Source organism: Mustela nivalis, assembly GCF_964662115.1.
Source record: "Mustela nivalis genome assembly, chromosome: 16".
Taxonomy (NCBI): domain Eukaryota; kingdom Metazoa; phylum Chordata; class Mammalia; order Carnivora; family Mustelidae; genus Mustela; species Mustela nivalis.
The window spans coordinates 68,685,456-68,802,432 of NC_139035.1; the positions used below are offsets into that span (position 1 = coordinate 68,685,456).

Sequence of the window (116,977 nt, forward strand, 5' to 3'; positions counted from 1 at the left end):
GCTCCCCACTCAGCGGGAAGCTTGCTTCTCCCTCTCCTACTCCCCATGCTTGTGCTCCCTCTCTCACTGTGTCTGTCTCTGTCAAAAAAAAAATAAATAAAATCTTAAAAAAAAGAGCCCATGCTCAACAAGTTGAGCCACCCAGGCACCCCGGGTGGGACTCTTGATCTCTGTGTTCTGAGTTCAAGCCCCAAATTGGGCATAGAGCTTGCTTGGTAAATAAATAAATAAAATCAGCTCATGGCACATGAGTATTTGGATTTCTGAGTTGTCTTGAAATATCCGAGAGCTGGCAATAGGTAAGTCCTGCACCCCTTCCTTGAGATGAGTCTGGTTCATCACAGTTCCTACCCATCATGTTCACTCATTTGCTTTACCTGCCTGGCTGCTGTTGAAATTTTCAATCCTGATCCATGATATCAGGTGTGTGCTTGTAGGAATAACTGAGGAGAGGGGCGCCTAGGGTGCCTCCGGCTCAGTTCATGACCCCAGGGTCCTGGAATCAAGCCCCATGTTGGCCTGCTTCTCCTTCTCCCTCTGCTTGTGACTCCCCCGCTGGTGCCCGCGCGCGCGCATGCTCTCTCTCTCTGACTGAGGAGAGGCAAGAGAGGGCAGCAGAGGGCAGGTCTTGCGAGCTTTAGTGTGATAGGCATGGTATCTCTGTCCTGTATGGGGGTGGTCCAGAGGCTAACAGAGGTACATAGGAGATGGGAAAACTTTTTTGGAGGGGAGCGGCCTTTTTTTTTTTTTTTTAATTTTTATTTATTTATTTATTTATTTAACAAAGAGAGACACAGAGAGAGAGGGAACACAAACAGCCGGGGTAGGAGGGAGTAGGAGCCGGAGAAGCAGGCTCCCCGCAGAGCAGGTAGCCGGATGTGGGGCTTCATCCTGTAGGGACCTATTTTTTTTTTTTTTTAAGATTTTATTTACTTATTCGACAGAGATCACAAGTAGGCAGAGGCAGGCAGAGAGAGAGGAAGGGAAGCAGGCTCCCCGCAGAGCAGGACCTTGGGATCATGACCTGAGCTGAAAGCAGAGGCCACCAGGTGCCCCTGTAAGGACCTATTTTATATTTCTATTTTAGCCAGAGGCTTCCACTGAGGTTAAACAATAACTTTGTTATTTAACCCTTAAACAGTCCCTGCTCCCCTTCCCCCAGGGGACTTAAAAACAAGTCCGGGAAACCAGCCTCAGGTAACATAGCTCAAATACAAGGGTGGTCAGGCCAGGTGGAGACATCTGATCAGTGGGGGCGCAGGCTGTCTCCTAGCTACCAAGGTGATGGGCTAGTTTCCATGGCTACTGTGGGGTAAATTGTAATTCAATTAGCCACCTGTTTGTGGTCAGGCCCAACCACTTGGCCTTTGCTCTATAAAAGTTAGTCTGGAAAGCAGGGAGGGGTCATCCTCTGTAAGGGGAGGCCTCCACCGGTTTGACGGTGGGTCTGATTTTTTTTTTTTTTTTTTTTGGACAGAGAGAGAGGGAGAGTAACATCACAAGTAGGTAGAGAGGCAGGCACAGAGGGGGGCTCAATCCCAGGACCCTGAGATCATGACCTGAGCCAAAAGCAGAGGCTCAACCCACTGAGCCACCCAGGCACACCTGACGGTGGGTCTGATTCTTGATGCTTGGCGTGACATAAAGCTTTGCTTAACCTTCGCTTTGTATCAGTCTCGCTCCTTTAATCACGGACCCATTATTGGGGTACCCATTTTTGGGGGGACCTAACAATGCCCGGACCCCAGCTGAAGGCAGACACTTAGGCGTCCCTGGGAGGAGACTTTAAAAAAACAAACAAACAAACAAACAAACTAGTTTTATTGCGGTATAATTGATACAGCATAAACTGTACATATTTAACATATACAACTGATGAGTTTGGATATATGTGTACACTTGTGAAACCATTATAATATCAAGGTAATGAAAATATCCATCACCTCCAAATGTTTCCTTCTGTCCTCTCTCCCTCTCTCTCCTGCACGCGCGCACGTGTGCATGAGTGTGCTTGCGTGTGTGTGTGTGTGTGTGTGTGTGCGCGCGCACGTGTTAAGACCGCCACACTGAGCAGGAGCCCAATGCGGGGCTTGATCCCAGGACCCCAGGATCATGACCTGAGCCTAAGGAACCTACGAAGGCACCTCCTTCTTAATGACTCTAAGTGCCTATATTGACAATCAACTGGACTTTAAGAAGAGAAGACAATGTACAAATAACTAAGGTTAGGTAACATTGACCCATTTGCTCAAGAGCTAAAGAAGCAGGTTTTTTGGGGTGGGTGATAACAGTTCTGTTTATTGGGTGTGAGGTGCCTGTGGAGCCCCCCAGTGGAGGGGTTCTATGGGCCACTGGATTAGTGGAGCTCAGGAGAAAAGACTGCACTCAAACCTATCTAGCCATTGAGCCCCTCTTTCAACAATGGTGGCCTGAACAATTTATCCAGTCCCTGAGCTGAAGATGACTAAAAATGCTGGCTGAAATATTTTAAAAACTCAAAGCACTAATAAGACAGTGAGGAATTATTGGTGTTGAGAACATGAAAGACAGGAAAGCATGGAGGTGAGACCAGCAGTAGGACCACTTTCACCCTGGGGTCATTTGCGGATGAGAACTGGGGGCAAAAATGGGCAGTGTGGGGCAAGTGAGACTGAAATTATAGTCCAAATGTCCCCAAAGGTGAGAAAACTGGCAAACCATCTGCCGCTTTGGGGTTAGGATCCTGAAAGCTGTATTCCTGGGGGAAAGCTTGGAGTCAGGTACAGCACAAATAAATAGAAAATTCACACTCAAAATATTTAAAAAACAAAATTCAGAATCAATTATTAGGTCTAAGAATAAGTCAGACTCAACTGAAGAGCAAGTAATACATTGAAAGAAAAAACAAAGAAATTTACCCAAAATGAAGCACAGATTAAATGTGAATGAAAAACACAAGAGTGTTGGAGACAGAAGGGACACCATGAAAAAATCTGGCATAACTTTATCTGGAGCCCAGGAAGGAGGGGCTATAATGTATAATGTATATAAGGTAAAGAACATTTTTATCACCTCAGAAAGCTCAGTCTTTTTTTTTTTTTTAAAGATTTTATTTATTTGACAGAGAGAGATCACAAGTAGGCAGAGAGGCAGGCAGAGAGAGAGGAAGGGAAACAGGCCCCCTGCTGAGCAGAGAGCCCTATGCGGGACTCAATCCCAGGACCCTGAGACCATGACCTGAGCCGAAGGCAGCAGCTTAACCCACTGAGCCACCCAGGCGCCCCAGAAAGCTCACTCTTGACCCTCTACCCGGGCCCTAGAGGCAGTTATGATCCTGATATCTATGAGCACAGATTAGGTGTGTCAGCCTCACAGATTCAAGAAGATCAATAAACCTCAAGTAAGATTAAGATTGTCCATATTTCGACCCATCAAGGTGAAAGAGCAGGAAATTAAATCAGGCAAAATCTTAAAAATAGAAAAAAAAAAAAGAGAGAGGATTGATTACCTTCAAAGGAGCAACCATTAGGTTGGCAAAAAAAAATACTTTTCACAGCAAAAATGGAAGCCAAAGATAGTAAAATAATATAATAAATGTGCTAAAGGAAAATAACTTCCAATCTAGAGTTCCTTATCCAGGGAAAATGTCCTTCAAAAAACAAAGGTGAGGGGCGCATGGGCAGCTCAGTGGGTTAAACCGCTGCTTTCGGCTCAGGTCATGATCTCAGGGTCCTGGGATCAAGCCCCGCATCGGGCTCTCTGCTCAGCGGGGAGCCTGCTTCCTCCTCTCTCTCTCTCTGCCTGCCTCTCTGCCTACTTGTGATCTCTCTCTGTCAAATAAATAAAAAATCTTTAAAAAAAACAAAAAACAAAGGTGAAAGGGGCACCTGACTGGCTCATTTGGTAGAGGACTGATTCTTGATTTCAGGCTCCTGAGTTTGAGCTCCATGTCGGGCACAGAGCTTGCTTCCAAAAAGAAAGAAAACATATACAGAATTGAAATAATGCACACGTCTACATCTACCAAGAGAAACAGATGCATCTAGCCCCACAAATCTTGTACAAAAATGTTCTAGCGGCTCTATTCATAATGGCTCCAAGGTGGAAACAACACAAATCTGTTCCCGTGTGTCTCCCAGCTGGAGAATGGTTTGGAGGGAGGGCAATGGGACGCTGCTCATAAATAAAACCCAACAAATTGCTGATAAATGCAAAAATGTGAAAGAATCTTGAAACGTGTCAAGCAAGAGAAACTAGACAAAAAAGAGTACATAGACTGTGAGTCCATTTATGTGAAGTTCAAGAACAGACACACCTAATTTGTGCTCATCGAAATCAGGATCATAATTGCCTCTAGGGCCCAGGTAGAGGGTCAAGAGTGAGCTTTCTGAGGTGATAAAAATGTTCTTTACCTTAATTTGGGTGATGGTTACATGGACAGAATACATTACTCAAAATGGAGATGAAAGCTTAAGAACTGTGTATTTTGGTGTAATAAATTATACATCAGTAAAGTCCTTAAAAGAATTACACAACAACAATAGCATATCATTCTGGGGGGGAGTGACGGTGGTAAACAAATTATCCCTGCATTTTTCACCAGGAGGGCAAACGAATTGCACACAATTAGGCCTTGCTAAATCAAGGATGCATGTTGTGATTTTTTAAAAACGATATTATTTACTTATTTGACACAGAGATCACAAATGGGCAGAGAGATGGGCAGAGAGAAAGGAGCAGATCCCGCACTCTGGGACCATGACCTGAGCCGAAGGCAGAGGTTGTAACCCACTGAGCAGCCCCGCATGTTGTAATTTTTATTTTATTTTAATCAATTGACTAAAGAATGGGGTCAGGACCCGTGGGCAAAAAGAGCTGCTGCTGCATGTTGTAATTTTTAGAGTAGCCTCTAAAAGAGTAGAAAAAGTGGGTAACCCCCCAATTAACAGAGGCAGGTACACATAATCAGCACCAAAGAAGGCGAGAAGTCCGAGAAGAAGGACTCAGGAGGAACAAAAGCAGGGTCCCTGGGTGCCACACCAACGCAGGGGACAGCGCCTGCGCACGCGCTCTGGGAGCCCCTCCGGGGCGGGGGCGCGTCCGCGGCGGGGCGGGGGTGCGGTGACTTGGCGCGGGCGCTCGCGGGGTCTTGTCCCTGCCTGTGCTCGTTTTTTCTGAGGTCTCTGTGGAAGGCTGCCTCCGTTTCCCTTCTAGCCGGTCATCGTCAGTGCTTTTCCCTCCGATCCACTCAGTAGAATGTGCTCTCCTGCCTCAGGTTGCTGGACTTTGGCGAGCTTCACCCAGGCCTGTAGTGTTGCCTGAAGTCCCTTCCTATTCCCTTCACTCGCTGATGCCAAGCACTGTCCTAAAGCCCGCATTTGCAGGGAGGAAAAAGAGGGCTGTTGCACTTAAGAGAGAAAAAAAGACAACCCTGTAGCAGAGGATGGTTTCGATCCATCGACCTCTGGGTTATGGGCCCAGCACGCTTCCGCTGCGCCACTCTGCTACCCGCAAGCAGGTTTTCTCCGGGTTCCAGAAGAAAGCTCCCAAGCGCCTTCTATAACCCGCGCCGCCTAGTGTGTGGTTTAAAAAAAAAAAAAAAATTGTCACTACCTCTAAGTCCGTTTTCATTGGCTAATTTCTGACACAGCAGGCGTTTCTTATTGGCTCGCAGGCTGGTCGAACAAAGTAAACCAATGGGCATTAGAGGCCTGTAGGGCCGGAGCCAATCGCGCCAGGGTTTGTTGGGACGCGCCGGCAAGCCGCGTCTGCGGCGTCTGCTCCTCTGAGGAGAGGGGCGGTTGGTGTGGCCTCCATTGTTCGGGTTGTAGGCGCCATGAGGTAAAGGCTCCGGGGGTTCTGGGCAGGGCTGGCGTACTCGCCCGAAAGCTTCGGGGAGGTGGGCGGACGGGAGGTGGGCCGATGGGAGCCGGAGTCCCCGGAGGGGTCGCGTGCCCGGGGCTGCCGGAGGGCAGAGGGCAGGGGCGAGGGCCGCGGCGGGCCGGGCGGACGCGGGATGGCGGCTCCGGGGGCCACGGGCGTTACCCGTGCGGCGGCCCCCTGGGCGGCCGCTCTGGTCTCCGAGGCGGGGCACCGGGAACGCGGAGGGCGGCCGCGGGCGCGGGGCCCCTGCGGCGGAGCCCACGCCAGCGCGAATGTCTTGCCTTTCCAGGGGTGACAGAGGCCGTGGGCGCGGCGGGCGCTTTGGTTCCCGAGGAGGCCCCGGAGGAGGGTGAGTGCCGGGGGTCGGCGCCCCTGCCGGGTCAGCGTCGGTCCGCCGTCCGCGCGGTCGGCGCTGGGAGGTCCCGGCCGCGGGGAGTCGTCTCCCCGCCCGCGCCCCTGCCGAGCGACCTCGGCGCGCGAGGCCGTTTGGCTTTTCCGAGGAGTAAGCGGCGTCGTTTCCCCTGTCGTAGGTTCAGGCCCTTCGTGCCGCACATCCCGTTCGACTTCTACCTGGTGAGTACGGCGGGGGCGCTTCCCGGGCGCTTCCCGGGCCTGGGCGCCGCGTCCGGAGAGCGTCGGCGATCCCAGGCCCGGACCCTTCGTTCCGAGCGACTGGCTGGGCCCCCGCCGAGTCCGCTGGCGCCTCCCGCAGGCATCCCGGGTTGAGCGTCTGAGGAGCAGAAGCAGGTGCAGGGCGCTCTGCTGTCCGAGGCTCCCGCCGTGGCCGCGCGGAGCGGGAGCGCGCCTGCCGGACTCGGGGTCACTTTCGTGCTTTCCTTGCGGCTAGTGCGAGATGGCCTTCCCGCGGGTGAAGCCGGCGCCGGATGAGACGTCCTTCAGTGAGGCCTTGCTGAAGAGGAACCAGGACCTCGCCCCCAACTCTGCTGAGCAGGTGCGCTCTGCGGCCCGCGAGGGGCCGGGCTCCGCGTCTGAAACTCCTCCCGGGGTGAATGGTGCCCTGGTCTCCCCGAGGGAGGGTGCCGGTGGGCTCCGTCCACAGGTTACGTGTGCGGTTATGTCCCTACTGGGGGCCTGTCTTTGGGTCAGAAAGTTCCTCTCTCCTGGCATATTCAAGGCAGAAGGTCAGAGTGTCTGCAGAGCGCGGCGTCCGTCCGGACTCCGCTTGTGTGGAAAGGGTTAGGGGAAAGTACTCCGACTCCGAGAAGTGGCTTACAGGTTTTCACTGTAGGGTATTTCTGTTTCCTGTTGTTTTTCAGGCCTCTATCCTTTCTCTGGTGACAAAAATAAACAATGTGATTGACAATTTGATTGTGGCTCCAGGGACATTTGAAGTGGTGAGTTTTTAATGATTTAGTCATAGGAACGGCAGTCTTGGTAGTGTGGGTAGCCTTTCCTTGGCGCCCGTCTCTTAATTCTTCAGTTACTTGTTCTCCAAGCCAAGCCTAAAATGGAAAGCAAAGTACAGTGGAATTCCTTTGTAGTGGTGATGTGGTGGGGACAAGACTTGTGTCAGCGCTCTGAGCTAGCCATGATGTACTAGTTTTTTCATGTGGTTGTTTTGGGATATGATTTGACTTCTGCTACTTATAAGTCTGGCTAATAATTGTAATTGACTTCTGAAAGGAAATAGTTGTTTTTTTTTTTAAGGTTCTATTTATTTATTTGAAAGAGGGAGCGTGCACATCAGCATGAGTGTGGGGGAAGGCAGAGGGACAAGTAGAAGCCCTGCTAAGTGGGGAGTCCAATGCAGACAGATCCCCAGGACCCTGAGACCACCACCTCAGCCGAAGTCAGGCTGACATACTTAACCAGTAGCCACCCAGGCACACCTAGACAGTCTTTTTCACTTCTACATTTTTTTCCTCCCGGAAATCCTTCTTCCAACAGCAAATTGAAGAAGTCCGACAGGTGGGATCATATAAAAAGGGAACAATGACTACAGGACACAACGTGGCTGACCTGGTGGTAATCCTAAAGATTCTGCCAACATGTGAGTGCACCTCTTTTTATTTATTTATTTATTTATTTGACAGAGAGATCACAAGTAGGCAGAGAGAGAGAGAGAGAGGAGGAAGCAGGCTCCCTGCTGAGCAGAGAGCCCGATGCGGGACTCGATCCCAGGACCCTGAGATCATGACCTGAGCCGAAGGCAGCAGCTTAACCCACTGAGCCACCCAGGCGCCCCATGAGTGCACCTCTTTATGGCCACAGGAGCAGAAAGTTGAGTTTGAGGCATGGGGATCTTTAAAGCCCAGACTGCTTTTCTTTTTTCTTTTTTTGTTTGTTTGTTTGTTAAGGTTTTGTTTATGAGAGAGAGAGAAAGAACATGAGCCATGGTGGCAGGGAGCGCGAGGGGATTGGCAGGGAGAAGCAGATTTCCCACTGAGCAGGAGTCTGACCCAGGGCTTGATCCCAGGACCTATGAGATCATGACCTGAGCTGAAGGCAGCCACTTAACCAACTGAGCCACCCAGGAGCCCCTAAAGCCCATATTTCTTGTGAGGATGATTGGAAGACAAATGGGAAATTAATTTTTTTTAACGTGCGCTGAGGTAATAAGGGACAAAGTCTGGACGATGTGTCTGAAAAAATGTATGTCTGGTTCCTAAAGGGCAGTGTTTCTCATTTGGTGATTTTTGTCTCCCATGGGATATTTGGCTGTATCTAGAAACAGTTTGGGCTATGGCATCCAAGGAGTAGAGATCAATTCACAGGACATACTCTGTCCTCCAACTGTCAAAGAATTATCCAGCCTCAAAGGGGATTAGGGCCACTGATGAGAAACCCTACTATTCAAAAAATAAAAACAAAAATGGGGTATGGGTATAGGAGGTATCCTGTTCTCTGAGCCTTCCTGTTTCTCTGTTGAGGTGTTAGTTTCCCCTTGTAAAAGTGTTTATTCTTTATTCTTTCTTTTTTTTTTTTTTTTTTTTTTTTTTTTTAAGATTTTTATTTCTTTATTTGACACATCACAAGTAGGCAGAGAGAGAGAGAGAGGAGGAGGAGGAGGCAGGCTCCCCGCCGAGCAGAGAGCCCGATTTGGGGCCTGATCCCAGGATCCTGGGATCATGACCTGAGCCAAAGGCAGAGGCTTTAACCACTGAGCCACCCAGGCGCCCCTAAAAGTGTTTATTCTTGCTTGCCGTTGCTCCAACCTTGCATGTGGGGCAGAAATCAGAGGGGGGAATAGTACAGAGCTGTATAGCCTTTGAATAATTGTTTATGGTCTCTTTTTCTCTCATCTAGTGGAAGCTGTTGCTGCCCTAGGGAACAAAGTTGTGGAAAGTCTAAGAGCACAGGATCCTTCTGAAGGTTTGAGTTTGTTACTGAACATGTATTTAGTGGTCATAGGAGCCAGGTGTATAATTTCAAGTACACTTTTTAACAAAGTCTGGTCAGGCTAGAAGGAAGAGTGAATGTAGAGTTTTATGTTGGGGAAGTTTTTGACCGTGATCTCCAGTGTTTAGAATCCTGTTGCATCTCCTTTACCTTTATTTACTCTTTTTTTTTAATAGTCAAGGCTATTTTTTATTTTTTTAAATATTTTATTTATTTGACAGAGCAAGAGGGGGAGAAAGAGAGACCACAAATAGGGGGAAGCACCAGAAGGAGGGGGAGGGGCAGACTTCCTTCTGAACAGGGAGCCCCATATAGGACTTGATCCCAGGATCCCGATGACGTGGACCCAGGATCCCATGACCTGAGCCAAAGGCAGATGCTCAACCAAGTGAGCCACCCAACCGTTCCTACTTTTTTATTTTTTAAGATTTTATCGACTTAGCATGGGCAGAGCAGGGGAAGAGGGACAAGTAGATTGCATGCTGAGCACAGAGCCAGATGCAGGCCTTAGTCCCACAACCCTGCCATCATGACCTGAGCTAAAATCAAGAGTCAGATATGCAGTCAACTGAGCCACCCAGGCATGCCTACTTTTTACTTTTTTTTTTTTTAAGAATTTATTTATTTGACACTGAGAGGTCACAAGTAGGCAGAGAGGCAGGCAGAGAACAGGGTGACGGGGGGTGAAGCAGGCTGGCTCCCAGTTGAGCAGAGAGCCCAATGCAGGGCTCAATCCTGGGATCCTGGGACCCTGGGATCATGGGATCATGACTTGAGCTAAAGGCAGAGGCTTAACTCACTGAGCCACCCAGGCACCTCTACTTTTTACTTTTTTAAAGTTTAAGTAATTGCTATATCCAGTGTGGGGCTTGAACTCACACCCTAGAGATCAAGGGTCCCATGTTCTATCCACTGAGCCAGCCAGGAGCTCCATGTCCATTACTTTTAAAATTGTATTCTGAATCCTCATTCTGGACTTCTAATATTTTATTAAAGGTTTTATTTATTTATTTGAGAGACACACTACTTGCTTGCTCCCAGGGAAGAGGGGGTAGAGTGGGAGGGAGAGGGATAAGCTGATCCTGCGCCCAGTGCAGAGCCGACATAGGGCTTCATCTCAGGACCCTGACACCAAGACCTGAGCCAAAACCAAGAGTCAGATACCCGGTAGACTGAGTCACCCAGGTGCCCCTGGATTTTGCTATTTTTAAAAACCTATTTATTCCCCTGCTCCCACTGTAGATTTATCTCTTGGTAATATAAAAGAAATGGGAAAGTTACAGCTTTTGATTTTCTTTCAGTTTTGACCATGTTGACCAATGAAACTGGCTTCGAGATTAGTTCTTCTGACGCTACAGTAAAGATTCTCATTACAACGGTGCCGCCCAATCTCCGAAAACTGGACCCAGAACTTCATTGTTAGTTCTTTTTTTCTGTTGCTGAGATAGTTGGGAAAACAAAACATGGCATAAAGTTGCTGTTAAGTTCACTTATTAGCTTGTTGCTATTCCATGTGAAGCCTTCTGCACTTAAGTTGATGCCTAGACTTTGCTGTCTCCCTCTGTAATTTGGAGAGTTTTACCAGCTTGCTAGTGAAATTGTTACATGGGATGGCTAAGAAAGCAACTGGTGGAGGACTTAAGGAAGAGTGAGGAAATATTTATGGGAGGGTTGGCTCTTGGAGAAAGTGGTAGATCTTGCATACTTTTACATTTGATTTGGAGGAAGAACAGTGATTTTTGGACGAATGATTTGCTGATCTGAGGAACATGGGGTGGTTTAAGAAATTAGGAAGTTACCCTGTCTTGCAAGTTCTTGGGACTATGGCAGTGTGCTGAATTGCTTGCTTCATCATGGTAGTATTTCATTGTGGTCTGTTGTGCTTGTCTTCTAGTGGATATCAAGGTGTTACAAAGTGCCTTAGCAGCCATCAGACATGCCCGTTGGTTTGAGGAAAATGCTTCTCAGTCCACGTGAGTCACTCATTATTTGAGTTAAAATTAATAACTAATTAATAGTGTGTAACCACATCCCCCATACTTCCTCTGTTGGAACTTTTTTGGCTATAATTTGTCAGGGTTGGTTTTTGGTAGGGTTTTTTTTTCTTAAACTTCAAGTAAACAAATTTAGATTGAAACAGAATGTGTAGTTTTGGAAATAAAATCAGCTCTGTACCTGGGGGATGGAAATACATGAATTTATTAATCTCTGGGTCCCTCTTACTTTCAGAGTTAAAGTTCTCATCAGACTGCTGAAAGACCTGAGGATTCGTTTTCCTGGCTTTGAGCCCCTCACACCCTGGATCCTTGACCTACTCGTAAGTAAAGAAGGGCATTTGGGGGCGCCTGGGTGGCTCAGTGGATTAAGCCACTGCCTTCAGCTCAGGTCATGATCTCAGGGTCCTGGGATCAAGCCCCGCATCAGGCTCTCTGCTCAACGGGGAGCCTGCTTCCCTCTCTCTCTCTGCCTGACTCTCTGCCTACTTGTGATCTCTGTCTGTCAAATAAATAAAATCTTTAAAAAAAAAAAGGGGGGGGGGCATTTGGCAGTTCCTGCTCGTCCCTACTTAAAAGTAGTTACTCTGAAACCCATCAGGGTCTGAAATTTGGTGAAGCTGAAAATGAATTCCATGGTGGGCAAAGTAATCCCGTAAATATACAAGGTTTATTACTTCCTTGGGTTTTTGGAGTATTCAGTTGAATGAGTAATTGGCTACCCTTAAGCCTTTTTGTTACTGATCTCATTTCAGTAACGTGATAATGGAAGGAAATTACTGAATGAACAGCCATTTCAGAATTGCTCATGAACATTGGAGCTAGGCCTTAATAACCAGTTTTCTCTTGGATGGTTTCAAGTTTGTTTGGCTAGATACGGCAAGTTCCTGGCGCACCTACCAGATTGTTTCTTTTCCAGGGGCACTATGCTGTGATGAACAATCCCACCAGACAGCCTTTGGCCCTAAACGTGGCATACAGGTATGACCAGCTACTTTGGGTTTGGGGCTGGGTTTAAGTGGTCTTTGTGTTCTCTTAATGATCTTGTGTGTTTCAGGCGTTGCTTACAGATTCTGGCTGCAGGACTGTTTCTGCCAGGGTCGGTGGGCATCACTGACCCCTGTGAGAGTGGCAACTTCAGAGTACACACAGTCATGACTCTGGAACAACAGGTATTGGGACAGCGCTGATATGGTCTGTTATGCCCCACTCTCGTCAGAAGGCAAAGGGAATGTGGTCTTTGCCGGCGGGGGGCGGGTCAAGATCTAGGGGTTCTCACAGACTTTGTTCCTGAATTTAAGGTTGTCTTTATATTCATGATAATGTTCATCAGATAAGTACTTTGATTCATCTTGCTAGTTTACCCTCACTTTGCTATCCTTTAGGACATGGTGTGCTACACAGCTCAGACTCTGGTCAGAATCCTCTCACATGGTGGTTTTCGGAAGATTCTCGGCCAGGAGGGTGATGCCAGCTGTGAGTGCTCACCGTGGGTCCCAGGTTCTTTGTGCTGCTCTGTGGTCTGCAAAGAAGCCCTGCACTGCTCAGATGTCTTGCTGTTTCTACTGTGTAGATCATGAGTTGTATGCTCGACTACTTGGCTTGAAATCACTTTTTCTTTTCTAGATCTTGCTTCTGAAATATCTACCTGGGATGGAGTGATAGTGACACCTTCAGAAAAGGCTTATGAGAAGCCACCAGAGAAGAAGGAAGGGGAGGAAGAGGAAGAGAATACGGAAGAACCACCTCAAGGAGAGGAAGAGGAAAGCATGGAGACTCAGGAGTGACCTTCCTCTCTCTTCATCCCTTTTCTTTTCCAAGGGAAAGACTGCAGCCTAAGCTAACTGCTACTGGGCTTTATATGGTGGCATTTCTGAGGGATGGGGAGACAGGAAGGAACATAAACTCTATAGAAGGGAGTGCCATTCCACTGGGTTCTGATTGGCTCAGGATGAGCCAGAAGTCTCCCATTTATGATCTATGCCATCCATCTATAGTGAAGCAGCCTACCAGCTTTTCTTCCTAAGACTTCATAGTACTTTGTTAGTGTCTGATTTTTTTTTTTTTCTTTTCTAAGAAAAATAAAGTACTTCCTAGTAGGGCTCTTGGTCTTGTTTTTCATTGGCACCTGAGAACCTTTTTTGCTTTCTGTACTCTTAAGTAAAAGTGATACTTGAGTCTTTTCGTTATAAACACTAGATCATTATTTGAATCAAAGTACAAGGACTCTTGGAACCTTTCCATACACCACGGTAAACTAGAACACTGTTTAAGCATTTATTGAATTAAATGGTTCTAGCAATACTGCTACTTTATTCAAGACAAGTGCAGTCAACAAAAGAGGGTATAGACAGGAGTTGTTACCTTGACTTTGCCTGCCCTCTTCTCCAAATCCTCTGTAAACACAAAAGTCACAAGTAGAGGACATGCAACAGAAGAACAGAACTAGGCCTGAAGGTAGAGGAGTTCTGTCTTGAGTATGTACAGGCCTCAGCTCATTCTTGGAAGCAAGAGTCAAGTCCTTTGGGATCATTGATCCTGCCGTACACCGGTTTCTTTGAGGCCCCACATAAATGGGTAAGACTTAAGTGCTTCAAACAAACTGGGCTGCTATGCTGATGTCCCATGGTCTACAGGGAGTCCTGGAAGAAAAGCAGCTGGGGAACAGTACTTGTGCTACTCTGAGGCCACGGGTGGCTCCCATCTTCTGGCCTATTACTTGCTTGGGGAACCAGGAGGGTAAACCCCTGAATCCAGCATTGCCCTCCTGCGGGCTGTTTCCTTGGCCACGCTGTGGTTTAGCCGCCTCAGTCGTTCCTATAAGACAAGATTTGAATCATGGGGCGCCTAGGTGGCTCAGTCATTAAGCGTCTGCCTTCAGCTCAGGTCATGTTCCCAGGATCCTGGGCTCCTGTCCCACCATCAGGCTCCCTGCTCGTCGGGAAGCCTGCTTCTCCCTCTCCCATTCCCCCCTGCTTGTGTTCCCGCTCTTGCTGTATTTCTTAAAATCTTTAAAGAACAAGATTTGGAGTCTTAGCTACTCTGTGAAAGGCTCCAGCACTCCCTGTCAACTTGGTGCAGAACGGTACCTTGGGCTTGCTCCATGTCCACGTCAGTCTCCTACAGAATATAACAGTGTCCAGGAGAGGAACTGGGAATGAGTTCTACTACGCCTGACACTAGCTGACAACTTCCTTTGTTTCACTGCCTTGGGGACTGTGGGATGTCCCTGACGACTTGGAAAGAATCACTGCTGGCGGGGAATTCTTTTACCTGCGCGTTCTGTAGAATATTGTTGACCAAGACCACTCGCCGCCGGGCATTAAGCAGCTTCTTCACGTAGGGGTCGAGGTCCAGGGCCACCTTCTGATCCTCATTGATCCGGCACAGTTCTGGGGGATGGAAGGAAGGAGCAGCGAACACCACATGGTTCCCTTCCTGCTCCTAGGGAGAGCAGGCTGGTAAATGGGATTTAAACACGCCTGCACCCACGTGGGCCGGCCACTAGAACCCCGGAAAGCAGAATCCACTGCAGCCTCGCAGCCCTGCCAGCCCATGACCGAAGCCCACCCCGAGCTCGGCTAAACGTGAGGCTCTAGAAGGTCGCTGCAGGGTCGCTGGTCCACGGGGTGCTTACTCACCAGCAGCTAGGTTGTCAATCTGTTCCCGTAGTTCTACCTGGCTCTCTCTGCAAAGAGGTACGAGACCCACACTGTCAGTTACCGGGACTCGAAAAACCCACTCCCTCAAGGACTCCCCAGGTGCGGGGAGGCGCCATCACCACCACCATCACCACCACCACCACCACCCCGAGGCCGCCCGGCTGCCCGGCCCCTCCCTCCAGACCCGCGCGAGACTCCGCCCCCTCCACGCACAATCCTCGCCCCTTCCGGTACAGCACTCCTCCTCCCCTCCCCCCAGGAGGAGAGGCCCCGCCCCGCCCCGCCCCGCCCCTCCCTCTCGGACCTGACGGCGTGGACGTGAGAGTCCAGCTGCTGCACAGCCGGTCGCAGGAACTCGAGGAGCCCCTCGGCGAAAAGGTCGCGGCCTGCGGGACCTGCCACTGGGGTCCCGGCCCCGGACACAGCGGCGGAACTAGCCGCCGCCATTACGAGCCGTCCTTCCGCCCGGAACGTGCCGCGCGGGCCGCCGGGAACTGGAGTCGCGCTCACGTGCGCCACCAGGGGGCGCCTGGGAGCTGCTGGCTGGACGCAGCCTGGGGACTTCTGGGAAACCGAGTCTCCGCGACGGGAGGCGGGGCGGGCCGGGCCGGGCCGACCTGCAGTTCCTTGGAGGCCCCGGAGAAGCGGTGTTGGGGGGCGTCTCCAGATCTCGGGGGTGGAAGGAGCCATTTTGGGGGCGGCTGTCTTGGGTGTTCTGCAAAGGTGAGAAAGGGAGTGCTTGTCTCTCTGGTTGCGCTTAGCCTCCCGTGCTGCCCAGGTCTATTCATCGTGTATGCGGTCTCCTATTTCCGACTTGCGCGTGCGCCTTTAGACGGCGCTGCAGCGCCTCCAGAGGAAGCAGGAGTAATACCAAGTCTTACAAGGGAATGAAGTCGTCACCCCTGCCGCGTGGATGAGCCTTGGAGACTGGGCTGGGTGAACTAAGCAGTACTGTCGGGTTATTGCATGAAGGACCCAGAGCAGAGCAGTCAAATTCGTGGAGATCAAATGTGCTTTTGGTTCCTTCTCAGAACAGGGTTGCCAGGGGAGTTCCTGCTTAATGGGTCGAATTTCAGTACAGGATGATGAAGTTCTAGAGATGAGGAATGATGACGCCGTAATGTGCATTTGCTTAACGCCACTGAACTGTTAAATGGTTTAAGTGATAGATTTTATGTGTATTCTGCCACAGTAAAGCAAAATTTAAACCCTACATGTGCTTCCATATTTTCATTTTTTCCTTCCTTCAAAAAGTTTCCTTAGTTTTGTTGTGCTTTTCATGGCTTTCCTGAGTTTACCGTCTTGTTGAATTCTCAACCCAAGGCACAGAGTGTCTTAAGCTCTGGAGTGTTCCAGTGGCTCACAGTCCTGTGGCCCTGGGGTAAGGTGTGTGTGGAAGTGCTCCTGGAGGGCAAAGGGGTCCCCAGAGATAAGGGGCACCAGACTGTTCAGCCTTGAGCTTCATCCTCAGGAATGAAAGAGGAGAGGTGTTTAAATCACTGTGGGAGGGCGCCTGGGTGGCTCAGTTGGTCAAGTGACTGCCTTCAGCTCTGGTCATGATCCTGGGGTCCTGCGATCAAGTAGCGCATGGGGTGGGGGGGTTCCTGCTCACCGGGGAGCCTGCTTTTCTCTCTCCCTCTGCCTCTCCCCCTGCTTGTACTCTCCCTTTCATGCTCTCTGTCAAATAAATTTTAAAAATTAAAAAAAAATTTTTTAAAAGATTTTATTTATTTATTTGACAAAGATCACAAGTAGGCAGAGAAGCAGAGAGAGAGGAGGAAGCAGGCTCCCCGCTGAGCAGAGAGCCCGATGCGGGGCTCGATCCCAGGGCCCTGAGATCATGACCTAAGCGGAAGGCAGAGGCTTAACCCACTGAGCCCCCCAGGCGCCCCAAAATTTTTTTAAAAATTAAAAAAAAAAAAAATCACTGTGAGAGACTGGTGGTCCACAGCTAGGAAACTAAGGCTCCAAGTGTGATAGCTTTTAAAGCTTTGTACGCTTTTTGTTGTTTATTTATTTCTCTGTATCTTTCCCTCTAGTAATTAGAGCTCAAAGTCTTCTGAGAATCTGGAGGCTTATTATGGGAGTCAGCAACGGGAAGGGGGTAGCTAAGGTAACTGGAACCGGCCTAGCGAGGACGAAGCCCAGAGGATAGAGTGGTGATAGTGTTGAAGAGGAAGGAATAAGGGCTAAGTCCTTGAGGCCTGTACAGGAGAGAGACTGGGTTGGGAAAGGAGGTTAGTGGCTCAGTATCTAGACAAGATGCCCCCAAGGTGGCCACATTTCAGGTACCTTTTTGAAGTAAGGTTGTAAAATTTGTAAAACGGAACAATAAAAAAAAACCTGGAATACTAGGTAAACTTGAATTTCAGATAAACAATTTCTTTCCTTTTTTTTTTTTAGGTTTTATTTATTTATTTATTTATTTTCGAGAGAGTAGACGGGAGCAGAGAGATTCCCATACTCCCTGCTGAGCATGGGTCCTGATAATGGGCTCCATCTCACAACTCTGAGCTCATGACCCAAGCCAATGTCAAGAGTCAGATGCCAGGGGCGCCTGGGTGGCTCAGTGGGTTAAGCCGCTGCCTTCGGCTCAGGTCATGATCTCGGGGTCCTGGGATCGAGTCCCGCATCGGGCTCTCTGCTCGGAAGGGAGCCTGCTTCCTCCTCTCTCTCTGTCTGCCTCTCTGCCTACTTGTGATCTCTGTCAAATAAATAAATAAAATCTTTAAAAAAAAAAAAAAAAAGAGTCAGATGCCTGGGATGCCTGGGTGCCTCAGTTAGTTAAGCATCTGCCTTTAGCTCTGGTCATGATCCCAGGATCTTGAGATCAAGCCCTGCATCAGGCTCCCTAAGCAGGGAGCTTGCTTCTCTCTCTTCTCCCTGCTGGTGCTCCCTCTCTCTCAAGTAAATAAAATAAAAAAAAATGTTTAGGGGGACTTGGGTGGCTGCCTTTGGCTCTGGTCATGATCTTGGGGGTCCTGGGATCAAGCCCTGTGTCAGGTTCGTTGCTCAGTGGGGAGCCTTCTTCTCCCTCTGCTGCTCCCCTGTTTGTGCTCTGTCTCTCCCTATCAAGTGAAATCTTAATAAAGTAAAGTAAAATCAAATCTTTTTTTTTTTTTAAAGAGTCAGACACCTAACCAACTGAGCCATCCAGACATTCCAACAACAAATAATTTTGGAGTATAAGTATCTATCTGGTAATCCTGCTTCAAAGGCTGGTTCTCTGTGAAAAATCACTCCTGCTCTCTTTGTATGCTTTCCTTTCCACTCTTCCTATCACTTCCAGTTAGCTCTGATCTCTCCTGAGGGCACTACAACACCTCTTGATTGATCTTGCCTGCAGTCTCTCTACCCCCCAGGTTAATTTGCACTCTGTAACATCAGATTACATAATAACCTGCTCAAAGACTACAAATGCTGAAAGGGACTTTGTTGTATTAATTAATTTATTTTTATTTTTATTTTGTTTTATTTAAAGATTTTATTTATTTATTTGACACAGAGAGAGAGAGAGAGAGAGATCACAAGTAGGCAGAGCAGCAGGCAGAGGGAGAGGGGGAAGCAGGCTCTCCAATGAGCAGAGAGCCTGATGTGGGGCTTGTCCAGGACCCTGGGATCATGACTTGAGCCGAAGGCAGCCACTTAACCAACTGAGCCATCCAGGCGCCCCAATTTATTTATTTTTAAAGACTTTATTTATTTGAGAAAGAGAGCAAATGAGAGAGAGAGAATGTGGAGGGGCAGAGGGAGACAAAGAAGTAGACTCCTTGCCAAGCAGGGAGCCGAGTGCAGGGCTCAATCTCGGGACCCTGGGATGATGACCTGAGCCAAAGGCAGACCCTTAATTGACTGAGCCACCCAGGTGCCTCTATTTATTTATTTATTTATTTTTATTTTTATTTTTTTAAGATTTTATTTATTTGTCAGAGAGAGAGCACGAGCGAAAGTGAGCACAGGCAGATAGAGTGGAAGGCAGAGTCAGAGGGAGAAGCAGGCTCCCTGCGGAGCAAGGAGCCCGATGTGGGACTCGATCCCAGGACGCTGGGATCATGACCTGAGCCGAAGGCAGCTGCTTAACCAACTGAGCCACCCAGGCGTCCCTCCTCTATTTATTTTTTAACGTAATCTCTACCCCAGCCTGGGGCTTGAACTCACCACCTCAAGATCAAGAGTCTCCTGCTCCACCAGCTGAGCCACGCAGGTGCCCTGAAAGAGATTTTATTATTTTATTTTATTCTGAAAGGGACATTAGAAGCCATCATGCCACGGTTTCTTAGACACCTATGTAAGGGAGACCAGGCAAGGGTCTGTTGAAAAGAATACCAAGGGCTTAAGATGGGGTCACTTATGTCAAGCTAAGTCACCAGACCTGGGCTTTATTTTATTTTTATTTTTAAGATTTTATTTATTTGACAGAGAAAGACACAGTGAGAGAGGGAACACAAGCAGGGGGAGAGGGAGAAGTTAGGCTTCCCGCTGAGCAGGGAGCCCAAACAGGTTCTTGATCTCAGGACTCCAAGCTGAAGGCAGAAGCTTAACAACTGAGCCACCCAGGCGCCCCAAGACCTGGGCCTTATACGTAATGTAATTGCAGTTCCAACCTCCCCCTGAAACGGAGCCTTAACTGGTGAGTCAGGAATGGTCTAGTCCCCACCAGCCAGGCAATCTGTCACAGGACCCTCTCCTTCCCCCCACTCCCCAGGGGAAGGTGAGGTCACCTGCAGGCCAAGACCCTTCCGCCTCCCCCTGCCCCCTCAAGGGATGTGACCTTGCCCAGAGCAGTCCTTTCTTTTACCAAGAACTTGTTGCCCAGCCCTCCTTCCTACAAAACCCTTCCCCACCGCAGGGCTGCTCAGGGCGCCCCTCTCCTTGCTCGGTTGTGTTGGGTCCATGGTCAAAGGAGCGAGACTGATACAAAGCAAAGGTCAAGCAAAGCTTTATTTCGCACCAAGCGTGGAGAATCAAACTGACCGGCCAGGGCCGTCTCTTGTAAAGAGGCGACCCCTCCCAGCCTCACAGACTAACTTTTATAGAGTAAAGGCCATGTGGTTGAGCCTGGCCACACACGGGCAGTTGACTGAATTACAGTTCCCCCACAGTAGCTATTTGAACTAGCCTACCACTCTGGTCTGAATTGGTGCCCAAAAGGCAGGGCCCACATTCTTGGGTGGTTAGGGAGGTGCTTTCCTGATGGGGTGTCTCCACCTGGCTTGACTCATCCTTGTATTCTGGGCTCTGTCACCTCCCCCTGACCTGACATGTCCTGGTATATGGGCTCTGTTATCAGGGGCTGGTCAGTCATATTTTACTGGTTTCCCAGACTTGTTTCTAAGTAAGTTCCTCTGGGGGACGGGGCAGGGTCAACCTAAGTTTATTGCATAAACAATAGAATGGCTCGCTCTGGCTAAGTAGGCGCTTACAGGTGGTATGGTTCTTGGTTCGTGAATTGCTTAATAAAACCAATGAGATCTCCATGGGGCTCCTGGGTGGCTCAGGTCATGAACTTGGAGTCCTGGGATGGAGCCCCGCATCGGGCTCTCTGCTCAGCGGGGAGCCTGCTTCCTCCTCTCTGCCTGCCTCTCCGCCTACTTGTGATCTCTTTCTGTCAAATAAATAAATAAAATCTTAAAAAAAAAAAAAAAAAAAAAAACAATGAGATCTCCAGATTTACTCAGTTGAATTTTTGCTCTTTAACAAACTGTGAGCACATCCTCTAAAGGAATTTCATTTCTGGGAGAAGCCAGGTAGCAACCCGAGAAGGGAGAAGAGATGGGGGAAAGCTAGAAAGATAAAAGGACAGGCCTCTGCCGCCTTCTCATACGGGCCTGCTCTGGAGGGCTCCCAAGGCCAGGACCACCCTCAGCTTCTGTCTCCTTTGTGATAAATGGAGTCCTGGAGTCTAAACCAGATCGAGGTCTCACCAGGGAACTGACGCGAGCAAAACCCCTGCATCCGGCCAGGAGGTCGCGACGTGTAAAGAAGAGATAGAGAGATGGATGTGATGTAACTCACTTGATCTTTATTGGGACGGGGTCCGCACCACTATCGTGGTCCGGTCACGGTCCACTGACGTTGTCACGGAGAAGGAGACGTCGCCTCACAATCTAGACAGAGAGGTCACCGCAGAAGTTGAGACTGAGAACCAGCGAGTGGTCGGCAACGAAGCTGTCGGGGCGTCGGTAGCACCGGCGATGGTGTCCTCCGGACAGGGAACTCGCTTCACCTCAGTCCAACCCGATGCCTCTTTATATACTGTGCTAAGTCTCCTTCAAAAACACATTATATCACTTATTTTTCTCATGCTTGCACATCAAAAACACACACATGTTGAAAACATGTTTTGGTCTACGATATTTCGCAGAGTTAAAAATATTTACTTTTTACTCCACGCTAATCTTAATCACTACACGCATATGGTCTAGGCTTACTTGCTACGTGGTTAGTTTGCAATTTGTTCCTGTTTTTCATTTAGTAGGGGTTTGCACTTACTATATATTATTTACTTATTCATTTATTTATTACACTTTATTTATTAAAGGTTCGTACTCACTACAGGAACCCATCCGTGGGGCATGCGGGGACAGGAACTCTCTAGAAGCATCAGTTTCAGGGGAAAAGCTGGAATCCCAGGCCTCACTGCCTGCTCTAGCCCTTTCCATACCCAGCCCAGGGCTGCTGCCTTCGGCTCCACCACTGAAGTGTTGCAGGGCTCCCTAAACCAACTTCTGACCTTCCAGAAAGGTAGGGGGGGGCGGGATGAGTGAATCCCTGTCCCTTATCTGGACCCGACTCTCAGGCCCCTCTTCCCAGCTACAGCAGGGCCTCTGAGAACCTTGACAGCCCCCTGCCCCACCCAGGCTCCCCATTGGGCGTGGGGGGGGCACACCGAGTCTGCAGGTCAAAGGGCACGGTGGGGCTGTGCCACCTGAGCCAGGACAACTCCCTGTGGCGCCTCCTTAGGACCAGCAAGAGGGGGGTGGGTTCACCTCAGCACCGCTCAGGGGACCCAGGATAGAGGGCAGAGTTGGGGTTGTTGTTGTTTTTAATGTATTTACTTGAGAGAGATTTGAGAGAGAGAGGAAGAGAGAGGCAGGGAGAGCATGAGCAGGGGGGAGGGGTAGAGGGAGAAAGAGGTTTGAGAAGCGAACTTCCCGCTGAGCAGAGAACCAGACAGATTCTTGGGTCCTAAGATCCCAGGATCCTGACCTGAGTCCAAGACAGAGCAAGGCAGATGCTAACTGACTGAACCACCCCGGCGCCCCGGAGAATGGGCCGTTCTTATGACCTCCTGCAGCCTCTATAGAACAGTCCAGAACAGGAGGGCCACTGCTGTGTGTGTTACAGAGCCCAAGCAGGAGGGCTTTCTTTCCCCAAACACCTGGTGCCAGGATACCTGGAATTTGATAAACATTTAAAGAATGAGTAATTTAGCCAGCACTGACCTTCACGCTGTTACCAGATTTCAGAGTTTCTGTAAAACCTGTTAAAAAACAAAATTTAACTGAGTAAATCTGGAGATCTGATTGGCTTTATTAAGCAATTCATGAACCAAGAACCAGGAGCAAGGAGAGGGGCGCCCTGAGCAGCCCTGCGGTGGGGAAGGGTTTTGTAGGAAGGAGGGCTGGGCAACAAGTTCTTGGTAAAAGAAAGGACTGCTCTGGGCAAGGTCACATCCCTTGAGGGGGCAGGGGGAGGCGGAAGGGTCTTGGCCTGCAGGTGACCTCACCTTCCCCTGGGGAGTGGGGGGAAGGAGAGGGTCCTGTGACAGATTGCCTGGCTGGTGGGGACTAGACCATTCCTGACTCACCAGTTAAGGCTCCGTTTCAGGGGGAGGTTGGAACTGCAATTACGTTACGTATAAAGCCCTGGTTTGGTGACTTGGCCCAAGTGCCTCTGTTTGGGCATAAAACAGGTTTAAGCAGAATTTAACAGGTTAAAGTGCAAAGAATAAAGCTTTAGGCATTTTGGAAGAGCTCATTTTGATGTGGTTTTGGAATATAGGTGAGGTTCGGTGGGGTGAGGTCCAGAGCCAATGACCAAGAAAGAATTCTTGAGACATCTTTGGTGCAAAATGGTGGCTTATTAAAGCACGGGGACAGGACCCATGGGCAGAAAAAGCCGCTGCCCCGGGGCTGTGAGGGGGTGCTGATTATATACTATGGGGTGGGGAGAGGTAAGAAGAAAAGGGAGGTTTTGAGAAAGAACTTTCATAAATTAAAGAAGACTCACAGGATACCAGAGGCCTTGATATCGTCAAGTTAAGGTCATTTCCACTCTTGTAAGGCACTAACAATAAGATAGTTGGGAGCTTCCTGGACTAAAGTTACATTCCTCTTATCACACACCCTTATCAATGGACTGTGGGTTTAAAAGATACTCAATTTGATTTACAGTTCCTTCTGCCTCAGTATCCCTCAATTTTATGGAGGGGAGGGTGATGTTAGGGCTTCAGGAAACGGAGTTATGAGTCTCTGGAAGTTAGGCTACTGGTAAGAAAGCTTCTTCCTTTTTGAGGGAGGCTCAGGTCTTGTAGGATTGTGATCTCTAAAGGTAACTATCTGTTTTTCCTTTAGGGCAGCCAGGAGTGCCTGAGGAAGGTCACACAAGTCCTGTGGCGGGGAGGTTCCCGGGTCAGCTTCAGCTTTGTCTGCCCCCTTTTGTCCCATTCTCAGTTTTACCCAAGACTTGCAGATCGCTTTCCAGCTCCACCTCCCATCACTGAGAATTCAACTCCACTCCGGCTCCACCTCCCCGCAGATGGCGTCAGATGGCACAGATGACGCGTTCAGTCCCACAGGATCGCCTCCCCACCTTCAGACAGCAGCTGCAAGCCCAGCTGGTCCCCCGCGCCTCTGGCTGACCGGGTGCAGACCGGAGGGTCCCACCACCCCCTCCGTGCGTGCAGGCGATTGGCTACAGCGACTCTCGGATGGCAGAGAAGCATTTTCCTTACTAGATGCTGGTTTATTGGGAAAGGACAGAACTCAGGAGGAGCAGGTGGAGAGACGCAGAGGGTGGGTACGTGTGGGGAGGAGCGGAGAGCATCCGGCCCTCCGGGCGCCCCGGTCCCCCCGATTCCCCATGCGCTCACCAATCCTGAGGCTCCCTGAACCCCGTCCTTCATTACTCAGGCGTAATGGCTTCCTTGGCCACTGGGGCTGGGACCTCCAGTCCCTCTCCTGGACGCTGGGGCATGGATGGGCACAGGGCTGGTTCCCCGGAGATCAGCCTCCCACTTAAGGCTAACTTGGGGCTTTTGGAAAGTCAAATTTAACAGAACAATAGGCCCTTTATCGCTCTCATCACAAGGATTTTCCAGGTTTTAGGAGTTCTGTGCCAGGAGAAGACCAGATACATCTTCCTTTCCCCATCCATTCCTTCCTTCCTTCCTCCCCTCTTTTCCCTTTCTTGATTTTACGTATTTCAGAGAGAGAGAGAGAGGCAAAGGGAAAGGAAGAGAAAGCAGCAGGGAGGCCGATGGGATCACGACCTGAGCCGAAGGCAGGTGCCTAACCAGCTAAGCTATACAGGCGCCTTAAACATTTCTTACTATAAACCCCAAGATCACACCATAGATGTTTAAATCTTAAGCAAATAGTCACCTTACACTAAAGGATAAAGAAATCTAATAAACGAAGCTCAATAGAGAACCAAATGAATCTTCTAAAACAGGTTTCCCGGGGCCTTATGGACCCCAGGTCTGCGGCCTGCCTGACCTGCACTGTAAGAGGACCGTGACTGAGGACGGCTGTCACCATCACCGGCCCCAGAGCTGTCCCCCTCTCCTGCTGTCCTTTACCCCTGGGCCATGTGCTCCGTCAGGGCCCTCCCTAGTCAGCCTATAGTGCAACAGGCGGAAAGCCCACCCAGGCAGCAGTAGAGGGTAGCCGGCTGGCACCTGAACCTCTCTCCGTCATGACCATGTAAAAACGGGAAGTAGAACATCAGGATCCTGGAGGTGTGGAGATTCCTATTAAGAGGCTGGAGATGGGAACACCTGGGGGGGCTCAGTCACAGGGGAGGAAAGGTCTGGCACCGTGGGGAGAAGGAGGCTATGGTGGAGGCTGGACTGGATTGTTCCAGATCAGCTGTCATGGGGGCGTCCCGGGAACAGGGAGCTACACATGCTGGGCTGCCTCTGGCAGCTCATTGAGGCCACCCTGTCTGCTTTCTCACGTCTGACAGACACCCAGATGGCTGCGTGGAAACCGCTGAGGGTGTGGCCTTCTCTGCAGCCACCCTGCACTGGCCCAGGTTCACGGCCCCTCCGGCAATCCGACTCCCGCCAGCCCGTCTGGGCCTCCCACTGGCAGCTGTGTAGACCATCCAACGGGCTCCCTTGAAAATCCGCAGTGACTCCCCAGCGCCTGAAGCGTGAAGCCCAGGCTCTCTGGCCACAGGCTCTGGGCTACCTGATCTCGTCAGCCGTGTCTCCCACGCTGGCTTGGAGGCCCATGGAACACACGCTCCCCAGCATGCAGCACAGTTAGGCCTCTGTACCTTTGTATTGTTCTTTGTTCTTGGGAGATTCTTCCCCTTTCTCCGTCAAACTTCCCCTTGACTTTTCTTTTTTTTAAGTAGGCTCCAGTGTGGAGCCCAAAGTGGGGCTTGAACTCATGACCCTGATCAAGGCCTGAGCTGAGATCAAAAGTCAGCAGCTTGGGGCGCCTGGGAGGCTCAGTTGGTTAGGTGCCTGTGTTGGGCTCAGGTCATGATCTCAGGATCCTGGGATTGACCCCCTCTTCAGGCTCCCTGCTCAGCGGGAAGCCTGCTTCTCCCCTTGCCTCTGCCTATGACTTCCCTCTACTTGTGCCGTCAAATAAAGAAAATCTTAAAAAAAAAAAAAGATGGGGGCGCCTGGGTGGCTCAGTGGGTTAAGCCGCTGCCTTCGGCTCAGGTCATGATCTCAGGGTCCTGGGATCGAGTCCCGTATCGGGCTCTCTGCTCAGCAGGGAGCCTGCTTCCCTCTCTCTCTCTCTGCCTGCCTCTCTGCCTACTTGTGATCTCTGTCAAATAAATAAATAAAATCTTTTAAAAAAAAAGATGGGACACTCAGGACTCCAAGATGGCGTAGGTCGTACCCCTGAAGGAGAAGAAGCTCTTGGATGTGAAACTAGGAGAGCTGCCCAGCTGGATACTGATGCGGGATTTCACCCCTAAGGGCATTGCTGGCGCATTTCAGAGGTTACTACCGAGGTTACTACCGTTATTACAACAAGTATGTCAATGTGAAGAAACGGGGCATCGCTGGGATTTCTATGGTGCTGGCAGCTTATGTGGTCTTCAACTACTTTCGTTGTTTTAAGGAACTCAAACAGAGCAGCTCCGCAAGTACCACTGCAGAGGGCCCAGTGTGGAGGCACAGGCGCGGCATTCCTGACCATGACCTTTGCTTGGCACCCTTGAATCCTTTCATATCCTAATTCAGAATTAACGTCCAATAAAAGGTAACTGGTACTCGGAAAAAGAAAAAGATGCTTAACCCACTGAGCCACCCAGGCACCCCAAACTGTCCCTTAACTTTCAAGTTCTAGCTCACCAATCTCTTCGCAGTGCCAAGAGCTCCTTTTAAATTTTTTTTTTTTTTTTTTTTTTTTTTAACCCAGGTCATGATCCCAGGGTCCTGGGATCAAGTCTTACATTGGGCTCTAGTCCTGCATTGGGATTACTGCTCAGAAGGGAATCTGCTTTTCCCTCTCCTCCTGCACACCCCCACCCTGCTTGTGTGCTCTCTCTCCCTCATGCTCTCTCTCAAATAAAACCTTTTTTTAAAAATTTTTTATTATTTTAATTTTTTAAAAGATTTTATTTATTCATTTGACAGGGAGAGATCACAAGTAGATGGAGAGGCAGGCAGAGAGGGGGGGGGCGGGAAGCAGTCTCCCTGCTGAGCAGAGAGCCCGATGCGGGGCTCGATCCCAGGACCCTGAGATCAGGACCTGAGCCGAAGGCGGCGGCCTAACCCACTGAGCCACCCAGGCGCCCTCAAATAAAATCTTTTAAAAATTTTTGTTTAAAAACTTTCTAGGATTGACTGGATGGCTCAGTGGTTTGAGCCTCTGCCTTCCGCTCAGGTCCTGATCTCAGGGTCCTGGTCTCGAGCCCGCATCAGGCTCTCTGCTCAGTGGGGAGCCAGCTTCCTGAACCTCTATCTGCCTGCCCCTCTCCCTACTTGTGATGTCAAATGAATAAAAAATCTTAAAAAAAATAATTTCTACACCCAAAGTGGGGCTTGAACTCACAACCCTGAGATCACTACCTGTCCCGTGCTCACTACTGGGACAGCCGGGGCCCTAGGGATCCTAACAAACCGCACCTTGTCAGTGTCTGCACAGCAGGCCCTTGGCAGATGGTGGCTGAATGAAAGGCTGACCCGGGAACAGGGATCAACCTCCATGCCCCGCTCTACTCTGGGCACTCAGCTGGGAGTGAAGGTGGAAGAAGCGGGCATAGGACTCAGGAGATGCTGAGATCGGCCGTGAGCAACAGGAGGGCCTGGAGAACCTGAAGCTGGTTTGGAGCTCCTTGTGCCCAATACTGGGAATGCACTTCTTCGGGAGGCAGGATGGATCTAGTGGAGCTCCCCTGCCCCGCCCACCTCAGGGTTCACAGCGAGGGTTCACGCAGATGCTGGAAACGGCAGCCCCAACTTGGTCTTAGCTCACTCCACGGCAAGAGATGGGTGTAGGGGACATGGGGCAAGTCCTCCCAACGGCCACCTGTGGGCAAGAGGAGCCTGGAGTCAGCAGGATGCTGGGGCTGGAAGCACCCTGGGAAGGAGCAGTCTGGAATAGAAGAGGCTGACCTACTAAACCACACTCAGCAGAGCGCCCCCAACCCTTCTCTTCTCGGGCTCAGGGGATGGAAACATTCAGGACTGCCCGGAAATGAACCTCCCACGTGAATTCCATCAATGAACCGGAAGGCAGTGCAGGGAGGCCCAGTGCTCCCATTCCAGCGCCCTGCTCTCCCATTTCCCAACTCCCTCATTTTGTTCTCACCCTGACACAGTCAAATGGGGGGCTATCTGCAAGTAAGAGAAGGGGGAACATGGGCAGACAGGTGTGGAGGGCACTGCGACCCCTCCCCTTCACCATATTCCCTCTTCCTCACATATGCCTCAAAACCTTCTACAAGTTTGTCTTTTAAAGATTTTATTTGTCAGAGACAGAGGGAGAGAGAGCGAGCGAGCACAGGCAGACAAAGAGGCAGAGGGAGAAGCAGGCTCCCTGCCGAGCAAGGAGCCCGATGTGGGACTCGATCCCAGGACCCTGGGATCATGACCTGAGCCGAAGGCAGAGGCTTAACCCACTGAGCCACCCAGGTGTCCCCATGAATCTTTTTCTTAAGAGGATCTCAGTGCACTGAAGGTAGGTGGGGGTGATGGTGGGGGGTGGTGAGTGGTTCAAAGCCACCAGATCAGGGCACTTGGGTGGCTCAGTTTAAGCGTCTGTTTCAGCTCAGGTCCTGGAGTGGAGTCTGGTGCTCTGTGATCAGAGGGGTCTGCTTGGATTCTCCTCCCCCTGCCTTGAGCTCGCTCTAAAATAAATTGTCCTATTTGCAGGCATGCACCTACCTACGAGGACTGTGTAATAACCCCAAGAGATGGGTCACCCAAAATTGTGGCAAGAGGGTAAGGGACCTACTCAACCCGCAGTTCCCCGTCCTTCCCAAAGGTGTCCTGGGAAGTGCCTGATATAACCAGTGGAGATTGTTTGCAGTGGTAGCCTGTCCACTGCGAAGCAGCCAACTCTCTCACAAGTCGTGGACCAGAGTCTAGGTCTACCTAAGGGACGATCCTCACAACTTGCCTTGCCCAAATAAAAACACTTTCGGCCCCTTCCAATCACGTATGAACACCCACCTGACCTGAAGACCTCAAGCCTCACAGTCCATTTTTAATAAACAGAAAAGAGGGGAACACACTTGGAAACCAGATCCAGTCAATTTTTTAAAGTATCGTTCTATCTCTACCACTACCTGGTCTTCCCAATCTCTCTCTTCCATAGGACCAAACCACTTGCCTCACAACCCAGAGGCTAAGAAGCCCAAGTCATACACATAGGACTTAGGTCCAGGCTGTCTCGACCAAAATTTCCTTCTCAGCGTGCCACACACACCTCCCAACAGTTTAGGGAACCATGTATCTCACTGGCAACTGGTTTGGCAGGTGGTTAGGTTCTTTCCCACAGAACAGGGGAAGAGAGACACTGGTGCCAGGGCCCAGAATAGTGCCAAAGATCATTACGCGGGAGCTTCCTATGGCCCAAACAGGCCAGAACATTCTCATATGGGGTTAATCACCTTCCTGCCAGAGTCACTCAGAAGGCAAATTCTTTGCTTCCTGGCTCAAAGTCCTAACTCTACCTGCAACCCCCACCCTGATTTTAATATACCTATGAATTTAAGGACTCTGAATTCCACAAGAGGTAGGTCATGATATTGTCATAGGGACCAGAGCATTTCAAGGAGCCCAACAAAAAAGTCCTGACTAGATTTGAGAACAATTTCTTGTTATGATGAACCAGAAATACAAGATTCCACTGAAAACTGAACAGGTGACAGAATATGGTTGAACTTGTAACTTCAAAGGGAAATAAAGACAGGGCCAAACAAAGCCAATGAATGGAGAAGCCCAGGACTGGTTTGGGATAATCAACACAAGGACAATAGCATTCTAGCACGCAATCTTTGGACTCCTAGAAGGTACCTGACCATTCTATCCCTTTCTCCGAGGCATCTGCCAAACCGAATGGCCATTTCCTCTCTATTGCAGGTGTAAGCCATCCTAACAGTAGCTTAGGACATGATTCAAAGCCAAGAGCAAAGTTTACATGCCTCATTTCAGCGTAGGAAGTGCATACACCCAGCCCAGCACACTTGTCGTGTGGTGTCAATGTACAAAGAAGTGACTTTAATCAAATCAGGTGTTACCATGTATAACCTGTTATGTGGCCCTGTGGTTATGTCAGTGTCCCTAATTTACTACACTGATGTATTAGTGCGGCAGAATTCATTTCTGAGCTGCACGTTTTCTAAACACTTCTAAGAGGCTATTAAAGGTCACATAGAACAGAACCTAGGCCATCAGGAAGGAACACTGATGGGCTCTTTCTGGGACTTTTTTCACGCAGACACAGAGATGAGAAGAGGGTGTTCTAGCCACGAATCTGCCACATTCGTGTTCAAAGAGAAGTCAGAGCGATGGGGGTAAAAACCCCAAACACAACAAAACAAAACCCGCGTCAGAGGAAAACGGGGTTTCATACAACACAGTATCAAAAAAGTAAAAGGAACACACTAAATGCACAAACTGGTGGCAAGTTAAGTCCATGGCCTATCGTGATAGGTCCTTCCAGCATCGTTCAGGCTTCTTCTCCGTCTGTTATCTCAAGGGTATTTACAGATGTGGTGACTTTTGAACAAGAGTCTCTCACAGGAGGACGGGCAGGTTTCAATCATTAGTTTCTGGATCTGTTTGTGCCATGTAGGCATCCAACTCGGCATCCAGGTGTCCTTTTGTTTTCGACATGTACGCATCCAACTGGTTGTCCAGCTGCTCCTTGGTCAGTACAGGGCGAGTGAGGGCACCTCTCCCTCGTCCACGGCCTCGGCCTCGACCTCCAAAGCCCCCTCTTCCCCGACCTATCATCCCCCGACCTGGCCCAAGGGGAAAAAAAGGAAACAGTTACAAGTAGGTTTAATGGGTGTTATGGCAAATGCCCCTCAGAGCAGCGGGGTCTAGCTGAGAAAGACTGAAAGGGCAGGGCAGAGAGCAATCTGGAAAAACAGGAAACACATTGGGTAGAAAGCAACACATGGAAAGCACACATAATGAATCCCTGTTTACATGCTCATCTCTAAATGCTATTTAAAGACTTTATTCTGACAAAGAGAAAATAACTGACTAAAGAACCTCAACCTCTCCTTAAAAAAAAAAAAAAAATCTCAGGTTTGAGACCCATGTAAGTTCATAATTAAAATACATTATAGGTCACCCCACTAAGTAAGACAATAAGTAACAAGGGCACAGAGAAACAGGGGTGTGTAGGGCTAGAGAGTTTTTAAAGTTAGCCTTACTAAAGGTCTTTCTGGAAAATTAGTTCATCTCTCCTCAAACTTATTAAACCTAATGAGCTGATCCCATGTCGGGAGACTGAGGAGTTATTCTGATATAGGAACAAAGTGAGAAGACGGGCAATGTATTTAGAGTTCCAGCCAATTCTATCTCAGATTCCAGCCACCTTATAATTATGGTTATCTGAGAGGTAGTTTTAATGCACTTAAGAAAACACAGGCAGCTTTCTGAAAAGCTACTTTGGACTCCCCCAGCCCTGTGATGTGCTCTCAGAAATGAGGTCAACATAATTTGGAAATGTGCTATTTCATCCTGAAACCCAAACTAGCTTGTTCTTTACTCATTAAGCCAACAATGAGTAATGGGAGAGAAGAAAACAAGTCCTTGGCTATTAAATTTCCTTTCTTAAAAGTTATTATCCTTTGATAATTTCAAGGTCATAAATTATGGAAGATCCACCACACAATATAAAAGGACCAAAGCAGATATATACAGGGGCTACAGGAACAGATTTTCTTCCTCCGCCTGCATAGGTGTTGCTGAGAGTTTTCCAGTAAGCTCTAAAATCAGAAAAACCCCCACAAGATTTGGATTAATGATAGCAACACCATGAAATTCTTTTCCATCTGGGTCATGAGGTCACAAGACAAGTATCACTAAGCCTCAAAGGTAACATGATCAACAAAAGTCAGTTAATTAACATGGTATCTTCTTGCTTTCTACCTTGATTTAAAAAAAAAAAAAAAAAAAAAAAGGGTGCCTGGATGGCTCAGGGTGCTGGGACAGAGCCCCACATTGGGCTCTCCGCTCAGTGGGGAGCCTGCGTGTGTCTCTCTCCGGCTCCCCCTACTTGTGTTCCCTCTCTTGCTGTCTCTGTCAAATAAATAAAATCCTTAAAAAAAAAAAAGTCATCTCTGATTTCCTGTAGGTGCAAACTTTACCTTGACTTTAACTTGGCTTCAAAGTCAATATCCAGCTCAGCTTCATTTCTATACATCTCCCTCTTCTTTATTTTTAGACTCAAAATGGGGTTTTGAGGTAAGGACGGGGTGTGTGGTGGTGGGGCAGGGACACAGAAAGGTAAAACCTCAAACCTCCAACTGACCATCCTGTCATTGAACAATACGATTTAAATGACAAGAACCTGGAAAAGAACCTGGCTCTGACGTGTACCTGACTGGCTCTTGGACAACCCATGACAGACTTTTCGCACTACCAGCATGTGGATTTAGAAAATAGGCCAGTTTCAAAAAACGAAACAAGACAAACAAACAAGCCTGCCTATGACTTGAAGCTGTGCAGAAAAGGCGGCTCTGAGTTTTGAAGGGAGAGAAGTAGGGGGAGCTATTCTCTGAAGTTGGTAGCTGACTAACCTCTACCACCGATTCCGCCACGACCCATAGCTCCACGCCCTAGGCCCCCTCTCCCAGGACCTCCACGACCTCGAACACCACCTCTTCTTAAGCCCATTCGGGGAGCTACGGCTCGTCCACCTCGGAGCAGGTTTTGACCTTGGAGAGGAGGCATACAATGTATATGCAGGTAAATCCAAGAGAGACAAAGCAGACTCTAACCAAAGGAAGGCGGTGAAGGTTAAATGAGAGTTAATTCAGTTAATTTTTAGGTTGGGTGGGGCAAGCTGTACACGAGTGAGAACAGATCAAACTGCTCTTTATTCTATCGATTCAACAAGTCTGACCACAAACCCATTTTTGAAAGAAGCTGGGAGTTAATTAGTAAGTACACACAATAAATATCTACTGAATAATCAGATAAGTGCCTAGCATTACGGTAGATTTAAAAATGAATGATAGGATTCCTGCTCTCCATACATTCTTACAAGGGACAAGAACAACACAGGGAACAGTTAACAGTGCCCAAAATGTAACACACAGCTATGGGTCAATCTGCCCTCTCTTTTCCAAATTTAACAGTGTTTCACTAGCACAGAGATGGTTAGTTAAGATATAGGCCAAGGGAGCCAGTATTTCTTAGATCTGACTTATTTCTAAAACTTGCATGTGCTTTGATTCAAGCAGCAGCAGGGTGTTTAGACGGAATGGAGATGACATGAATTACCTGTCGTTACGCAGGTCATAGCCTCTCACCATTGCACATTATCAGAAAGGGAATGGTATCGAGAAAAAACATGCAGCACTATTAAAAATATGTGATTTCAAAAGTCATTAATTATATTAATACAAATTCAGGCTTCAAGATGTTAAAACAAATGTGTCCACAGCAGCCCAAGAGAAAAGGGAGGGGTAGGCCCAGTAATTATCAGGTACACAGCACTGACCTCGGAGCGACATCCCGCCCCTAAGCAGGGTTCTGGTGGCACGTCCCCCACGGAGTCCTCCTCGGGGTAAGCCTCTCTGGATTATGGGCAGGCCTCGTCCTCCGATTGCTCCCCTGGCCAGGGTCCCTATGGGTCGGCCTAACCGTGCCTGGATGTTACTCTTACCCAGGCGCTGCTTTAAGCTCTTCTGGAAGAAAAGGTGTTGGGGGATTGAGATCAAAAAAGCATTCCAGCAGGATTCAGCAACCCAAAGTGCAGAGAAAAAGCAAGTGGGATGGCTGTGTGGAGGGGGATTAACCTGCCGCAGATGTCACAAAGACCCTGAACGAGAAACTAGCCTTTGCCTCAGGACATCATGTAAGGGAAGAATTCTGATCCAGAGCCTTGACGAAAGCTCAATTACGGTCCCGTGACATTGGCACCAACACAAATTACCTCACTAGTTTGGCAGAAGCCATACACCAGTCCTTGGAACTTAGGTTTTAGTAAGGACTCCACATTTCCAATCCTGGATTCTGCTGTTTTTGTACCACAGGTTGACAACGATACGACTTGATTCATACTTGCCCAAGGACTACCACTGTCTTCAAAGGCTTACTCAAACACCATAGGAAGTTCATCACACTCTGGGAAATATTTTAAATTATAAGTTCATTTGAATTCTTGTCAGTTAAAAACAAGATTTTTCAGTCAGAGGCCAGTGTGTTCCATTTTTCCTCTGAGTATCTATCTCCAGACGGTCCACTTTTTACCTTAAGATGTAAACACAAGAAAGTCAAACCTCCTTTTCCTTATATTTCTTAAATCACTATTAATTCCATGTCTTCCCTTGCAAACAGCTCCAGTAAGCCAGTGCTGTAAACTTTAATTCAAAATACTTGTATCTTCTCCAGAGAGAAAGCTACCTTGCATTAGAATTAAGACAGGTAACCTATACTCACAAAACTCAGAGCCGTATTTGAGAATAAGAACACACCACTAATGGAGATTTTCAATAATCTGTCCCTCAGAGACCACATCTCCTTTCCTTCAAAGGAAAAGGTGACGGTGCAGCCTTGAACACAATCGAGGCCCCAGCAAACCTGTTTTCCTATAAAGCCATCAGTCAGGGTGAGTGAAAGTAAATTCTGTGTATCCTCAGGCTTGACCCGCAAATGACTTACCAATGACCCCACCACCACCAACAACCATAAGCTGTGAATTATTATGATTAGCTTTCTAGCATAAGCTAATAAACTGCTTCTAATCAGAGGGACAGGCTCTGAACATTATGCACCCAAGCGTAACCAACCGTAAGAGTCTGTTGTATCACTCCACTGACAGCACACAATTAGGAGGTCAGGACATCGTTCTACAAATCCCTTCTGTTCAATGATCCTGAGTATGTACCTTCTCCCCAAATCCGTGCCTCAGCAGATAATGCACGGTGCTTAGAAGTTCTCCCTTCCTATCGCTTTCTGGCTATCAGTCGTAGTCTCTAACAGCGATGGTAAGCTTCAAGATGTTATTATGCCACCTAGTTTTCATTCCAGAGCTGTACTGTATGCTAAGGTAGCCACATGTGGCTATTTAAATTACAAGTTAATAAAATTTAAAAAGCTCCTCAATCATACTAGCCACATTCTGAGGGCTCAACACTCACACCTGGCTAGTGGCTACCGTATTTGGAGAGCAGATATACAGTATTTCCTTTACTGTGGAAAGTTCTATCAGATAGCCCTGCTCCAGAGGCTACTTTTTGCCCAGCTTATATTTAAGGCTTCTTCTAGAAAGATCCTTTGGAATGATGTGTCAGAGACTTATCTTTAGCAATTTATAATAGCTACTCTTGGAAAACCGTGGGGCCCTTTTTACTGCTTTCCTGAATCAGGGACAAATACAGGAACTCCAAGGCTTAAGGTAGCTGAAGCAGAAGGCCTTGTTTATTTTTGGTCAGTGAGCCCAACAGTTCAGGGTGGGGTGGGAGGGTGTTATATTTAACTGCTGAATTTATGCACAGCCATGCAGCGCTACCAGTTCAAGTCCTTACAGTTGCATGGCATCGCCCTCCAGACGCCCAGCCACAGCTTGGACATATCCTTCCACAGCCATTGTCCGGACTTGCATAAAAAGTCTATGAATAATAAAGAGCAGGTTTTATTTCAGATCTGAATAAGGGTTATCTCTTACTGGAAGTTTGAAAGAAAACCCACCAATTCTTACATTCAATATTCCATGCTCTCCCTCTATTTTACTGACAACTCAGGTGCTGTGGAGATGAAGATCACCCTACTATTTCTATATTTTAGCACTAGAAATCTTTTGGCTTAGGCTATTCAGACTTCCTGTGCCAGGGGAGAAAGAACAAAATTATTTCCCTCATTTGTAAGTCATTTAACATGGAATAAGTAAAGGGTTTATCTGAAGGTCATCTAAGAGAGAAACCAAAATTTCTCTGTGGTAAAATCCAGTGAATCTACTTTAAGGGCAAAGGATCAGGGGAAAAAAAAAAAAAAAAAAAAGAGATGAATACTCATTGATAACATAGAACAGGTCACACTTGATGGCAAACTACCTACAAGAGAAAGACAACAAAAAGTTACTCATTGGTACCTGACAAACTGGGAATTCTCTGAACTTCTGCTTTTAAGTTTCTGCTTTTGCCCTGAGCCACTTGCAATCATCCTCCACGTCCCGACAGCCTCAGTGGACTGCCTGACAGAGAGAGCACCAGCTGCTTCTGGAGCATCAGGACCCGTCCTCTCACCTGCTTAAGTTTTAATGCTGCCTGGACAGAGGGTCTATTCTCCATCTGCTGGGCCAGTCTTCTGTTTCTGGCACTGGCTAGCTGCTGTTGTTGCTGCATCGAAGCCCGAATATTCACTGGCATCGGCTGTTTGTTCTTCAGCATATTAGTAAAGCTTCAAGGTCGAACAGAATGGATGTTTAAATAAAAGCTTTATTACAAAACATTTACTGGCATTTTCATGGCTTGCTAGACCAGGAGCTCCAGATCCCACGAACTTTAAGTAAAGTGGTACACTTAGATCAAGGCTGAAGTGGGTTTAAGACTCCTCTGCTTCCACAAACTTGCAAGAATCAGAAACTTAGAAATGCAGCTAAGTGCAGCACATTCAATCAAAAGTGGTAACAAGGGCTCAAGTAACGGCTTTTGAGAGAGGTGGAAGGTACGAAAAACACGCAATAAGCAGATAGGATGACAACAAAAGACAAAGGTAGTTTCAAAGACAAACAAGAAAGCCAAAACCTTGGGGGAACCCGAGGGTGCACTGTAAGGGCGACCAGAAAAGGACGAGCGCGCCCCCCGGGGCAGGCACAGTCCACCCACAGGAATGATGGGAGCGCATCTCGCTTTGGGACGTAGTCGCTCGCTTGGCGACAGGCAAATGCGGAGAATCGGTACTTCACGCCCTGAGGGAAGCAGCACCCAGGCTTCGGGAAGGGCAAAAACATCAACCCCAACGAAATAAACCCATGGTCTAAGTGCTCGGAGACAGAAACCGCTTTCAAGCACCTTTTCTTACTTTCAAATGGTTACTTTTCCTAATGCCAAGCAATTGCTTTGGAAAAATCAGATTAGTTCCGCCGCTTAACAGCTTGTGAAGACGCGCCTGCCATTTCTGTCAAGAAGTTCAATGGCACGAAAAGGAAGGACACTTCACTGTGAAAGAACCGAACAGAGAAACAAAGTAAAAGCAGAACTGAAAGGAAGAGAAATGGAGCAAAGCAAGTGCCTCTTACAAGGCCCAAGGACGGCTCTCCAGGGCCTTCGGACATATCCACGGCTTGCTGCCTGCCTCTTACAGGCCAGACGCAGCTGCTGGCCTCGGACGGGGCAGCAAGCCGACCGCAGCCAGGGGACAAGCCGCCCGGCCGCGGCACCCCTGTATCCATGGAACAACACGTGAACGAGAGGGAGGGCTGAGGAGTCTCCGAACACATCCCACCAGGCAAGGGCTTCAGACAGCGCGACACAGACACCTACTGACAAGGGGTTTTGGAACAACCGCCCGATTCGCTCTGTGCACCACGTAAGAGGCCCCTAAGAACAGAGGTCTGTAGCCTTCTGTTGGGATTTAGCTTAAAACTGGTGTTTGTGCCCCGGACCCCAGGGCCAAGGTAAGGAATGTTTTCTTAGGAACGAGCTGAGCTGCTGTTGGCTGCCTCACCGCTCATTTAGAGACATCTTGGTGGTGCTCTTTAGCACAACTTTCGGCGCCGACTGAGCAGCCATCTTCAAATCCCGAGGATCTGCAGGGGACAACAGGCAGAAGCCGCCGTCAGGGCAAGGACCCCCCGCCTCCGCAGGCGTCCACGACCCGGCCCAGCCAGCGGCGGCCGCCGGAGGTGCCCCCGGGCCGGCGTCTCGGACGCCGCAGGCCCCACACGGCGGCCGCACCCCGGGCCGCACGAAGCCCGACGCGGGCTTCCTCTCAGCGCCCGCCCCCCCCCCCACCACAACCGTGAGCCCCGTCCCCGCGGGGAGGCCCGACCGGCGCGGGACGCGGGCCGGCCCCGGGCGGAGGGAGGCCACCCCCCCACCCCCGCTCCGCGCCCCCGGGCCCGCCGAGCCACCGAAACGCACCGAAGGAAACGGACGCCAGTGCGCCTCCCGGGGCTGCCACCACGGCTGCGGCGCGCGGGCCGGGGCCCGGCGGAACCTGACTTGACTTGGTGGGCGGTTGGTCAGAGGTGTAAGCGCTAGGCTGCTAGGTTAGCTCGCTGCTGCCGGCCGGCTGTCGGGTCGGCCGGTCTGCCTGCTCGCCCGGCCTGCCCTTTCCTGCCCTGCGTCGCTGCCACCACTGCCGCCGCCTCCGACTCCTCCCGCTCGTTGCCCAAAACAAAATGGCCGCCACGCCCAGAACCCAGTGGGACCGGCTAAAATGGCGTCGACGCAATTACGTCAGACGTCAGATCCGCGCACGGCGCGGTAGGGGCAGAAGAGGAGTCCCACGCCTGTGCGAGGGGTTGGGGCGGAGCCTGGGGAGAAGGCGGGGCCTTAGCAGAGGCGGGGGCGGAGGGGCGTGGGCAGTGCGCGAGCTCCCTGCTGGAGCCGGTGCTCGGGCGGCTAGCGGGGTTATAGCCTGGGCAGCTGAGAACCGTTATGATCTTGGGGCAGAAAGAGGTTTGTTTTTCCTCGCGGCGCCGCACCGCGGCTGAGGACGACCATCTGCAGCTCCGTACGCGGGACTTGCTTCGATGCCTCTTCCCGAGCCCCTGGGCCCGCGTTCTGGACGCGGGCGCTCTCGCGGCCAGGGCGCCGGACCCTACACCAGTCACTAGTATCAATGCCTGTGCGTGTTTTTCTCGTCCTGAATATTGTTAAATCCCTGTGGAGGGCGGTGTCTCCCTTCCATGCACTCCCCGTCTGCCGGCCATGTGCGTTTTGACGCAGACCTACACGGGATTTTTCTTACGCCTGGGTACACAATAAACACACCCCGATGTGTGAGGGATGAGTGAGTGAACACATCTTCAGCCCTTCTGCATATAGGTACATCACGATCCTTTCGTTTGCTTCCTAGCTTCTCTCTGTGTGTATTTAATGGTCTGGCATTCTTACTGGACACGCCCCACGTGAGAGTAAGTCGTGTTTGTTCTGTGCCCTGCTGCAGCCCCAGTGTCTCTAGCACATGGTAAGTCCTCAGTAAATATTCTTGGCAGACCGAAGGGAAATTCTTTCTTTCCAGCTGGAACTCGGAACACCTACCTTCCTGGGCCTTTGAGGATTCAACTAGAAAGATGTAATGTCCCCTTGACCTCTCCGAATAAGATCGCTACCCAGATAAGGTGAATTAGGGTTGAGGAGCCTTGACTTTCTCACTCACTCCCAGACCCCAAAGGAGACACACAGCAGCTGACTAGAGAAGAGCCTTTAATGAAAGTTGAGCGTCAGGCTTGGCCCTCTACTCTTGCACCCTTGATGGAGGGTGGGCAAGGGTAGGAGTGCAGGGAGGAAAAAGTGGGGTGCGGGGGAATCAGGGAAGGGGAAGGGCGCTGCTCACTGGGGCTGTCTGCTCAGCTGTTCTCCCAGAAAAAGTTGTTGCAGGCCACTGTGAGGGCAGCCACCAGCACCACGTACTCCTGGAAGTCCACCTCCCCGTCTCCATTCTCGTCTAGCTCTTTCATCACCTTGTCCACCGCATCAGCATCTTTCTGGGCCTGAGAGGGAGGAGATGAAAAGGGAGACTCATAGTCCTGAATCAGGGGCGGGGGGGGGGGGATGCGGTGGCTGATTGGGAAGAGCAAGAGGCAGAACCACATGTAATTATGGGACTGTTGTGAGTCCTTCCTTAAAACTAATATTTGCAGCCTCCTGTTACCTATAGAATAAACCCCTTAACAAAGCAGAGCACTGTTACCATATTTTGAGGGCCTAGAGAAGCTTTACAAGGGTTGTCTTATAAAATTGTTAATTCTGACACAAATAGTATGAGGTAGGGTTCATTATTCCCAAATTAACAGCTGGTGGTTGAATAATGCGCTCAAGTCATACAGCTGGAAGGTGGGAGGGTCAGAACTGGAGCCCAGGCCGGATAGAACCTCCAAGCTGGCACGCTTTCTCCTGGCTTCTTCACCACAGGGCCCCTGTCAGCATTTGCAACCTGCTTTGCTACATCCTTCGCTCTGGTCAAAACTACTGAGCGTGCTTCCTGTCCTTTCTGCCAGGCGTTTGTTCATGCAGACACCTCCTAAAATGTCTACATTTATCCTAATACTATTCCCATGGACACCCATGGCTCAAGTGCCCGCTTCTTGGAAAAGCCCCCTTCAGCCCCGTTAGTATTGTCCCAAAGTTCTTTCTGGCAATTGTTACAGCTCTGAGTAGTTCCTAAGTGGCTGGCCCCAGGCTTCACGGGGAGCTTCCGGTCAGAGACTGCAGCCTCTTTCATGGGTCAGTCTTCCCCTTCTAGACCGTGAGGCCTCTTTAATGATGCATCTGCATGGGTTCTAGCACTTCATACGTGATTAACAAATTAGGGTATTTTGTCTTGAACCAGGAGAAGTGGGGAGTCCGAAAAACCCAGGCGAGAAGTCTGGGAAAAGAGGAAGACGGGAGAGAGCTGGGCTGGGGAGGGCTCCGGGTGTTCCTCCAGCCCTTGCCTGTCCACCCTGCCCCCCATGTCCGTCCCACCCGTCCCACCCTGCCCCCCACAGCGCGCTCACATCCAGGAAGCCCGAGAGCTCCGTCTGCAGCAGCTCTTTCAGCTCCTTCTTGCTCAGCTTGTACTTGTCTCCCTCCTTGCCCGAGTGCGCGTGGAACACATTGATGAGCGTCTCCATCGCTGTCTCCAGCTCAGAGCCCATCTCGCAGCTCACCTACCCCGTCCCCAGCAGGGAAGCAAGTTGGGGACCCAGCTCAGGGCATCTGGGGTTGGGGTGAGCGGAGCCCTCAGAGCTGGTCTTGGTCCCTCCCCTGAAACCGCCCTGAGATCAGAGCCACACTGCAGTTATCGCTCCCTGGGACCTTATGATGTGGGAACCCAAGGAGGCCTAAATCTCAGCTTGTTCTCTGTGTGCCTCATTCCACATTCCAGCAGAGGGAGTCAGGGACTGGGGCCCTGGAGGTAGAGCAGCTGGAGCAGGCTGGCTCGAGGGGCCGGCAGTGGACTCTGCAGTGGCTCCCTGCTGCCTGGGTGGACACTAAGGAGGGTGGGGCAGGCAGGCAGGGACGGTCACAGGACACTGCCGTGCTCTATTTTTACCCTGCCTTGCCCTCCTAGCACAGCTGAGTTCTGTGGCTGGGGGCAGTGAGCTGTGTTCTCCTCTAAGGCCTTGATTCTGTGGTCTCCCTCCAGCAAGGAGTCCGATGGAGAGAGTGGCAGCCAGAGGGCCGGGCCCCAGACTTCATGGGGAGTGGGAGAGGCCTGCCTCTGGGCTTCCTGTCAGCAGACCAGACCGGGCCTCCTTGGGTCCTTCACTCTGCTCTCTGAACAGGTCACTTCAGCTTCCCTGGGGGGGGGGTACCTCTTACTTCTCTGCGGTGTCAGGCCTTCCATCCGGTGATGGTAAGAAGGGAGAGAGGAATGACCAAGCCCTTCCTCAGAGCCAGGGCTCCCAGCGAGGGGGAGAGGAGACCTCTGGGGCCTTGTCCCTCCCGCGGCCCTCTCCCCTGTCTAGGCCCAGCCTGGATGATGTGAGGACAATGGCAGTGGGAGAACCGGTCTGATATACGCTGGGGGAGAGAAAAGGCTGAGGATGTCCTCTGAAGGGGCTGGAGAGAAGAGAGGAAAATGGGGGGCGGGTACTGAGGCGGGGGACTGCCAAGCCAAGCCAGCGGGCCTCTTTCTTTTGGCCTCGGGATGGTCATCCCCTCCGCAGCCTCAGGGGGCAGCTCCGGTGTCTCAGATCAGGTGTCCTTGTCCTTCCCCAGGCCTGGGGGGCTGAACAATGGGCCCTGATCGGATGACATTCCCCCTTTACAATGGGAACCTTGTGAGTGTCACCTGAACTCTGGACAAGAGAAGGAGTTGTCACAGAGACATGGGGGATATGGAATCCAAGCCCGGACTGATGGAGGGGATAAGGGTGCTTGTGGGGAAGGGCTGTTGGTGGCTCAGTTACTGGCCCCATCCAGGAGGAGCACTTAGGGCTTGCCTGGAGCCCTTGAGCAGCCTGGGATTTTCTGTAGGGGCTAGGAGAGGACTCTGGCAGGGAGGGGCGGACAGGAAAACACAGGGGAAGACTTGAAGGAGAGAGGAGTCTGGAAGTCTGGGCCAAGAAAGGAGGAGGAGAAAGGGAAGGCCATGTGAAAGGAGTGTTGGGAGTGGGTGTAGTACCCTAATGCCCCCCCCCTTCATCTCACAGGGTCCATGCTCTGCCACCCCCAGACTTCCTGGGGACCTGAACACTTGGCAAGGCTGGGTGGTGGGGGTGGGGACAGAAGCAATAGTTCCCTTTGCTTTCTTATTCTTACCCACCTGGAAGCAAGGTGGGAGCTGGCTCCCTTCCCCAGCACCTGGGAGATGGAGGGAGCCTTGGGAGGCCATTCTGAGGGCTCTGTGGTAGGAGGGCCTCATGTCCTGGGAGCTTGGTGGCTGGGCTCCCCACTGGCTTCTTCATTCTCGGAGGAATAGCATGGACCTGCCTCCGAGAGGTCCGACCTTCTTTGGCTTCCCTGCACTACTGTCCACACCTTGTCTCCCCCAAATCCTCAGCTGCTGTCACTTGAACTCCTCCCAGCCCCTCAGGCCAGCACAGTGCGATTGTCCCCAGGCTTTCGGAGGCCCGCTGAAGTCCCCTTTCCCCCAAGCTGGCCACAGCAGAGACCTAGCCCAGATGACGCAGGATACTCACTGTCAGCCTGGACCTGAGGTGGGAGCGGGTTCTGGACAGACAGAAGAGTCTGCAAGTGTGGCTAAGGGAGCTGTGTGGGGAGACCTGTCTGCGGTCCTGCCCCCGTTCCCCCCCCCCCACCGGCTCCACCCCTTCACAGACAGACACCGCGGGGCCAGGAGTGGACAGAGGCGCCCTCTGTCTCCTGGGCTAGAACAGGCTGGCCTGTGTCCTCTTGTGCAACCCCAGTTGCCTCCCCCTGCCTGCTGGGCCCCAGCAGGCAGGGCCCAGGAGGAAGGAGGGGGGTGAGAAAGGTCCTGGGAGGACAGGGCACGGCCTCCCCCCGCCCCACCGAAGCGCCGGCAGGAACGGGAGGGTCCCACGGGGTCTCAGTGAGGGGACCGCTCAGGGAACCCTTAGATCCTGGGAGTCTCACGGAGGGGTTTTAGTCCGGCCCCCGCGGAGAGACTTCGGTCCAGGGGCTCTTCCTCCTCAGCGGGGTTCCCCTCGGTGTGTGGGAGCCCCTTGGGGGTCTTGGGCCGCAGGGTCACCCTCTCGGGCCTCTAGGATGCCCGCGCCTTCCCGCCTCCCCCACCCCTGCAGAGGGGCGCGCGGGGGCCGCCCGGGGGACCCGGCACCCCGCCCAGATGCTGGGGGGCGGGAGGCGGCGGGAGGCGGCGGGAGGCGGCGGGAGGCGGCGGGAGGCGGCGGGAGGCGGCGGGAGGCGGCGGGAGGCGGGCCTGGGCGGTCTCCTCGCCCCGCATCCCGGCGCTGGCCGGACGCCTCCGCGCTGGGCGGGGGCTGTGCTCGCGCGGCTCCGCGGCCCCTGCGCCCGCCGCCCGCCTCCGCTGCCTCGGTGAGTCCGGCGCCCCCACCCTGGGCCCGGGCGCCTGCCCGCCCCGGGGCCCTCGCGGGCGTCTGCGCAGCGGGCTCGTCCGGGGGCTCGGGCGGCGGCGTCCCCGCGGAGGGCAGCGGCGGGCGGGGGCCGGAGCAGGCGGCTGGGCGCTGTGCCCGCTGCCCCCGCGGGGCGGGGTCTCCGCGGCCTGACCCTGACCGCGGCCGGCCGCCGGCCTGACCCCGCGCTGCCCCGCGGGGAGCAGCGGCCCCGGAGCGCGTGGGCCCCGCGCAGACAGGCGGTGGAGCCCGGCCGCCTCGTGACCCCGTGGGGGCCGGGTGAGCTCCCAGGAAAGGGCCCTGGGGACTGGAGGCCGCAGAGGGGCCGCTCCAAAGTGCCTCCTTTCAGAGAGGTCTCCGGCCCATAGGATCGCCACCATCAAGGGGTTCCTGAGACACCGGCGCTTGGAGGGGACCACCAGGCTCAGACCCAGAGAGGATGGGCTTTCTGGAAGCAGACACCCCTGCCCCCACCCACGCTGGTCCCCTGCCTCAGGCCCCATCCCTGTCCCCTGACTCCTTCCCCACTGCGCTGCTTCCAGCTGGGGCGGGAGGGGGCAATGCCAGGGCAGGGGCCGTCCGGTCTGTTCTATCTCTCCCTTTCTCTCCTCCCCTGCCCTACAGAGTCCTGATGGCGGCAGAGCCACTGACGGAGCTGGAAGCGGCCATTGAGACGGTGGTCACCACCTTCTTCACCTTCGCGGGGCAGGAGGGCCGGAAGGGCAGTCTCAGCATCAATGAGTTTAGGGAACTGGCCACTCAGCAGTTGCCTCACTTGCTCAAGGTAGGTAGGGGGTCTCTCGGCCTCAGATTTTGGAAGACAGTGGCTGCGGGACACCGTGGCTGGGAGGTGATGTTTCTGGGCACATAATGTGACTCCAGGTGTGTGGCGGAGAAGGGTGTGGGTGGCTGTGTACATGTGTAGCTTGGGGACACTGCGCTGGTGAGTGTGCAAGTGCCTTACTGGGCTTTGTGCTCCCCTCAGTGCTGCTGGAAGCGGGGGTGTGCCTCTCTGGTCTCATCTCCCCAGAACGGGAGGGGAGCCAGAGGTGCGTTCCAGAAGGGCTGTAGACCGTCAGTGCTAGAAGGAGGCCAAGAGAAAACACTGTCCAAATTCCTCACTTCACATGTATAGAAACTGAGGCCCAGCTGTAGGAAGGGGTTTGTCACAGATGGAAACATAGCCCAGTTCATGGAGTGATAGATCCTCGGGGTGGGGGTAGGGGGCTGTAAGAAGGAATCTTTGACTACTTCTCACCCCCTCTGGGAATCCCTCAGTAATGTGCCCAATCAGGTCACCCCTTTTCTCTTACCCTCTTTTCTCTTACCCGCTGGGCTGAGTAGGGCTGAGTAGGAGCATGGAGTTCATCTCCGAGTTGCCTAATTACAGTAGGCTGTCAACAGGCTCTTTTATACCCTTTCTGAGAATTTGCAGGCATGTGAAAGTGTGTGGATACGGATTTTTAAAAAAGATTTTATTTATTTATTTGACACAGAGAGAGAAAAAGCACAAGCAGGGGAGCAGCAGACAGAGGGAGAGGGAGAAGCAGGCTCTCTGCTGAGCAGGGAGCCTGATGCAGGGCTCAATCCCAGAACCCTGGGGTCATGACCCGAGCTGCAGACACTTAATAGACTGAGCGCCCCCCCCCCCCAGGTGTCCCTGGATATGGATTTCTTAAAAAAAACAAACAAACAAACCACAAACATGTCTTGGAAAGTCTGTCATCTGCAAAATCTGCTGCATCCCTAGACTTATGAGACTTTTCCCTTCCTTTTCTCTCCAGAGACTTGAGACTCTAGGGTCAACAGTCCCTGTAGCTTTGCCACATGGTGACTGATTTTATCTTCAAATCCGAGTCCCTCCGGGCCTGGAAGTGCAGGAAGTGACCTCTTAGCTTTTTGTCACTGCTTCCAGATCTTTGTTTCTTCTTCTTCCTGTGACACACAGCTCCTTGGAACCTGCCCCCTTCTTGCCTTCCTCGTGGGTTCGGCTCCTGCTTTACTGTTTTTCATCATGGCTTTTGTTGGGGTCCTCCGTCGGCACACAGAATTCATTGCACACCGGAGCCTTTCAACTTTCTCAACCCCTAGCTTCCAAGGATTCTGTCCAGGTTCTGAGCACCCACTCCTCTGTTCTTGCTACAGATCCTGACATTACCAAAATAATGTACCACCTCCAGAATCTGTTTCAAGCCTCCTTCTCCCTGAGCACCACCTCCTGCCATTCCAGTTCTGTTCCTCCACTCAGTTTCCTCGGCTCTGCGGGGACCATCAGGCTCCCGACCCTGTCACCCCCTCATGCCCTACGTTCTCTTCCCGCTCAGCTGCGTTCTATGGTCAGTCCCTGGGCTCCCTTGATCCTTTCTCCCTGCGCCGGTTGACAGAATCCCAACCCAGGTTAAGTCCAGTCTTTCACTGCCATTAACTGGAGGGTTAGAGCTACCATTCTCTCTCAGATCCAAAATAACGCAAAAATGTCCATTCTCAAAAAAATAAACAACCTCCTCAATCTCTCTGTGGACCGTTCTGCCCCTGCACTTTGTGTAGCGGAGTCTGGCTGCAGGAAAAGGTGCTGCCATGTTGACTTGTCCCACTTGATTATTTTTGTTATTATTATTTATTTGATTGAGTATAGTTGATACACAGTGTTGACTTGTCTCTCTTTAATTCTGTAACAGACTGCAAGGGGGCCCTTGGCACAGCCGTCACCATTTGCCAGCTCTTTCAGATGATCATTTCACAATTTTTCCTCTCCAACTCTAATCCCTCTGTCCACATTGTCCCTCTCTCTAAGAAATTTTCTCAGAGAAAATAAGAGCAATCAGGAAACTCCTGTGTACTGTCTCCCGGAGCCTATGAAGGGCTGTGTTGAGCCGCCTGCCTGTCCCCTGAGGCATCAGTCTCCACCCAGGCAGACAGTCCTTCCTCTGCTGCCCAACTCTGATCTTTCTCACCCACTAAAACCTGGACTCTTAGAGTTCCTCCTCCTTTGTCTTGCATCATCAGTTTTCCTTCTCCACGGGATTGTTCTGATCGGTTTCCCAATACACTGTACTGCCCCCATCTTAAAAAAAAGAGAAGAACCCAGCCCTCTCTCTTGGGTCTGTAACTCCCTCCAGCTGTCTTCTATCTCTGCTCCCCTTTATAGCAAAACTCAAATGCAGCAAAGTTACTTACACTGATTTGCCCTCCTGGTCCAAAATGCTCACTCCTGAGGCGCTGGCTAGTCATCTTCCTCTCTGAACTCTGATCTCACTCCTGAGGCGCTGGCTAGTCATCTTCCTCTCTGAACTCTGATCTCTGCTCAGATGACAAGTCCTCAGCTTTGCCTTCCTTCACCTTAGAATGCAAAGATCACCGCCCTTGCCCTCTATTCCTTTACCTCCTTTATTTTCTTTTGCAACACACCCATCTCAGCTTGACTCCTGCACACACTTGCATGTTACCAAGAGTGAAGGAAAGGACTCACTCACCATTTTATCTCCAGCGCTTAGAGCAGATACACAGTGAGTGAAATTGAAAAAAAAAAAAAGCGTGTGAATTTGAAAAATATAAAAGGTTTAAATATAAAAGAATAAGAATTGCTGAGTGAGTAAACAAATAAATGCATCTTACCTACTGTTCTACAAATAGCTTTTTAAAAATGGAACCATGGGCCTGGGGTGGCTCGGTCAGGAGAATGTGTGACTCTTGAACTCAGGGTTGTGAGTTTGAGCCCCATGTTGGATGTAGACATTACTTTAAAAAAAGCAAAATAAAAATTTTTTTATTAATAAAATAGTATATATTTTTTTACGATCTTATTTATTTATTTGACAGACAGAGATCACAAGTAGGCAGAGAGGCAGGCAGAGAGAGAGAGGGGGAAGCAGGGAGATGTGATGTGGGGCTTGATGAGAAGGTGTGGGGCTCGACCCCAAAACCCTGAGATCATGACCTGAGCCAAGGGCAGAGGCTTAACCCACTGAGCCACCCAGGCGCCCCAAAATAAAATAAGTCTCAAGAAAATCCTGTAGGTATTTAATAGGATCATATAAAATTATATTTCAGGGAAAACTGACATCTTGACACTACTGAGTCTTTCAAAAAAAAGGGTACATTTTTCTTTCTTTTTTTTTTTTTTTAAAGATTTTTATTTATTTATTTGACAGAGAGATTACAAGTAGGCAGAGAGGCAGGCAGAGAGAGAGAGGAGGAAGCAGGCTCGCTGCTGAGCGGAGAGCCCGATGCGGGACTCGATCCCAGGACCCTGAGATCATGACCTGAGCCAAGGCAGCAGCTTAACCCACTGAGCCACCCAGGCGCCCAAGGGTACATTTTTCTAATCATGTTTTCTCTTATGGTCTTCAGTTCATTTTTCTTCACAAAAGCTTAATAGGTTTCTTTTTTTTCTTTTCTTTTTTAAGATTTTATTTATTAATTTGACAGAGAGAGACAGAGAGCGAGAGAGGGAACACAAACAGGAGGAGTGAGAGAGGGAGAAGCAGGCCTCCTGCTGGGAAGAGAGCCTGATGTGGGGCTTGATCCCAGGACCCTGAGATCACGACCTGAGCCGAAGGTGGACACTTCACCTGCTGAGCCACCCAAGCGCCCCCGTTTGTTACTATTTTATTTTTTCTTTTTCTTTTTTTAAGATTTTGCTAATTTATTTGACAGAGACAGACACAGCGAGAGAGGGAACACAAGCAGGGGTGTAGGAGAGGGAGAAGTAGGCTTCCTGCTGAGCAGGGAGCCCGACATGGGTCTCCATCCCAGGACCTGACATGGGATCCCGGGATCGTGACCTGAGCCGAAGGCAGACGCTTAACGACTGAGCCACTCAGGTGCCCCTGTTTTATTTTTAAATTTTTAATTTTTTTGGCACCCCTGTTTTAAAACGAATTTTTTTTTAAAGATTTATTTATTTATTTATTTGTCATAGAGAGAGAAGCGAGAGCAAACACAGGCAGACAGAGTGGCAGGCAGAGGCAGAGGGAGAAGCAGGCTCCCCACCAAGCAAGGAGCCCGATGTGGGACTCGATCCCAGGATGCTGGGATCATGACCTGAGCCGAAGGCAGCTGCTTAACCAACTGAGCCACCCAGGTGTCTCGGCACCCCTGTTTTATTTTTTTTTAATTTTTATTTTTTATTTATTTATTTTTTAAAAGATTTTATTTATTTATTTGTCAGAGAGAGAGAGCAAGCACAGGCAGACAGAGTGGCAGGCATAGTCAGAGGGAGAAGCAGGCTCCCTGCAGAGCAAGGAGCCTGATGCGGGACTCGATCCCAGGACACTGGGATTATGACCTGAGCCGAAGGCAGCTGCTCAACCAACTGAGCCACCCAGGCGTCCCGGCTTCCCTGTTTTAAACGGGATCTTTCTTATACTTTCTGACTGGTTGATATTCATACCCCTAAAAAGCATTGGGTTTGTGTGTTAATATTGTAATCAGATGCTTTATCATTTCTTTTTTTTTTTTTTTTTAAGATTTTACTTATTTGACAGAGAGAGAGAGATCACAAGTAGGCAGAGAGGCAGGCAGAGAGAGAGAAGGGAGGAAGCAGGCTCCCTGCAGAGCAGAGAGCCCGACATGGGGCTCGATCCCAGAATCCTGGGATCATGACCTGAGCCGAAGGCAGAGGCTTTAACCCACTGAGCCACCCAGGCGCCCCCACTTTATCATTTCTAATAGTTTTTTGGGGGAAGAAATACAGAGGAGTGGATAAGAGCATAAGGTTTGAGTCAGAAAATCTAGGTACAAATGCAGATTCTAGCTTATTATCCCTGGTCATTTACTCTTTCTGAGCCTGAATTTCTTATCTGTGAAATAGACACGTAATAACATCTCTCTTGTTGGACTGGCTTTGCATTTAGTAAGTATTTATTGAGCACCTACTGTGCCCTGTGCTGACACTGTGCTAGGCTTTGGGTTACAGTGGCCAACTGGCCTCTGCTATGTGCCAGACATTCTCCCCGGCCCTGGGCTTCCAGTGGCGACCAAAGTGGACAAGATCCCCGTCATTCCAGCACAGTGTGGAGTTAAATGTAGTAAGGCCTGTCCTGTGTGTAGAACAGGCCTCGGAGTAGTCAGCACTGCTCAGTGCTCACAGTTGCCACGATGGTAGTCATTATGCCCTTGGTTTTTCCAAGCTCTGCAATTACATACTTGCTGATATAGTAAGAGGTGAGTTTGGCTCTTCTTTCCTCATACTTAATGCCTTTTCTTTCTTTCTCTTGATGAATTGTATGTTTCCCCTCCTCCCAATATAATGTTAAACTGGGCATCTTTGCCTTCCATGGACAATTCTTACAGTGTTTTGCAGTTAAGCATGATTGGGGGAGTGCCTGGGGGGCTCAGTCGGTGAAGCCCCTGCTTTCTCAAGTCATGATCCTGGGGTCGGGCTCTCTGCTCAGTGGGGAGCCTCCTTCCCCCAGTCTCTGTGCCCACCTCTCTGCCTACTTGTGATCTCTCTCTCTCTGCCAAATAAATAAATAAAATCTTTAAAGAAAAAAAGCGATTGTGGCTTTTACAAAGGTCTTGCTTAGCTTTTCTCTGAATTAGCTTTAGTTTTGTGCCTTCTGTGGATCTGGCGGTCTTCTCTGCCTTTGAGCAAATGTTGATGGAAATACTGAGCTTTGGGCTCTGCCTGCGGCACTTTCTCCAGTGTGACGCCGATCTGTTGTTCCACAGACTGTGTCTTGGTTGTGATTGTTTATCTAGTAATAGATCCTTTGATCCGGGGTCCAGTATACAGTATCCTTTGATTTCACAGGCCTGTCCTGACAGACTTCGTCAAGGACAAAACCAGATACCCCATGTCTTTGCCATTCCTCTGATCAAACAGGTTAATAACCAAACCGGAAACAAAAACGAGTTGACGTTGGGCTTATGCAGATGCGCAACTTAGGGCTGTGAACTTCTCTAGCTTTCTGGGAAGGAGGAAGTTCTGAGAAGGAATAGTCAGCACTGGATGGCCAGAGTGGATCCCTGCCCCAGGGCTCGCTGGGTGCCGTTGAGCAAATGGCAGGTGCGATGGTGTGCTGGGTCCGCCTCACCTGTGGGCATCTCTTCCCAGCTCTGCATTCGGGGACGCCCGTGTGTGCTTCACAATCAGCCGTGGTGGGACTATTTACATGGTGGCCAACACTACATGCCAGGCCCCCTACTTCCTTCGGCGGCCGCCACCCTTGGAGCCCGACAGGTGTGGAGAGGCTGTGAAGACCTGACACCATGGCCCTGCTGTCCCCGGGCCACAGTGGGGCAGCTCCTGTGTGATGAGAACGGAGGTCAGCAGCTCTTTTCTCTCTCCCTGCCTCGAGAACCCTCACTTCTAACCCCAGCCCTTCTGTTGTGTCTCCTCAGGACGTGGGCTCCTTAGATGAGAAGATGAAGAGCTTGGATGTGAATCAGGACTCTGAGCTCAAGTTCCACGAGTACTGGAGACTGATAGGGGAGCTGGCCAAGGAGATCCGGAGGGAGAGGGCCCTGGAGACTCACAAGAAGTAAAGCTCCTGAGCAGGATAGTGCTTAGCAGGGCCGGCAGGGCAGAACCCCCTCCCCGCAAAAAGCCTCTTCCTTGAAATACCCTCTCCTCTTTCTGCTCTTGGGAGTAGACAGTGGGAAAGTTCTGCCCTGACCAAAGAGTGGGTCCAAAAGTTATGACCTTTTGGGGCTCCTGGGTGGCTCAGTTGGTGAAGCAGCTGCCTTTGGCTCAGGTCATGATCTCAGGGTCCTGGGATCGAGCCCCTCATGAGGCTCCCTGCTCAGCAGGGAGTCTGCTTCTCTCTCCCTCCACTGCTTCCCTGCTTGTGCTCTCTCTCAAATAAATAAATAAAATCTTAAAGAAAAGTTATGTGCTCTTGAAGGACCAAGAATGTTAGTTGTCTCTGAATTCTGCAGCGGCTCACACCAGGTCTTGCATGGGGTAGTGCTCAGTAAGGAAACGGTGGATGAACGAGCCTATGGAACAAGGGGACAATCTCTGGGGTGGGTGTGGTGAGTCCTGTCCTTCTGGGGCCTTGTCTCAGTCTCACTGTTCTTTCTTTTTTCTTTTTTTTTTTTTAAAAAGATTTTGTTTCTTTATTTGACAGGCAGAGATCACAAGTAGGCAGAGAGGCAGGCAGAGAGAGAGAGAGGAGGAAGCAGGCTCCCTGCTGAGCAGACAGCCCGATGCGGGGCTCGATCCCAGGACTCTGGGATCATGACCTGAGCCAAAGGCAGAGGCTTTAACCCACTGAACCACACAGGTGCCCCTGTCTCACTGTTCTTATTCCTGGGCTTTGATCCTTGGGTGTTGACGAGAGCCTGGAGCTGTGCTGGGCTTGCTGTCCTCCAGGCACACAACTGAACCCTTCCCTGTGTTACGTTAGTTAATTCTCACAGCCCTTGAAGGTATTACTATTTTTTTCCACATTTTTATTTCAATTCTAGTTAGTTAACATACAGTGTGGTCATGATCTCAGGAGCAGACCTCAGTGGTCCCTCACTTCCACACACCACCCTGGGCTCACCTCCACAGGTTCCACCCTCAGGCTTGTTCCTGTCTAGGCCCCACTTCCCTCTGGGGAGGCGCTATTTGTAAGTCCTGTGTTAGAGATGAGGAGACACATTTCGGAGAGGCTGAGCGCACGAAGACAAGAATAGGTGGAACTGGGTTGGTGTTCCATAGCCTCTGTGATGAACGGATCCTCTCTGGGTGGGAAACATGGGAACACTAGGCCCTCCCTCCTCCCTCCCTGCATAGCAGGGGAGAGGCGGAAGAACGGACACAAGGTTCTGGTATGAAGCCTGACATGGGCTATGGCGCCCCTCTCCCCATCCGCCTTGGCTTGAGGGGCGGACGGTTCGCGTTGCCCGCCCGCGGAGCGAGCCGAAGCAGGGCAGCCCAGTGGGTAAAGCCTCCTGGCAGCTGTCACTGCCGGTGTCTCGTGTCCCTGACTCCAGAGGAACATTTAGGCTGAGACAACCTCTCTTCCACACACCAAACACATCAGAAAGGGCCTTAGATTGAGACCTTCCATCTAAGTGCCCTCAGACTGAGAGGCCCTGGAAGGACCCCAGGCTGGGACTCTTTGAGGGGTCATTTGGCTGAAGATATCCCTGAGGGGAACTCACAGGGAGCTTCCCCACACTGAGAGACCTCAGGAGGGTCCCCCAGACTGACGCTTCTCCCAGGATCCAAGTTTGAAGCGTTCTTGGGAGAAACCCTCAAATTGACCCCTCAGAGGGTCCCAGATTGAGACCATCAGAGAAACACAGGATGATAGGACACTCCTGGGGGGGCCTTCTCATGAAGACACTTCTAGAAGTATGGGGGAGCCCTAGAAGGAGAAAGGGGCTGGGAGGGGCTTGGGAGACAGGCTCCTGCCTTGAGAGTTCAGGCTTTGGGATCTGCCCCATCCTTGCCTTGACCACACTGACTCACCTGCTCTTCTCCTTTCCCCCTCCCCATCAGGCGGGGGGGTGGGGTGGGGAGGAGGTGTCATTCCAGGCTTCCTGAGTGTCATCCTGGGCACTGGATTGGGGGGCAGTTTGGGAAGGCCTGGGGTTCTGAGGGAGGGAGCAGTAGGCAGCCCGACCTGTCTGGAGAGGTTGCCAGGTAGCCCATCTGGGTCTCATACAGGTGGGCTGTCTGAGGGGAGCTGAATCGGGATCAGGACAACACTCCATCCGGGCCCCTCTCCCAGGCCGCCCTTCTGTGGCTCCTCGCCCCCCTCAGCTGTGGGGACTGCAGGTACGAGTGGCACCACCCAGACTGGCCCTGGTGGGAAGAGTAAGAGGGCATGTGTGTGACCTGGCAAAGTGCAGAGTGGCCCCTGGAGACTCCCATGTCCCTCATTCCCCCTGGACCACCAGCCCTGCCTCTGTCAGCCTGAGTCTCCTCCTTTCCTGGTTATTGACCCAAAGCCCCTCCACTTCCCTGCCCTACAATTCCTCAGGACTTTCCTCCCGCGCTTGAGCCCGCCGTGTTGCCAAGCCCCCACTCTTCCCTTCCCTTTCTCTGGCCTTTACTCTGCCTGCGGGTCTGGGGCCAGGGGCCGTCCAGGCCCAGCCCCCCAGAGTTCCCTTGGCCGCAGGGTGGGCGGAGCTCTGGCCAGTGGGGGGTGGGGCCACACTGGTTCCCCGCCCAGCCCGCGGGAACAGCGCCAACAGCGGGGGCGGTTCGGGGAGGAGGCCCCGCCCCCGCGTCCCGCCCTGCCCCCAGGTATAAGAGCTGAGCTCAGGTGCACCGACGCCTAGCGTCTGTCCCAACGGCTCCCAGCAGGTAAGGATGCCAGGGCTTTTCGCGTAGAGGGCTGCCCTAACCCTGTCCAAAGGGCAGTGCTCGGCTCTCCTACCCTAGCCTGCCAGGACAAGGGCTGGGAGTCCGGTCCTACAGGCCGGGTGTGTCTGTGCGCGCAAAGCAGAGGTGAGGGGTGGGAGAAGTGGGAGGCTTGGTCTAGGGGAGGCCCACAGGATTCCCTCTAAATGGTCCTGGGAACTGTGACCTTAGCTCCTGCCAGGATCCTGCGCAGGGACTGGGCCTTGCGTGGAGTTGGCTCTGACCTCCTGAGTGAGGCCGGAGGCGATAGTTGAGGAAGAAATACTGAGCCCTCCCCTCCCCTCTGTCTCCCTCCTCTCCAGGCAGATCATGAGCCATCGGCTTCCCCGGCGCCAGCCATAGGACGACACAGCTCTTGCCAGGACAAGCACACCGGGCACCATGGGACAGTGTCGGTCAGCCAGTGCTGAGGTGGGCCCGTGCGTGCCTGGCTTTTCTGTTCTTGTGCTCCATCTTCCACCCTGAGGGTCTGCGTCCCCACTGACTTCTGCCCCTTGCCTTGGGCCCGCCTTTTACCCTAGACCTTGCCCAGAAGAGCCAGACTCTTAAGTGGTGTCCAGCACATGCGATGCTGCGTCCACACAATGAGCCCCCCTGGGAAGAGGTGTCTGTGCCTCTCGCTAGGACTCATCCTGCGTGGGGGCCTCCGGTGACAGGGAGGGAGCCCTGCTGGGCTCGGGGCGGAGGCCAGAGGGGGTGGGGGCTAGATGCTGGGCTCTGGAGTGGGGGCAGCTCCTGTGCCTTCCAGCTGCCTTCTGCCCCGCTGGCCTAGGGGGGCTTGGGGAGGTAGGGTGTTGTTGGGGTGAGTGGAGCTTCCCTGAGGTGGTGATGTCCCCCGCCCTCAGGATGAGCAGGAATTCAGCGACGTGGAGAGGGCCATCGAGACCCTCATCAAGAACTTCCACCAGTACTCTGTGGAGGGTGGGAAGGAGACACTGACCCCTTCTGAACTTCAGGACCTGGTCACCCAGCAGCTGCCTCACCTCATGCCGGTACTGACGGGGCTCCACCCCAGGCACCCCGACCCCCCCCCCAAGGTCCTCAGGACCCCACCCATACCGCCCCGGGGGCCCCAGGCACTCCCACCCTTAGCCCCTCCCCTTGCCTGTGCCAGGTGGGCCCCGGTTTGGCTTCCCGCCCCAGGGCAGGGTGAAGCCAGGAGAGGGAGGTTCTGCCTTGCTGAGCTGCGGTCTCTTCCCTTCCCTTAGAGCAACGGTGGGCTGGAAGAGAAAATCGCCAACTTGGGCAGCTGTAACGACTCTAAACTAGAGTTTGGGACTTTCTGGGAGCTGATTGGAGAAGCAGCCAGGAGTGTGAAGCTGGAAGGCCCTGTTCGGGGCAGCTGAGAACCTTTCCCTGGAATTCTTGGGGGGGATGTTGGGGCCTAGAAATAAAAGTCCTCTCTACCACCAGTATGTGATTCCCCGGTCTGCACCTGCTTCACCCCTGCAGGGCTCGAGTCCTTGGTGACCCTTCCCAGGGCTCTCCAACATTGCCAGCCCGGGAGTCCCTGCCAGAGGGAGGCTGGGGGGTTGGGGGGCAGGGACGGATATGGTGAGTGCTGGAGGGATAAGGGTGGTTTAAGGGCCAGGTACTTTAGTTGGGGGGAAGGGCAGAGAGGAGGTGGGCTACTGGAAATGATTTGAAGAAGGGGCCTGGGAATGGGGCAGGATATTTGGTGCTAAAAAGGGTCTCTGGGAACCTACTCTTCCTAATCCCCACCCCAAATGGTAGTTGTGTCCAGGGCTCCACCTTCCCGCCTCCAGCTCTGGCCCAGCCTCCTCCCTGGCCTCTTTCCTTGGGTGAGGCCTCTGTCCTTGGGCGAGGGTCGGTCGGGGAAGAGAGCAGGGGAGGGAGAGGACCAACTGGGTGCTTGGGCATTTAAAGAATGATGGTTGTTTTGTATCATTCGATTAATAAAAAATGGAAAAAAAGTGAAAGATGTTGTCTTGACATCCACCCCTCACCTGGGACAGTAGGCGGTTTGGGGGGTGGCAGAGTCCTGGGTGGCAGTGGGATGCATGGGACTGTGGTGATTGCAGTGGGAGTGAGTGGGACTTGCTTTTCCCATGGATTTGGCTTGAGGATGGTTACCAGGCCCCAAAGCTGGGGACTAGGTTGTCTCTGAAGGATAGGCTTCTCTTCACCAAGGGGCTGGTCCCCTGACAGGAGAGGGGGCCACAAGTGCTCACCCGGGAAGTGGTTAGGAACCCAGGTGTGCTGGAGCCTGGCTGACTGGCAGCAAGAGAAAGGCGGGGCTGAGAAACAGGCCAAGCAGCCCGAACTCCCCCAGCTCTGCCGTCCATTATCTTTGGAGCTCGGGGCATGTTCCCAGAGCACAGTTTCCTCATCTATAAAATGGGGTCTGCTTGTGGCTCACAAATCTGTTGGGAGGATAATGGACACGTCACATAAAGTCTTCAGCGGAGAGCCTGACGCAGAGCAGGTGCCCAGAGCTGAGGTCCCTCCTGGCCAATTCCCTTGTGTGTTCTGGGGAAGGGGTGGCCCCTTCTCCTGCTGCACAGGGCAGGTCCTGGGAATGAGTGTCAGCTCCTGGAGGTCGCAACTGGAGTCGGAAGACCAGGGGCTCCAGGGCCGCTTCTGATTGGGGCCACAGAAATCAGGCATTGCTCCTGAAACCCTAACAGCAAGGAAGTTTCTGGGGCTGGCCAGACTGGCCTGGAAAGCAGCCCAAACTTGTCTGTTGGGGGACCCTGAAACTGGGCTCCCAGTGACCCCTGTGATCTGGGCAGGTGACGGCCCTTTCCTTCCTTCCTCCGCCGACTAGATTCTTTCCGCTCCAGCGCTGCAGGGTGGGGAGGGTGCGCTTGTGCGGGGTGCCGGCTTCCACCGCTCCCTTTGGGGTGGGGTGGGGGGGTGCTAAAAAAGGTGTGTATCCCTTTAACAAGGGCCCAACCCCAGGGCTAAGTCAAGAGGGAGCTCAGTGACTACCTCCCCACCGAGCCAGCTCAGCCAGGCTGGAGGGAGTGGGACAGATTCTGGGAGCGAGGCGGGGAGGAGTCCTGGCCGGCTGAGCGGGGGGAGAGCCGCTTGGCAGTGCCAGAGCCCAGGCCCCAGAGCCCTGCGGGAGAGGAGGCAGTCCGAGGAGGCAGGTGAGCACCCCCAGCCCGTCCTGGGAGGCCTGGGGCTGCTGGAGCGGCCGGGCAAACGTTTGGGGCCAGGGGAAGGGGCAGTGAAGGGAGCCTGGGGAGGGGCCCTGCCAGGCACTGACTGGATGATTCGGTTAATCGTTCATTTTCCCACAGGCTGGTGTGGTAATGGAGACTTCTGGTGGGGCTGGGGGCCGGAGAGGGCTTCAGAGGCGTGGATGGGGTGGGGAGACCCCCTCCACAACCCGGAGGCTGACGGGGCTCTTCTCCAGGGCCCGGGCCTCAAGGCAGAGTGCTTCCGAGCTTTGTCACAGCGGCTCCGACCCTCCCTCGACCAAAAAAGGACAAATGCGGATTGGTGGGGGTTGGGAGGTGGTCCGACCTGGACACAGGCCTCACCAGGCCCTGGGAGCTGTGTCCTGGGAGAGGTGATGGGGTCCAGGAGGCACCAGGAAGGCCCCAGCGAGAGCCAGCGAGCCTGGGAGAGGAGGGAGGCACTGAGGTGGCTTGTTTCCACCTCAGGACCCAGGCAGGTCCGTCGGCCCTCTGAAGGGTTGGGGCCCCGCTGGGCAGCTGGGGGTGAGGGCAGGGGTGCTCGGAGATGAGTGGGGTGGAGGGGTGGGGGGGCAGTGGCTCAGCCTTCCTCTATCCTCTGTCCTTGGAGAGACCAGGGGTGGAGGGCGTGAGTGTCCATGCCGTAGTCCAGCCCCAGTCGTCTGGAAAATGCTCCAGAGGAACAGGCTTCTTCCGAGACCTGGATGGCTGGTGATGGGGCCTCTGTGTGTGGCCGTGTGACTCAGGTGCAGGGTCCCATGCGAGTGGAGACGGGGAGGCAGGGGCACTTGTGCCAGACACTGGCCTCCGGAAGCTGGAGAGGAGTGAGCAGAGGAGCATGGAGCGGGATGTTGGGTGGGAAACAGCCTTGTAAATAGAGGGACAAGTCACCAGCCCGTTTGGATCACACCTAACCTCTGTGCTGAAGGCCCTTGGGGCGGACGAATGAATGAAGAAGGAAATAAGTGAGTGACAGATGAAGAAGGAAATAAATGAGAAATGAGTGAACAACTTTGAGGTGTATGGAAGGGACACGGGAAAGGCCAAATTCAGGCTTGAGAGTGGGCCAAGCTCTAGAGAGGGACAGTGGCCGGGAGGCTTGGAGCTTCAGGGACATCTCCCAGTACCTAGAGACCCTTCGAGACTTAAGAAGAGCTTGTGTGGTGGGAAAAGAGGCTGGATGGTGAGTGGTGGACTGCAGGGGCCTGGGGGTGGCTAGGAGGCACTTGGAGGGCTGAGACCTAGAACTTGGGGGTAGGAGGCAGGACTGCTGTGGCCCAGACCCAGGGTCAAGGGTCAGAGCGCCCACAGGCTTTGGGAGAAGTCAGAAGGCTGGGCGGAGGGGAGCAGGCGTGAGGGTGGGGCCTTTCGGTTGCTCAAGGATGAATCAAACAAGGACTGGCCGAGGAGAACATCGGCAGAGAGCTGGGGGCTCTGGGTGTGAGGGCCCTTCGGAGGACAAGTGGTCCTCTTGTTCCTGATTTCGGGGAAGGCTCTAATGTACATGTCCACCCCCCCCAACCCCGCCCTGCTTTTAGGCCAGGACCTACCTCCTGCCAAGGCTTCCTAGGACCCTAGGACAGCCTGATGAGACAGCCTAACCGTCCAGCCTCATTCCGCGTGGCTGGTGGCTAAAGAGGGCAGGTGGGAGGAGCAGGTACCTGTGCGTGGGTGGGTGGCAGAGCCTGTCTCCTGGCCCCCAGGGGAGGGAGGGAGGGAAGGAGAGAGTAAGCCCCCCCCACGCCCCCACTATCTCACTCTGATCTCCTTCCTTCAGAAAAAGCTTGGGAGAAGCACTCATCCAGATGGAGAGGCGTCCCATTTGACTAGAAGGTGGGGGGTGGCCCACTGGGTACCGAAACCCAGGACTGTTGAGGCCAGTGGCTGACTGTCCCGAGTGCTCAGCTCTGTCTGGCCTGCGGGGCTGCCAGAGGCCAGGTAGGGGCTGGGACGTGGTATCGAGGGCAGGAGGAGTCAGAGAAACAAGACCCTAAGAAAGTGGGGAGGAGGGTGGGTGGGCCAGGGGGAGAGGGCAGAGGCGCAGCGCCCCTACACCTGATTTCCATCTCTTCCCTCTCCCTGACTAGTTCCCACAGGGCTCCTCACTTAGGGAGCAAAGTCCGGAATGGTTAGGGTTTGGGGTTCTCTGAGCTGTCTTTCTACTCCCAAAGCTTGGCTGGGAGTAAGCTTGGCACACTCCTTGGTGTGGTGGGTACAGCTTGTGGGACCCCAGGAATGCTGGCCGTGGGCCTGGCCACTCCCAACTCAAGGGCAGTGGGCAGCACTGTGTGGATCAAAACTTCTCTCCCTCCTCATTTGTGAGTGTCAGGGTGTTAGCCTGAAAGTCTTACATTAGACCTCACAGTCACATACCTTTTTTTGTTTTTAAAAAAAAATATTTTATTTATCTGTTAGAGAGGGCAGGGGCACACAAGCGGGGGGTGGGGGTGTGCAGAGGGAGAGGGAGAAGCTGGCTCCCCACTGAGCAGAGAGCCTGATGGGGGACTCGCTCCCAGGACCCTGAGATCATGACCTGAGCCGAAGGCAGATACTTAGCGGACGGAGCCCCCCAGACGTCCCCAATCACACGTAATAAGCAAAGAGCGTGGGGCGAGGTTGTGGTTTCCTGTAGCTCCAGCTCCATTCTCCTCTTCAGACCAGAGTGGTCAGCTGGACGAGGCAGGGACAGAAGGCTGGGGTCCTGGTCAGAGATGCTCCTCTGTCTCTGCCCCCACTCCTTCCTCTGTTAGGGCCTCGTCCCTCGGTCACATCCTCCCTTCATAAAGAGCTACGTGAGGGGAATATTTTAGAAGGGCGGTCAGGGACTGTGGATACCTGAAAGCAGGGCTGGAAGGAGGTGGAGTATTTCTAGAACATGCACCTCAAGCAAGCCGTTGGGCCAGACGGTGCCGGCGAGGGGAGACACAGAGATTAAGAGCAGTGTGCTTATGTACCTAGGGTTTTTAAAAAATGGTCCTAAAGTCTATGAGTCACGCCCTTTGGTTCAGAAAACAAACGGCTGTGCCTATGAAACTCTGTCCTTGCCTCAGGCATGCCTGGTATCTGGGGAGACTGGACCCCAGAAGAGCCCGTGGCCCCGGCCAGTGCAGGCCCTGAGAGTCTGGGAGCGGGGGCGGGGCAGGGTGTGCAGGGCCGGGCCCGGGCCAGTGCCAGGGTGAGGCTGGGCCAAGCAGACTGCTCCTCCAAGTGGGGCCCTGCGAGGCTCAGGACGGGATAGTGGCTGTGTCTACTTTCCCTTGCCAGAACCCCGTGGGCCAGGTGGCTGTGGCTCATTCCTGGGCTTGGGGGTGGGAAAGGAGCTCTGGGCTGGGGCTTACTTTGGGGAGCTCTGGGCTGGGGCGGCAGCGACTCACAGAATAGAGCCGCCTGTTCCCCTCATATCCTGTTATGCAGAGGCCGTATCCGCTTGGACTGTAAGTGCCTTTTGTCCTGGGGTGAAGGCCGCAGCTCTGTCTCCAGCTGGGGCCGACTGGCCTGGCTCCTACGTATTTTGGGGTGGGCGGCGAGGGAGGGCGGCCCAGCAGGGCGTGGCTGGGGGTCTGCAGAAGGTCTGACTTAGTCGGGGGGGGGGGGGGGGGGGGGGGGGACATCATCCTTTCCCGGAGAGGGGCGACCTTCCCTGGGCAGCCTGTCCTGCCTCCTGGCTGAGGACACTGGACAGGGCGTAAGTTCCGGCCCCTTGCTCTGTGGCCTGGGCCTGGGTCTCTGCCAGTCCTGCCCCTGGGGACACATTGGCTTCTGGTCTCCCGGCCCCTCTGGCTCATCCTAGCAGTTTCTAGCTGTGCCTGCTCACAGGGCAGGGGTCCTGGGCGGGGCAGCTGTGGGGAGGCACGGGGATGGGCACTTACCCTAACCCTCTTTGCAGGGAGCTCTGACAGGCCCAGGGCCTGGGGCTGGGGCAGGGCTGGGGAGCCTGCCAGGGGAACCTGCTGGGGCGGTTGGGCTGGTGAGCGGCTGGATTACAGCAACCACAAGGTCCAGGCCCACCCTAGTGCCCCCCCTTTCCCCGCCTCATCCCTCCTGCCCAGGACCTGCCAGCCTGGGGACCCAGGGGGAGGATGAGGGCAGGGCTCGGAGGGGGTCTGGACTATGGGGGCTCCTCACCTGCCCTGTTCATGGCGCCCAGGCCCCCCCGAGGCGTGCGGCTGCGAGATGGCGGACGGTTACACGGAGCTGGAGAAGGCGGTTGTGGTCCTGGTGGAAAACTTCTACAAATACGTGTCGAAACACAGCCTGGTCAAGAACAAGATCAGCAAGGGCAGCTTCCGGAAGATGCTTCAGAAAGAGCTCAACCACATGCTGACCGTGAGGCCCCCGCCCAACCTGTCTGCCCCCCGGCCCCCCAAGCCCTCATCCTCATGTGGTTCCCTTCCTCCCTGTGGCTTCCGTCTTTTCAGAGTGGCCCCCCCAAGCCGGGGTCTCCCCCGCACTTCCAGACTCCTGTCCTCTCAGGGTACGCAGGCCCGACCGGGGGTTGGGGTGGGCTGGGTTTGCCTCCTCCCAGGGCAGCTGGTGCTCAGGTCCGAGCCACAGGAGTCCTGTGCCTGGGGCTCTGTGGGGCCGCTGCCCAGCCCTGCTGACCCCCCCTTCCTCTCCAGGACACGGGAAACCGAAAGGCCGCTGACAAGCTCATCCAGAGCCTGGACGCCAACCACGATGGACGCATCAGCTTCGACGAGTACTGGACCTTGATAGGCGGCATCACCAGCCCCATTGCCAACCTCATCCGCCAACAGGAACAGCAGAACAGCAGCTAGAGGACGTCTCCCACCGCCCCTCCGTCCGGGGCGCGGTCCCTGGTGCCCTGCCCAGGCTCCCCTCAGCCTCTCCCACCCACCCAGGCTCCTATCCTTGCTTCTCCCCCCAGACCTTCTGCTGGCGTCTCAGTCTTGGGGGGACTCCCTCGGCGTCTTCGTGGTGTCTAGGTCTGGGGGGGGACTCCTTCGGGTCTTCGTTCCTGGAGCCAGCAGGCTCTGGGGCCCCCTCTGAATTTTCAGTGTTTGGGGATCCCACGAGTTTCCTTGCCTGCTTAGCCCCGAACCCTCCCATGGCTGCTGTTCTGCCTGATTTTAGGTCTCTCCTGACCTCTGGAGGTCAGCTTGCTGCTGGAGGTCTTCCTGCTCCTGGCAGCAGCAGCTGCAGACCTCTCCCCTTTCAACACTTTTGGTGGGTGGAGAAGATTCCCGGGGACTCTCCTCTGGCTGCCTTGGGGTCTGGGAACGGCTGAGCAGGGCTGCTCCCTCCGCCAGCTGAAGCGAAGGCAGGGAGGCTGGGTTTGGAGTCTGTACCCCTCCCCCAGTCCCCCTGTGATGCTCATTAAAGCCTTTCCGCTCCCTGGAACCTCATTCCTTGGTGGTCTTTGCCCTGGGGCCTGAGGCAAGGGGGAATCTCACCTGAGGGCCTGTATGACTGGGGCCCTGCGGTGCGGTTAGCCCTGGGCCAGCAGCAACTCCTGCTGGCTCCATGAGGGGCTGAAAGCCATGGGTCACCATCCCTGGGCCCTTGGAGCCCCCACGCAGACTCCTGTTCTACTTCCGGGCACACAGTGTGTCCCATTAGGCCTCTTTCCGGTCCCATGAGAGCAGCCCCAACCCTCCACCTGGCTCCCCGGCCCTCAGAGTCTTCAGGCACCCAGCGTGGTTTGTGGGATGGGAAAGGGGGTGAGGAAGAGTGCTGTGGGAGGCCAGAGCCGACCAGCCAGAGGGGGACACTGTTGGCTTTTCTCTGCTCCTGCCTTGAGGGAGCCTCTGCTGTGGAGAGGGAAGGCAGCAGGGAGGCAGGAGACTCAGCGGGCAGGCTCGGTCAGGAGTTTCAACCAGGGATGGTGTAGGGGTACCAGCCTCCAGCTCCAAGATCCTCTGCTCAGGACAGGCCTGTAGTCACGATGGCGCGTGGTCTCCTTCCTCAACCCCCGCCCCAGGGACCCTTCCCCAGTTACTGTTGCCTGTCCTGAGGGTGCTGCCCTCGGTGGGGAAGAGCTTGTTCACATGTCTTTGGGGGGGGTCTCTCTCTCTATCTAATTGTGATAAAAAAACATGTAACATAATTTTACCCTTAGTTATTTTTTTCTTTCAAGATTTTATTTATTTGAGAGAGAGAGAACGAGCAGGGTTGGGGCAGAGGGAGAGGAAGGGGGAGAAGCAGGTTCCCAGCTGAGTGGGGAGCCCGACGCGGGTCTCCATCCCAGGACCCTGGGATCATGACCTGAGCCAAAGGCAGTCACCCAACCGACTGAGCCGCCAGGTGCCCTTCCTCAACAACTTCTCGGTGTACAGTGCTAAGTACAGGCACTTTGTCATACCCCAGATCTCGAAAACGTTTTCATCTTACATGACTGAGACCCTGTACCCACCGAACAGCAGATCCCTCGGCCCCTGGCAACCAGTTCTTCACTGGGTGTTCCTATGAGTGTGATGACTCTAGACACCTCAGATAAGTGGAATCATGCCGTATTTGTCTGAGGGTTGGCTTATCTCACGTAGTAGAGGGACCTCAGGGTTTATCCGTGTTGTAATGTACACCAGTCCCTTCTCTTTAAGGCTGATTCGGGTCCGTTCTGTGTATCCACATTTTCTTCATCATCACCCGATGGCGGACATGTAACTTGCTTCTACTTCTTGGGAGCACGAACAGCCCTTCAGGATTCTATTTTCGACGCTTCTGAGATACACCCAGAAGCGGGATTGCTGGTAGTTCTATTTTACATTGTTGAGGAACTGCACCAGTCTGCCTTCCCGCCGACAGCGCACGAGGGCTCTGACTTCTCACATTCTTGCCAACACTTGCCGTGTTCTGATTTTCTGACGGTGGCTGTCCTAATAGGTTTGAGGTGATGTCCAGTGGTTTTGACTTGCGTTTCCCTGTGGACTGTTTGCATATCTGCTTTGGATAAAGGTCTACTCAGTGTTCATGTATTCTTTTTCTTTTTCTTTTTCTTTTTTTTTGAGTAGGTGTCATGCTGGGTGTGGAGCCCAACATGGGGCTTGAACTCACAATCTGAGATCATGCCCTGGGCCAAGGTCAAGAGTCAGACAGACCCTTAACCAGCTGAGCCATTCAGGCACTGTTACTTGCTCATTTATAATTGTGTCTTGTTGTAGCCGTTAATATTGAATTGTAGCAGTTCTTTATGTATTATTTTTTAAAAGATTTTATTTTTTAACTGTTATTATTTAAATTTTAAAACTTTTTTTTTTTTTTTTAAGATTTTATTACGTATTTGACAGAGAGAGAGGGAAAACGAGCAGGGGGACTGGGAGAGGGAGAAGCAGGCTCCCTGCTGGGGCTCGATCCCAGGACCCTAGGATCGTGACCTGAGCCAAAGACAGACGCTCAACGACTAAGCCACCCAGGAGCCCAACACAACTGATTTTTGAGTTGATTCTGTGCCTGCAACTTTGCTGAATGTATTAGTTCCTTTAGGGATCAAGTCGCCTGAAAGCAGAAATAACTTTACTTCTTTCTTTCCTATTTGGATGTCTTTTATTTCTTTTCATTGCCTATTTGTGGTGGCTAGGACTTCTAGAACTTTGTTGAAAGAAGTGGTAAGAGGGGGTGTCCTTGCTCTGTTCCTGATCTTAGAGAAGAAGCTCTCTTTTTCACTGTTGAGTATGATGGTACTGGTGGGTTTTCATATGTGGCTTTATTGTGTTGAGGTATGGTCCTTATTTTTCTAGTTTGTTGAGTGTATCATGAAAGGGTGTTGAATTTTGCCAAATGTTTTTTCTACATCAGTTGTGATGAGCATGTGTTTTTTCTCTTTTATTGTTAACGTGGTGTGTTATGTCTATTGCTTTAATAAAAATATTTTATTTATTTATTTGACACAGAGAGCACACAAGCAGGGGGAACCGTAGGCAGAGGGAGAGGGAGAAGCAGGCTCCCCACTGAGCAAGGGAGCCCAATGGGGGGCTCGATCCCAGGACCCTGACATCATGACCCAAGCCGAAGGCAGACACCAAACAGACTGAGCCCCCCGGGCGCCCCTTGTTTATTTTTCTTTCACATTTTCTTTTTATTAAAATTTGATTTTTTTTTTTAGAGCACTTCTATATTCAGTAAAATTAAACCCACGTGTGCACAGTTTTCCGCATTCGTGACATCCTGGACCAGAGCTGTGCCTTTGTTCCAGCTGATAAACCTCCACTGATCTGTCACAGCCATGAAAGTCCAAGTTTGCATCAGGTTCACTGCTGGTGTTGTACCATCGCTGGGTTTGGACAAATGTGGAAGGACATGTATCTATCAGTATAATATGAGGCAGAATATTTCCACTTCCCTACAAATCCTCTTCTGTTTTTTTTTTTAAAGATTTTATTTATTTATTTAATGGACAGAGATCACAGATAAGCAGAGAGGCAGGCAGAGAGAGAGGGGGAAGCAGACTTCCTGCTGAGCAGAGAGCCCGATGTGGGGCTCAATCCTAGGACCCTGAGATCATGACCTGAGCCGAAGGCAGAGGCTTAACCCACTGAGCCACCCAGGTGCCCCTATTAAAAAAAATTTTTAAAGTAATCCCTATGCCCAACATGGGGCTTGAACTCACCACTCCAAGATCAAGAGTTGCATGTTCTACTGACTGAGCCTGCCAGGCGTCCCTGTGTTTTTATTTTATTTGTCTTGAGATATTTTCTAATTTCCCTTGTGATTTCTTCTTTGGTCTCCCGGTGGTTCAATTTCTACATATATTTGAATTTTCTAGATTTCCTATTGCTATTGATTTCTAGTCTCACTCCACTGTGATTAGAAAAACATTTGGTTGGATTCCAATCTTCTTAATTTTGTTGACTTGTTTTGTGCCCTAAATGTGATTTGTCCTGAAGAATGTTCTATGTGTACTTGAGAAGAATGTGTACTCAGTGGCTGTTGTGTGGAGTAGTCTGCTTGTGTCTGGTGGGTCCCTAGGGGTATGGTGCTGTCGCAGTGTCTGTGTCCTTACGGATCTTCTGTGTGTGGAGGGAAATGGATGGTATCAAACCATTGTGAGGTTTAGGTTTCACTGAACACACGCTTAAAACGGTCTTAATGGGGGAGCTTGGGAGGCTCAGTCAGTTGAGCATCGGGCCTGGGTCATGATGTTGGGGTTGTGGGATCGACCCTCCAAGTCAGGCTCCATACTCAGCATTTCCCTCTCCCTCTGTTCCTCCCCCTGCTTGCTGATCTCTCTCACTCCCCCTCCCCAAAGTGCTCTCTCTCTCTCTCCCCACTTCTCTCTCTCAAATAAATAAACCTTAAAAAGAAAAAACAGTCTTAATGGTTTCGTTTAAAAATGTTACAACGGGGTACCTGGGTGGTTCAGTGGGTTAAGCCGCTGCCTTCAGCTCGGGTCATGATCTCAGGGTCCTGGGATCGAGTCCCACATCGGGCTCTCTGCTCAGCAGGGAGCCTGCTTCCTCCTCTCTCTCTCTCTGCCTGCCTCTCTGCCTACTTGTGATGTCTCTCTGTCAAATAAATAAATAAAATCTTAAAAAAAAAAAAAAAGACAAGAAACCACAATCTAATCCAAGGCTCACTTGGTCCTCCTGACAGCCTGTGATGGAGAAGTCCCCATCCACGTTCTGCAGATGAAAACCCGGAGGCTCGTGGAGGTGACAGGACTTAACGAAGGACACACAGCAGCTGGTCACCAGTGTCCCCCCAGCCCAGAGGTCTTCCACTAACTCTGGGCCGGCTGCCCAGGCAGCAGGTTGGCCCCAGGAACTACAATGGGCTAAGACTGCCCCCTTATGGACCCTGGCTGTTGGCTGTGGTTGCTTCTGTGGAAGACCCAGTCATTCATTCATTCATTCATTCAGAATCTAGTGCTTCTGTGCCACCCCCAAGGCAGGCGCCGCAGCAATAGCGGCAGCACATCTCAGGAAGAGATGTGCTTCCTGACATCACAGGACTTCCAGTTTAGAGGGGAGGAAGGCTCATAACCATGTGATCACACCAACAAATGGGGGTAACTTCTGAAGGGTCACATTTGTGGTGGCTTTCTTTCTTTAAAGATTTTATTGATTTATTTGACAGAGAGAGCACAAGCAGGCGAGCCGCAGGCAGAGGGAGAGGGAGAAGCAGGTTTCCCATTGACCAGGGAGCCAGATGGTGGCTCGATCCCAGGACCCCAAGGTCATGACCTGAGCAGAAGGCCCATGCTTAACTGACTGAGCCACCCAGCGGCCCACCTCTGTGGTAATTTTTGACAAAGAAGTGTGACCTCTTCTGGGATTGGGGAGCACCTTGGTGGGAACCATGCTGGAGCTGAGATGTGCAAGAGGGGCAGCACAGGCAAAGGGCAGAGCTGAGGGGAGAAGGGCTTCCCAGGCACAGGGACCTTCAGGTGCAAAGGCCCTGAGGCAGGAGAGAGCATGGTGAGCCAGAGTTTCTAAGGGAAACTCGATGGGGCTGGAGCTCAAGAGCAAAATGGACAGAGATAAGAGGCCAGGCTGGAGAGGGGGACAGGACTGGGGGGTCGGTAACCACTGATTGTTGTTGTTGTTGTTGTGTTTAGAGGTGAGAGGAACAGGAGAGGGAGAGAGAGAATTCCAAGTAGACTCCATGTGGTGCAGAGAGATGGATGTGGGGCTTGATCTCACGGCCCTGAGGTCACCAACCCAGCCCAGCCGAAGTCAAGAGGCAGACACATAACCTACCGAGCCACCCAGGCACTCTTGGATGTTTTTTTCCAGCAATGGGAGTGCACTTGAGCCTGAGGCCGGAGCAGAGCTGCATTTGGAATAATCTCAGTTGCAATATGAAAAGACTCCAAATAATCTCCAAATGCAATAGGAAAAATCTCAGTTGCAAGAGGAAAAGACTGAGAGCAGAAGGGCAGAGCGGATGCAAGGAGATCAGGGAGGAGGAACGGTTTTTTAAATTTTTATTTTATTTTATTTTTAAAGATTTTATTTATTTATTTGAGAGAGAGAGATCACAAGCAGGCAGAGAGGCAGGCAGAGAGAGAGGGGGAAGCAGGCTCCCTGCTGAGCAGAGAGCCCGATGCGGGGCTCGATCCCAGGACCCTGAGATCAGGACCTGAGCCGAAGGCAGCGGCTTAACCCACTGAACCACCCAGGTGCCCCAAAGATTTATTTATTTATTTGACAGAGACGATCACTTAAAATAAAACAAATAAAATGTACAGTCTAGTTAAAGGCCTCCACACGCAACCCTACATTGCACTGATGGCCAGAGCCACCATCTGGAATTGTGTGTTTACGATTTCCTCAATCGCAAAAGAAAATTTTGGTCACATATATACATATTCCTAAGCAATGTATTCTTTAGTATTGTGTGTTTTTGCACTTCATGTAAGTGATAACATAATGTATAGATTCTTCTGCAAAGTTTTTTCTTGCTTAAAATAAGAGATTTATCCATATTGATGGAGCTCTTAATTCTCACTATTGTATCGTATTTCCATGTTTGAATATGCTCTACTTTATTTACCCATACACTTGTTGGTAAATATTAGGACTGTTTCAGTTTTTTTCTCCTTCTTTTAAATCATCTATTAATTAGAAATCTTTATTACATAAGAGTAAGAAAGCATAATTATAATTATAGTCCATAAAATAATGATTCTTTGGAATTTATTGAGACTTCTTTTGTATCCTAAAGCATATTCAATATTACATGAGCTACATGTGTTAGAAAAGAATGTGTATTTTCTCTTTCTTGAGTGTAGAAGTCTGTATTTGTCAGTGACTTCAATTCATCAGTACGATTATTCAGCTATCTTATAGCTCTATTTTTATCTCCTCGATTGTTCAGTTTCTGAGAAGAGTATGTTAAAATCTCTAACCAGGGGTGCCTGGGTGGCTCAGTGGGCTGGGCCTCTGCCTTAGGCTTGGGTCATGGGCTCAGGATCCTGGGATGGAGCCCCAAGTTAGGCTCTGCCTCCTTGTGATCTCTTGCTCTCTGTCAAATAAATAAATAAAATCTTTAAAAAAATAAACTTAAGGGCACCTGGGTGGCTCAGTGGGTTAAGCCGCTGCCTTCGGCTCGGGTCATGATCTCAGGGTCCTGGGTTCGAACCCCGCATCGGGCTCTCTGCTCCGTGGGGAACCTGCTTCCTCCTCTCTCTCTCTGCTGCCTCTCTGCCTACTTGTGATCTGTCTCTGTCAAATAAATAAATGAAATCTTAAAAAAAAAGTAATAAACTTAAAAAACTCCAAATCTCTAACCATTATTTATTTATTTTTTCCAAAAGTTTTGACAGTTGTTCTTTTTTATATTTTGAGGTTCTATTATTGGTCCTTTGGTGTTTATTTTTTTATTTTTGTTTTTTATTTTTTAAATATTTTATTTATTTGACAGACAGAGATCACAAGTAGATAGGCAGGCAGAGAGGGGAGGGGGAGCAGGCTCCCCACGGAGCAGAGAACCCGATGTGGGGTTCGAACCCAGGACCCTGAGATTATGACCTGAGCCAAAGGCAGCAGCTTAACCCACTGAGCCACCTAGGTGCCCCCATTCTCTGTGTCTTGTCCTGTTCCAGCTGGGTTCATCCTTGACTGGGCCATGACACAAAGCAGTAAGAGCGTCATCCCGTGGTTTCTTCTTAAGCTTCCTTCCCTGCTGTCCTGAGGTGTCAAACTAGGTCTCCAGGGGAAACCTCTCCTCAGCCTGTTCTCAACTGCGGTATTCCTGCTTCAGTCAAAGGGACACTGGGTACCCTTGAAGGGTATGTCCCACCCAAAGGTTAGGGCAGCATGTTTCTGCTTTCACGTAATGCCCTTGCTTAGATCCACCACAACTACATTTGATGGGTGTCCTTCATGATTTGTGGCTTGGAGTCAGACAAGTTTCATTGAACATGGTCTTTTCTTGTCTTTACATGTTGTTGTGTTTGCTTATTCTTAGTGAGGCTCTGAAGTAGAGATTCAAAAATATCTTTACTTTGTCATCTTCCATGGAGAATTCCCTAGAATCATCTTTTTATTGTTTTTTAAAGATTTTATTTATTTATTTGACAGAGAGAGATCACAAGTAAGCAGAGAGGCAGGCAGAGAGAGAGAGAGGGGGAAGCAGGCCCCCGCCGAGCAGATAGCCTGATGCGGGGCTCCATCCCAGGACTCCGAGACCATGACCTGAGCCGAAGGCAGAGGCTTAACCCACTGAGCCACCCAGGTGTCCCAAAAAATTTTAAAAAATTTAAAAAAATCATCTTTTTAAAGAATCATCTTTTTAAAAAAAGTTATTATTTTAAAAGGTTTTATTTATTTTTTAACTTACTTATTAGAGAGAGAGTGGGCGTGGGGGATGGACTAGCAGAGGGGGAGGGAGACAGATAAGTGGACACCCCCTGAGTGTGGAGCCCGACATGGGGCTTGACCTGCGTCAAAATCAAGAGTTGGACGCTCAACCAACTGCACCAGTGAGGCGCCCCTGAGAAATAATGATAGTAATTATTAAGTAGGCTCCATGCCCAGCGTGGGCTTGAACTCATGACCCCGAGATTAAGAGTTGTACACTCTTCTGACTGACCCAGCAGGAGCCTTCCACCCCCTCCCAATGGCTTCCTGCTGTACTTAGAATACAATCGAAACTCTAGACCATGGCCTTACAAGGCCCTGTGTGATTCGACCCCTCCTGACCTTTCTAATTCCGTCTAGTGCCCTTCTGCTCCCACCATCCATGGTCCGCCCACATCGCTCTTTTCTCCCTTCATACCCGAACTCCCTCCCATGGCAGGGCCCAGCCTGGAGCACACCCCCCCTCCCGTTGTGGGTGACTCCTCCTCCGTGAGTCCCTCCCCACCTACCTGCCCAGGGAGGAGTCTGTCGTCACACCTGGCCATTTGTGTTCCTCGCCCTTACCAGGATCTGGACGTTACATGCAGGGCCCATCTTCCCCATCTGATTATGTACTCTGCCTGCGCGAGGGCTCTGTGTGTCTTGGTCACTAGTGTATTCCCAGGGCCTGGTGTGGTGTCACTACTGAATACATATTTGCTGAGGGTATGCATGAAGACTGAATTGGAGAGTTGGGTCCTTGAGAGTCACACTGAAGAGTTTGAATGGTGTGGTGTTTGGGGCACCCGGGAACCAGGCCTTGAATCACCTCCATGAGATCAGCAGTTCTGCAGCCTAGCACATCACCTTTTCTGCTCCGGCAAGCTCGCATGGGGCTTCCTGCCCTTGGGAGATCCTGGCTGGTAGAAGGAGAACATGTGAGGCCAACGTTAAAATCCAGAATCTGTCTTCTCTGATGTCTCACCATTTCCTAGTATTACACATTGATCTCTTCAAACATATCTCTTTAAACCACTTCCTCATGAGCAACACCCTATAATTTTTAAGACCACTGTTCACCTTCCTGAGTCAACTTTCTTTTTTTGAAGCAGCCCTTAGTCCATCTCTGAGATTTGGGACGCTCCCTGGGTTTATCAGAACACATGAGAATCCCCTCTTGTGTTGGGTGTTTCTGGGAAAGTGGTTATTCTTCCAGCTTTATGTTGATTCCTGTTGGCACTGGTTTTACCAAATGACATCTTCCATCCTTGGAACCTCCATTCTGACAAACGTAGAAACCTGCTGCCCAGGCCTGGGTGCTTGCTGGAATGGTGGCTGGGCTCCAGGCTGAGCGAGGAACCTGCAGGCGGGGGTGGGTGGCTTCTGAGTCAGACAGCAGGTCTCAGACCTATAGGGCTCCGTCGGGGCTTGTGAGTGAGGAAGCAAGTCCCCTAACTGAGGTCCAGCAGTGCCAGGGGACAGTCTGCTTTCCTCGCAAAAACACAGGTGTTGGCGGGGTGACTGGAGATCGGGGGCACAAGGAGTGGTTTGTCCCTGACCATATCCCCTGAGACATGAGTCTAGTTGATGGTGTGTTCCTCTCCTGTGGCTTCCCAGACTGACCTCCCTCCCTTTTCCAACTGCCTCTGGGGGGTGGGCTCACGGGGAGGTGAGGAGGATGCGGCCGGCCGGCTGACAGAAAACCAATGCGCAGACTCTCACCCTTTCCTTGTGGACAGAGAGAGGAGTGGAAGGGCTCCGCCCCCCTAGAAGCCCCTCTGGGGAGTGGGTGTTAAATTGCCTCCTCCACAAAGCACTGGCCTGGGCAAGAAGGAAGCATCTGGTGACGGGAGAGAGCAGGGTGGTTGCAAAGGCAGCAAGTTGGCTTCTAGAAGGGTTTGGGGTGGGGGCAGAGCCTGGTCTGGAAATGCGCTGTTGAGGGGAGCGAGGAGGATGGAGGCAAAGAGCAGCAGCACTGGCCATGTGCCAAGCCCCTGCTCTGTGTCAAGCCCTGTTTATCAGCAGCCCAGTCTAGAGGGGGAGACACTTAAAGAAAGTGTTATGGAAGTCCCTGTTACAGGGCAGGGGGCTAGTGGGGTTCATGGGAGGAACAGCTACCTATGTGAGTGTGCACAGGTGCGTGGGTGCGTCTGTGTGCGCACGCGAGAGCAAGCGTGTAAGTGTGAGCGTGCATGTGTGTATGCGTGTGCACGGGAGTGCGCACATGTATGTGTGAGTGTGAGCGCGTGTGCATGGGAGTGCGCGTGTGTGTGAGCGCGAGTGCGCACGAGTATGTGTGAGTGTGAGCGCGCATGTGTGTATGCGTGTGCGTGGGAGCGCGCTGTGTGAGTGTGAGCACACGTGTGTGCGTGTGCAGGGGAGCACACGTGTGCATGAGAGTGCGCACGTGTATGTGTGGGTGCTCGTGTGTGCGTTGCATGGGAGTGCGTGCACACGTGTGAGTGTGAGCGCGTGTGAGAGCGAGTTCCTATGCGCTAGTGTGCATGCGTGTGATTGTGTGCACATGTGTGCGTGTGTGAGTGTGTGTGAGCATGCTCACGCGTGTGCTCTAGGACATGGGGAGGCTAGGGCCGGGATTCAGGATGTGGCACAGAGATGATCTCAGAGCTGAGTTGAAAGGGTGGCTGGGAGACGGACAGGGAGCAACGGAGGAAGGGCTCTCGGAGAGAATGATGGCTTGGGTGGTCTGGGCATCAGTGACCTTGGAGCCTGGAAGGGCTTGTGACGCTCGGCAGCCCCCTCCGCAGAGTGATGACACATCACGAGGCTTTCACCTGAGCGCTGACACGCTCACGTGTGGATTTAGGAAGATCACTCTGGTGGCAGAGCTGAGAAGGGGGGGTGCGGGGGGCAAGGCCAGGGCAGGAGAAGGGTCCGGTTGTGTCTACAACGGCACTCAAGCAGTGTGACAGCGACAAGCAGCACTGAGAAGGCCGTGGAGGGCAGTGGAGGGAAGCAGGAGGACAGCCAGGTTTCCGGTCTGGGTCATCAGGAGGATGGTGGTGGCATCTGTGGTCCAGAGGGTTACCGAGGGAGGTGGAAGACCTGAGGAAGGGCCCTCTCACGTCTGCTTTCCACGGAGGCAAGAGGAGAGGGGTGGGGCTGGAAGATGCTTCCCCGGGCTTGGGGAGGTTGAGCAATGGGGCCAGGGGGCCGGGTGTGGGTGTGGGGGGAGAATGGCAGTGCGCCCTGTTGGAGTGGGAAGGTGAGAGCTCCCAGGGCTTCCCAGGGATCCGGGCTTGCAGAGGAGGCTTTCTGTTGTGACAGCCTATGTTCCTTATGCCTCGTTAACTGTGTAAACCTGGGCAAACTTGCCTGAGCCTCAGTGTCCTCTTCTGTAAAGTGGGTGAGATCGTACCCACTTCTTGGGATAGTCGTGTAAATTAAATGCAATAGTATACAGAGATCACGGAGCACACAGCAGGTGCGCCCCAATGTCAGCCCCTTGGCCGGCCCTGGGAACACCCTCGATCACTGCACGGGGTTACCAAGTTTCCTTGTGCTGATCATGCTATCAGGGGTACTTAGGGATGTTATTTAATGCAGTTTGTTAAGAGAAAATTGGAGCTCCTGGGTGGCTCAGTGGGTTGTGTCTGCCTTCCGCTCAGCTCATGATCCTGGAGTCCTGGGATCCAGCCCCAAGTCAGGCTTCCTGCTTTTCCCTCTCCCTCTGCCCACTCCCCCTCCAAGTTGTGGTCCCTCTCTACCACCTCCTGACAACCCTAACCCTCCTGACAGCCCACGGGAGAATGACTGTTGCCCCCTGCCCCCACTCTCTTTGTGTCTCATTCTTCTCCCGTGCACCCGTGCACCGTCAGGAGGTGGCATCTCTCACTCTCACTCACTCTCTCTTAATAAATAAATAAAATCGTAAAAAAAAAAAGATAATATTTAAAAATACTTTTTTGGGGGGTAGAGGACTAATAAAAGGGATCGTGTGGTGGAAAGGTGGAAGGTCAGGGGTGCGGTGCACCTGGCCAGGGTCACCTGGTGAACCAGAGGGAACGCCAGGGCTTCAGTCTGGGGCCCCAACACTGGGGCTGTTTCTCTTTCTGCTGTGCTGCCCTGGGGAGAGGAGAGGGGTGTGTGGGCAGAGCTTGGCAGTGTCTGGCCCCTCACTTATGCCACCTTGCTCCTCCCACCCGGTGCTTGAGGCTTTTAACACGGACAGTCCAGGAAACAGCTGACGTGTCAGGCAGGTGTGAGGCTGTGGGTGTGGGAAGGCCCCTTGGAGGTGAGTCAGCACTGCCTCTTCCTTCCTGAGTCAGGGGCAGAGCGGGTGGAGGGCTGCCGACAGGTGGAAGGGAGGAGGGGCAGGGGTGGGGTGGGGTGGTGAGATCCACTGGCAACTGCAGGTCTCAACCACCAGGGGGCAGGAGCCAGGCGGGGACATGAGGCAGGCCTCTGGCCCAGACAGGAGCGTGGACAGGGAGCCCTGACCCAGCTATTCAAGCTGGGCACTGGCAGAGTCACCGCTAGGGATGTGCCCATGGCCCAGCTGTGCTCCCTGGAGAATGTGGACCGGAATTGGACTCTGCGGTCATTCTGTCCAGCCCTCCCGTTCTGTTCTGCAGACTGGGAAGGCGTTACTCAACCCACACTGTGAGTTAGTGGCAGATTAATGTGATTTGCACCCATCCCAGGAATCGGGCCGCTTGATGGGCTCCATTTGGGACTCCATTCCAGGGAAGGAACGGAGCACACAGCAGGTGCGCTCCAATCTCAGCCCCATGGCCAGCCCTGGGAAGGCCCTGGATCATTGCGCGGTGATACTCCAAGTGCTGCCCTGGTAATCAGCGGCTCTCCCCACTCTCTCATTTCCTTCTGTTTCTGTGGCGCTCCTTCCTCTCTCCCAGTTCCCACCATCTCCATCCCTACTGCTGGGGCCCTTGCTCAGCTCCCTCCCTCCCCAGGCCCCAGGCTGGAGCCCTGTTTCCTCAGGGGTTTGCAGCTTCCGGAAGCTGTTTTTCAGCCCAGAGTCTAAGAGCCACTCCTGGGATCTGGAGAAGTTATGATTTGGTAACAGAACCTGTGCTGTGATTTGGGAGGTGAGGAGGTCCCTTGGGTCTTGAATACTTTCCCCAGCACCTGCGCTGTGCTCAGAATCATAAACAGTGGTTGGCACAGGCTATGCAGGAGACCTTTGTTCATGCAGAGACCAGTAAGACCCAGTCCCTGCCCAGTGAGCTCACCATGTGAGGGTGAAGGCAAGAGAAGACTCGCACTGGAATGAGTCTGCCCAGGGCAGATGCGCTAGTGCACAAGGACAAAAGGAGTCCTTGTTTGGGATGGAGCAGATAGAGATGGGGTCTGGCTGGGCCTAGGGAAGTCTCCACCCAGTAGGTTGCATTTACCGGGCCTTTGAAGGACAGCTGGGATTTCAACAGGCAGCTGGGATTTCAACAGGCAGCAAGGTGGGGAGCAGGGGTCAGCCCAAGCAGTGGGTCTCAGAGCACCAGCTGCAGGTATGGTGTGTTCAAGGCGCAGGGACCCAGGCTAGGGTGTGTGTGGAGGGGTTGGAAAGCTGGTGGGCGCCAGAGTCCAAGTGATGAGGGAGCAGGAGGCTGGCTGAGGACAAAGCAAAAGCTGGCGCCTTGCACCCCCCCCCTTCATCTGCTCCCCTCCATATGTGTAGCATTCCTCAGGCACCCCTGACTGCCATAAAATGATAAATAGTTAACTTGCAGAGATCACAATCCTGCAAGACAGGAGTCTCCCTTGGTTTGCAAATGTCCTTGAGATTACAACAAAGAAGTTACCTTATCAATAGCCCAATTTCCAAAGATACAGAACTCAGTTCCTCAAGCCTAATGCCACCCTCCCCTCCATAAAAAACCGAAGGAGGTGGAAGTAGAAGGAAAAGTAAATAAAGTTAAATTTCTTCTAAACCTAAATCTCATTAACAAGGATTCTTGATAGCAGGAATGTAACATTCCACCAGGAGACTCTCAATTGTCTTTACTTGATAGCAACTAAGCCTTCAATATCCTGATAGTATTCTTTGCCCCAAAAGCCATTCTGGACACCCCTTTGTCCTCACCTACCCAACTCCTGTGTATATAACCAGCCACTCCTCACAACCCGGGGCAGCAGCTCTTCCTGCCCACGGGTCTTGTCCCCGTGCGTTAATAAACCACCATTTTGCACCAACGACGTCTTAAGAATTATTTCTTTAGTCCTCGGCTCCGAACCTCCTCACCCCACCTAACCTGACTTAGGTTCTGGGACTTCATCACAAGCACCTCACCTCCAGGCCTGGGGAGGAGCCATGGGGGCCACTGTGATGCCTGCGCCTCACAGGCATTCACCGAAGTCCTGAGGTGAAATGGAAGAAGAGCAAAAGGACACGAATGGCGCCCACCGGGCTTTACCCTCGGGGTGAAGGACTTTTGTTTCAAGCTCTACAGGAAATAAGGCTTGATAGGGAGGAGCACTAGCATGGCGGGGTGGGGGGGGGGTGTGCCTGAGAAAGTTGGGGACCCCGGGGCTCCAAGGGCTGACCCCATCTGCACGTTCAGGCTCCCCGAGCCCCGAGGCGGCCCCAGGAGAGAGCAGCCTGGCATCCATCCGATCCTGTCGGTTCTCAGTCCCAGTCCTCTGTGTGTCCGATGCCAAGCTCCCAGAGGGGGCCCAGGAAGGGTCTCTATGCTAGCACCCTTCCCTCCCAGGGTGGGCTGGTGTGTGCAAGCACCGCTGGGGCCTTCGGGAGGAGGCGAGCCCAGCTGAGTCACTGCCTGGGCATCTGGGCCTGGAACAGGGCGGGTGAGTCACCTAGCCCTGGGGCGTTGGGGGAAGGGAAAGAAGCTGCTGGACATCTGGAGGGGGCAGGGAGCCTGTCGGCCGGAAGGGCGGTGCCCAGACTGGTGGGGGTAGACAAAGGGCGGCGTCAGGGGAGCCTGGCGGGGGCGCCTGGCAGGGCGCCGCCCGAAGCCGGGTCTTTTTACTGAAGAAACCCCCTGGCATCCGTCTGATCCTGTCAAACCCCGCCCCGGGGCTGGGTCCTGACCGGCCGCAGCGCAGGCCTTTCTCCGGGTGCGGGGCGGGGCGGGGCCTGCAGGGGTGGGGTGAGGAGGGCGGAGACTGCGGCCTGCCCGGCGCGAGCCTCCTGGTCCGGGAGCTGTCCAGCCGTGCGCCCTTGCCCGCTCCCCAAGCCTTCCCGTCTCCGTTTGGACCCTCCAGGGGCGTCCATACAGCGCACCCTGACGGGCTCACCCCGACTGCGCGGTGAGCACAGCTCGGCCGTCTCTCCCCCTTCCCTGGCTCCTTCCCGACGCCTTCCCACCCACAGCGGCCCGCAAGGCCAGCTTCGAAGCTCCCCGCAGTGAGTCCTCGAAGACAGCTTGCATGCGGGTGTGCGCACACACAGAGACACACGCACAGACACACACACAGACACACACAGGCCTGGGAAGTCCCTGGAGGCTTGGAGCCTCTGACTCACAAGTGAGCTGTGGCTCGCAAGTATGTGTCATACGAGCAAGGCCCAGCCTCAGACTTGAGGCTCACAAACAGGGGCGACTCACCCTGGGCCCAGGCCACCCCTTCCCTGTGACACCGGGACCCCCCCCCCGCCCCCCGCCCCCGAACCCCCTCCCAGCTCGGCCTTTCTCTATCGGTGGAGCCGGAGGTCTATGGGAGGGCAGGGCCGGCAGGGAGCGGCGGGGGGGTGGGGTGGCGGGAGGCCAGGCTTTGGCTGGTCAGGTTAGGGCAGGTTTGATTTCCTTCAGATGCCAGGTTGGGGGCCTGTGCGGGAGGCATATAAACCTCAGTGTGGGCGCCTGGCCCTTTGCTTTCCTTCCAGAGCCTCTCTGTCATCTGGTCTGGTGAGTTGCTTCTGTCTTGCGAGGGCTGGTTGGGGGTGCCCGTGGTCTCAGTCTTTGTCTGCAGTTTTTTCATTCTGGGTCTCTCCCTTTGGGGAACCTTGTGTGATGTGCCCAACTGAGGGCTGTTCGAGGCTCTTCTGTGAGGTCTCAGTTTACAGGTTGCTCTGAGGGCCTTCTCTTGGGTCTCACGGTCTGGGCATCACATGCTAGAGACCCTTCTGGGGGCCTAGGCTCAGGAAGAGGAGGTGTGGAGGGTATGCTTTAAGGAGAGTCTTGGGGGGCGCCTGGGTGGCTCAGTGGGTTAAGCCGCTGCTTTCGGCTCAGGTCATGATCTCAGAGTCCTGGGATCGAGTCCCGCATCGGACTCTCTGCTCAGAGAGCCTGCTTCCCTCTCTCTCTCTGCCTGCCTCTCCATCTACTTGTGATTTCTCTCTGTCAAATAAATAAATAAAATCTTAAAAAAAAAAAAAAAAAAAGGAGAGTCTTGGGTGTTGTTTTTCCAAAGTCCTGGAATCCATCAGGACTTAAGGGACAAGAGCCAGGGATCTCAAGTGTGTGGGCCTGCCTGGGTCCCCGCCCTGAGGAGCTGCATGGTGCCCGGCCCTCTGCCCCTTCCCTTCTCTTCCCGAGTGAGAAGGCAGAGCTAGCGGGGTGGGCCCAGGATGTTACTTACCGCCCACACCGGTATGGGGCCTCACCCCAGCACTTCCCCTAAGCCCCCTGGGGGCTGCTCAGAGCATTCTCAGAGACAGAGCCATGGAAAGGATGGCCTGAGTTCTGTCCTGCCGTTCCCAGGGCCCAAGACATGTCATTCCTTTAGTACCAATCCCCATAGGATCCTTCCTGGTAGGGAGGGTCGCTCAGGGGCCTTCACCTCTGCACTGTCTGATGGAGAGAGCTCCCTCGGCTCAGAGGTCTCCAGTGTGTGGGAATGTCCGTCTCTCTCCTCTGAGGGTCCTTGGTCCAGTGGAAGAAACATACTTCGACACTTCCTCTGGCCTTAGGGGTCCCTCGTCTGGGGGAGATGACTCCTTAGGGAGGAATGGTCTCAGGGGAGAGGCAGAGAGGGGTTTGGAGAGGCACTTTGGGGCACAAGGGCAGAGTGTCTTGTGGGCTGGGCTGAATGTCCCCATCACCTCCCACCCAGATCCACCCCTGTGGCCCCAGATCCAAGATGTCCAGTCCCCTGGAGCAGGCGCTGGCTGTGATGGTCGCCACTTTCCACAAGTACTCTGGCCAAGAGGGTGACAAGTTCAAGCTGAGTAAGGGGGAGATGAAAGCACTTCTGCACAAGGAGCTGCCCAGCTTTGTTGGGGTGAGTGGGGCTGGCTGGGTTGGGGCGTCCTGATGTGTGTGTGTGTGTGTGTGTGGGTGCCTGGTGAAGCAGACACAGGCCATGACCTCATGGGCGGGGGTGGGGGAGTGGCTGGGGCCCAGGCCTGTGGGCATGTCCTCTCCCTGCTGTCCCTGTGGCTCTCCAGAGGATGGACAGCTGTCCATCTGTCCAATACCCTGCCTGGGTCAAGCCAAAGCCTAGAGAGCGGAGGTGACTGGTCCAAGAGCTCACAGCTCTCTCGCTCTTACTTTCCTTGTTATACGCCAAACTAAGAAGTTGCACTGGGAGACACGTGTGTGTGCCCTGGGGCAGTGGCAGAGAAATGCTGTCAGTTTTCAGTTTGCCCCTCCCCTGCCCTGTATTGACTCCTGAAGAATTAAAAAAGTCAGGTCTCAGGCTTTGAACTTGTGGGGCATGCCCTTTATTTCTTTAATGCTTTTTGTTGTTGTTGTTGTTAAGCTTTTCTAATTTGGTTTCATTTTGACTGGTATTAAAATGCTTTCTCCTCTCTCTCTGCCTGCCTCTCTGTCTACTTGTGATCTCTGTCAAATAAATAATTAAAATATTTTAATAAATAAATAAAATATTTGCCTTTTCTGAATTCAAACATTTTTAGTTTCTTCCTCAGTGAAGTGGGAGAGTGAGGCCCACCTTGCTGGCTTAGGGAGGACCTGGGTGCTCCCAGCAGGGACAGCTGGAGACCTTCCCAATGAATGCCCACCTGTCCTCTCTCACGGGGCCTCTTTGTAGCTCCCAGGGGGCACCCTGCCTACCGCTCACCCACAGCCCAGTGCCAAGGGAGGGCTGGGCTCTGACCCGTAGGGGTGTGGGGTGGATGAGCAGCCTCTGAGCCGTTCTGTCTCACTTTCAGGAGAAGGTGGATGAGGAGGGCCTGAAGAAGCTGATGGGCGACCTGGACGAGAACAGTGACCAGCAGGTGGACTTCCAGGAATACGCTGTTTTTCTGGCCCTGGTCACTATCATGTGCAACGAGTTCTTCCAGGATGCCCCAGACCGGCTGTGAAGCGGGGCTCCTGCTTGGCCACAGCCCTCCTGGACCCACGAGGACTCTAGCTACCCCTTTTGTACCCAATAAATGTTTCTGTTGATCATATTTTAATTGCTCAGTGATGCCCCATCCCCTGGCTGGCTGAGTAGGGTTGCTGGACAATAAGAGCATCCTTAGATCCCACCCCTCTGGGCTCTGACTCTTTTGGAAATCTCCACAAGGCCAGAGCTGCACCTCAAGTCCCAGAGTTTGGCATTTCAAATACCGGTAAAAATTTGAGATAGTTTGCTAATATTTTTTTCCAAATAAAGTTATTAAAAAAGGCAAATACCATCCACCATCACTGTCATTTCATAAAAATAGAAAATGCTAACAAAGAAGGAAGGGTATGCTCAGAACAAAGGACAGACCTCGCCGTTCCATACTGTGAGCCATCCGTGCTGCTAAGTTCAAGAGGCAGAAGGCATCTAAACAACCCAGCAGACCTTCTCACTGAAGACTTCTTATCAGGTTGCAGGCTACAGGCAGTGGCCCTATTTTAGCAAAGTTGTATTTCTTTCGATACCTGCTTTCAGACGGGTTCCAGTTTGAGTTCATTCTTCTCTTGTGGGTCTCTGCTGAAGCTACCAGGCGCTAGTTCATGTCAGCATCCTGATTTTTTTCCACCATTTTCCCTACACCTGTAGCGGTTGCCATCTGTTCTGCACTGTGTGGTCCAGCAGGGGACAGCCTGACCGAACGCTTTGCCACTTCCTAACAAGGTCACTGACTTTCCAGCCGCCAAAGGTGAGATCCTTGTATTTTAGTCTTTCTTCTCCTCAATTAATTACCCATGTTAGATTCTCTTTTCCTCGCTTTTTAATGGATCCCACTTTTAGCTACCAAATTTCTCTACCAGTTAGGAACGTACTCAGTTGTAAGGCACAGGTAACCCGACTAAGAATGGCATAAATAAATTAGGATTTAAATGCCTTATAAAAGAAGTGTGAGATACACAATTGAGGTTTGGTTCAGTGACTTAGAGATGCTGTTCTGGTGACCTATCGTCGCATTACAAATCACCCTATACTTGGTAAATTAAAACAGATTTATTATCTGTCAAGGGCCTATAAGGAGACGGTATTCGGTCAATGGGGTTCTCATTTAGGACTTTTCAAGCAGCTGCAGACAGATGTTGGAGCCGAAGTCATCTGAAAGCTCAAGTGCATTCAGCTTCCAAGGCAGCTTATTCAATGGGCCCAGCAGCCGGCGCCGGCGGTTAGCTGGGAGCCGGGAGCTCGGCGGCAGCCGTCTGGAGCGCCTTCCACGACCCCTCGGTGTCGCTTGGGCTTCTCAGAGTCTGGCAGCTAGGTTCTGACAGGGAGTGGTCCCCAAGGGAGCAGCCCAAGGTATTCCAGTGGGGGCTGTGGGGCATCTTAAGATTCATCTCAGAAATCCAAGAATGGGGGCGCCTGGGTGGCTCAGTGGGTTAAACCGCTGCCTTTAGCTCAGGTCATGGTCTCAGGGTCCTGGGATCGAGCTCCGCATCAGGCTCTCTGCTCGGCGGGGAGCCTGCTTCCTCCTCTCTCTCTCTGCCTGCCTCTCTGCCTCCTTGTGGTCTCTCTCTCTGTCAAATAAATGAATAAAATAAAAAAAAAAAGAAATCCAAGAATGTCACTTAGGCTGCATTCTATCGATCAGGTCGTTAGGCCGGCCCAGATTTAAGGGGAAGGGAGTTAGGCTCCAACTTTGCACGTGAGGGCAATAGCACAAAATCGACAGAGGCCATCTTAGAGGCTGTGTACCATCGTCCGACTTCCAGCAACCACGTGCAGAACGTAGTTACCTCCTTCCCAAGACTCGCCATGTCTCACCCTGTCAAGGCCTCAGCGTGAGATCCAGGGTCTTGTCTTGTTATGTCTGCCACCCTCAACCTGGGCTGAAGGAGCAGAAGGCTGGCTGAGGACAAAGCAAAAGCTGGCGCCTTGCACCCCCCACTTCACCCGCTCCCCTCCATATGTGTAGCATTCCTCAGGCACCCCTGACTGCCATAAAACGATAAATAGTTAACTTGCAGAGATCACAGTCCTGCAAGGTAGGAGTCTCCCCTGGTTTGCAAATGTCCTTGAGATTTACAACAAAGAAGTTACCTTATCAATAGCCCTAATGTCACCCTCCCCTCCATGAAAAACCGAAGGAGGCAGAGGTAGAAGGAAAAGTAAATACTTCTTTTTTTTTTTTTTTTTTTTTTTTTTAAAGATTTTATTTATTTATTTGTCAGAGAGAGAGAGGGAGAGAGAGCGAGTACAGGCGGACAGAATGGTAGGCAGAGGGAGAAGTAGGCTCCCTGCCGAGCAAGGAGCCCGATGCGGGACTCGATCCCAGGACGCTGGGATCATGACCTGAGCCGAAGGCAGCTGCTTAACCAACTGAGCCACCCAGGCGTCCCAAAAGTAAATACTTCTAAACCTAAATCTCATTAACAGGGATGCTTGATAGCAGGAATGTAACATTCCACCAGGAGACTCCCAATTGTGTTCAAACTATCAATCAATCAGCTCAGCCCCACCCGAAACTTGTTTGTATCTGTCTATAAAAATCCTGCACCGACCCAGCTCCGGACCTCTCGGCTTATCGGCAATGAGCGGTGCAGAGGTCCAGGCGCAGAGGTCCAGGTTCGAACCTGCAATAAACGACCCTTGCTGATTGGCTTTGACTCACGTCTCTGGTGGTCTTTTAAGGTGGGGGTAATATTCAATTGGCATTTCAGGGCGACCGTGACTACAGCCCCTCAAGAACAATTCCCTTGCTCTGAAGACCCATGAACACCACATTTGGTGCGTGGAGGTGAGACGGACAGGGGACCAGCACTCCTGGTCACAGACGTGTCCTTGATCCACAGCAACTCTGAAACGGAGTCAGACACATGCCGCCAGATTCCTGACAAGGGCCCAGTTCTGCTCAGGGTGTGTGGTTCTTCTTGGGTCCAGACTCTGGGCAGTTGGTTTCATTCTCTTTAATTCTTTTATTTTCCATAAGAAATGTTTGTGTTTGTAGCTGCCCCCTGCCCAAAGGAAGTTGACAACCCAAAGCTTCTTTTCTTTGAACGGTCTCTATCCCTTTCAGCCCCGGATTATGTAATTCCTTTCAAAATATTGAGGGCTCTCTCTCTTTCTCAGTCTCTCTCTGTCTCTCTCTAATAAATAAATAAAATCTTCAAAAAAGAAATCTAAAAAAAAATGTTGGCTTTCTGTATATCAGCTTATAATTCACTTAATTATACAAATGCCACACTTACAAATCTCTCTAAGATTTGTCCCTCCTACCTAGACTGAGAATCAGGGAGCTGGGAGTCAGGCCCTCAGGTCTGAAGGCGTCTGAGAGGCACAATTCTAAAATTATTAGAAGCCAAGTTGTTTATCTGAGAAAACCTGTGAGACTTGCCCTTAAATCTTTCCAAGTCTATACCTTTGACTTCATTTCTATCCTGAGTCCCTCTTTATTGACAAGGCCCTGGGTTTGACATTTGTCCTGAAGCCATTTATTATTTTGAGAACCATGTGCTGGCCGTAAAGACTTTTCTGGACCCTCTATAATTCCTCTAAAAAACCTGAGCAGTTCCTTCTCAGGTTATCTTTTTCTTCTCATATTTGATCAGGGTCATCAGAAGAAGTAGGCACTTTCAGTGTTCAGTCTAAACATCTCAGCTGGGTCCACGAGTTCATTCGGTAGTCCTATTTTCCTATTGCCATGGACCGAAATGCTCCCAGTCTTTCCACGACCACATGCTAGGGCTCATCTTTTCTTTCTTTCTTTCTTCTCTCTCTCTCTCTTTCTTTTTAAAGATTTTATTTATTTATTTGTCAGAGAGAGAGAGAGCGAGAGCGAGCACAGGCAGACAGAGTGGAAGGCAGAGTCAGAGGGAGAAGCAGGCTCCCTGCGGAGCAAGGAGCCCGATGTGGGACTTGATCCCAGGACGCTGGGATCATGACCCGAGCCAAAGGCAGATGCTTAACCAACTGAGCCACCCAAGCGTCCCTCTCTCTCTCTTTTTAAAAGATTTTATTTATTTATTTGACAGAGAGAGAGAGCGAGAGAGTGAGCACAAGCAGGGGGAGCAGCAGAGGGAGAGGGAGAAGCAGACTCCCTGCTGAATCGATGTGGGACTCAATTCCAGGACCCCAGGATCATGACCTGAGCTGAAGCAGACACTCAACCAACAGAGTCTTCCAGGTGTCCCTAGGGGTCACCTTTTCTTCAGCCTTCGGTAACAATTTCCTCACTGCCCTCCAGATTATTACTGCTAACCCCTTTGAGGTCCTTCTAGCTTTCACTTATTACCTGGTCCCAAAGCCAATGGCACCTGCCTGGTTTCTGTAGCAGCAGCATTCCCCCTCTTGCAAGGAACCAGCTTGCGCTAACTTTCTACTTTCCTACCACTTCCTCTATCACAGCATTTAGGATTTGCTTTGGCCGGCATCCCAAGATACATCAAAGGACAGTTCCACCGAATATTTTGTCATTTCATAGCAAGGGTCCTTGGCTTTCTGGCTGGGATGTATCTCTCTGTCTTCCCTCTTGCACTGGCCAATTGTTTGTTTCAGATTCTTTTACTTGAGGACTCCGCGTTCAGATGTAAAATTCTCTACCAGTCTGGCATGGATTCAGCTGTGAGGTGCAGGTAAGGTTATTTCCATGGTGTTTAATCGTCTTACATAACAAGACGTCTGAGATGGGCAGTTTAGCGTTGGTTTAGGGGCGCAGAGATGCTGTACCACTCAGTGTCTTTTCTGTGCTTTTTTGCTCTGTAACCTATAGTGTATATGCTTTTCCCCTCGTGCATGTTGCTTCATGATCACAAGATGGCTGCTGTACCTCCAGATTTCACTGTTCATGTTCCAGTCTGGAAGGTGCAAAAAGCCTTCTCTCAGACTTTGCCTTTTTATTATGGCAATAATTGTAACAATTATAATTATTATTATGTTATTAAAAAGTACTCTCTCTAGGGATTTCTTGCATCTCTTTGGTTTTAGAGATGTAGTATGGCTAGTCAAGCTGCAACCAGGGATTTTTTTTTTTTAAGATTTTATTTATTTATTTGACAGATCACAAGTAGGCAGAGAGTAGGCAGAGAGTGAGAGAGGGGAGGAAGCAGGCTCCCCGCTGAGCAGAGAGCTCAGACCTGAGATCATGACCTGAGCCAAAGGCAGAGGCTTTAACCCACTGAGCCACCCAGGCGCCCCTGCAACCAGGGATTTTTACCTGAGTATGTCGACACATTGAAAGAAAAAAATTTTTTTAAAGATTCTATTTATTTAGAGAGAGAGAGACGGCATGAGCACGCGCGTGTGTGGGAGCAGCTGGGGAAGCAGAGGCAGAGGGAGAGGGACCAGCAGAGTCTAGGGCGGGGCTCGATCTCAGGATCCTGAAATCAGGACCTGAGCTGAGACCAAGAGCTGGGCCCTCAACCTGCTGAGTCACCCTGGCATCCCAAGAATGAGTTTCAGTAGCAAGGAAAGAGGGATAGGCAATAGACGCGCGATAGAGCACTCTTGGGCACTGTTATGCCCCAATAATGGGTCCGTGATTAAAGGAGCGAGACTGATACAAAGTGAAGGTCAAGCAAAGCTTTATTTCGCACCAAGCGTCGAGAATCTAACCGAACATTTGGGGCCGCACCTCTTACAAGAGAGGGCGACCCTTCTCTGTTTCACAGATTAGCTTTTAAGGGCTAAGGGCAAAGGCCATGTGGTCGGGCCTGGCCGATGAGATTGTAACACACACAGGAAACTCCACAGTGATGCTAGGTGACCAACTGAGTTACAATGTACCCTAGTAGACATTGGATTTAGACATTTAATTTAGCCTATCACACCTTGGTTAGGATTGGTGCCCAAAAGGCTCCCAAAGGGCGGGGCCCATACTGCTTGGGAACCAGGGAGACAGTATGCATCCCCCCCACTGATCGGATGTCTCCACCTGGCCTGACCTACCTTTGTGTCTGGGCTTTGTTACCTGAAGCTGGTTTCCGGACTCGTCTCCAAGTAAATCCCCTGGGGGAAGGGGAGCAGGGACAGTTTTTAAATAGGTCCTTACAGGCACGGTGCCTCAGGACTAGAGACTAGAGCTGCCCAGAGATGGATGGTACCCCAGCGCCAAGGTGCCCGGACAACATGCGTGTTCTCATTGTTCTGCTGAATGGCGTATCTGGGGCGGGGGCGGCAACCAGGCCGGCCCAGCAATGAGGGAAATCCATCTCCTTAACATCCCGTAGGGGACAGAGCCAGGAGAAGAGGGTCAGGAAGTGATGGTTGTTCCTCGGCGGGCTCCAGGAGTGCAAGAGGAAGAATAGGAATGACGGGCGGCTCCAGAGGCTCCCGGAGTGCAGGAGGGGTCTCGAGGTCTTTCAGCCTTACCCCCCCCCAGCCCCCCCCCCTTAACCCTTGACTCTCCCGCCAAAAGGATGTACGCCCAGGTCACGTCTCCATAGGTAATCCAATACCTATGCAGGAGACAGATCAAAGACACCCCCCCCCCCAACTCCCTCCCAGCGCGACTCCCCCTACTCTGCTTTCCAGAGTGCCGGAACGTCGCCCGAGGTGCCCACCTCCTCCTGGCGCAACTTTCTTGGCTCTCCTTCTCTTGAGCCCTGAAACTTCGCCAGAGAGTGCCTTTATTAAATCATGCCTTGCGCCTACCTCGCCTGGTGTCGTCTTTATCTCGCCTATAAAACCTTACAGTGGTCACAGCGATTACCGTGCCCAGGGCAGCTCTCACGGAGCCTGTGTGTCTCTTGGCCTCTGGGCTCCCTGGAGATGAGGAAATGGGAGGAGCAGTGTGACCATTCTGATGAGGAAGCAGGAGGCTGGCTGAGGACAAAGCAAAAGTTGGCGCCTTGCACCCCCCCTTCACCTGCTCCCCTCCATATGTGTAGCATTCCTCAGGCACCCCTGACTGCCATAAAATGATAAATAGTTAACTTGCTGAGATCACAATCCTGCAAGACAGGAGTCTCCCTTGGTTTGCAAATGTCCTTGAGATTTACAACAAAGAAGTTACCTTATCAATAGCCCTAATGTCACCCTCCCCTCCATAAAGAACCAAAGGAGGCAGAGGTAGAAGGAAAAGTAAATAAAGTTAAATTTCTTCTAAACCTAATCCTCACTAACAAGGATGCTTGATAGCAGGAATGTAACATTCCACCAGGAGACTCCCAATTGTCTTTACTTGATAAGTAACCAGGCCTTCAATATCCTGGTAGTGCTTTTTTTTCCCCATGCGTGGGCTAACCGGCCAGTTCTGCTTCTGTAAGATTGCTTTGTCTGCTTTCGCGCACGGGTCCCCTGACCCAATCCACTGACGCCAAGTATACCTGTTCAAACTATCAATCAATCAGCTCAGCCCCACCCGAAACTTGTTTGTATCTGTCTATAAAAATCCTGCACCGACCCAGCTCTGGACCTCTCGGTGTTATCGGCAACGAGCGCCGCAGAGGTCCAGGTTCGAACCTGCAATAAACGACCCTTGCTGATTGGCTTTGACTCACGTCTCTGGTGGTCTTTTAAGGTGGGGGTAATATTCAATTGGCATTTCAGGCCCATTCGATGGCAGTCTGCACGCGCACAGTGGGTCCTGGCTTCTGCGGGAGCACAGTTCCCCACTCCTGGACTCTGTGGGCTGGTGGAGACTGGCCTCAGCTGGCTAGGGCTGAATGGGGCTAACTTTTTAAAAACAATATTTTATATATTTTGTTTATTTATTTGTCAGAGACAGAGAAAGGGCACAAGCAGGGGGAGCAGTGAAGGGAGAAGGAGAAGCTCCCTGACGAGCAGGGCGCCCGATGTGGGACTTGATCCCGGGACCCAGTGATCATGACCTGAGCTGAAGGCAGACGCCCAACAGACTGAGCCCCTCAGGCACCCCTAAATGGGGCTGATTCTGAAAGACCCCTCCCCCCAAAAAAAAAAAAAGCCCCCTCCCTTAGAAGATAGATAGGATAACTAACCGCTTGTTTGCTTTTCTGTGAACCGCTGGCTTTTAGGCGTAGATTAGGTTATTAATTGCGTGACTAATTGCTCTTTTGCCCTTCTGTAACTGTTTCGCTTATAGAATTAATAGAAGACGCCATGATGGCATTCCTACCTTCCCCCTTCTTGTTCCCCTCTCCCGCCTCTCCCTTCGCGCGCGCAGGCCCTCATAACCAATCAGCTTGTTCCCCCTTCGCGCCGCTCTCTTCGCGCGCGCGGGTCCCCAAAGCCAATCAGCAAACTCCACATATGCCTTTTTCAAAAGTTCTAACTGTCAACCAATCAGTTGCGTCCCACCCAAAACTTGTTTGCACCTGTCTATAAAAATCCTGCACCACCCCAGCCAGGTGTGCTCAGCTAGCAGGCGCTGCTGACCACCCGCAGGCGCGCGCTGACCACCCGCAGGCGCCTGCGTAACAATAAAGAACCTCTTGCTGATTGCATCCAGTGGCAGTGTTGGATTCTTGGGTAAGGGGATCCGCGGGTCTTTCATTTGGAGGTTCCACCGAGACCATCGGACTCCTGCCCAAGGATCCAACCGACTCCCACTGGGAGGTAAGCTGGCCAGCATTTAAATTTTAATAACTATGTGTTTTTGTCTCCTGTCTCGTGCTCTTGTTTGTCTCTCGTCTTGTGAGGCCTCTGTTCTGCCTGTTCTGCGGGTAGCAGAATAGGACTGTACAACAGCGTGCGTTGTTGCTCTGTATTCTGTAGGCAGCTTGAGAAGGAGTTGACGAACTCGGACTTCTCCCCTGCCACCCTGGGGGACGCCCCAGGGATCTGTCCGCTGCAGAGGAGCCTTTTGGTTCCCCTGGGCTGGTTCTGTCCGCCGCAGAGGAGCCTTTTGGTTCCCCTGGGCTGGTTCTGTCCGCCGCAGAGGAGCCTTTTGGTTCCCCTGGGCTGGTTCTGTCCGCCGCAGAGGAGCCTTTTGGTTCCCCTGGGCTGGTTCTGTCCGCCACAGGGAGACCTCGTGGTTCCCCTGGGCTGGTTCTGTCCGCCAAAGGGAGACCTCGTGGTTCCCCTAGGCCGGTTGAATTTGTATTTTCGGTTTTGTACCGAAATCGCGCAGCGCCTTCTTGTTAATTGTTTTGTGTGTCTTGCTTATTGTCCTTGGTGTTTTCTTTGACTCCGAATGGAGGCCAACAATGTATGTCTTCATGCATGTCTCCATGTTATGTCTTTAAATGTGGATATATGTTCCTTGTACTGGTCATGAAGGTTACATTCTGTTTAAGGGGACTCTGGCTTTATTTCTCTCTGTTTCTCCTAATAGATGTGGGGGGCTTCTCCCTCACTCAGTTCCCATGTAAATGGCTATGACTGGAGCCAACTGGAGTTGGTCTAACTCGAGACAGAGACCATAAGGAATATTCCCAAGCAGCTGCCGAAACTCTTTTTGTTTCGGGGAAGTTTCCTTGTGTTCTCTGGCCTGACTTGGACTACCTAACCCCTCCCCCCTTGCTGGTGGGAAAGCATGGCCTCTGCTCCTCTGTTGGGGCTTATGAGCTCTAAAACTGGTAATCTTTTCTCTGCCTCCTGGTAGCACTTTGTTTCTTCTGTTTCCCCCTTACGTGTTTCTGTACCAACGTGTGTGCAGCCTGCATGACTGGCCTCTAGATCATGCACCACGGCTCCTTCTCTCTCCACTGTAAAGGAGCAAGAAGAGCACCCCTGGACCTAATACTCCCCACTCCAGATCTTCCCACGCATGTCTCAGGTAAACATTCAAAGTGGAGTGGGCCCAGGTGGAACATAAATCACTATTGGAACTAAGTTAAGTTTGTTGGTTTAATTAAGACCTGTCTTTTAAGTTATCAGCAGTAAATGTGAAACTTCAAAATTTACTGAAGGTCAAATAAGCTTGTGTTACTTGTTAAAATTTGTTAGCAAAGAAATGACGAAACTGATGGTTAATTGTCTGTCTCAAAGTTCTAATGGGTAATTGCTGAAGTAGCTTTCAAAGTCTTTGGTAACCTGAAAGTTTTAAAGTTTTGCTTGGATGACAAATGGAATTAAATTGTGGACATCTAGGTCTTAACCAAACAGGATAAAATACTAAGTCATAAATTACTGGATGTAGGTTTGTGCTTTTGACTTCTTACTGCAAAGAAACTAAGAGTATTTAAATCTGCTGGTAAACTTGTTTTCCACTTAACTGATTCATAAATTTGCCACCTGAAGAATTCTGTTGTAACAGTTCACAATTGGTTAATAACTAAAGGTGTTTCTAAGAATACAAAGTTCTGCTTAGTGTAACTAAGACTGATGGAAATAAAAGGAAACTCTGTATGTAGGAAAATAGGAGATATGTAGGAAAGATTTAAGGAATGGGAATACATTTTGTTGAAGGTAAAGAAAGATAATTTTGTCCTAAATGAAATGGTTGTTTAGAAGGAAGTGGCTTGGGACAAAACCTGAATGCAAAGGAAAGTTGTAGAAGGTTTGTGAAGGGAAATCTTCAGAAAAGGAATTTTAGCCTGGTCAAGAATGGATTAAGATTGAAATGAATGGGTTTTAAAGGTACATTGGTACAAGACTGAAATTCTCTGTTCAAAAGGACAATGTTTTCTTAGATCAATTGATCTGCTGTTAAGAAAATGTAAATGGTTTTTTCTTTGCCTGCCCTATGTTCAGTTTTATCAGGTGTTTAACATCCCTAATTATATTTAGGCATGTGCTTTAAAACTTTCTAAGATTTTAGCAAATGTTGACAAGATTTAAATCGTAAATCTCTTTAACTCAGGCTTTTCCTTGGTATGTGAAGTTGCTCATGAAGTACTACTGAACCAATGATAAACCTTGGGTTACATTTGGGAAAATGCTATAACTATTCTAGAGATTCTACGCACTTCCTAAAGTTTTAACGTTTTGAGAGATCATCGCTTGATACTGTAATTATGGAAATGTTATGTATCACAGAAATAACCTGATTTCCTTGCAGCTAAATTGTAAACTCCCGTGTCTCTTTAGCTCTAACCATATCCATTCTGAGTTTTTGTCATTTATAATTGTTTTAATTCTCTTGTAAAATGAGTTTTATCTTCAAGGAGATTCCTATAAAGGACTTTCAGGACAAATACAGATATTTGATATGCTTGAAAATCCTAAAACTGAAATGGGTAAGAATTTCCAAAACTGACTAAAGCCGCATTCACCAGATTTAGTAACATGGGACTAAAAGATTATAGTGTTGTGTCCCTTAATGTTTTGTCTTTAAACATTGCTGGTTCTCTCTACTGTTTGCTCTTCCAGACTAGGGATACTCCCTCCTAGTTATCTGTAACTTATAGAGATGTAAAAGTGCTCAAGGCATTCAAATTTTCTCTCTATCTGAACCCTCTGAAACCAAAAGGTCTTAGTAAGTATTCTTTCTTCCATGGCAATCAGTCATTTGCATAAGTTCAATAAGAATCTGTTCTCCTTGTAACAGGAAAGAATTGGAAACTGGTTATTTTACCAAGGCTTTGACTGGGATGTCATATTTGAAAAGACTCAGATATGACCAGACAGCTTTAAGGAACTAAGGTTGACTTTATGAAACCTGGAGCCATAAAGCCCCTTGGGACTGTTGGCCTGATACCTTGCTTACAGAGTTCCCAGCAGCCCCACCAGGTGAGTAAAGAATGTCACTCCTTGGTAGGTGCAGTCTCGGGAAGAGGAATTTGCCCAAAGGCATTGCAGGCATGCCTCATGGCAAGTACAGGGCTTGGCTTCTGGCCTGAAGAGGCTACTAAAAGTTCAACCTAGAGATTCCTTATACAAAGTTCCAGCAAAGCAGATTCTAAAAGATCTATTGATCACAGTCACTGTTCTTGCTGAGCTTATGTAAATAATTAGGCCAAGTTTGTTAAAACTGGACTTGTTTCACAAGTGAATTAGTCCTGATTTGGCTATCTCTGGAAATGAGGGTTATTTTAGAGAGAAAAATTGTTTTAGTAACACACCTTTATGAATGTTAAATTCTAGATTTGATTGTCTTTAAATGTTTACCTAAGCTAAACAATTTGAGATAAACTTCAGAGAAGTTGCACAATCGCTTCTTTAGTCAATCTTACTGTTTTGTGGGGATATTAGCAGACCCCACGGCACATGATGAAATAACTGGAATAATGAAATTGTCTAAAAGCCAGCATACCGCACTCCATAGGATTAACTATGGACTTGTGGAAATAATGGATGACCCCACTTTCTTTATGAATGGATTGAATGCTCCATGAGGGACTCCCCTTATCTTTTGACAAGTTTTCTCACTTGCCAGTGATCCTCTGTAATCAGGATATTGTTAAGGCTGGACCACTCAAAGGTCGTCTTATTGGTTTCATCCCTTAGTCATATTTATCCTAGAGGCCACCTCTGTTGAGGTGCAATTGCAAACAGATGCTTTAGCTAAGCATGGAACAGCCCTCCTATAAAGGAGCCTCAAAGCTCACTATGGAACAGTCCCTGACTGTAATGACTTCACATCAGGTCCAGATTTGTCTTAGAAGCCAAAGGCCACCAATGGATGATGGAGGCCGACTTATTAAATACTGGGCTATACTTATAGATATGCCAGAATTAATACTTAAAAGTTGTCAGACTTTAAACCTAGTTACCTGTATGCCTGAACCTGACCACTGTACTTCTTTCTCTATAGAGCAAAAATGTTCAAAAGTTATTGATCTTGCTTACTCTATTTGTCCAGATTTAAGATGCCCCTGTTAAAAATACGAATGACAGTTGGTTTTCTGATGACAGTAGTTTTCATAGAAAAAAATAAGAAAAGCTAGGTGTGCCATAGTGCTCACTAGCACTTTGCAATTGCCAAAGCCTAAGAATTAACATTTATACTGACTCCAAATATGCTTTCCTGGTACTACATGCCCATGGAGCTATTTGGAAGGAAAGGGGATTGCTATCAAGCCATAACTTCCCAATCCAATATGGGCCTAAGTTCCAAAACCCTCCTCATCGCTATACTAAGGATGGCATATATCAAATCTGGGATACACATCTGTGACTTACACCCATGATTGGACAGCTCAGTCAGAAGGCAGTTTTATGCTGGGAACAAGAATCATACGAGTGGTACTTGGGCAAATAACACATGATGTCTAGGATGGCTCACTAGAAATGTGTTCCCAAGTAATAGTACTCCAGGCTACTGACCGGTTTGCTACTGATTGGGCAAGGTGACCTGGCATCAGATGGCCAGCTCCAAACGGAACCCACTGGATATATGGAACCAACCTGTGGCCCTGGCTTCCTCCAGGGTGGATAGGTCGCTGTACTTTAGGATTTGCCTGGATTCATGGGCGCATTACTAAAACCATCACAACTCCAGCTAATCTCCCCAACTTGAAACAAAGATGGACACGATTTGTTTTTAAATGGTGTGATCACTTAGCATCCATCTTTGTTCCATCTGCGGGACTAGAGGATGTCATGTGGCATGTAGAAGCCCTTAATAAATATACTACAAAGGCACTCAATGATTCACTAAATAGCATCTCCCAGCTTAATACTGAAGTGTCACAGATATGCAAGGCAGTCCTACAAAATAGGATGGCCTTGGATGTCCTGACAGCAGCCCAGGATGGCACATGTGCAATTATCAAGACAGAATGTTGTGTGTACATCCCAGACTATCACAAAAATGTCACAGGAATAATAAAGGATATGAACACCCAGATTAAGGCCCTACAAGATCCTTCTCTCTCAGTAAATGGTTAAGTTCCTAATTTGAAGGAGGACTATGGCCGAATCTCTTTTTCGGGCTTTTCATTCTTATCGCCTTATTAATCTTAATATGTTGCTTTGTTCCATGTTTCTCTACTTGGTGCCGAGACTCCATTGCTACAATGACTTCGCCACGACAGACGATCCTTGTCGCGTGCAAGGACGCCTCTTCACTGTCAGCACTGGATTCAGCTGCCTCCACCTTTGTAACTCCCTTATACGTTCCTTCCCTGATCAATATTGACCTGAGCAGGTAGGGACAGCTCTACGCCCCTATTCAGCACGAAGAAGTTACAGAAGATGAGACCTTCCACCTTCAACCCCCTTAAAGATTTCAGGGTCAAGATTGTTCAGGGGGAAATGAAGGAGCAGGAGGCTGGCTGAGGAGAAAGCAAAAGCTGGCGCCTTGCACCCCACTTAGAGCAGGAACAAGACGAATGGATAGAAGATTCTATCCATGATAAAGAAAAAGGGGGGAATGAAAGACCCCTCCCCCCAAAAAAAAAAAAAAGCCCCCTCCCTTAGAAGATAGATAGGATAACTAACCGCTTGTTTGCTTTTCTGTGAACCGCTGGCTTTTAGGCGTAGATTAGGTTATTAATTGCGTGACTAATTGCTCTTTTGCCCTTCTGTAACTGTTTCGCTTATAGAATTAATAGAAGACGCCATGATGGCATTCCTACCTTCCCCCTTCTTGTTCCCCTCTCCCGCCTCTCCCTTCGCGCGCGCAGGCCCTCATAACCAATCAGCTTGTTCCCCCTTCGCGCCGCTCTCTTCGCGCGCGCGGGTCCCCAAAGCCAATCAGCAAACTCCACATATGCCTTTTTCAAAAGTTCTAACTGTCAACCAATCAGTTGCGTCCCACCCAAAACTTGTTTGCACCTGTCTATAAAAATCCTGCACCACCCCAGCCAGGTGTGCTCAGCTAGCAGGCGCTGCTGACCACCCGCAGGCGCGCGCTGACCACCCGCAGGCGCCTGCGTAACAATAAAGAACCTCTTGCTGATTGCATCCAGTGGCAGTGTTGGATTCTTGGGTAAGGGGATCCGCGGGTCTTTCAATTCCTTATCCTTCTGGGCATTTGACAGACTGACAGACACCAGACGTCCCTAGCAGGTTGTAATGGTCCTGCCACAAAGTCTCTGCTGAGGCAGAGGGTGGAAAAGTCCAGAAAATGGCACCATTCAAAGGTGCCTGGGCCTGGTTGCTTCCTCTGTCCTCCTGGAGTGGGGGCTGGGAGGCCCTGCCCAGGACAGTCAGGGCCGGGACCTACGTTCCCTTGTCTTTTGCTCTTCAGGGTCTACCCCTGGAAGCCTTTTAACCCTCCAGGAAAAGAGATACTGACATCCAAGTTGGCTTCTGAGACAGGGGAAGGACTGAACGAGGCCCCTGTGCTCCTGTCTTCAGTTCACATGTGCTCCCCACTGACTCACTGATCCCACCTGGGAAATGGGCACAACTGGCTTGGCTGTCAAAAGAGGTAGTATTCTACGCTCCACAGGCGTAGTTCAGACCCTCTTCCCAGCAAAGGCCTCCGTGGCTCCAGCCCCAGTAATCAAATCCCCCCTCATCACCTCCCCTTATGGGGCTTAGATGGTGAGACAGAAGGTGGGTCCGTCTGACAGCAGTTCGCCAGCCCCATGGGGCTGTGGGATTGGGGGTGCTCTCCCTGACCCGTGGGCTCAGGTCCTTTCGGAGCAAGCACAGGAATGTGGCGGTGTTCTAGGACACGCTTGTTTCTCCCTGAGGTGCAGAGCCCCATGCTGACCTTCAGAGGGCAACACAGCTTCCCAGGAGCCTTTCAAAGCCCTGGGGGTGACAAGGGGGGGGGCGGCAGAGAGGAGGGGCAGAAAGGAGGTGGGGGTGGGAAGCAAAGGGAAGTCAGTGCTGCAGGGAGTCCGGCCAAGCAGATCCGTCCGCTCCCACGCTGGCACCCACAGGCCAGGGAGAGACCCTCACCTTCCAGGTGGGCTGCCTACCTCGGCGGCTGGCTGCGGCGCTGGCAGCTGGGCAGCGAGGGGGAGAGCCTGCGGGTATGGAAGCAAGGGACACGGAGGACAGCGGGCGTGGGAAAGGAGGTGGTGGCCCCCCTTGGGCCTCGGACGGTGGTCTCTGGGAGCACTGCGGGAGGGGCTCAGGGGCCGCAGGAAATGACTGGGTGAGGAGGGCCTTGTCCCTCCTCCTACTGCCCCTCCGGCCTTCACGAGGGCTCTCAGGGGGCCGGAACAGTGAGGGGCGCAGAGCCCCTTCCCACGGGGGTTCTGACCCACTCTGGAGCGAGGAAATGAAGGCCCAAACCAGGCGAAGGGCAAGTCCGAGGTCGGGTGGCAAGAGGGTGGTGGGGCCGGCGGGGACCTCCAGTGAAGGGCTCTTTCCACAGGGGCCCTCCCACCCCAAAGTGCCGTCTGTCCTGGGCGAGCTCCTGCCCCTGCCCCGCAGCAGGCAGAGGGCAGCCCCCTTCCGAACGGAGGGATGCTGGGGCCTCTGAGACCACACAGGCACATGCAGCGCCCGCCGGCCACCAGCCTCCTTCCCTTGGCCGTGCACTATGGCTCTTGCTGGCCTGCCGCTGGCCTGGCATTCTCCCACTTGTCACCACTGTGTCCCCCACTAGGTTGTCAGTCTGTGCAGAGCCCGGCCTGGGGTGTTTTACTTACGACTGTGCCCACAGTGCCTTGGACAGGTGCCTTTAAATGACACGTGAGGTGCCTGGGGGGCTCTGTCAGTACAGCAGCCGCCTTTGGCTCAGGTCATGATCTTGGGGTCCTGGGATCGAGTCCTGCATCAGGCTCCCTGCTCAGCGGGAACGCTGCTTCTCCCTCTCCAGCCTGCTTCTCCCCCTGCTTGTGCTCCCTCTTTCTCCCTCTGTCAAATAAATTCATAAGATCCTTCAAAGAAAAATGAAGATAGGAACGACAAATGGCTCTCGGGTGGCCACTTGTTTGTTGAGCGACCCCGGACAGGGACCTGCCTCTCAGCAGACATGTGTGCCCTTACTGTGGGCCCGACGTCGTCTGTCTGTGAGCTTTATATGTATTAACCCCTCCAAGCCCACAGCCTTCCTCGGAAGTGGTCACCATTATTACCCCTAATCACAGACCTTGAGGGAAGGGAAGGCGGGAGGGTGGGGTGACCTGTGGCCGGGGGTTGGGGGGAGGCTAGGAGCAGAACTGTGTGGTCACAGGGACAGGTGTTTGGCCTAGAAGGGAGGCAACTGCTGGGGCCCCTTCTGTCCCCTCCTTCTTGTAACCTTGCCTATAAAACAGGGCTAATCACGGTTCTCCCTTCCCTACCCACCCCTGCTCATTCCCCTCCCCCGCAGGGGCTGAGTCCCCATGGAGATGATGCAGGACAAAGTCTGGGTGCAGAGAAAGGGCTGGGGTCAGGGCAGCCTGAGCTCTCCGGCTGCCTCCACCAGCAAGAGGCTTCCTCTGAGGCCTGGGCACTGACCTCCCCATCCGTTTCCCACACACTCTCCTGGGTCTTAGGTTCTCCTGCTCTGAAATGGGGAAGGGGGCATGAGAGACAGACTAGAGTCATAGTGATACAGAGGGCCTGTTCCCACTAAAAACAAGTGCTGGACAGAACTGAAAAGCATGTTTCAAAGCAATGAGGAGCTCATAGGGCAGTAAGGAGTGAGAAGACCACAATCTAAGTGAAACCAACTCCAGGAGCTGAGCCGCGCTCCAGGGCCCCTCACATCCTGAGAGCACTGGATGAGCCGAGCCAGGGTGTCTGTGGAGTTAGGGAGATGGGAGCTGCAGCCCAGGGCTCATTGAGGAGGGGAGACAAGGGGGACAGCCTCCATAATGCTGGGACCCCAAAGGGCTACATACTCCGGCTGAGAGCCAGAGGAGACCCAGGCCCCATCCCATCAGACCTCAAGGAACAGACCTGGGGGCTGGCAGGGGAGCCTGCAGGGTCTGAGCCCACTCACAGCGCTTAGGGCCGTGGGCCGTGGGCCACAGAGAGGTCAGCCTGACTGGGAAGGGCCCCTGGGAGCAGCTTGCCTTCCTCTTAGCCTTCTAGACACTGTGCAGATGGTCTCCTCAGGGGAGAGAGCAGGCCACAGCCCAAAGTGACAAAGAACCACTGGCCTGGTCATGCAGGGAGGCTGTCTCAGGCCTCCGTGTTCTCTCTTGCAAATGGGGCTGAGCCGACACTCTCCAGGAGCCCCTCTGGCACAGGGATTCTCTGGGGGCGAAGCTATGTGTGCTTCTAGAGTGAAGAAGGGAGCTGGATGGGATGGATTAGCCCGTCTCCTCCTCCGACAGAGGCTAGAAGGGGAAGCGGGTGTGTTGGGCCCTGTTCCCAGCTCTGGGGGTGGGCAATAAGGGGGTTGTGTCTGTGGCCCCAAATGGCCCTTTGATGTATGCATGGGTGGGTGGCCCTAGGGGACCATAATGAGGGCCGCCAGGGAAGGAGGCAGGGGAGCCCCTGGGGACACCCTCAGCTTGACCTACTTGGGCCCTCATAATTGCCCCCTTCCTTCGCTGGGGGACTACAAATAGGGACGCCCTGTCTCTAGCCTCCTACAGCTGAAACCATCACTCGTGGTGAGTGCCAGCTGCTTGGGTTCTGCCCTGGATTGGGAGCCGGGCCTGGGGGCAGAGGGACGAGCACTGCAGGTACTGGCCAGGTGCCGGAAGTCAGCTATGGTGGGCTCAGTGGTCCTCGGTTACAGTGAAGGGCTGTCTGGAAGTTTGGGTTAAGGGTGTGCAGTGTGGAGGTCTGGCAGGGGTGGGGGTCTCACCAGAGGGTTTCCTTCAGGCTCCAGGCACCCAACTTCTGAAAAAGCCCCCTGGGGTGGTGCCAGCCAGGCCGGCAGCCAGGCCGCCGAGCACCAATGAGGTTCCCTAGTCCCTGTGCATGTGGCCCTTTCCTCTGCGGGTAGCACAGACTCCCAGCTCCACCGCTGGGCTGTCACAGAGACCGTTGGCCGAGTGTTGCCCCAGCTCTGCCGGCGGGGGCATTCTGTTCCGTATGGCCCAGCAGAGGGGCACCTGGGAGAGCCCCTCGCAGCCCGGGCTCCTTGCGGCACACTCCTGTCCCCTGGGGGAGCAAGGCCCTAGGTTCACCAGGGATTAGCAGGGCCTTCCCAGCTGCTTCAGGGGTCCCCAGGCTGGAGGCATCCTCCCAGAGGTGGTAGGGTTGGGGGAGGTGGGCACTTCCAGGAAAGCCTGCCCTTCTGAGAAAAGGGGTATTCCTGTGCAAAACCTTCTGGCTCAAGACCCCAGGGGGCAGGGAGACAGCTTCAGGTGGGGCAAATCACTGACCCGCGAACCTCTGAGCTGGCTCCCTCTGTGGACTGCCGGTTTGGGTCCCTGAGCAGGCCTGAGAGGTGGAATGAAGCCCAGTTTACAGGTAGGGCCCCAGCACCCCAGTGTCAGGGGCTCATCTGAGGTTGTGTGGCTGGCCTGATGCACAGGGGGTCCCAGGCAGAGTTCAGGGAAGCAGGGATGAGTGAGGGTGGTGGTGAGGTGCTGGGGTTGCTCTCAGACTGGACCCCTCCCTGAGAAGCCCAGCTCCTCCAAGGGCCTGAGGAGGGGGGGGAGCATGGGGCAAGTATCTCCTTGGGCAATTTCCTGTGGGTCTGGAGGCTTTATCTCCTGGTGGGGCACCGTGGGCCTAAACCCTTCCTGGGTGTCAGGGCCGAGAGAAGGGAGACAGCCAGGGAGTCCTCAAGGATCCCCAGTGTGGGGGTGCAGTTGGGGGGGTGGGATGCTCTCTGAGGAGTTTGCCCTGATGGTAGGGAAAGAAGACTTCTGTCCCGGAAAATGACATTGGGGTCATAGGGAGAGAAATTAGAAGAGGCTGGAGTGGTCAGGGCCGGTCTGCTCGGAGGAGGGAAGCAGCAGGGGTGTGTGGGAGCGGTCCCTGTCTTAGGCATGGCTGGGCCTCCGGCTGCATCTCACCTCCGTGTCCTCTGACAGGGAGGATGGCCAGGCCTCTGGAACAGGCGGTGGCTGCCATCGTGTGTACCTTCCAGGAGTATTCGGGGCGTGGCGGGAACAAGCACAGGCTCTGCCAGGGGGAGCTCAAGGAGCTGCTGCAGAAGGAGCTGCCCACCTGGACCCCGGTGAGCTCCTGGGGGGCCAGTGTGTGGGAGGCACTGCCTGGACTGCGGAGAGAGCCCTGGGGACCGTCTCGGAGCAAGTGGGGCAGGGGTGAGGCTGTGAGGGGGCGAGCGGATGCGGCAGGGGTCCCAGGGCCCCGGCTGTGAGGAGACAGAGCATGGCCACACCTGCTGCCTGGCAGGCGGTGGGAGGACGCGAGGGCGCACTGGGCAGCACCCCGCACGCAGCGAGCGGTGGGACCTGAGAAGGGCGGTTGCGGGGTGCGGACGCGGGCAGACGGCAGAGCTGGAGGCTAGGGCTTGTCCCCCAGGGCCGTGGGAGGCAGGGAGGCCGGCCAGGAGGGGAAGGTGGGTTGGGCATGCACCCCTGCCTCAGCCTGACGCTCCCCCCCCCCCCCCCGCAGACGGAGCTGCGGGAGTGTGACTACCATCAGTTCATGAGCGTCCTGGACACCAACAAGGACCAGGAGGTGGACTTCGGGGAGTTCGTGCGCGCCCTGGCCTGCCTGTGCACCTACTGCCACGACTACTTCAAGGACTGTCCCCCCGAGCCCCCCTGCCCCCAGTAGGCTCCGCTCCCACAGGCGCCTGACACGAGGCCCAGGCCGGGCTGACCCAGGGGGCTAGAGGCGGGTGGGGACCTCCCCAGGGTCCCAGCTGAAAAGCCCCAGAGCTCCGCCTCCCCCTGTTGGCTGCACATGGATGAGGTCCTGACCCCGGAGGGTCCACTTCACGCCTAATAAAGAACTGGTGTCCCCAGATTGCCTCTCGACTCTTGGGCTTGTGGGGGGTGGGGGGCAGAGTCCTCACTCCTCTCCAACTTTTGTGGGGCTTTTGAGCTGTAGGGCACGAGAGGCTGCGAGTGAGTCAGCCTAGTGGAAGCACGGAGGGGGGTCCTTCTGAGGACAAGGTCCAGGAGGCTGTGGGGTGTCTGTCTTTCTCTCTCTGAGGCCTTTGAAGCAGCAACTCCCCTGGGCTGTCAAGGAGAACGCCAGGGCAGCCCCAGATTCCCTAGGGTTGGTGCTCAGGCCTCGGCAAGGCTGTTCTGAGGAGGAGGGTTGGGGAGCAGGGGTGGGGCAGACTTGTGGGCTTGGGTGTGGGAGCCCAGAGAGCAGAGCTAATAGGATTGGGGTGTTTGAGGTCTGACTAGGGTATGGCTGTTGGCCAGGGAGGGGTGCCCAAGGGAGGGGACACCTTGAGACAGACCCCATCCCTGAAACTATAACCTGCTGAGGGCCTTAGCTCCCTATTCCTGATCCTCAGTAAAGCTGAGTTCATACCCCACTCTGAGAAGGTGACCCTTCCCCATTTCATGCCATTTCTCCTCTAACTTTCCACCCCAGCCTGTGTTCTTCATTTTAATACTATCCCAACTCTAGGTACCCCATCCTGATAGCCTCCCTCTCCCCTGTCCTCTGGGTACCTGCTGTCCATCCCTGAGCCCCACACTTGACTCCTACTCCCTACTCCATCACTACTGCATCCGGGACCTTTGTCCACTGATGTGCCTGGGGTGGTCCTAGCATCACCTTTGGGTGTTGGTCTGTTCCTCTTCCAGACTCCCCTCCTGCCCTGGACCTCACTCAACATGGCAGAGTGGCCTTGAAGGAGGGGAGAAGGGCAGCGAGAGCTTCCTGGGGTTCCCTCCTTAGTGCCTGGGCAGCCACATTTCCAGGGCGCCGCTTCCAGTCGGCGACGAGAGAATTAGGCACAAACAAGTCAGCTGCCAGAGACTGGGAGCAGGGGACAACAGTCGAAAAGGACGGCTGCCCCGAGCCACTCCACAGTCTCCCTTTTATTGGATAGAAAACAGTAGCCAACAGTAGGACTGAGGAAGGTCAAACGTTAATGCCGTCTTGCAGACAAGCAAGGAGGAGGATCAAACTTAGAGTTAACCAAGCACATGCAAAGGACTCATCCAGCTATCAACCAGCACTTCTGGGAAGAGAAAGAGCGAGAACGGAAAAGGGAGGCAGGCGGTTTTCGTTCCGCCCTGAGCCGACCCGGCGTTCCCGGGTGCTCGGCTTCCCTGAAGCAGGCGGCGTTCCGCCCTGAGCGAGCCGGGCGTCCCCAGCTGCCCAGCTGCACGGTCCTACATCGTCCTTCTCCGCAGAGACCTGTTGCCAGTGTCTGTATTTCGGAAGGCCGTATCTAAATGTGCTTGGCAACTAGTAAAATCCTCCAGGGGTTACAGTTTAAGTAACAAATTGTTCCGAGGGGCAGCAGCACAGAGCAATGTTTTTTTTCAAGATTTTATAGTATTCTATTTTTTAAGTAGGCTCCCTGCCCAACGTGGGTCTTGAACCCACAGTCCGGAGATTAAGAGCAGGGTGCTCTACCAGCCAAGCCAGCCGTGCGCACTCACCTGCCTTGTCTCCCCTTTTCTGGCTGCCCAGCAGGACAACCTCCTCCTTGCCCCCCTGCCCCCCCACCCCCATACCCAGGGCACAGACTTCCTCCGGCTCCTGAAAATTCAGGTTGAGCTGAGCCCACAGTGCAGTGCCCACCCCATGGAGACCCCGGGCTGTGTGGATCTCCCATTGTGCAATGTGCCTACCCAGGGCAGGAAGCTGGGTTCCCAGCCGGGCTGGTGGAGGGGCCCCCAGGAGGACGGACTCTCACTCTTCCCCAACCCCTGCTATGGGCAGGGCCTGGCCAGGGTATAAATAGGACAGACCGCTGGGTTTTCCCCACGCTTCTCTCCTCACACCCTGCCTCCTCATCTCTTCTTCCCTCTTGGCCTGGTAGGTCGTGGTCTCCTGACTGGCACACAAGCGTGTCAGGGTGAGGCTGGGGTCAGGCTCCGGGCAGAGGAAGGAGTGGCTGGTGGGGGCCGGATATGCTCACGGGGTCCAGTGTGAGATTGTGATGTGGAGGCCCTGGAGTGGGGTGTGTGTGAGTGAGTGTGTGTATGTGTGTGTGCGTGAGCATACACACACCTGGTTGCCTGTGTGTGCAAGAGAAAAACCCAAGAACAAAATGTGTGCAGGGCCTGGATTCGACCTAGCTGGTGGCACTGGGATGCTGGGCTTTGCACGTGCTGTTGCTGGAGTGTGTGTCGGTGTGTGTGTGACCTGTGGGTCTGCACATTGGCTGCTGTTTGCTGGGTTGCAAGGGCCTGTGTGTGCACACTCGGGTGTGGGAAGCAAACTGAAGTCAACTGGCCTTTTGTCTGCTTGTGTCCTGTGGGCGTCTGCTCTGCACCCTGCAGGGAGCTGGCCGCACCCGCCCTGCATCCCTGCCTCTGCCCCCTCGCCCGGCCCCTCCCTACTCCAGGGCTGGGCCTCTGGTTTTTTCCGCTGTGGGCCCCTGGGCAGGCCTCCAGCAGCCCCGGGAGGGGGAGAATGGGGCAGGGTGTGGCCGCTGTGGTCGTGGGAGTACTGGTGGGGTGTGGGGGGGGGGGAGTGGGGGAGGCTCAGCCCGAGTGAGGCTGCCCGCAATCCGGAGCCTGGGCCAGGCCAGGCCAGGCCAGGCCAGCCCGGACAGCGGCCTGAAGCACACGCTTCCCGCTAGGAGCCGCGTCCCACCTCTCTGGGTCCCCCTCTGGTGGGAGCAGAATCTCATCAAGTGGCCCCTGAGGGCTGGGAGTGGGGTGGGGCATTCTGAGGGTGGGGCTGGAGAAGACAAGGTTGTCTCTGGGACCCATCCTCAGATCCTGAGTACCACCATGGCGTTCCCCCTGGAGCAGGCTCTGGATGTGATGGTGTCCACCTTCCACAAGTACTCGGGCAAGGAGGGTGACAAGTTCAAGCTCAACAGGTCAGAGCTAAAGGAGCTGCTGACCCGGGAGCTGCCCAGCTTCTTGAGGGTGAGTGGCTACTGCCTGGGAGTATGCCCCTGTGTGCTCCCCTCTCCACGGGGAAAGGGCAGGGCCTGGTGGGGCACCAGCCTGTGGGCAGAGCCGTAGCTACCGTCCCTGGGATGCATCTGTCCCTGGGATAGGGACGTCCGAGCAGAGGGCCTGATTCGGAACACAGTGGGCACCCGCCACTCACTTCCGGGAGCCCAGCAGGAGGAGGGCTGGGACCCACAGGTAGGGTGCAGGCCAGACCCCGCCACAGGCTTTGCACAACTTAACTAAAGGGGAACAGACATTCAGAGCAGCTAAGCAACTTCCAAGGTCATGAAAGTGCAAAGCTGAGATCCACAAACCGGGACGTTTGTCATCAGTCCGGCAACGGATAATTTTGGAGTCTCTGTGGGTGTGAAGCCACAGTTGAGGAGACACGTGTCCATGCCCCTGAGCATTCCCAGTGCCCGATTATACCAGACTCTGTGCAGTTTGTATGTTACCTTCGTGACCACTGTTTAGCTGCATTCTTGGAACAACCTTGGGGGGCGACTGGTGGTCCCTTCTCCAGCTGCGTGCACGTCCCCTTGGGGTGAACTTCTGTGGACCCCGCTTAGCCCCTGAGAGCAGGGGTTCTAAAGCGGGGCCCCCAGGGCGAGGCTGTGCCTTCCTGAGCTCCCGTCTGGAGATGGGAAATGGCTCTAGTCTTTGCTGCATGCCAGAACGTGTGGTTCTGCTTGTTGCCTCTTCCCTGCAGAAGAAGACGGATGAGGCTGCCTTCCAGAAGCTCATGAGCAACCTGGACAGCAATAAGGACAACGAGGTGGACTTCCAGGAGTACTGCGTCTTCCTGTCCTGCGCTGCCATGATGTGCAATGAGTTCTTCGAAGGGTTCCCCGATAAGCAGCCCCGGAAGAAGTGAAGGCCCCTCTGGGGGTGGGGGTACCCTACCTGTTGGCAGAGGGCACCGGGCCTCACCCTGGCCCTGCCAGATGTGTGTACGATGTGACCAAGTTCAATAAAGAGTCTTAGAAGCTTTGAGGTTGATGGTCTGAGAGGCTCTGGGGCTGTGGTGAGGGCTGAGGGACGGGTCCCGGTGGGCAGCACAGGCGGTGGACAGCGGTTCCGTGGTGAGCAGACTAGTGGAGGGGGGGGCAGGGGTGAGTGGAAGACTGTGTGTGTGCATGATGGAGCTGGCTGATGGCGCCCAGGGCAGGGCAAAGAACCCCCAAAGGCTTGGAGCGCCCCGGCTGTGGGGTCTTTGCCAGCAGACTGGCCCCTCCCACTTCAGCCTCTGGAGAGATGGAAGGTCACATCTGCTCTTGGCTGGGGCCTGGAATGGAGTTTGGGCGCCCTGGGGCAAGGAGCTGAATCACGAGGGCCCTGCCCTGTGGGCCCCTTCCAGCGCCCTAGTTTCCAGCCCAGGGATGGGTGAATCCCTCCTGTCCGTGGTTAGGCCAGGGAGGCCGTGTGGAAGGAGACCACCGCATTGCAGCAGCCCGAGAATGTCACCAGCGACGCTGGGAGGAGGGCTGTTAGCAGTCAGGGTCATGGTCCCTCAGAGAGGGACAAAAGGACCCCAAAGGGGAGAGCGAGGATGGTAGCTGGGGTCGGAGGGAGGGAAGGGGTGGGAGGCGGCCCTAATTTTGGAGATGAAATTCCAGACACGAGATCTGATCAATGGAACTGAGATTTTTCTTCCCCCAGAATACACCAGGCCTGATGTCGTGTCTCTTCGGGTTACAGGCTGATGGGTGATGGACGTTCTCCTGCAGGCCGGGCCTGGGGTTGTGGGGCCTTCCTCGCAAGCTTTCCCCTCTCATTACAGCCTGTTTTTCTCTCCAGCGTCAGAGCAGTGGGGCAGGTGACTCAGATGTTCCCCCGAGTGTGACTGCAGAGGCCTGGCTAGGATTTTGGTCCAGGAAAAAGCCTGCCTCCTCCCCTTCTGCCAGGGCCCTGGCCGCCCATCTTCTAAGGGAGTGCCCTCCCCCGGGGATGTTCCTGCATCACTCGTGCCTCGGAAACTCCCGTTGCTCAGCGACCAGTCCCTGCTGCCTCTCTTTCTCTCTCTCTCTCTCCTTGCCAGCCCAGGTCAGGGCGGAGCGGGGCAGAGGGGGCGCAGGGCGGAGGGTCCAGGCCTGGTGGGGATGCTGTGGCCACAGGTGCCGTCTGACTCAGCTCCGTTCTCACACTTTAACCGTTTGGTGGTAGAAGTGTCTCTGCTCTGATTCAGGCCACTCTCCCGCCCCTGCTCTATTCCATCCTGCCCTGAGCCTGCTTCCCTGTCATCTGGGCCTACCCTTCCTGGACCCCTTCCATGTCGCCGATTCCCAGGCCGCTGTTCCACGTCTCTGACAACTCTTTCCCATGAAGAGGAGCGAGGCATCTTAGGCTTTGACTCCATGCTTGCTAATGACCTTGACCTTGACTTCCACGCCCTCAGCAGGGAACATCTTTTCCCGCGGATTCCCATCTCAAGTTGTGTTTGCTCTGTTCCCAGTGTGGACCAGAGGCACAGTGTGGAGAGGGTGTGAGGAGGGTGTGAGGAGGCTGTGAGGAGGGTGTGAGGAGGCTGTGAGGAGGCTGTGAGGAGGCTGGGAGGAGGGTGTGAGGAGGGTGTGAGGAGGGTGGGAGGAGGGTGTGAGGAGGGTGTGAGGAGGGTGTGAGGAGGCTGTGAGGAGGGTGTGAGGAAGGTGTGAGGAAGGTGTGAGGAGGCTGTGAGGAGGCTGTGAGGAGGGTGTGAGGAGGGTGTGAGGAGGCTGTGAGGAGGGTGTGAGGAGGCTGTGAGGAGGGTGTGAGGAGGCTGGGAGGAGGCTGTGAGGAGGCTGGGAGGAGGGTGTGAGGAGGGTGTGAGGAGGCTGGGAGGAGGGTGTGAGGAGGGTGTGAGGAGGGTGTGAGGAGGCTGTGAGGAGGGTGTGAGGAAGGTGTGAGGAGGGTGTGAGGAGGGTGTGAGCAGGGTGTGAGGAGGGTATGAGCAGGGTGTGAGCAGGGTGTGAGAAGGGTGTGAGGAGGGTGTGAGGAGGGTGTGAGCAGGGTGTGAGGAGGGTGTGAGGAGGCTGTGAGGAGGGTGTGAGGAGGATGTGAGGAGGGTGTGAGCAGGGTGTGAGCAGGGTGTGAGGAGGCTGGGAGGAGGGTGTGAGGAGGCTGGGAGGAGGCTGTGAGGAGGGTGTGAGGAAGGTGTGAGGAAGGTGTGAGGAGGGTGTGAGGAGGGTGTGAGGAGGGTGTGAGCAGGGTGTGAGCAGGGTGTGAGCAGGGTGTGAGGAGGCTGTGAGGAGGGTGTGAGGAGGGTGTGAGCAGGGTGTGAGCAGGGTGTGAGGAGGGTGTGAGGAGGGTGTGAGGAGGCTGTGAGGAGGTGCCCTGTGTTGGGCCACGTTTCCCTCCTTTCCCAGGGCTCCTGGTTTCTCCTCCACCCCTGTAGTCCCATCAGATTGAGTGCTGGTTGGGAAAATAAAGCTTCTGGAACTGAAGATGTGTGTGCCTCAATGAGCTCAACATGCCCCCTTCCGCTCTGTTGGGAAACAAGGAAGGCAAGACTGGCAGAGGGGTTTCTCCCCAGCCCTGTCCCAGGAGGCTCTGACCTGGGCCTTCTCAGGTCCCTCTCCTCATTGGCTCTCCCTCCTCTGGTTTCCTGGGGACCAGAGCAAGGGAACAAAAGCAGGGAGTGGTGGGAGGGAGACTTGTTTGTGCTGTGTGGTTGTCTGCTGGCGCCTTCCCTGGTGAGTCCTTCCTACTCACCTTCCTGCTCATCTGTGTGGTGGGGCAAGTGGGGCGGTGAGGCCAGACCACGACAGCCTTGGGGACCACCACCAAGGAAGGCCTGGCATGCTGGGCAGACATGGGCTCAGGAAGGAGGGCGGAGTGTGGAGCAGGGCTTATCGGAGTTTCTGGGGAAGGGGCTCTGGGTATGCAGTTGCAGTCAGAAGAGCTGGGGTGCTGTCCCTGACGCCCAGAGGCCCTCCCCTCCCCTGTGCTCATGGCTGAATCTTCTGGAGTGTGAGGGGGCATGATGCTGAGGTTTTGGGGTGGCGAGAGGTGAATGACAGATCCAGCTCAAGAATCACTAGGTGGGCTTTGGGCAAAGGTGAAAGCCAGCTGCTTCTTCCTTCTTGCTCTGGACTCTACACAGATTGACCTGGAGCCCCCAGGTTTCTTGGGTGTTGTCCCCCTCCTAAGTCATAGGAGCGGCCTCTTCCTTGGATAGGTGTGGCCATGCTAAAGGACCTGGAGGGTCCAGGTCTGTGGGCCAGAGATTGAGACCAGCGGGACAGGTCCAGCAAACTCTGCCCTGTTTCCTGCTGAGATCTTAGCTCCCAGGTCCAGCTCCAGCCCCCCTCTGAAGCCTGGACTGTCTTTGCCTTGTCCTCTACCTCCGTAATGGGACACTCCGCACGCTCCAGTGATTCAGGCGCCCGGGCACAGGAAGGTGACTGGGGCGAGACAGCCTCTGGGGAGTGACTGCCCGAGGTCAATGGGCCAGGGAACCTTTCTTGGCTCCTTCGTCTGCCACCATTTCATCTCGCGGGGAGGTCATCTGCCCCTAGAGCCCTTTTTCAGCATCTCCTAAGCAGGGGCGTGTGTCAGCTCCTATAGGGGCTGGAGGGTCTCGTGGCTCTGGCTGTTCCTTGTTTGCCTTGGGGCTGGACTAGCGATGGGGGAAGCAGCAGGTCTGGCTTCCCGGGAATGGTGGTCCTTCCCTCCCCTTTCACCCTCCAGAGCTCACTGATGGAGACACCTCTTGAGAAGGCCCTGACCACTATGGTCACCACTTTCCATAAATATTCGGGGAGAGAAGGCAGCAAACTGACCCTGAGCAGGAGGGAACTAAAGGAGCTGATCAGGAAGGAGCTGTGTCTTGGAGAGGTAGGTGACTCTTGCCCCAGCCCAAAGCCCGAGTTCTCCCTGTGCACACCATGGGGGAGGAAGAGAACAGAAGAAGCACCACACCACTTTAGGGGTGCCCCTTCTGTGAGGTAGGACGCCCCAGCTCTGCATCTGTAGAGCACCAGCAGAGGGGACACGCACCAGTGCTCTGCTCTCCCAGTACTCAGCCTGGAGTAGGGTGACCAATGGGACTGACAGAGACTAAGGAAGAAGGTGGACATCTTGGGCCAACAGGTGCACGGCCTCCGTGATGGGAGGTGAGTTGGGTCTCCCTGGGAAGGAGGCAGGGCCGCATCCAGAGGGTGGATTCCAGCCTGCGCCAAGGCCTAGAGGTCGGGGAGCCTTGTGTGTTGAGGCCGGGTGCACGGAGCCATCGAAGAGCCTGTGTGAGGAATCATGGGGGACAAGGCCCCAGGGCGCCCAGCCAGGGCTCTCAGCTGGCACCGACATGGGAACAAAAAGTGTTCTGCTCGTTTGGGAACACAAGGATGGAAGGAGACAGACTGCTTCTCGCCAGATGGAGAAGGGGGGAGGTGGCTGACCGAGGGGAAAGCCTATGAGGAAATGAGATTGTTTTTACAGCTCGAAAAAACAGAGGCTCAGAAACATTATCCAACTGGTCCAAAGACACCTAGCTAGTAAGAGGTCGAGTCCTTCCTTCTTTCTTGAAAATCTAGTCCTGGGGCCTCTCCAGTCACATTGTGAACCCTGGTGCGCCTCCCTCGGGCAGCGGACAGGAGCAGGTGTGGGTTTCACGAAGCTTGCCCTCCGGCTTTCCCGCCAGGCTCGCTGCATCCTGAAGTTAACGAGGGCAAAAGGAGGGGTGGCGGGTCCCCAGGGGTTAATTACAGAGCACAGAGGGCCTGGGGAATGCTGGGGCAAGGACCGTGTCACAGAGAAGCTGTTTCCATCTCCATTTGTCCTGACGTGTGTCTCCTGTGGAAAAGCGGGAACTGCGGGCAGTGAAGAGGGGAGGGCAGAACTCTCCTGTGTTTTCTTCCTGTCTCACCCGAGGGCCATGTTTCATCCTCTCTGTGGAGCTGGTCTGGGAGAGCAGGGGAGAGCAGGGGACAGACAGAACATGGCTGAGCCCCGGCCTCATCTCCACACAGCTGAGCGGCCAGCTGTCCCAGAAGGGAAGGCCGCGGTGGCTTCTGGGCTCTGACACGTGGCTTTCGTGGCATGCTGTCTGGGTCAGGTCTCAGCTACCCTCTGCAGGGACAGAAGACGTCTGATCATGCTCAGTGCCACACAGTCTCCAAGGCATTTCTGTTGGACGCTGTATAACGTCCAGACCACTATTTCCCTGGATGGTGGGAAGTGCTGTGGAAAGGGGCGGTTGGGCCGGCTTTCCTAGGGACAATTGCTTGGATTCAAGGTGTGTCACCGCATGGCGCTGGGCCCGGTGCTGGGTGTGCGCTGGGGGCTGAGACCGTCCATGTTGGGGACTCAGCTGAGAGTCACCCTGAGGCTGTCTTCCCGGGTTGTGGGTGGCACCGTGTGGTGGTGATGCAGGGCTATTTGGGGTCGCTGACCTGTCCCTTTCCCTTGAAGAAGATGAAGGAGACCAGCATTGATGACCTGATGAAGAGCTTGGACAAGAACAGTGACCAGGAAATCGACTTCAAGGAGTACTCGGTGTTCCTCACCACACTGTGCATGGCCTACAACGACTTCTTCCTGGAGGACAGGAAATGACCAGGGCTCAGCCCCTCCCCCTGGTCTCCGCAGTCCCTCTCACAGCTCCCCTCTGGCCACTTGCCCTCGCCTTCCTTCTGGATGGACCCTGCTTCCGCCTTCCCTTCCAGCATGGCAAATAAAGGTTTTCCATTCCTGGCTGGTTTTGAGGATGTCTTGTCCCCCTTGCCTAGGGGGTGGTGGTGGGGGCGGGGCAAGGGAGAACGCCACCTCGAGTGGGCTGAGGGCCTCCGGGATTTAGGGTCCTGGGCTTCCTCCCTTCCTCCGTGTGGATGTCACTGAACTTCCTGGGCTTAGTTTTGCCCTTCCGGAAAATGGGGCCGTTGGGCCAGGCTTTCCCCTGCCTCGCAGAGAAAGCTAAGAGGAAGCGCTCTGACAGGGCAGAGGAGGTGCGGGCGCTGGGGGAGGCTCCCGAGGGCGGCGGTGGACAAGCCAGTCTGAGGCCACCCGAGGCCTCCTCGCCAGCCTCCTTTCCCCACTTCCCCCGGAGGGGGGGGCTAGCCCGCCCCGCCCCACCCCAGTCCTCTGTGGGGTCCGGGGCTTCCGGCTGTCTTCACTCCCCTCTGCGGCTCGGGAGAGGGTCCGGAAACCGTTTCCACCGGAGCGTACGGAGCTCCGGAGGGCGCAGCGCGCACACCGCCGGGCAGGAGGCCGCGGGCGGAATTCCAGGCTGGGGTGTGCGGCGGGGGAGGGGGCGAGCGGGGGAGGGGACGGGCTGCGCCGGGGAGGGAGGGTTGTGAGTTGTGAGGGTGGCGGTGGGAATTCGTTTTTGCTGAGGGGTGGGTGTTCCAGATGTCCCTTGAATCCCAGGTTACAGACCACTGGCCGCTCCCCCTCCATCCGGGGTTGTCCCCAAACACCCTCTAGGGAGTCCCCCCGCCCCCGCCGTGGGCCGGGGAGCTGGCCGGGAGCTCGGTGTCCCTGGCTGGCAACGGTCTCCCCTGGGATCCCCGTTCCGTGCCGGGAACCGGAACAGCCCGAGGCCGGCGCCCTGCGGGCCTGGACGGGGCGGGCCTGAGGGCGGCGCGGAGGGCGCGGTGGGGCTGGCCCGGGGTGGGGGGGGGGAGGTTGGCCCCGGGAGGCGGCGGCGTGGGGGGGGGCTCGGGGCGGGGTTAGGGGGGGCTCTGACTCGCCCGGCCTCCGCCCCGCGGCCGCTAAAAGGCGCGCTGGCCGCCGCCCCGCGGGTCCACGGACGCTCTCCCGGCCGAGCGGTGAGTCCTCGAGGGCCCGCCCGCCCTGGGGTGAATCGGCCCCGGGCGGCCGGTGGGTCCCCCGAGTGCACCCCGGGCTGCGGGTGGGTGTGTCCCGGGTGTGCGGTCCCCCTCCTCCTCCCCGACCTCTGGAGCCCCCGTGGCTGGCTCTCGGCCGTGGTCCGGCTGCTGCTTGGCCACCTCTCTCCTCTGGGCCTTCGGGTCTGCCTCTCCCTCCCGCCAAGCCCCGAGCCGACTCCCGCTGGTGACACCGGTGCGGTGCGGCTGGGGACAGAGCTCTCGGGGAATGTGAATGTGGGCGGGTGGGGCCCTTCGGCACTGACCAGCCTTTCCGCCCCCAGCTCTGAGCCCAGCGCCCAGCCATGGCGTGCCCCCTGGACCAGGCCATTGGCCTCCTCGTGGCTATCTTCCATAAGTACTCGGGCAGGGAAGGCGATAAGAGCACTCTGAGCAAGAAGGAGCTGAAGGAGCTGATCCAGAAGGAGCTCACCATCGGCGCGGTGAGTAAGGCCGCTCCCCCGCCCTTCGGAAGCAGGGTGAGGAGAGGGAGGGACCAGGTGCATCTGACGCTCAGTTCCCCATATTCTGGGGCCCGAGCCCACACAGCTTCCTGGGACCATGGGTCAGTTCCCAGCGGAGCCTAGCGGAGCAATAAAGCCAATGTCTTTGACGAGGAGAGCGCAGGGTCCCCTGTCTGAGGGAGCAAGGGAGAGAATCAGAGGTTCTCATCACATTGAGTCTGGATTTCCCTTCTGACACGTTAGAAGCTGCAGGATGCTGACATTGCAAAGCTCATGGAGGACCTGGACCGGAACAAGGACCAGGTGGTGAACTTCCAGGAATATGTCACCTTTCTGGGGGCCTTGGCTTTGATCTACAATGACGCCCTCAAGGGCTGAAAACATATCAGGAGGTGGAGACACCCTGGAGCGGGCCTGCCTGAGTCAAATACTGAAATACTGTGGTGGATAACTGTTCAATAAATATCATTTTTTGGTCAAGTCTGCCTCCGTGTCCTGGCTTCCTAGTGATTTCTGTTCCCTCCTCTTACTGGTGCTGTGCCAGCCATCAGAGTTTGCTCATGGTCACCTCTGGGAGTGACAGGGCAGTGCCCCACACCTGGGGCCACCCTGATTGCTGCTAGCCTGTAAGGTGACTGCAGGCAAATTAGAAAAGGGTCTCACCCTGGACGAAGGCTTCTTAAGGAAGGCTCACGTGGTTCCCAGGAAAGAGGGTTCTGGAATGTGGGTAGGGAAGGAAATGGTGCCCAAGCCAGGCTGTGATGGTCCAGAGTGGGGCAGAGATAGTCCTGGTGATGTAATTTTTGAATGTTGTTGAGGATGGTGAAGGCTGGAGCCAACGGCCAAAAAAGAATTCCTGAGACATATTTGTGTTTGTGTGTGTGTGTTTAAATAAAGATTTTATTTATTTGACAGAGATCACAAGTAGGCAGAGAGAAGAGGGGGAAGCAGGCTCCCCGCTGAGCAGAGAGCCCTATGGGTGGGTGGGTGGGGCTCCATCCCAGGACCTGGAGATCACGACCTGAGCAGAAGGCAGAAGCTTAGCCCTCTGAGCTACCCAGGCGCCCCCCTGAGACATCTTTGGTGCAAATAGGGGGTTTTATTAAAGCACGGGGACAGGACCCGTGGGCAGAAAGAGCTGCTGTCCCAGGACTGTGAGGAACCACTGATTGTACGTACACCTCTGGGTTGGGGGAAGTAAGATAAGAGAAGTTCCAGAAGGACTTCTGCAGGCTAAAGCAGACTCTCCAGAAGCCTGGCTATTGTCAAGCTGAGTAAAGTTTTTCCCTCTAGCAAAGCGTTGACATTAAGACTGTAGGGAGCTTCCTGAAGGAAGGTTGTAGTCTGCCCGCCTCCAGTATTTTATCAACGGGTGCAACCTGTCCGGACACAGGCTGTAAGGGCGTTTACTTTTATTTACATTTCTTTCTGCCTTTGCCTCCCACCTCATCAGCAGCGTTCCAGAAGACAAAGGCCTGCTGTGCTCTGGGTGTGCTGACTGAAGGGCGGGGGTGGGGGTGGGGCCGCATCTGGCACGCCCCAAGCCTGGCAGGACAGAGGCCACTGGCGGGCTGAGCCCACAGCAGCCGCCCATGGCCCAGTTGAAGGTGGGGGGGCCTACTTTAAGAGTCTGTCTATGTCTTTTGTGGTGGGGGCTGTGGTCTGAGTAGCTGGCAGCTGCAGGAGCATGAGATTCACGGGGTCCTCACGGAGGGGCACGGAGGGGTCGTAGGGGCTGGGCTAAGCACAGCATCGAGCCTTTCAGCCTTTCGGTCAGTCCAGATCTGGCCCATCCCTGCAGCCGCGGCATGAGTCAGCCCAGTCACCCCATGGGAACCAAGCCGGGCTCTCGGCCCCCTCAGGGAGGATGACTAATGGAATTACCGTCTGAATGCATTGTTTGTGTTTGAGGTTTCAGGGTGTGGGGCAGGGGATAAACTGGACCTAAGGGCAATGGGGCATTTGTCGCTGTTCCCCTCCAGGCCTCGTCCGGGCTGGGCACGCTCCTTCGTAGGTTCTGGGCGCCTCGGAGGGAGACCATCGGCTCCTTCTCTCTTTCCTCCCCACTTCCTGGGAGCCCCAGTTTGCCGAACTATCTTCTCCCCGGGGCTGCGAAGAGAGAATCTCCCTTCTCCCCGGGGCTGCGAAGAGAGAACAGTCGAGGAAGCCCCCCCCCCCCCCCCAGTTGCCCCTCCTGCGCCGCGGGGAGTGGGACGGGCGCGGAGGGGGAGCGGGAGGGACGCAGGGCTGCGGCCCCCGGCTGGAGAGCCCCGTGCCAGCCCCGGCTGTCCCAGCCCCGGCCGCCTCCACCGCGGGCACTTCGGGGCGCAGAGCGGGCGCCCTCGTGCGGGGCCGAGAGCCGGACGCGGGCAGGAGGGCGGCGCCCGCTTTCCTGAAGCCCTGGGGAGGGTCGGTCTCGGCGCGACCCGCAGCCCCGGCTCTCGGGAGACGGGATTTGCCCGCCCGGGGAACGCCAGCGGCGGGGTCTCTGGGTTCCGGCAACCGGTCTCTACGGGGTTAGGGTACGGGTACGGGTACGGGTTAGGGTACAGGTTAGGGTTACGGTTAAGACTTCTGCGACGCACCTGCGCGAGCCGGTCCGGGGAAGGACGGCGGTTTGCAGAGACGATTAGGGTTTGGGCCCCTTTCCCCCTTCCAGGGACCCAAAGACCTTGGTGCCAAGGGGGAGCAGGAGCTGTCCCGGAGGGCGAGGGCGGAGCAGCTCTGGCAGGCTCAGCCCCACGGTTCTGGGGAGCCGCGGAGGCTGAAGTGAACGCATACACGTGCGCAGTCCACCTGCTGGATAAAGACGTCTGTCCTTTAGCTTCTGCTTCCCCACAGCAGTGGAAGGGAACGGGAACATGGATTTAAAAAATAAAATAATGAAACAAATCCCAAATAGGAAGCAAATCTTTCCGTTTGCTTTGAGACTATGATTTTTTTTTTTTTTTAAGATTTTTATTTTAAGTAATCTCTTCACCCAATGTGGGTCTTGAACTCACAATCCCGAGGCCAAGAGTCCAGGCTCTACTGACTGAGCCAGCCGGGTGGCCCCAGGGTATGATTTTAAAGGTTTTTTTTGGGAATGGTGGTGGTGGTGGTGGGAGGAGGCAGCATTTCCAATGGGATCTGGGGGTGGGGGTGGTGTGGGGTGGTGCACGGGCTGTTGGTTTTTCGGGTATTTGACTCCAGTTGATGTAAAGTTGAAGTGAACCCTTTGAGCTCTCTTGATGGAGTAGGGGTTGGTCGTAGAGGAGAGGGAGAGGTTCAGATACAGGGGCTCATTCGCTGTCTGTCTCTCCACTGAGGTGCACCTGCGGATGAGAGGAAGTGGCCATGTGACCCCATTGCCCCAGGTGAGGCTCTTGTCCCTCTCACCGTGCGGACTGACAGTGACCCTTCAGCGGGGGGGGGGGGGGGGGGGGCTGAGGCCTGAAGCTGAGCAGCAGGGCCCCTGCCAATTTCTGTGAGCCCATGGAGGGGCTGCAGAAGGGGTAGGACCGAGTCCCAGGCTGCAGCTCTCTATTCCCTGCCCAGCAAATTGGAAATTATTAAGAATAACACCACATTACATTTGTGTAGCACTTTTATTTTTACAAGACACTTTTTTTTTTCTTTTTAAGATATTATTTACTTATTTGACAGAGATCACAAGCAGGCAGAGAGAGAAGGGAGGAAGCAGGCTCCCTGCTGAGCAGCGAGCCCGATATGAGACTCCATCCCAGGACTCTGGGATCACAACCATAGCTGAAGGCAGAGGCTTTAACCCACTAAGCCACCCAGGCTCCCCCTTTACAAGACACTTTCGAGTCCATTGCCTTTTGTGACTCTCAGAAGATCTGCACTGGTATTGTTAGCCCCATTTAATGAGTGAAAAGGCGGAGTTCCGGAGTTGGGGGGAGGTGAGAGCCTCTGCTTGGGCACGTGTCAGAGCTGGGCCCTCCCTTGCCAGTTCACTAGTGTGCATTTTTTAAAAAGTTTTCTTTATGTCAGTAATCTCTGCACCCCACGTGGGGCTCAAACTGACGACGGAGATCAAGCGTTGCCTGCTCTAATGACTGACCCCGCCAGGTGTCCTAGTGTGCATGTGATCATGACATAGTTGGCCATTTCTTCATCTTTTTTTCCTATATGTCTTAATTACTTATTACTTAATTACATTATGACGATTACATATTGTCATATTAAAGGATTTGCGGAACACATCTAAGATATAAGACTCGTGTTATAAGAACCTTGAGTTTAAGAAATGAAGGTTACCGGGATGCCTGGGTGGCTCAGTTGGTTAAGCAGCTGCCTTCGGCTCAGGTCATGATCCCAGCGTCCTGGGATCGAGTCCCACATCGGGCTCCTTGCTCCACGGGGAGCCTGCTTCTCCCTCTGACTCTGCCTTCCACTCTGTCTGCCTGTGCTCGCGCTCTCTCTCTGACAAATAAATAAATAAATAAAATCTTAAAAAAAAAAAAAAGAAAGAAATGAAGGTTACCTTTCCCTCTCAACTCCCTGGATGGACTCCCCCATCCCACCTCCTTCCCTCCAAGTGGAGCCACTGTCCCGTCATTGTGTGCATCATTTCTTCTTTCTTCAATAGTTTTTACTACTAATATCTTCATCTCTAAACAATATGTGTTTTTGCATTATGGTTAGCTTTGTATAGATGGAATAATACCATGTATTTTATACGGTGTGATGAAGGAATCAAATCTAATTGTTTTGCAAGTAGGTAAATGTTCCAGAAAAATGAATTAAAAATT

At 53.0% G+C, this 116,977-nt stretch overlaps 12 protein-coding genes, 1 long non-coding RNA gene and 1 pseudogene across 52 annotated transcripts; 10 read left to right on the forward strand and 4 right to left on the reverse strand.

Moving 5' to 3' along the window:
- Positions 1-5,700: 5,700 nt before the first annotated feature.
- On the forward strand, positions 5,701-13,317 carry ILF2 (interleukin enhancer binding factor 2). The gene is made up of 14 exons (XM_082703705.1): positions 5,701-5,820; positions 6,152-6,211; positions 6,393-6,435; positions 6,710-6,814; positions 7,140-7,217; positions 7,771-7,873; positions 9,130-9,195; positions 10,524-10,640; positions 11,117-11,195; positions 11,452-11,539; positions 12,136-12,197; positions 12,274-12,388; positions 12,602-12,692; positions 12,843-13,317. The coding sequence occupies exons 1-14, from the start codon at positions 5,816-5,818 to the stop codon at positions 13,001-13,003; spliced, it is 1,173 nt and encodes a 390-aa protein (XP_082559831.1). The 5' UTR covers positions 5,701-5,815; the 3' UTR covers positions 13,004-13,317.
- Positions 13,318-13,479: 162 nt separating this feature from the next.
- On the reverse strand, positions 13,480-15,568 carry SNAPIN (SNAP associated protein; the record flags this gene model as incomplete). Its single annotated transcript, XM_082703711.1, has 4 exons — positions 13,480-14,033; positions 14,490-14,608; positions 14,858-14,904; positions 15,183-15,568. 4 exons carry the CDS (start codon positions 15,566-15,568, stop codon positions 13,932-13,934), a joined length of 654 nt encoding a protein of 217 aa, XP_082559837.1. The 3' UTR covers positions 13,480-13,931.
- Positions 15,569-25,958: 10,390 nt separating this feature from the next.
- Positions 25,959-26,354, forward strand: LOC309849987 (ATP synthase subunit f, mitochondrial pseudogene; annotated as a pseudogene). The gene has a single exon. The product of its transcript is annotated as an ATP synthase subunit f, mitochondrial pseudogene (transcript).
- A 3,019-nt stretch (positions 26,355-29,373) lies between these two features.
- Positions 29,374-38,138, reverse strand: CHTOP (chromatin target of PRMT1). Of its 5 annotated transcripts, XM_082703710.1 has the most exons (7): positions 37,844-37,964; positions 37,428-37,509; positions 36,005-36,158; positions 35,288-35,371; positions 33,259-33,445; positions 32,333-32,470; positions 29,374-30,541 (listed from the first exon to the last, which is right to left on the reverse strand). In XM_082703710.1, exons 2-7 carry the CDS (start codon positions 37,490-37,492, stop codon positions 30,336-30,338), a joined length of 834 nt encoding a protein of 277 aa, XP_082559836.1. In that variant the 5' UTR covers positions 37,493-37,509; positions 37,844-37,964; the 3' UTR covers positions 29,374-30,335. The 5 variants fall into 5 exon arrangements, with proteins under 5 accessions (XP_082559836.1, XP_082559832.1, XP_082559833.1 ...); XM_082703706.1 differs by lacking the exon at positions 35,288-35,371 and having other exon boundaries at positions 37,844-38,138; XM_082703707.1 differs by lacking the exon at positions 35,288-35,371 and having other exon boundaries at positions 33,259-33,442; positions 37,844-38,126.
- A 978-nt stretch (positions 38,139-39,116) lies between these two features.
- S100A1 (S100 calcium binding protein A1) lies at positions 39,117-42,799 on the reverse strand. 2 transcript variants are annotated; one of them, XM_082703772.1, is made up of 4 exons: positions 42,556-42,644; positions 42,176-42,322; positions 40,426-40,578; positions 39,117-39,420 (listed from the first exon to the last, which is right to left on the reverse strand). In XM_082703772.1, exons 3-4 carry the CDS (start codon positions 40,564-40,566, stop codon positions 39,277-39,279), a joined length of 285 nt encoding a protein of 94 aa, XP_082559898.1. In that variant the 5' UTR covers positions 40,567-40,578; positions 42,176-42,322; positions 42,556-42,644; the 3' UTR covers positions 39,117-39,276. The 2 variants fall into 2 exon arrangements, with proteins under 2 accessions (XP_082559898.1, XP_082559897.1); XM_082703771.1 differs by lacking the exon at positions 42,176-42,322 and having other exon boundaries at positions 42,556-42,799.
- Positions 42,728-51,258, forward strand: S100A13 (S100 calcium binding protein A13). Of its 4 annotated transcripts, none has more exons than XM_082703715.1 (3): positions 42,728-42,839; positions 44,053-44,212; positions 50,773-51,258. In XM_082703715.1, exons 2-3 carry the CDS (start codon positions 44,060-44,062, stop codon positions 50,914-50,916), a joined length of 297 nt encoding a protein of 98 aa, XP_082559841.1. In that variant the 5' UTR covers positions 42,728-42,839; positions 44,053-44,059; the 3' UTR covers positions 50,917-51,258. The 4 variants fall into 4 exon arrangements, with proteins under 4 accessions (XP_082559841.1, XP_082559840.1, XP_082559838.1 ...); XM_082703714.1 differs by lacking the exon at positions 42,728-42,839 and adding an exon at positions 42,925-43,044; XM_082703712.1 differs by lacking the exon at positions 42,728-42,839 and adding an exon at positions 43,259-43,390.
- Positions 44,079-55,143, forward strand: S100A14 (S100 calcium binding protein A14). 4 transcript variants are annotated; one of them, XM_082703732.1, is made up of 4 exons: positions 44,079-44,212; positions 54,034-54,142; positions 54,577-54,723; positions 54,940-55,143. In XM_082703732.1, the coding sequence occupies exons 2-4, from the start codon at positions 54,113-54,115 to the stop codon at positions 55,075-55,077; spliced, it is 315 nt and encodes a 104-aa protein (XP_082559858.1). In that variant the 5' UTR covers positions 44,079-44,212; positions 54,034-54,112; the 3' UTR covers positions 55,078-55,143. The 4 variants fall into 4 exon arrangements, with proteins under 4 accessions (XP_082559858.1, XP_082559860.1, XP_082559857.1 ...); XM_082703734.1 differs by lacking the exon at positions 44,079-44,212 and adding an exon at positions 53,033-53,143; XM_082703731.1 differs by lacking the exon at positions 44,079-44,212 and adding an exon at positions 53,580-53,674.
- Positions 55,144-56,539: 1,396 nt separating this feature from the next.
- S100A16 (S100 calcium binding protein A16) lies at positions 56,540-62,256 on the forward strand. 3 transcript variants are annotated; one of them, XM_082703723.1, is made up of 3 exons: positions 56,540-56,844; positions 61,043-61,221; positions 61,515-62,256. In XM_082703723.1, the coding sequence occupies exons 2-3, from the start codon at positions 61,069-61,071 to the stop codon at positions 61,671-61,673; spliced, it is 312 nt and encodes a 103-aa protein (XP_082559849.1). In that variant the 5' UTR covers positions 56,540-56,844; positions 61,043-61,068; the 3' UTR covers positions 61,674-62,256. The 3 variants fall into 3 exon arrangements, with proteins under 3 accessions (XP_082559849.1, XP_082559850.1, XP_082559848.1); XM_082703724.1 differs by lacking the exon at positions 56,540-56,844 and adding an exon at positions 57,137-57,374; XM_082703722.1 differs by lacking the exon at positions 56,540-56,844 and adding an exon at positions 57,638-57,860.
- LOC309850177 lies at positions 59,270-61,176 on the reverse strand. Its single transcript, XR_014304122.1, has 2 exons — positions 61,021-61,176; positions 59,270-59,683 (listed from the first exon to the last, which is right to left on the reverse strand). It is a non-coding gene; the product is annotated as an uncharacterized lncRNA (long non-coding RNA).
- A 14,786-nt stretch (positions 62,257-77,042) lies between the features above and the next one.
- S100A2 (S100 calcium binding protein A2) lies at positions 77,043-80,650 on the forward strand. 6 transcript variants are annotated; one of them, XM_082703718.1, is made up of 3 exons: positions 77,043-77,378; positions 79,125-79,292; positions 80,185-80,650. In XM_082703718.1, exons 2-3 carry the CDS (start codon positions 79,152-79,154, stop codon positions 80,335-80,337), a joined length of 294 nt encoding a protein of 97 aa, XP_082559844.1. In that variant the 5' UTR covers positions 77,043-77,378; positions 79,125-79,151; the 3' UTR covers positions 80,338-80,650. The 6 variants fall into 6 exon arrangements, with proteins under 6 accessions (XP_082559844.1, XP_082559845.1, XP_082559846.1 ...); XM_082703719.1 differs by having other exon boundaries at positions 77,223-77,475; XM_082703720.1 differs by having other exon boundaries at positions 77,233-78,247; positions 78,458-79,292.
- Positions 80,651-95,928: 15,278 nt separating this feature from the next.
- On the forward strand, positions 95,929-100,881 carry S100A3 (S100 calcium binding protein A3). 2 transcript variants are annotated; one of them, XM_082703770.1, is made up of 3 exons: positions 95,929-96,012; positions 99,980-100,125; positions 100,527-100,881. In XM_082703770.1, the coding sequence occupies exons 2-3, from the start codon at positions 99,985-99,987 to the stop codon at positions 100,689-100,691; spliced, it is 306 nt and encodes a 101-aa protein (XP_082559896.1). In that variant the 5' UTR covers positions 95,929-96,012; positions 99,980-99,984; the 3' UTR covers positions 100,692-100,881. The 2 variants fall into 2 exon arrangements, with proteins under 2 accessions (XP_082559896.1, XP_082559895.1); XM_082703769.1 differs by having other exon boundaries at positions 95,996-96,079.
- Positions 100,882-102,673: 1,792 nt separating this feature from the next.
- Positions 102,674-104,953, forward strand: S100A4 (S100 calcium binding protein A4). 11 transcript variants are annotated; one of them, XM_082703735.1, is made up of 3 exons: positions 102,674-102,866; positions 103,775-103,930; positions 104,670-104,953. In XM_082703735.1, the coding sequence occupies exons 2-3, from the start codon at positions 103,790-103,792 to the stop codon at positions 104,832-104,834; spliced, it is 306 nt and encodes a 101-aa protein (XP_082559861.1). In that variant the 5' UTR covers positions 102,674-102,866; positions 103,775-103,789; the 3' UTR covers positions 104,835-104,953. The 11 variants fall into 11 exon arrangements, with proteins under 11 accessions (XP_082559861.1, XP_082559869.1, XP_082559866.1 ...); XM_082703743.1 differs by having other exon boundaries at positions 102,743-102,866; positions 103,811-103,930; XM_082703740.1 differs by having other exon boundaries at positions 102,776-102,866; positions 104,673-104,953.
- A 2,577-nt stretch (positions 104,954-107,530) lies between these two features.
- Positions 107,531-110,614, forward strand: S100A5 (S100 calcium binding protein A5). Of its 6 annotated transcripts, none has more exons than XM_082703727.1 (3): positions 107,531-107,628; positions 108,626-108,772; positions 110,348-110,614. In XM_082703727.1, the coding sequence occupies exons 2-3, from the start codon at positions 108,635-108,637 to the stop codon at positions 110,489-110,491; spliced, it is 282 nt and encodes a 93-aa protein (XP_082559853.1). In that variant the 5' UTR covers positions 107,531-107,628; positions 108,626-108,634; the 3' UTR covers positions 110,492-110,614. The 6 variants fall into 6 exon arrangements, with proteins under 6 accessions (XP_082559853.1, XP_082559855.1, XP_082559854.1 ...); XM_082703729.1 differs by having other exon boundaries at positions 107,532-107,628; positions 110,351-110,614; XM_082703728.1 differs by lacking the exon at positions 107,531-107,628 and adding an exon at positions 108,139-108,335.
- S100A6 (S100 calcium binding protein A6) lies at positions 110,494-112,703 on the forward strand. Of its 5 annotated transcripts, none has more exons than XM_082703774.1 (3): positions 110,494-110,615; positions 112,044-112,202; positions 112,467-112,703. In XM_082703774.1, exons 2-3 carry the CDS (start codon positions 112,065-112,067, stop codon positions 112,599-112,601), a joined length of 273 nt encoding a protein of 90 aa, XP_082559900.1. In that variant the 5' UTR covers positions 110,494-110,615; positions 112,044-112,064; the 3' UTR covers positions 112,602-112,703. The 5 variants fall into 5 exon arrangements, with proteins under 5 accessions (XP_082559900.1, XP_082559901.1, XP_082559903.1 ...); XM_082703775.1 differs by having other exon boundaries at positions 110,564-110,880; XM_082703777.1 differs by lacking the exon at positions 110,494-110,615 and adding an exon at positions 110,905-111,166.
- The last annotated feature ends 4,274 nt before the right edge of the window (positions 112,704-116,977 follow it).

What these genes read in the sequence shown, in the direction of transcription:
- S100A14 (XM_082703732.1), top strand. Translation starts at nt 54,113, where the DNA reads ATGGGACAGTGTCGGTCAGCCAGTGCTGAG. An exon ending in GTCGGTCAGCCAGTGCTGAG is followed by an intron (nt 54,143 to 54,576) that starts GTGGGCCCGTGC and finishes CCCCGCCCTCAG; the next exon opens with GATGAGCAGGAATTCAGCGA. An exon ending in AGCTGCCTCACCTCATGCCG is followed by an intron (nt 54,724 to 54,939) that starts GTACTGACGGGG and finishes CCCTTCCCTTAG; the next exon opens with AGCAACGGTGGGCTGGAAGA.
- S100A1 (XM_082703771.1), bottom strand. Translation starts at nt 40,566, where the DNA reads ATGGGCTCTGAGCTGGAGACAGCGATGGAGACGCTCATCAATGTGTTC. An exon ending in AGCTCTCGGGCTTCCTGGAT is followed by an intron (nt 39,421 to 40,425) that starts GTGAGCGCGCTG and finishes CCTCCCTCTCAG; the next exon opens with GCCCAGAAAGATGCTGATGC.
- S100A6 (XM_082703774.1), top strand. Translation starts at nt 112,065, where the DNA reads ATGGCGTGCCCCCTGGACCAGGCCATTGGCCTCCTCGTGGCTATCTTC. An exon ending in AGGAGCTCACCATCGGCGCG is followed by an intron (nt 112,203 to 112,466) that starts GTGAGTAAGGCC and finishes CTGACACGTTAG; the next exon opens with AAGCTGCAGGATGCTGACAT.
- CHTOP (XM_082703710.1), bottom strand. Translation starts at nt 37,492, where the DNA reads ATGGCTGCTCAGTCGGCGCCGAAAGTTGTGCTAAAGAGCACCACCAAG. An exon ending in AAGATGTCTCTAAATGAGCG is followed by an intron (nt 36,159 to 37,427) that starts GTGAGGCAGCCA and finishes TCGACCTTGAAG; the next exon opens with CTTTACTAATATGCTGAAGA. An exon ending in CAGCATTAAAACTTAAGCAG is followed by an intron (nt 35,372 to 36,004) that starts GTGAGAGGACGG and finishes TATTATTCATAG; the next exon opens with ACTTTTTATGCAAGTCCGGA.
- S100A16 (XM_082703722.1), top strand. An exon ending in AGCTCAACCACATGCTGACC is followed by an intron (nt 61,222 to 61,514) that starts GTGAGGCCCCCG and finishes CTTCCTCTCCAG; the next exon opens with GACACGGGAAACCGAAAGGC.
- S100A4 (XM_082703735.1), top strand. Translation starts at nt 103,790, where the DNA reads ATGGCGTTCCCCCTGGAGCAGGCTCTGGATGTGATGGTGTCCACCTTC. An exon ending in AGCTGCCCAGCTTCTTGAGG is followed by an intron (nt 103,931 to 104,669) that starts GTGAGTGGCTAC and finishes TCTTCCCTGCAG; the next exon opens with AAGAAGACGGATGAGGCTGC.
- S100A3 (XM_082703770.1), top strand. Translation starts at nt 99,985, where the DNA reads ATGGCCAGGCCTCTGGAACAGGCGGTGGCTGCCATCGTGTGTACCTTC. An exon ending in AGCTGCCCACCTGGACCCCG is followed by an intron (nt 100,126 to 100,526) that starts GTGAGCTCCTGG and finishes CCCCCCCCGCAG; the next exon opens with ACGGAGCTGCGGGAGTGTGA.
- S100A13 (XM_082703715.1), top strand. Translation starts at nt 44,060, where the DNA reads ATGGCGGCAGAGCCACTGACGGAGCTGGAAGCGGCCATTGAGACGGTG. An exon ending in AGTTGCCTCACTTGCTCAAG is followed by an intron (nt 44,213 to 50,772) that starts GTAGGTAGGGGG and finishes GTGTCTCCTCAG; the next exon opens with GACGTGGGCTCCTTAGATGA.
- S100A2 (XM_082703716.1), top strand. Translation starts at nt 77,882, where the DNA reads ATGCCAGGTTGGGGGCCTGTGCGGGAGGCATATAAACCTCAGTGTGGG. An exon ending in CCTCTCTGTCATCTGGTCTG is followed by an intron (nt 77,978 to 79,124) that starts GTGAGTTGCTTC and finishes CCTCCCACCCAG; the next exon opens with ATCCACCCCTGTGGCCCCAG. An exon ending in AGCTGCCCAGCTTTGTTGGG is followed by an intron (nt 79,293 to 80,184) that starts GTGAGTGGGGCT and finishes TCTCACTTTCAG; the next exon opens with GAGAAGGTGGATGAGGAGGG.
- S100A5 (XM_082703725.1), top strand. Translation starts at nt 108,593, where the DNA reads ATGGTGGTCCTTCCCTCCCCTTTCACCCTCCAGAGCTCACTGATGGAG. An exon ending in AGGAGCTGTGTCTTGGAGAG is followed by an intron (nt 108,773 to 110,347) that starts GTAGGTGACTCT and finishes TTTCCCTTGAAG; the next exon opens with AAGATGAAGGAGACCAGCAT.
- ILF2 (XM_082703705.1), top strand. An exon ending in CCCCCAACTCTGCTGAGCAG is followed by an intron (nt 6,815 to 7,139) that starts GTGCGCTCTGCG and finishes GTTGTTTTTCAG; the next exon opens with GCCTCTATCCTTTCTCTGGT. An exon ending in CCTAAAGATTCTGCCAACAT is followed by an intron (nt 7,874 to 9,129) that starts GTGAGTGCACCT and finishes TCTCTCATCTAG; the next exon opens with TGGAAGCTGTTGCTGCCCTA.